The sequence below is a fragment of the Schistocerca gregaria genome, chromosome 1 (genome assembly GCF_023897955.1).
Source record: "Schistocerca gregaria isolate iqSchGreg1 chromosome 1, iqSchGreg1.2, whole genome shotgun sequence".
Classification (NCBI taxonomy): Eukaryota; Metazoa; Arthropoda; class Insecta; order Orthoptera; family Acrididae; genus Schistocerca; species Schistocerca gregaria.
The window spans coordinates 496,299,940-496,444,118 of NC_064920.1; positions in this window are offsets into that span (position 1 = coordinate 496,299,940).

Here is a 144,179-nt window from a genome sequence, read left to right on the forward strand (position 1 = left end):
TAAAATACTTTTAGTTCTGCTTTAGAAAGAGGCCTGAAATTGCCACCTTTCTGTGTTGCGTACAGGTTAGACTTGAAAACTATGTGTTCTAACATAGTGTCACAAAACAGACACAAAAAATCTACTGGTTGCATACCTTCACTGTCATTTTGAAAAATTCTCAATGGACGACAGTGGCAAATGGTCATTAGTGCTGAAACTATCATCACTGTCATTGTCAAAATGGTCCTCACTCTCACTTTCCGAAATAATATGAGATGAAACAGGTGTTTTCATTCGCAAGTCCAGATCGCTATCTTCAGTTAGCACATCACTTTCACTGTCACTGCTAGTGTCAATCTGTGAATCTGGATCTGAAGGAATATTTGCGAAAAGACGCTCCAGAATTTCCTTATCCTTTCGTCTCTGAGAATACATCACGTGAAACTGGGGAAAAAAAATTCGTCTCACCTACTAATGCTGCCGTTACAGGAGCAGTGGTTTCAAATGGAACAACATTCACGGTAATAAATGCATTATTTTGGTTATTATTGCACTACATACAGTATTAATGTAAACAGAACAGTATTCTTCATTTAATAGATGCATAAAAGTTACCTAATACGGAAGAATACAGTCACAATTTGAGAACAAAGACGTTCGTGCACAGCATATAAAAATGGCTATCCAACTCGTCTCACTACTTGCTAATAGTTACAGATTTTGAAGTGATTCCAGTGACAGACGCTAGAGGGCAGCACCAACAAGGCTGCTGAATGGTGTCCCCCAATTGTACCCACTGCCCTTTTGCCACAAAATGAGAAAATTTTAAATTATTTCAAACGGAACCAAAGGGAGCCATAGAGGGTAAAATTTGTTGGCGACGACCAAGACGACGTTGAATGTGATTGCTATGCTGAGAAGAAGAGGTTAGCACGGGTGAGGAAGTGGTGGTGGCTCGCTGCATTACTGACGATCATGCCTCCTCCTCACCTCCACCCCAAAGGAAACAGCCTCCCTATATTGTTTCTGTGGTTAAAATTAGCATTCATTATTTCCGATGTTCTCTGGCTGTACAGTTTTTGAAGTCGTAGGTAACATGTGCGTCGTTGCGACAGTGGAAGTCAAAGTAACGGTCAGTAGGATATATTCTCGAGGTTTCCTCATAGCCCTGGAAACAATTACGCCACGAATGAGAGTGTGTGTGTGTGTGTGTGTGCGTAGGGCAGACATGGTCGCTACCTCGGCAGCTCGTGGCTGGAGGGTAACCCTTCGCGGCTCGGCGGCAGTGCACTCTGTTCATTACGACGGGAGCCCTTCCAGACCTGGCCGCTCTTTAATTCCGGCGGCCAATTAAGAGCGCCCTGTGTGCAGAGGTAACCCACTACCCGCTAAATCTCGCCCGCGCAAACTTCGCAGCAAAACCGCCACCGAACAGCTGCGTTCCCAGCCGTGAGGTGCTTGCGGTTCCCAAGTGGAGGGCACCCAAGTGAAGAGAAATTGGCAATCTTATGTCACTCTAGCTACTGCGCCGAAAATAGAAACAGGTTAGTGTGTGACTTGCTATAATAATACACGACTGCAACGTTGTACTTTTGTCTGTGCTTGAACGAATATCGTCAAAGCACGTCAACTGCTAGAAGCTCTAAGAGATGCTAGTGACTTTAAAATGCAAAAATATAATAAATATAGCATTAACAATAATTATTCTTTTTCTTCATTTTATCTTTAAACTACAAACATAGCGTAATGCACACATGCCGCCGAGAGGGTTGAACATCACAAGGCATCACCGTGGCAAAACAAAACTCACTTTACTGTGAAGTTTGTAGTTTAATGGAATCTCAGAGGCGCATTTTTAGTTTGTCGTTGCTCCTGACCAAATAATCATTGCCGTCGGTTCATCTTTTCATAAGGACTAAATTGCGAAGATGTAAACGGGCGCTTACCATTATGACTTCCAGGTGAATAAAAGGGAATAACTGTTCATACTTCCTCCACTTCTACTTTTTCTTTCTCTTCTTCTTTTTCCTCCTCCCAATCCTCCTCCTCCTCCTTTATTTTCTTCCTCTTCTTCTATTGAAATAAACTGCGAATTCCATTGTCACTGAAATTCTGGTGCAGGTACCATCTCAAATCTCTTACAAAAAATCTGTTTCAGTAAAGATTCAAATTGCCTAACCAACTGTATTATATCTTGAACATTATACAGACACCCATTCACCATAGTCCAATAATTGAAGATCATCAAATGTACAACAGTACCTGTGCAGGGTGGTGATGCCTGAATAAAGCAGAGCCCCGAGTAAGGTCCCCTGCAATCTAGCGAAATATCACGACTTTAAGGCCGACGTCTCAAGTCAGTTCTACCACTCCTCCATGCATGTTATAGTACTGCAGGTCTCAGCTGATCACAGTTCGTCGCAATAAGTGCCATCCTTGTCCTCTTCATATTCAGATGATGAGTCCTTCAACATAGTTTCATTGATGCTTGAATCGTACTCTTCCTCAATTTCTTCGTGACTCTTTGGATCTTTCTTTCACTGGCTCTATTTGTTTTGTTTTATTGCTCGTGTAACAACTAATATATGAGATAAAATATGTTGCTACGAAAAGAGCCCTGAAATACATTGTGCTGTGGCTTTCTTTGGATCATTAATTTTCAACAAAACAGAATATATTAAGTTCTTATTATTCTGGATCTGGCTTTCAATTAAAGGAACATTTTTTCGTTACGAGTAACTCGCATTGAAGTTCAACATATCTTCCTTATTTCACAGTTATTAAAAAGGTTCATGAAAATTATTTCGTTATCAATACTGATGTTACAGTACGCAATGATTGTTCAACATCAAAATTTTGCAGTGGATTTTTGTTAACAGTAAAACACCAATAAGTACCACGACTAACACGAGAACATGGGAGTATTATCAGAAGAAAAGATGTTTTTGCTGTAATGTTTGCCAGACCAGAACTATGCACAGCAAGATTTCTTTTATGTTATGAAGGTAAATTATGTTTTTGCACTGTTAATAATATATCATCAGCAGCCCTCGTCCATCTGTAAAACAAATCATAAAATCTGCTACTCTGCCCTGCAATTCCGATAGCTGAAAGAAATGATTTTAGTTTATTATTACCTGTCCGCTTCTTTGCGGTATGATTGGTTTCATTTAATGCAGTCCGAATACGCCGCGGCAGCGGCTCGTTCGTTAGTAGCGCACCACGAATAATATTTAAATAGCTGAAAACGTCTTAAAAGGATGGTATAAAACAGTTTTCACTAAGTAACTCTATTGAAAACATTTAAACAGATTAAATTATGACACACCTTTACAATGAGTACGTAATGGCGTACGTCTCTCAAACTTGACAAAAGAATGCTACGCAAGCGTACAATATAACGCTTTCTCTTTATTACATAAAGTTCACACAATCGTTGTCCACGCAATTACAATCGTCCAGTTCAGTTATCCTTTTCTCCCTTTTTTACCACATATAATATGTGTTTTGACCTGGGAACCTGTGCAGGATGGTGATGCCTGAATAAGGCAGAACCCCGAGTAAGGTCCCCTGAAATCTAGCGCAATGTCACGATTTGAAAGCTGACGTCTCAAGTCACTTCTATCACTCATCCATGCATATTATAGTAATGCAGCTCTCAGCTGATCACAGTTCGTCGCAATAATTGCCATCCTTGTCCTCTTCATATTCAGATGATGAGTCCTTCAACACAGTTTCATTAATGCTTGAATCGGACTCTTCTTCACTTTCTTCGTGACTCTTTGGATCTTTCTTATGAAGAATTTCCTTTTGGTTGACCCAGACGTTGAAGGTATACCAAATGCATCAAATGAACTCCTCGAATTGGTTTTGTTGAAGATGGTGGCTTCCCTGTAGTCTTGGTACTTGCTTTCTTTCTCCCTTTGTCCAAGGATTCCTTTTTAAAATAAGGTAATGTCAACATTTCTGCTTCATCTGGTCTTGATGTTGGGTCTGACGGTGGATGTACACGTGGTGAACTACTTTCAAAAGTAGAAACATCTGTTTGCTGTATTCCATAGACTACTGTTGACAACGGCCCGGCTGTGGCTTCTGAGGCCTTATCAGTATTTTCTGTATATTGCTGAAGAGGAAAATCCATAGATGAAGAAAACAGAGGGCCACAAGGATACATTCTACATTTTTTAAGCAATTTGTAGCCGCTACCATTGTTGCGGCTCTGCAATACGCCTAACCCATGCATAACCCAACACCTTTGTTTCTCAAACCCTGAAAATGTGACATCTGGAATAAAATTCTGAAAATCTGTTGCTATTAATTGACCCCAAATTTCGGAGACCAGAAATAATGTGATCCGTTACTACCCGCTATTAGCGACCATGCTTTACTTGTATTTAGCCACATCCTAGCACTTAAGTGACCCGAGGGTGACACGTTTTATCAGTTAGATAAGAAAGAAATTGTTACAGACTACTGTCTCATAAAAAATTTGAAAGTACGCCTTACCTGGCTTCAGGAAGGACTTCCAACTGAACTCTATAGAAAATGTTTATCTTGGCCAGAATCCAAAAATATTGTGGAGACGTAAACGTTACCAGCTCCGGCGCGAAACTCACAATGGGTCATCAGAATGATTTTCGTTATTGGTTGCCCAAGCGAACTACAGATTGCAGCACCAAACAAGCGAGAAATTCATCTACCTGGAATTAGGCGAGCACCCAAAATTTGAGTACCTGACCCTAACATTTGAAGAACAGAATTATTTAAGGCCAGAGTGTTAATCTATTAATGGAATATTCACATTACGGAATCTAATAGAGAAGAGATCCAGTGACGCCATTGGCAGAGGATGACACGGCAGTCAGTCAGGCCAGACTGGCTTGTCTAGAGCATTACTTTCTCACCTCATAATTAGCATGATAAAAACCGTATGTCTGAAGGCTGCAGCGACACATCTCAAATGCTTTGATTCTTCTCTGCTCCGCTTTTCCCATTGTCTATGACCCTACGTCTTATCACAGAAATATATTACGGAAAGACAAACCTACTTTTCCAGCGTTTGTAGTCTTAGAGAAAGCTTTTGACAATGTTGACTCGAATACTCTCTTTCAAATTCTGAAGGCGGCAGGGGTAAATACAGGGAGCGAAAGGCTATTTACAATTTGTACAGAAACCAGATGGCAGTTGTAAGAGTCGAGGAGCATGAAAGGGAGGCAGTGGTTGGCAAGGGAGTGAGACAGGATTGTAGTCTATCCCCGATGTTATTCACTCTGTATATTGAGCAAGCAGTAAAGGAAACAAAAGGAAAATTCGGAGTACGAATTAAAATCCATGGAGAAGAAATAGAAACTTTGAGGTTCACCGATGACATTGTAATTCTGTCAGATACAGCAGAGGACCTGGAAGAGCAGCTGAACGGAATGGACAGTGTCTTGAAAGGAGGATATAAGATGAACATCAACAAAAGCAAAACGAGGAGAACAGAATGTAGCCGAATGAAATTGGGTGATGTTGCGGGAATTAGATTAGGAAACGAGACGCTTAAAGTAGTAAATGTGTTTTGCTATTTGTGGAGCAATCTGACACATGGTGGTCGAAGTAGAGAGGATATAAAATATAGACTGGCAATGGCAAGGAAAGCGTCTGAAGAAGAGAGTTTTGTTAACATCGAGTATAGGTTTAAGTGTCAGGAAGTCGTTTGTGAAAATATTTGTATGGAGTGTATCCATTTATGGAAGTGAAACGTGGACGATAAATAGTTTAAGCAAGAAAAGAATAGAAGCTTTCGAACTGTTGTGCTACAGAAGAATGCTGAAGATTAGATGGGTAAATCATGTAACTAATGAGGAGGTATTGAACAGAATGGGAGATAAGAGAAATTTGTGGCACAACTTGACTATAAGAAGGGGTCGGTTGGTAGGGCATATTCTGAGGCATCAAGGTATTGGAGAGCAGCGTAGAGGGTAAAAATCATAGAAGGAGAACAAGAGATGAATATACTAAACAGATTCAGAAGGATGTAGGTTGCAGTAGGTACTGGGAGATGAAGAATCTTGCACAGGATAGAATAGCATGGAGAGCTGCATCAAACCAGTCTCTGGACTGAAGAGTACAACAACAACAAAGAGTTAACTTCCCTTGTCCAGGAGCGCCCTCTTTGCCTGTGCTATTATGTTTTTTATGCCCTCCTTGCTTTGTCAATCATCGATAATTTTGCTTCTAAGGTAGCAAAATTTATTAACTTCATCTACTTCGTTATCAACATTTCTGATGTTAAGCTTCTCACTGTTTATCATTTCTGCTACTAATCATTTACATTTGTCTTTTCCAGTTTATTCTTGATCCATATTCTGCACAGCTGGACCTGTTCATTCCATTCAACAAATCCTATAATTTTTCTTCGCTTTCACTGAGGATATTATCCTCATCAGCGAATCTTGTCGCTGATATCGTTTTACCCTCGATTTTAATCTCACTCTTGAACCTCTCTCGTATTTCCATTATTGCTTGTTCGATGTATAGATCGAACAGTATGGGCGAAAGATTGCCTCCCTGTCTTACACACATTATAATCTGAGCTCTTTGTTTTTCGTATTCCAGTCTTATTGTTCCCTTTTGGTTCTTGTACTTGTTGTATATTATCCTTCTTTCCCCAGAACGTACTCCCGTTTTTATCAGAATTTCGAACATCTTGTACGATTTTACATTACCAAGCACATTTTCTAGCTCTACAAGTGCTAGGAACGTATCTGATTTTTCTTCAATCTTGCTTCCATTATCAAGTACAACGTCAGTCTTCCTCTCTCGTGGCTTTATATTTCCTAAAGTCAAACTGATCGTCATCTAACATTCATCAATTCAAAATCGTAAAAATGGTTGCGATTTACCAACTGTATAAATTTGAAGACGTTGAAAAAAATCAGCCAAGCAGTTGCCAGCCAAAGGTTCATTTGGTCCTCCACCCAGGTTTCGATATTTATAAAAATATCTTCTTCAGAAGGAGTGCACCGTAAAAATTTATATAAACGGATGCAAACAATTCTTCTGTACGTAACAAACTGTTAATAATAGAAAACTATTTGTGAGGTAAGCGTACTCACGTGTTACAGTACATGGTGAAAATTACAACAGCTGAATGCAAGTGGCTCTTATCAAATGTAAAATTGATATAAAAACTAGAAAGATCACATGCCATGGCTTAAACCAGAAATAAGAAGCACCTGTTGATTAAGATAGGGAGAAATGTTTTTAATTCTTCTTCCGATGAATATTTACTTACTTCAAACCATTCTCCCTAAGGAATTAGAAGAAACTGTAATCTTGCATAAGGAAATAAAAGGATGGAAAATGTATTTATAAAGGCCTTGCTAAGACAGACCGTAACATTTTGAGCCATCAGTTGCAGCTCGTGAGTAAGCGCTTCCATGATGGCTTTAAGCCGCAGCTCAAGGTCACATAATACGTGTTTACTGATCTTCGCTAGCATCGGTGAAAGTGTTGTTTTCCTCAAAATACTTCCTCTCTACTACTGAGCTACTTACATTTCATATGACTCTGCTACATAAATGTTTTACAAACAATTTTATATTTAATGTACACTTCTAACATTATTTCATTTATTACTGGCCTTCTATAAGAGATAATTACTTTGCTTTGGTGTAAAACCACGTTACTTAACGCCAGCAAGACTGCAGTGGTTACTCGCATGTATTTAGCGCCCACTACATTCCAATGTTTCCTTATCTCTTAGACTTTCGCGTGTTAAGCCGAAGTTTCTCTTTTTTAGTGACGTCGTTTTAGCTCATATTTTCTCTTGTTTCCTCGTGTATTTGTAACAGTAGTTCTTTGTAAATAGAACTCTAGCTTCTGCACGCTGAATTTACATACGGTATTACTTGGTAAGGAAATGTATTAGAGATTTTGTACGTAATGTATACCTGCACATTAATTCCATTATTAGTGTCCTTGTAGAAGAAATTTTGATTCTTACTTTAATGTAAAATGCTGTTACTTAACACAAGCTAGGCGTTGTTTTTGACTGCACGTATTTAGCGCCCACTGCATCCCAATTTTTCCTTATCGCTGGAGCCTGTACTATTCAACAGTTGGCATTTGTCTCTTGCATGGTGAATAGTTATCTCATAGAAATATTTTATGCTTTGAACTCCTGTTATAATTTTATATAGACGTAAGCCTTTACCAGTGGTCGATAACATTTGGGCATTTATTCTAACGTACGCTGAGTGTAATCTGGCGGTTGACTTAAGCAATGACATGTGATGTTTCTAGTTTTTATATCAATTTTATACATGACAGGAGCCGCTTGCCTTCAGCTGTTGTAATTTACCACCGTGTGATGTAACATGTGAGTGCGCTTACCTCACAAATATTTTTCTATTATTAATAATTTGTTATATATGTAAAAGTAGCCTAGTTTCTACCCATTCGCATACATTTTTAGGGCCCATCCTTTCCGTAGAAGATATTTTTGTGAATATGGAAACCTAAGTCAAGGGTTACAGAAACGTCAGGTTTACAAATGGTTGGCTGATTCTTTTCAACCTCTTAGTTTCATCAATTTTCTTCTTCATTCTTCTGTATATAACCCCAGCCAGCAGCGTGGATACATGAGCTTTTAAGTTGAGTGTGCTATAGTTCTCGCACTCACCTGCCCTTTCTACCTTTAGAATTCTGTGGATGATATTTCTCCGAAGGTGGTTCGTCATCAATCTAATAGATTCTACACACCAACTTTAATAGTCGTTTGGTTACCACATTCCCCAATGATGTAGAAACTCCCATCTCATGTCATGTATCCCTTCTTCCTTATTTCATCTCAAGTCTGACACGTACTGAACCCCCTTTGTTTTGCATGTCGACTCTAATTTATTCTTCTATAACGTCATCAAACAAGTCCTCACCTTCATAGATGTAATCAGTGCAATCTTTCCACCTTTAACAGTTGAACATGATACGTCCTTATTTTCATCACAGTCAGCCATGAACCTACTTTTTACAAGTGCTTGTCTGTATGCGCAGTGAGCAATACGAACCCTGACGCCATACTCAACACATTGCACACTTGTTCACATAGTTTCAAGAACATAAAATTTGCAATCCATATCGATAGATTGTGAAACACACAGACAGCATAAAATTAGTTCTATAATTTAAATTACATCTGTCATGTGTGGCTCCAGAAACCTGCCCAGAAAATTGCGGTGATCTAGTAGTTTCACATCATTCTGCTCGAAGCGTCCCTTGCAGATGTGACAGATTCCTATTCTTCGAAATGCTTCTTCTTTTGTACTCTATTAATCATATACTTGTTTTGTAGCAAAGTGTTTATTTTTATTTTTTATGCAGTCTGTATCCAGATGCAGCTGTCTGTTAAACCACTCCATGTAATCTGTACCTCAGTACAACTGAAACTCGTTTTATCACTGAAACTACAGGAATGCAATACTATAGGTACGTACACATGAATTTCGTTATTACCACGTGGTTGCAGCAACCATTCGATGACTACATATATATAAAAAACGGTAGCTTTAATTGTTTCTTACAGAGGTCGCATTGCAAGCATGATATTTCTGACTGGTTTGCATTGGGAACGTCATCTAAATGGGCAGCCAGCGTCCCTTTAGAATGAATGTAGCACGAACTTTGCTCAGTAGAACAATATAAATATGAAAAACACTAATTCAAATACATGCTAATTTCAAAAATTTATTTATGTGACAGAAACGGCAAATTTCTGTGTTAAAAACACACATCTTTCTCGTGTTTATGATATTTGAAGACATACAATGGAATCACTTGAAAGTCTTCTCCTTCGTGGTATTCTGCCCTCCTACAGTCATCCATTCATGCTCAGAGTACTGAATACCGTACACATTAACAACTACTTTCACACTAGTTTCCTCAAATATTTCCACATGCGTCGTTTCAGTAGAAAGTGAAACGTTAGTAGTGCTTAATGCATTTAAACAAAGAGCATAATGAAACATATAATTCACATGGTCTAAATAAGGAGCATAATTAGACACATAATTTAGATGGTCATTTGTTGGGTACAAACTAGCTATAACTGACCACTTCAAGCAATAATCAACACTGTTTGAATCAACATTCATCAAGGCCTTTTCGTCTGCAATCACTTTCGATACTCTTCCGTATATTCCTGCATAATATTCTTTATTTATATTTATGTTAACGCAAAATTTGATCATATCTTTTAACGTTCATCCAAAATCACGAACGTGGATAATTTTTTTTTTTTTTTAATTCGGTCTGTGTAATTTGTTGTACACCGGTTACTGATGTTATCAGACATTGATAGAGCCGTATTCTTGATGTTCATGTACATTTCCCTAACCTCACTTGACTTGGGCATAGGAACAGAGAGACAAGTAAGACATCTTTCTTAATTGTCTCATTCAACTCCCACACTCGGCCGATGAAAACCAGGAGACGTCCAGCAACGTAATATTTTGGATCATTAAACTCATGATGATTGGTTGCTAAGCCAGCACATATTAGATTTCTAAGAAATGAATCCATGCAAAAGCCTTGTAGACCATCATCACTGATTTTAAAGCGCTTTGTAGGTGTTTCAACCATCACTTATAATTACATAAAGCATATTTTTTAGCCTCGAAGCCAACGTCGATACCCATGATGCTCAGCCTACTAAGCACTTGTACATTGGTGGTCTTTGTGGTCTTCTTCTTCTGTCGGATAATAGGATACTAGTCACTGAGGTCCTTGAACCAGTGCTTCAGTCGAATACAATATGACACCCATTGTTTGTAGATTCTGCAACACTGAATCAAACGGATGTCTGAGTTAGAGCAAGTAGGGGAATTTCGTTACAATCATAGACATGGTAAGTTCTGAACAGAGTGGAAACTGTCAAAAGGAATCCAACTCAGCATTAGAAAGGTCTATAGTAAATGCATTAACGATAGAAAAGCCTGTGACAACGTGCAGTGGAAAAACGTTTAAGGAAGAAGAATTTACAGGGAAATGACGCCAGAATTACAACTTTTTGTAGAGTGAAAGATGTAAGAGTTACGTTTTTTTTTTTTTTTTTCATAGAGAGTTGCTGTGCGAGTCGAATATCCTCATAATTGGCTGTTTTTTTCGAGAGATGACAGTCAGTGCACTGTCCAGCTGTATGCAGATTTTATCACGTCGAATGATAAAGAAGCAAGTATGAGTTACAACAAGTAATCGAAGATGGAGGGTAAAATATTGTTAGTAGTAATATATAACTGTGTCGGACTTACGTTGTTTGGAGAGTTACACATGCGTTCTTGAAGGAAAAGTGTTGAACGATGTTGGCGACCAATACCATGCTTCGAGTGCCAATCTCACTTCTGTAACCCAACCGAATAACACTGCGGAACTAGCAAGTGGTGTGGACAAAGAGGCGTAAATACTTGTTCAACGAATGCCTTAACTCAACAAGTTCCAATAGTTCCAATAGTTTCAGTCTGTTCCAACAGGCAGACAAGTGGTAAACCCTATCTTGTCAACATATCTCTAGTATTTCTTTTTCACATTTCGAAGACCTTGATCTCGAAGGTATGTATGCCTCGAAATGAGCATAAGCTCTTCACTTTTAGCTTCGCATCACATTCCGCTTCCAGATTTCAAGCGATAGGAAATAGATATGTAGATTCAAGGAACTTAAATGTATGTATTGCCTCTCTGTAACTTACCAATGAGGAGAAGTAAGCAATGGAAATACAATAAATCTGTGTGATTCGGAGAATGAAATTAGGCGCATAAAGTGCGGTACAAGATACTACCGTGACAATCTCGTAATCTGCTCGGCTACAAGATCACAGTCATCTCTCGGTGTGTGTGTGTGTGTGTGTGTGTGTGTGTGTGTGTTTGTGTGTGTGTGTGTGTGTGTGTGTGTGTGTGTGTGTGTGTGTGTGTGTGAGAGAGAGAGAGAGAGAGAGAGAGAGAGAGAGAGAGAGAGAGAGAGAGAGAGTGAGAGAGAGAGAGAGAGAAGTTTCTTACAATGGGTCCCTGGGAATACAGCTAAGCGAAACGGAGGATACTTACAGAATTCGTTGGGATCGCCTTGGATGTTCGATTTCCCAAGAGCAACTTTGTGATTTTGTCTTCTCGAAATCAACCTAGTCTAGTAATTTACGACAAAAGACGTGATGTTATTACTCCATGGTAATTGTCGGACTAACACCTCAATGAAATATTCCACTAGTGACGCTTTTGTAGTTTTACTTACATAACGTTCTGAAGACATTTACTAGAGACTAGTTTCGGTAACTGTTGTTAAACATCGATTAGAATGGACAGGGACTGCGATTGCTGTGTTCGGATGAGGGCTGACTTGGCATCCCTTCGCTCACAGCTGCAATCGGCGCTGACTTCGGTCGCGCAGCTTGAGGCTGTTGCCAATGGGCACCACTGTGGGGAGCCGGACTTGGGTATCACGGGGATGTCAACCTCGTCCCGTCTGTCCCCAGATCGGTCTGCCGCTCTGGTTGCCCCGGTTGCTGCACGCAGTGGGGCTGAGCCCTCACCTGTGGTTGATTGGGAGGTCGTTCCAAGGCGTGGCAGGCAGCGAAAGGCGTCCCCGGAGGCTGATCAGAAAGCCTCCCCGGTGCGTCTGACAAACCGGTTTCAGGCGCTGTCTCTGGCTGAGCCAGATGCAGCTGCCTGCCCTGTTTCAGAGGATCATTCTCAGGCTTCAAGGTCCGGGCAATCGCAGAGGGTGGGCTTACTGGTTGTTGGGAGCTCCAATGTTAGGCGCGTAATGGGCCCCCTTAGGGATACGGCGGCTAAGGAGGGGAAGAAATCCAGTGTGCACTCCGTGTGCATTCCGGGAGGAGTCATTCCTGATGTGGAAAGGGTCCTTCCGGATGCCATGAAGAGCACAGGGTGCTGCCAGCTGCAGGTGGTGGCACATGTCGGCACTAATGACGTTTGTCGCTTTGGATCTGAGGAAATTCTCTCTGCATTCCAGCGGCTATCTGATTTGGTGAAGGCTGCCGGTCTTGCTTACGAGATGAAGGCAGAGCTCACCATCTGCAGCATCGTTGACAGAACCGACTGCGGACCTTTGGTGCAGAGCCGGGTGGAGGGTCTGAATCAGAGGCTCAGACGGTTTTGCGACCGTGTTGGCTGCAGATTCCTTGACTTGCGCCATAGGGTGGTGGGGTTTCGGGTTCCGCTGAATAGGTCAGGAGTTCACTACACTCAGCTGGCGGCTACACGGGTAGCGGAGGCTGTGTGGCGTGGACTGGGCGGTTTTTTAGATTAGAAGGCCTCGGGAAAGTACGGGGTGGGCTGCAATGTCAAAGGGTGCATGGCAATTACAGGACGTGCTTGGATAAAGGAACAGTCGGAATTATAGTTGTAAATTGTTGTAGTTGCGCTGGAAAAGTCCCTGAGCTTCAAGCGCTAATAGATAGCACAGAAGCTGATATCGTTATAGGTACAGAAAGCTGGCTAAAGCCTGAAATAAGTTCTGCAGAAATTTTTACGAAGTCTCAGACGGTGTTCAGGAAAGATAGATTAGGCAGAATTGGTGGTGGAGTGTTTGTGTCTGTCAGTAGTGGTTTATCTTGTAGTGAAGTCGAAGTAGATACTCCGTGCGAATTGGTATGGGTGGAGGTTATACTTAACAGCCGAATTAAGTTAATAATTGGCTCCTTCTAACGACCCCCAGACTCCGACGATACAATTGCGGAACAGTTCAGAGAAAGTTTGAGTCTCGTAACAAATAAATACCCCACTCATACGGTTATAGTTGGTGGGGACTTCAACCTACCCTCAGTATGTTGGCAAAAATACTTGTTCAAAACCGGTGGTAGGCAGAAAACGTCTTCCGAGATTGTCCTAAATGCATTCTCCGAAAATTATTTCGAGCAGTTAGTCCACGAACCCACGCGAATTGTAAATGGTTGCGAAAACACACTTGACCTCTTGGCCACAAACAATCCAGAGCTGATAGAGAGCATCATGACTGATACAGGGATTAGTGATCACAAGGTCATTGTAGCTAGGCTCAATACCATTTCTTCCAAACCCATCAGAAACAAACGCAAAATAATTTTATTTAAAAAAGCGGATAAAGTGCCACTAGAAGCCTTCCTAAAAGACAATTTCCATTCCTTCCGAACTGACTATGCGAATGTAGACGAGATGTGGCTCAAATTCAAAGATATAGTAGCAACAGCAATTGAGATATTCATACCTCACAAATTGGTAAGAGATGGAATGGATCCCCCGTGGTACACAAAAAAGGTCCGAACGCTGTTGCAGAGGCAACGGAAAAAGCATGCGAAGTTCAGAAGAACGCGAAATCCCGAAGATGGGCTAAAATTTACAGACGCGCGAAATTTGGCACGTACTTCGATGCGAGATGCCTTTAATAGGTTCCACAACGAAACATTGTCTCGAAATTTGGTAGAAAATCCGAAGAAATTCTGGTCGTATGTAAAGTACACAAGCGGCAAGACGCAGTCAATACCTTCGCTGCGCAGTGCCGATGGTACTGTTATCTACGACTGTGCCGCTAAAGCGGAGTTATTGAACGCAGTTTTCCGAAATTCCTTCACCAGGGAAGACGAATGGAATATTCCAGAATTTGAAACACGAACATCTGCTAGCATGAGTTTCTTAGAAGTAGATACCTTAGGGGTTGCGAAGCAACTCAAATCGCTTGATACGGGCAAGTCTTCAGGTCCAGATTGTTTACCGATTAGGTTCCTTTCAGATTACGCTGATACTATAGCTCACTACTTAGCACTCATATACAACCGCTCGCTCACCGATAGATCTGTACCTACAGATTGGAAAATTGCGCAGGTCGCACCAGTGTTCTAGAAGGGTAGTAGGAGTAATCCATTTAACTACAGACCTATATCATTGACGACGGTTTGCAGTAGGGTTTTGGAGCATATACTGTATTCAAACATTATGAATCACCTCGAAGGGAACGATCTATTGACATATAATCAGCATGGCTTCAGAAAACATCGCTCTTGTGCAACGCAGCTAGCTCTTTATTCGCACGAAGTAATGGCCGCTATCGACAGGGGATCTCAAGTTGATTCCGTATTTCTAGATTTCCGGAAAGCTTTTGACACCGTTCCTCACAAGCGACTTCTAATCAAGCTGCAGAGCTATGGGGTATCGTCTCAGTTGTGCGACTGGATTCGTGATTTCCTGTCAGGAAGTCGCAGTTCGTAGTAATAGACGGCAAATCATCGAGTAAAACTGAAGTGATATCAGGTGTTCCCCAGGGAAGCGTCCTGGGACCTCTACTGTTCCTGATCTATATATATGACCTGGGTGACAATCTGAGCAGTTCTCTTAGACTGTTCGCAGATGATGCTGTAATTTACCGTCTAGTAAGGTCATCCGAAGACCAGTATCAGCTGTAAAGCGATTTAGAAAAGATTGCTGTATGGTGTGTCAGGTGGCAGTTGACGCTAAATAACGAAAAGTGTGAGATGATCCACATGAGTTCCAACAGAAATCCGTTGGAATTCGATTACTCGATAAATAGTACAATTCTCAAGGCTGTCAATTCAACTAAGTACCTGGGTGTTAAAATTACGAACAACTTCAGTTGGAAGGACCACATAGATTATATTGTCGGGAAGGCGAGCCAAAGGTTGCGTTTCTTTGGCAGAACACTTAGAAGATGCAACAAGTCCACTAAAGAGACAGCTTACACTACACTCGTTCGTCCTCTGTTAGAATATTGCTGCGCGGTGTGGGATCCTTACCAGGTGGGATTGACGGAGGACATCGAGAGGGTGCAAAAAAGGGCACCTCGTTTTGTATTATCGCGTTATAGGGGAGAGAGTGTGGCAGATAAGATACACGAGTTGGGATGGAAGTCATTACAGCATAGACGTTTTTCGTCGCGGCGAGACCTTTTTACGAAATTTCAGTCACCAACTTTCTCTTCCGAATGCGAAAATATTTTGTTGAGCCCAACCTACATAGGTAGGAATGATCATCAAAATAAAATAAGAGAAATCAGAGCTCGAACAGAAAGGTTTAGGTGTTCGTTTTTCCCGCTCGCTGTTCGGGAGTGGAATAGTAGAGAGATAGTATGATTGTGGTTCGATGAACCCTCTGCCAAGCACTTAAATGTGAATTGCAGAGTAGTCATGTAGATGTAGATGTAGAAGTAGATAGTGTATTACGCTTTCCGGTCCATATTTGTTCTAAATATTGGGCCAGTCTCACACAAGGAAGACGTTCAATCCCATTCCTTTTTTCAAATGGTCTGTGAGGAAAAATTACTGTCCGTTTCATTTTTTAGTCTGTGTGAACGAAATTTCAATCCATTTCATTTTTTAAACAGTCTTCTTAAATCAAATTCCAACCAATTCCATTTTTTAAATGGTCTGTGTGAATGAATTCATATCCATTCGGTTTTTTTAAAAGGTCTATGTGAACAATATTCAGTCATTTTATGCTTTTTAAATGGTATATTTAAATGGAATTCTAACCTATTCTTTCTTTAAACGGTGAATTAAATACCAACACATCCACAGTCCTTGTGAATGAAATTGTGACCAAGTCCTTTTTCTAAATTGTCTGTGTGAATGAAACGTCAAACTGTGTGAATGGATTTTCGATCCGTTCCATTTTCTAGACGGTCGGTGTATAATGCCACCATTTGAATTTCGATAACTTCATTTCTATTAAACAACATCTACTACATGTGAACAGTTCCGCACCTTTGCACAAATGAGATGTTGACTGAGCTTTGCGATTGCCGTAATGTGTCTCCGTTACATTGCACGAAAAATTAGTCTTAAAGCCATTTCATCTTTGACACCTGACGTAAACAATTCATATCTGTGTTTTGTAGCATCTTTGTAAACCATCATAACATGTTGAACACGTGACGTTCCCGTGAAATCATATGGTTCGATGTGAAAGTGCTGATGATGTCCTACCTTCTACTCTGTGTTTTTGATTATTGTGTTTATAACAGTGGTATAAAATTATTATAACAAGTTGGCGTGTTACACGGAAATTAAATAAATGCATGTCTTCAAAGCAATCAGAAGAAGTTCAACGTAAATACTCGTGCTGTACAGCTGTTATGCAGTTTACATATATATTTATTTATTATACACGTAGTATACCCTTTGTGGATCACGCGAAGCCTCTACAGTTCTTCCTGGGCTTTTTTCATGAGACCTTCATTTTCTCGCTCATGGCTTTCTTTCTTTCATCCGTCCACTTTGAACCGTTCTTTTTGGCTCTTGTCTATGGCAGGACTTCCCACTTGTCTATTTTACTTCTGTAGATGTTACGGTCTGCAGTGTCCTGAATGGTGAGTTGAGCATCAGGAAGGTCTCTTCATACTTGTTCGATCCATGCCATACCTTTAAGGGTTTCAGTGGCTGTGAGTATATGGCATGTGAGTCTATACTCAGAGAGTCTATGTATGTGTCCATAGAACATAGGCGTCTTTTTCTAATGTCCGCAGAAATATTTGAAATTTCCTCTGTAGTTTTGTTGTTTTGCAGTCTATACCCAGTTTTCGTGGTCCAAGGGTTTTCCTAATTATATTTCGTTCTTCTTTTTGTAGATTTTGTAGGAGCATCTTGTTATGGAGTGACAAGGTTTCTGCTGCGTATAGCACCTCGGATTTAATGATAGTGCTGTAGTGCCTGATTTTTGCATGCATGGACATGAACTTCTTGTTGTAAAGTTGGTGTGTTCGACAGTAGGCTATCTTTAGTTTCTGTTGACTTTTTTCCTAGTCCAGTGGGTTCCAAAATTTCCCCCAGTTATGTAGAATATGGAACTCTGTTTATCTGTCCATATTTTGTGGTGAGATTCACATAAATTCCGTTTTACCAAAAGAACTCTGCAAGCCAACCTTCTCGGCGCATTCCTTGAGTATTTCCGTTTGATGAATTGCATTTTATTCATTGTCTGTCAAAGTCGCAAGGTCATCGGCAAGGGCTAGGCAAGTGACTTCAGTTTTCCTTCCAACCTTCTTTGGTTTCCATAGGCCACGTCTTTTAAGCTCTCTCTCCAATTCCCTTATGACCTAGTCCAAAATGATATTGAACAGAATTGGAGATAGTCCATCTCCTTGTCGTACTCCAGTTCTGATCACAAAACATTCAGAGATTTCCCCGATGAATTTTACTTTAGAGGTTGTGCTGGAGATTGCCTGTTCCATGAGCTTACGTGTTTTCTGGTGAAGTCCGAGTTATATTAGATTGTTGCCAAGGGATTTACGGTCGACTGAGTCATACGCCTTCTTGAAGTCGACAAATGTACATATGGTGGGCTTATGTCTAATAGCTCTGTGTTTCAATGTTGATTTTAGATTAAAAATTTGTTCGGGACAGGAACGTCCGTGTCGGAAACCCGGTTGATGCTCCCCAATCTTGTGTTCCATTTGTTCCTGTGTTCTCTGCAGTAGGCATGAGGAGAAGATATTGTAGGTGACCGGTAGTAGTGAAATGCCTCGGTAATTGTTGACATCCGTTCTGTTGCATTTTTTGTGCAGGGGGTTGATAAGTGCACACTTCCAATCGTCAGGTAATTCTTCTGTTGTCCAAATTTCTTTGATAATTTCCTTGAGCTCCTCAAATGATTTTGGGCCTAAATGTTTCGGTAGCTCTGCTACTATGTTGTTATCACCAGCGGCTTTGTTGTTTTTGAGATGGTGGGTGTGCTTGAGGATTTCTGCTTTTGATGATGTTACTGAATCTTGGTTGGTGTGTGCAAGTTCAATAAATGGGAATCTTTCTGTAGGTTCTGGAGAATTTAATAAATTAGTGAAGTAAACTGCGATTTCTTGGCAGTTTTCTTCATTAGTAAGTGCTAATTTTCCATTTTGTTTCTTAAAGCAGAGATTTGTGTGTGTATCCTCGTATCCTATTTACAAATGTCTTGTAGAAATCTCTTATATTGTAATTCCGAGACTCAGTCTCCAGTTGTTCCAGTTGTTCGTTTAGGTATGTTCTCTTGGTTTGTCTGACGGTTCTGGCTGTTTCGTTCCGTAGTTTGAAGAAATTTTGTTGTGTATCTGATATTTTCTTGCCGCTGTATTTCTGGAAGACCAATTTGAGTGCTTTAAGGGCGTTTTCACTGTTGTCGTTCCCCCATGAATGTTTTTTTTTCTTTTTTATCAGCGGTAGTAGTTCCTGTGGTTTACGTATAGTCTTCTTTTTGAACTATTCCCATGTGTTTGCTTCTGCTTTCTCCCATTCATCCTTTATGTTTGTTTTGTGGAGACTGTTTACGTCGACTCTCTGCAGATGAGATTTCTTGGAATAGTGCTTTCGTGGAGTGAATTTTACTTTGACTTTCGCAAGGCAGTAATCTGTCAATATTGGCAACTCTTCGGACTTGTACCTCATGCATTTCTTGTTGCTGTGTGTGGGTGATTGCTATAAGATCAATCTGGAATACCCCAAGTTCTTGAATAGGAGAGCGCCAAGTTTTTTTTTGTTTCTGGGGAGCTTTCTTAAAGATGTCGACATTATCTTCAGGTTGAATTGTAGTCAGAGAGCAACTAGTCGCCTTCCATTTATGTCGGTCAATTTGTGTGCAGGATATCTGCCTATAGTCTTCCTGTGTTCTTTTTCTCTGCCCAGTTGTACATTAAAATCTCTAAGGAGTAAGACGGTGTCCTTCTTGTGGATCTCCGCCATAGTCTCCAGTTGGTTCCAGTTGGTCCCAGAAATTCTCCAGTTCGGTAGGGTTTCTTACTATCTATGTTGGTTCGGGCTTGAGTATTGACAAGTGTATAATTTCTGTTGGTGCACTGTATACGTGCCGTCATGAATCTGCTGTTGACAGGACTGACTTCCTTGACGGATTCTATGATCTTCTTGTGTGCAAGTATTGCTATTTCCAGCATAGGGGCAGATTTGACAATTTGTCTATCAGGCTGGCTCTTGAATATGCGATAGTTACCATAACCTGTGGCATCACCGTCAGTATCTCGTGTTTCCTGAAGCGCTAGTAATAGGACTTTCTGCCTGTCGAGTTCTATAGTAACATTGAGTAGCTTTCCAGATTGTATTAGTGTATTGATATTTAGTGTGCCAATGAATGTTGGTGTTTTAGTGGGTAGTTTCCCATATATATATATATATATATATATATATATATATATATATATATATATATATATATATATATATATATATGCGCAAATTGTCACACCCTGGGCTACAAATATAAATTCGTTTTCCGCATGTTAATATGTCAATAAAAGACAATTTAATTAATTGGTATAAATCTGGAAATATGGAATGCTTGTATGAACATCAAAAGCTCAGATGGAAACCCACTTCTAAGCAAAGAAGGGAAAGCAGAAAGGTGGAAGGAGTATATAGAGGGTCTATACAAGGGCGATGTACTTGAGGACAATATTATGGAAATGGAAGAGGATGAAGATGAAAATGAAATGGGAGATACGATACTGCGTGAAGAGTTTGACACAGCACTGAAAGACCGGAGTCGAAACAAGGCCCCCGGTGTAGACAACATTCCATTGGAACTACTGACGGCCTTGGGAGAGCCAGTCCTGACAAAACTCTACCATCTGGTGAGCAAGATGTATGGGACAGGCGAAATACCCTCAGACATCAAGAAGAATATAATAATTCCAATCCCAAAGAAAGCAGGTGTTGACAGATGTGAAAATTACCGAACTATAGATTTAATAAGTCACAGCTGCAACATACTAACGAGAATTCTTTACAGACGAATGGAAAAACTAGTAGAATCCGACCTCGGGGAAGATCATTTTGGATTCCGTAGAAATTTTGGAACACTTGAGGCAATACTGACCCTACGACTTATCTTAGAAAATAGATTAAGGAAGGGCAAACCTACTTTTCTAGCATTTGTAGACTGGAATACTCTCTTTCAAATTTTGAAGGTGGCAGGAGTAAAATACAGGGAGCTAAAGGCTATTTACAATTTGTACAGAAACCAGGTGGCACTTATAAGAGTCGAGGGACATAAAAGGGAATCAGTGGTGGGGAAGGGAGTGAGACAGGATTGCAGTGTCTCCCCGATGTTATTCAATCTGTATATTGAGCAAGCAGTGAAGGAAACAAAAGAAAAATTCGGAGTATGTATGAAAATCCATGGAGAAGAAATAAAAACTTTGAGGTTCGTCGATGACATTGTAATTCTGTCAGAGACAGCAAAGGACTTGGAAGAGCAGTTGAACGGAATGGACAGTGTCTTGAAAGGAGGATATAAGTTGATCATCAACAAAATCAAAACGAGGATAATGGATTGTAGTCGAATTAAGTCAAGTGATGCTGAGGGAATTAGATTTGAAAATGAGACACTTAAAGTAGTAAATGGGTTTTGCTATTTGGGTAGCAAAATAACTGATGATGGACGAAGTAGAGAGGAAATAAAATGTAGACTGGCAATGGCAAGGAAAGCGTTTCTGAAGAAGAGAAATTTGTTAACATCAAGTATAGATTTAGGTGTCAGGAAGTCATTTCTGAAAGTATTTGTATGGAGTGTAGCCATGTTAGGAAGTGAAACATGGGCGATAAATAGTTTCGACAAGAAGAGAATAGAAGGTTTCGAAATGTGTTGGTACAGAAGAATGTTGAAGATTAGATGGGTAGATCACATAACTAATGAGGAAGTACGAGTATTGAATAGGATTGGGGAGAAGAGAAGTTTGTGGCACAACTTGACCAAAAGAAGAGATCGGTTGGTAGGACATGTTCTGAGGCATCAAGGGATCACCAATTGAGTACTGGAGGGCAGCGTGGACGGTAATAATCGTGGAGGGAGACCAAGAGATGAATACACTAAGCAGATTCAGAAGGATGTAGGTTGCAGTAGGTACTGGGAGATGAAGAAACTTGCACAGGATAGCGTAGCATGGAGAGCTGCGTCAAACCAGTCTCAGGACTGAAGACCACAACAACAACAACATGAAGTGGACTTTTGGGTGTTACTGTGAGCTGATATTGGCCAAGGGGCAGATCGGCAACACGGCACAACATGCGAGTGTTGTAGGTAGTCTAGCCGCTCACAAGAAGGTGAGGCATGCGGCGTCAAGCGACGGTCTGCGTGACACTGCGAGCAATGACAGCGCTCACATCTATCTCGTACCGGTTACGCTGGCCGGTATTTTGTGTCGTGGCTGGTTGGCACAGGGAAAAGAACGTGAGGAGGTGCTGCACTACTGTACGTGCATGTGCCATAATTTGGTTTTTGTGTCCCAGGCTTAGCTTTAAGAAACGAATACATAGATGCAGAATACCAAATACAAATACACATGTGTGTGGCAGTTAATACAAACGGATACAATACAGCTGTTCAAACCGAAACTAACATAGAAACACATGACCAGAAGCTGCAATGGCGGTTTATAAGTACTGTTCGAAATGACGACGACGATGTATGTGGCATAGTTGAACTCTTCGCAGGAAGGATTGCTGAACACGACCCAAAATGTCTGTATCTCTTTGCGTAATATCACAGGCATGTTGTATTCTGCATTGAAGGGTGTTGCCATCAGAAACCTCTCCTTCATAAATCACAGATTTCAGATGGCCCCACAAAAAGAAATCCAGTGGATTCAGGTCTAGCGATCTTGCTGGCCATGCTATAGGGCCTCCACGACCGATCCATTTCGAAGGGAAGGCATTGTCCAGGTGGCGTCGCACTGTACCGCAGAACTGAGCGGGGGCAACATCATGCATGTACCACAGGTTCATACGAGAAGCCAAACTAACGTCTTCCAACAATTCCAGTAATGTAGCATCCAGGAAACGCAGATACCGCTCTCCTGTAAGCCTTTGTGATGATGAATAATACCACACCAGATATTGACACCAAATCGTTGTTGGTACCCTCGTATCACTGTGCTGTTTGGGTTTTCCTCCGCACACTCGTGTCAATTATGCGAATTCACTATACCCTCCTTCGTGAAATAGGTTTCGTCGGTGAACTGTATTGTTCCTAAAAAGTGGTGGTCCTGCGTCTGACGCCGTAGGATAAAGTTGCAGAAGTCCAGCCTCCTATGGAAGTCTTCGGGCAGTATTGCCTGTACCTTCTGCATGTGAAAGGGATGGCAATAGTTTCTATGGAGTACTCGCGTAACAGTAGATTGTGACATTCCGACCGCAGTGGCGATAGGCCTGATGCTCATTGTTCGGTCCTCCGCAACAGTTTGCAACACTTTTTCTTCGTCATCCGCACTGTACCTCGACGGTCGGCCACGAACACTAAATCCTGGAGGTGCTACACATGCACCATACTCCCTCAAGCGTCTGTCCACAGAGTAAAACGTTTTTGCGGATGGAAGGCGCCGGCTAGGAAACCTCTCGTGATACAGTTGCCTTGCAACGTCAACTCTTCCATCTGCAAGCCCGTAGGTGAGGTGGATGTCGGCGTTTTTCTCGTTCGTGAAACTTGCCATGGTACTGTAGTAACACTGCGACGAGGCCGTTAGCAGCTGTCGACACGGCGAGTATCGGGCAGAGTGAGCAGCGCAGAGGTGTTGTAAACACATCACGCATGCCGCGGTTTTACTTCCGCCGTTGACCACTCTTTCCGCTTACAGGACACACATTCCCTAACATGGGACTGTACACTCCGTTACCGCCGCCAATGAGTGATTCACAAGTTCTCATACAATTTCACATACATTAACATGGGATTTGTTCTTTGTCGCATCTTTCAAACGCTGGCAGATACTCATCAGCTCATTGGAGTGTCATGTTTTGTATCTATGGGTGAATGACATGTCGTGATCATGAGGCTCGTCAGTATGTCGTTCAGTGGTTAACAAGTGTTTTTGTTTTACGTACACAGTACAACGAGGTGAAAGAAATTAACAATAGTGCGACACGTGTTACGCATAGCACACGACACAGCTCCCATTCCGTTTACTGAATCTCAAGAACATCAGTCCATGCAACAAACATTAAACCTGCTTGGTGCACATAACAGTTACCTACACAGTAAAGTTAATGCTTTACTTCATGAAGTAACCTGTATCAGAAACCATTCGTCACACAATCAGGTTTTTTACGCCACCGAACCTTCTCAAAATCCACAACACGGAAGATTCGACTAGAAACATTCCCTAAATGTAAAGAAATACAAGGTATTAGAAATAACCGCACGGACCTGCATCCCCTCGATTGGATGCAACAATTTACATTTTCGCTACCATCAAACTGTCCAGTGACACACAAGGTCGAATTTATATGTAGCTTTTTACAGGGAGAACCTCCGATGCGTATGAGACCCATGGCAAGGCAGTGACATTCCGTCCATGAGTGCCAAAATGCTTTTCTATCTGCATATTGGTCAGAAACGACTCAGCAAGGCATTTAGGACCAGCTAGTTAGTTTACCCAATTTTAAACACTCCTGTTTTCCCACTATCACCCAGGTTTTTGAGTATATGGCCCAATAGAACCAGAACCTTACCGAACCGCATAGCTAGTCTGCGCTCATACAACTATGCTTTACAAAACTTCTGGTCTCATTACGTGTTTCCCTCCTCACTGAACACCAAAAGGAAAGGATGACAGTATTCAGGGACTTATTAAAATCATTAGGAACTCGGAAATCAGACTACTCATTTGTCAAGAATAAATTTAATAACCGCAATCAAAGAATAACTTATTGGGTTACAACGAGCAATTCCGCCCATTCCGTAACAAAAAAAAATACAAGATTTGGTTCCGAAAACGATTTTCATGGATATTTTAATAAAGAGACAACATTTTGACAAACAGCAGCGACAATGTCAGAATTTGGACGCCGACAATCAGCGTTTCCAGCCGCAATTCTTGACGCAACCCCTGCAGCCCGGAAATTTTCAACAACAATACGGTCTACAAGCTCAACTGAAGGTCAATATGCCGCCACCCAGCTTTACCAGGTACAGCCCAGTCTAATAATATTACGCAACCGCAAGGGAATAACTTCACCCACAAAAACCAGTGGTCGCAGTCACATCGAAACGATCAACAGCAAAGAAATTTTCACCACAAGCATGAAGGGAATAACCAATAATTTAAGCGCAATTTTGGCAACAGCAACTTTTTATCACAGTCAGCCTCAGCAGTCTCAGTTCATTCTTAATTACCCTGAAGTTCGTTTCCTTCCACAGCGGCATTTTGCAGACCAAAATAACTTCACAATACTTATAATTGAACCACCACCGCAATCTTCTGCCACCAATCAGCCTACTAGTAACCCATGACTAGCAACTACCAACGCTGTTCAATCGGAAAACCCACTTTCTGCTGCTCATGATACCGTTTAGCGAAACGTCATAACTTTCGACAACAATAGGGACACATTATTACAAGAGAGACACCAGACTCAAAAGAATATTTCTCATCCCGTGGTTGAAATTAAAATTGGCTTGTATTTATTTTCTGCAGTGATCGACACTGGTTCACCTGCAACAGCGATAAATGAAACAGCACTCCAAAAATGTAGGGCTGACAATATCTGTCCTACATTTCCACTTGGTTAAACGGAAGTTCGAGGCGCAATGCCTAACAAGGGAGTAGATGTGAAACTACAAACCCACCTATCTTTTATACTTGCTGATCACACATTTCATGCTAATTTCTGGATCTTTCGCCTCTTAACAAGCATATAATCCTTGGTATGGATTCCCTTCTCGAGTATGATGCTGTTATCAACTTTAAGAAGTCATTGCTTATACTGAAATCCGATACGCAGCAACTAGCTGTCACTTTTTTAAATACTTTATCCGCTGAGGAGTAAGACATTAACATAGTAGAGGTCCTTTCAGCATCTAAGAACACTAATCAGCACATAACATTTTATACAGACACGTATTTATTTATTTTTGTAGTAACAATATCGCTGACGAATTTGACTACGATGTTGTGCAGACGATCGACAACAAGATAAATGAATTTAAAGCTTCGAAGGACAATGAGCGCCAACAGTTGCAGGATATTCTTTTACAGCTTTCTGAAGTACAGTATTTCACAACGTACCACGAACCATGTCCAGTTTTGGTTACGAATCCCAAGCAAAACCGCATGATACATTTAAGGTAAAAGATAACTCCATTCCGTTCAACTACAGAGATTAAGTCAAGCGAGAATTTCAGGCTATATTAGACCAAGGTATCATTGAACCAGCCGCTAGTCAATATATCAATCCTCTTCACAATGTTAACAAGAAAGATGACTCACTTCGTCTTGTGTGGGCTTCACAACAGATCAACGAAATCATCATTACTGAAACCGATCGTCCGCAAACGCTGGAAGAGCACTTGTAAAAATTTCACGGAACGCCAATCTATTCCACTTTCAACCTAAAATCTTGATTCTGGCTAATTCAGCTGCATCCTAATTGCCCTAAATATATTGCTTTCCTATGTTTCGATAACTGCTACCAAATTTGTAAATTGCTTTTCGATTTAACAATTAGCTCCGCTGCTTCCATTCGTGCGATGAAAACTATTCTTCCAAATGAATTAAAAGACAGAATCACTACATACAATGACGACATTCCAATTGCAGAACCTTCTTGGTCGGATCATAATTCCGTTCTCCGCATGATATTTCAAACTAGGCTTCCATTAAATTTCTAGGTCACGTAATTTTGGCAGACGGCATTACGCCCGATCCCGAAAAACTAAAAACCATCCGTGAAGTTTCAATTCTGTCTACCAAAAAGTAACTTCGCAGCTTCCTCGGTTTAATCAATTTTTTTCACCGTTTCATACATAACTCTGCACTAGATACCTCTAGATTATGTCATCTGGTCGTGGGATGGGCACAGTCCGAGTTTCTCAATCTGAAAAATGCTTTACTTAACGGTCCACTTCTGTCACATCCCGACCCAACAAAGAGTTTCTCGATTCCTACAGACAGTTCCAAGACTGCTATAGGTGTCCATGTTTTTCACGAGATAGAGGAAAACGGTATAACTGTTAAGAAAAAGATCGCCTTTGATAGTCGCATCCTCACATCAGCTGAAAGAAATTATCTTATCACTGAACTCGGAACATTACGTGTTGTCTGGGAATTGGCCAAGTTTCGTCACTTTCTCTATGGCAGACACACAACAGTATAAACAGATAACGGAGCTATTCAGTTTCTTTTATCAGCTAAATTCACCCATGACGGGCTAGTCGTTGGAAACTTTATTTGCAGGAATTTGAGTTTACGATTGTCCACATCCCAGGAACCTAGAATACTGTAGCAGATGCACTTTCACGCTCACTGTGCAGTAACCAGCGAGAAATCGCAGCCAATCTCTGTCAAACTAATTTGAGACTTCTCTTCATTAAACAGGTAGCTTGTGAAAATATTATTTCAGCATCATTAAAAAGATATTGGCAGAGAGCAAAGCAAAGACGACGTCTGGAAAGAGATCAGACTTCTGTGGTGTGACACGAGCCAGACAACAATCAGAACTTAGTACACCGTGCACAATAACATTCTGTTTCGCCGCGCTCACCCTGACAGCGATCTCTGGACTCTCTGCATACCTGAAGAAGTTGCCAATGAATTAATCTGGTATACACCCTTTAGCTACGCTCATTATGGCGCTCGCAAATGCTTTTTGATACTGCGATAGAACTGTTATTTCACAAATATGGAAAACCGTATTCGATGAGTCTTGGCAACTTGCAAAATTTATCAAAAAGCTAAATCTTCTACAGTATCTTACATTGCCCCTCTGTACCCCTTTGCACCCATTAAATTACAAAATATGGCAACTGTCGATCTATGTGGATCCATTCCAACAACTACTAGAAGTTTCTGTTAGATATTCGTTGCTGTAGAACTAACTTCGAAATATGTCTCTTTCACTCCGTTACGAAAAGCCACTGCTAGAACTGTTTCTATAATGCTTTTACTAAACATTTTTTGCTTCATGTTGGACATGTTCAGAAGGTAATCTCCGACATTGGACCGCAATTTCGTTCAGTCTTATGGAAACGCATGCTGCTACCTAGAAATATTACACCCACTTTTATCTCAAGATACCATGCTTCTTCCAACCAATCAGAACGGATCATGAAAGAGATTAGAAAACTGTCTTATCTGTTGTCACAAAAACATACTGATTGGGACAAGAATATTTCAGATTTTCAGGACGTCATCAATTCCATACCAAACAACTCCACCATGCTTTATCCTGTGTTGAAAAACAGAGATCCACCGAACGCAATTCGTGAACTTGTTTCTTTTCCTACCACAAGAAGATTACATCAAGATGAAATTACAGACATCGAACTTAATAATATAAACCGTGCAGCACAGCGCCGTAAACGTCAACAAAAACAGGTGAGAAATCTCCAGTAATTTCACATCAGGCAAAAAGTGTTTGTATCCACTCACCACCTGTCCTACAGATGCAATAAATTTAAACCTGAAACTTTTAGCATACGTTATCTTCCCCATCCCAACGTGATTCATATTGAAACATTTCCGATTAGAGAATCGTGTGACAATTATCACATACCATAACTATTTATTTTTCCGCCTTTCAACTTTGTGTAAATTCCTTTTGCTATTTTTCTGGAACTATGCTGATTGCCAATTTTTTTACAGATGTTCCTATTTATATTTCCAGGCACGATGTATGCTCATTCTGATTTACATATGAGTGTACATAATTATATGACAAAAGATAGATTTTTTTACATGATGCATTTCCCATGCTTATACAAATTATATTGGTACCTTGTTTTCACGATTTCTTGATTATTCAGCATTTTGTTTGGTGGTGATGAGCCCAGTAGGGAGAAACTTGCAGGTCGTTTCTCTTACCATAAGTTTAGGCCTCGCTTATTTTCTGTTTTCATATGCATGTGCATGAAAACAACAACTGAAAGAGGCAACTTTTATTTTGTCATGTGTCCAGTGGATCACATCCCTTGCTTGGTCTAACCGCTGCTAACTGCAACCCAAAGATTTTTTTTTCGTAATAAGAATTTATGTCCTTTGGTATATAGCCTCATTTATTTCTGACGTTATTTTGTCCTTACTGATACTATGTAATATGCTTTTTATTATTATATGCTACTCCACTTTGCCATTATTTCACATCCTAAGCAAGATAGTATTACAACTGACATTTATAGTATTACAACTGACATTTATGCTATTCTCTGATGAATCATTATTACATTTTTCGTTAGGTTAGTTACTCTTTGCATTCTATAATTTTGCTGTGTTTCATTTATTCATGGTCTTGTACTCTAATTTGATATAGCTCTTGTACTTGATGATGTCTAGTTTACTTGCTTTCACCTAGGTAGATTTAAGAAATTAATGTTCCCTGTAGCTCTTGTCCATTGCATATACTCGTCCATTTTGTATATTTTGCAGAAACAATGTATTGAAGTCTCATTGTGTCCAAACGAGCCATTAAGCTCATAAATAGATGTACACAAAAGTGTAGTAGGTGCCACATGTAAAGGTGTGCAAGAAATGCATTACCTAGAAAACATGAAATAAGCATTCCATATGGAATACTAAACACCATTGACACTTCCCACACTGTTTCCTGGCAGGCCTTTATAGACATTTTCCTATTAGTGTACTAGGTAAATTAGGCAGATTACCTATCAAGATATAGGATTAAGGAAATTTTTTCTCTGCATTTTGTGTTAAGTGTAAGAGCATTATTAGAATATTTAATGACTGTTCATGTCCTGTGTTGCACCAACTTTATGGAGTAATGATAGAATTTTATGGTTTAATGAGTGTGCATACCCTGATCTGCATTCCTATAATGAGGTCTAATTGGCATACTGATGACTTTTCGGTAAAAATATTGTATGATGTTAATATGTATTTTGTCTATGTTGTGTTCTTTCTAGGAAAATCTGCCTTACCTTGTGCCTCATAACTGGAGGTGTTTGTGGAAGGCTGTCACAAAAGTCTTACAACTACAATCATTTTCATTACCATTCTTTATGAGATTGCATACGATACTGCCTTCTTACGTTTGCATGCATGACTTCCTTATTTTACTTCCTTCCACGTTAATAATCAGAAGATTACAGGTGCGTATCCTTACAGGGTCACCAAGTGTAACGTTCTTTTAAGACGAAAATGTCATATGATTACTTTGAATGAATGTCTGAACTGTGGAATGGATACCAAACTCGAATTATCGTGTAGCGTGTTGTAAGTGCAAGCCCTGTGCTTACTCTGTTATTTTTAGCAAAAACTTTATACGAACTGTTTGGGCAATGCAACCCCCAAAAAGAAATACTTTTTTTTTGTCATCAGTTCTACTGACTGGTTTGATGCGGCCCGCCACGAATTCCTTTCCTGTGCTAACCTCTTCATCTCAGAGTAGCACTTGCAACCTACGTCCTCAATTATTTGCTTGACGTATTCCAATCTCTGTCTTCCTCTACAGTTTTTGCCCTCTACAGCTCCCTCTAGTACCATGGAAGTCATTCCCTCATGTCTTAGCAGATGTCCTATCATCCTGTCCCTTCTCCTTATCAGTGTTTTCCACATATTCCTTTCCTCTCCGATTCTGCGTAGAACCTCCTCATTCCTTAACTTATCAGTCCACCTAATTTTCAACATTCGTCTATAGCACCACATCTCAAATGCTTCGATTCTCTTCCGTTCCGGTTTTCGCACAGTCCATGTTTCACTACCATACAATGCTGTACTCCAGACGTACATTCTCAGAAATTTCTTCCTCAAATTAAGGCCGGTATTTGATATTAGTAGACTTCTCTTGGCCAGAAATTCCTTTTTTGACGTAGCGAGTCTGCTTTTGATGTCCTCCTTGCTCCATTGGTTATTTTACTGCCTAGGTAGCAGAATTCCTTAACTTCATTTACTTCGTGACCATCAATCCTGATGTCAAGTTTCTCGCTGTTCTCATTTCTACTACTTCTCATTACCTTCGTCTTTTTTCCGATTTACTCTCAAACCATACTGTGTACTCATTAGACCGTTCATTCCGTTCAGCAGATCATTTAATTCTTCTTTACTTTCACTCAGGATAGCAATTTCATCAGCGAATCGTATCATTGATATCCTTTCACGTTGTATTTTAATTCCACTCCTGAACCTTTCTTTTATTTCCATCATTGCTTCCTCGATGTACAGATCGAAGAGTAGGGGCGAAAGGCTACAGTCTTGTCTTACACCCTTCTTAATACGAGCACTTCATTCTTGATCATCCACTCTTATTATTCCCTCTTGGTTGTTGCACATATTCTATATGACCCGTCTCTCCCTATAGCTTACTTAGAATCTTGAACAGCTTGCACCATTTTATATTGTCGAACTCATTTTCCAGGTCGACAAATCCTATGAACGTGTCTTGATTTTTCTTTAGCCTTGCTTCCATTATTAGCCGTAACGTCAGAATTGCCTCTCTCGTGCCTTTACTTTTCCTAAAGCCAAACTGATCGTCACCTAGCGCATTCTCAATTTTCTTTTACATTCTTCTGTATATTATTCTTGTAAGCAGCTTCGATGCATGAGCTGTTAAGCTGATTGTGCGATAATTCTCGCACTTGTCAGCTCTTGCCGTCTTCGGAATTGAGTGGATGATGCTTTTCCGAAATTCAGATGGTATGTCACCAGACTCATATATTCTACACACCAACGTGAGTAGTCGTTGTTGCCACTTCCCCTAATGATTTTAGAAATTCTGATGGATTGTTATCTATCCCTTCTGCCTTATTTGACCGTAAGTCCTCCAAAGCTCGTTTAAATTCCGATTCTAATACTGGATCCCCTATCTCTTCTAAATCGACTCCTGTTTCTTCTTCTATCACATCAGACAAATCTTCACCCTCATAGAGGCTTTCAGTGTATTCTTTCCACCTATCTGCTCTCTCCTCTGCATTTAACAGTGGAATTCCCGTTGCACTCTTAATGTTATCACCGTTGCTTTCAATGTCACCAAAGGTTGTTCTGACTTTCCTGTATGCTGAGTCTGTCCTTCCGACAATCATATCTTTTTCGATGTCTTCACATTTTTCCTGCAGCCATTTCATCTTAGCTTCCCTATTCGCTATTACTAGCTGCAACTTGTTACAGAACTCAATTAGTCTTTCTCCTCTTTCATTCCTTGTCCCAAGCCCATATTCTCCTGCAACCTTTTCTTCTACTCCTTTCCCTACAACTGCATCCCAGTCTCCCATGACTATTAGATTTTCGTCCCCCTTTACATATTGCATTACCCTTTCAATATCCTCATACACTTTCTCTATCTGTTCATCTTCAGTTTGCGACGTCGGCATGTATACCTGAACTATCGTTGTCGGTGTTGGTCTGCTGTCGATTCTGATTAGAACAACCCGGTCACTGAACTGTTCACAGTAACGCACCCTCTGCCCTACCTTCCTATTCATAACGAATCCTGTTCCCGTTTTACCATTTTCTGCTGCTGTTAATATTACCCTATACTCATTTGACCGGAAATCCTTGTCTTATTTCCACTTAAGTTCAGTGATCCCTACTATATCTAGATTGAGCCTTTGCATTTCCCTTTTCAGATTTTCTAGTTTCCCTACCACGTTCAAGCTTCTGACATTCCACGCCCCGACTCGTAAAACATTATCCTTTCGTTGATTATTCAATCTTTTTCTCATGATAACCTCCCCCTTGGCAGTCCCCTCCTGGAGATCCGAATAGGGCACTTTTCCGGAATCTTTTGCCAATGGAGAGATCATCATGACACTTCTTCAACTACAGGCCACATGTCCTGTGGATACACGTTACGTGTCTTTAATGCAGTGGTTTCCATTGCCTTCTGCATCCTCATGTCGTTGATGATTGCTGATTATTCCGCCTTTAGGGGCAATTTCCCACCCCTAGGACAAGAGAGTGCCCTGAACCTCTATCCGCTCCTCCGCCCTCTTTGACAAGGCCGTTGGCAGAATGAGGCTGACTTCTTATGCCAGAAGGCTTCGGCCGCCAATGGTAATTATTTATCAAGATTTAGGCAGTGGCGGGGATCGAACCCGGACCGAAGACGTTTTGATTATGAATCAAAGACGCTACCCCTAGACCACGGGTGACTGATATCACTGCAAAATACATTCAGCCTCTTAGGCACTGAATCCTGTGAGCCTATTCAAAACTAATAACATTTGTACCTGTGCTCATAACAAATAAATTAAATTGTCTTATTACCCCTATAGCAGCAACGGTGGAAAGTAATATATTCTGGTCACTCAAAAAAGAAAATGCTAGCTACAGGCTCAGCGGTGTGCAGTGCTGGCCGTAATAATTTGAAATGTATATGAAATGCTTTTGGCCCATAAATGTAAACAACTGAGAAAAAATCCAACTTCTTAGGATATCATATGATCTGGACAGTCAGGGGGTATTGATTGTGGTGAATTACTAAAGCTGATTCTTTTTGGCGAATATATATAGCAAGTTAATTTTTGCGTTTGAAAAACATTTGACGATTGAAGTTACATTACTCATAACTGATTCACAAACAATGAGATTTAAACAGCAAGTATTATCTTACGACACTAAACCAGCATAAATGCAAATTATTCAATGACATATAGCTCTGTTAACAAATCTTAGGAGCATTACAAAAGTGCAATGTCTAACTAGCCTTTTTATCAAATCAGTTTACGTACGTTCTGGGGTTACTCAGATACAAATTATCAGCCAACTCATCAATACTAATGAGCTGGCAAAACAAAAATCATAATTATTTAACACCTTTACCTTGATTGCATGAAGACTCTTGCTTCCTTGTTCAACAATACTGATATACCTACACTCATCGAACACTTGGTGGCTTTACACAGCACATCACAAAAACTGCTTACTCTATCCTCTTTTGCTCACAGACAGCTATCTACAATTGTGCGCCAAACGCTCTCTTACTTCAACACTATAATCTCAGGCCATATTGCACTTTGCTCTTGTAAAAGCCATATCGAGTTACGTATTTTCATTATGAATTATGCATAGGCCTATGAGTGGCATATAAAGTTATATTTAAATGATATTTTATAATATGTCTATATTCTACGGTACCAAACGACTCTAAACTTGCGTGTCGATCTTCATATTGTTATCTCCCCAGATGATATATTAATAGCTCTTGTGTGGTTGCAATACTGAAAAAATAAGAATAGCAAGAGTATATTTGTGTGCTTATCCAAACGACTTTCTGCAGAACGCAAAGAAAACATTTTATCTTCTTCCTCCGCTACTTCCCCTTTTCCTTGTTATTCTCCTTCTTCTTGTTACGACGTATATTGTGAGTTACATCGTCGCGTTTCACATTTTTTATAAAAAGGTTTCTTGCTTTGCCATAGCACTGAAATTTCCAGGTATAATATTACACCTTTATTTACTTCTAAGAAGCCATCAGAGGTCTTTTTAAGTAACATTTTTAGTTTTGTTGACGTCTTTTCAGAAGGCTATAGTCTCGGCAGTGTTTCCTTGATTATCTACCTTCTCTCTTTAAAATATACACACAAGCTTTCTCTTCATCATATAATTCTTTTAAGGAATCACTTAAGATATCTGGTTTGAGATTGATGTAATCTGATAATTCTAAAATACTTCCTCTGAATAACTTCTATATGTATTAATCTCCAACTTCAAGAAATACCAAAATTTTCTGTTTTAATGTATATGTCTGTATACAATAATTTCCCCTTTTTATTATGTTTATGTGAAGCTGTTAATCAGCTTATTGGTATATAATGGCAGCGCGCCACCTTTCTGACCTACGTTTGTAGTGTTCTTTAAATTAGGTGTAATTTGCGATCTGTACCCATTTATTCCTTGGAAATGTCCAAATGAAGAATAGCCATGTTCTGACTTGGGCTTTTACTCTTGTGAAGTTTTGGAGATATGTTACGTAACTAAACAATTACTGAAAAATCCGCCATTTCATTTGTGAAGGAAACTTATCGAATAAAACTTATCATTACGAGACCACCGGCGAGGCTTAAACTGAATTACATTTTCAACTTATTTCATTAATAAGTCCTCAAGATTACTGCTTCTCGCTGGTATGGATGAGGTAACAATGTTTGGAGACCGCGGACCAGTCTGCAGCACCATTAGCAGCATTTCACACCACCTCAGAGAGATCTTCCAGCTTCCTTATTGGGTACTCACTGCACTCTTATTTAGTAACTTCGACCGAATAATAATAATAATAATAATAATAATAATAAACGCCATGGATGCTCGGGAAAAGATTAGGCCTCTGGTATGTTCTGCCAGGTAAAAAGGCGACGAAAAGAACAGACCACTAATAGGGTTAACCCCCTTTTAGTGTGATTAGTTTGTTCAGGACAGAACTAATGAAGCCTCGGACAAGCGACGTCATGGTCGGGGACGACGCTTGAACCCTATGCCCGACCACAATGGTAACGACACTGCTAGCCCCACGGAAAATGATTTAAATCCCAATAGAGATGTTTAGCAGGATATGCTTCCTGCAACCACTCTAGAAGGAAAACAAAGACAGAGGATGAGATGGTCAGATGAAGTTAACCGACACCTCATGTTCTCCAGAATGAGATTTTCACTCTGCAGCGGAGTGTGCGCTGTTATGAAACTTCCTGGCAGATTAAAACTGTGTGCCCGACCGAGACTCGAACTCGGGACCTTTGCCTTTCGCGGGCAAGTGCTCTACCAACTGAGCTACCGAAGCACGACTCACGTCCGGTACTCACAGATTTACTTCTGCCAGTATCCGTCTCCTACCTTCCAAACTTTACAGAAGCTCTTCTGCGAACCTTGCAGAACTAGCACTCCTGAAAGAAAGGATACTGCGGAGACATGGCTTAGCCACAGCCTGGGGGATGTTTCCAGAATGAGATTTTCACTCTGCAGCGGAGTGTGCGCTGTTATGAAACTTCCTGGCAGATTAAAACTGTGTGCCCGACCGAGACTCGAACTCGGGACCTTTGCCTTTCGCGGGCAAGTGCTCTACCAACTGAGCTACCGAAGCACGACTCACGTCCGGTACTCACAGATTTACTTCTGCCAGTATCCGTCTCCTACCTTCCAAACTTTACAGAAGCTCTTCTGCGAACCTTGCAGAACTAGCACTCCTGAAAGAAAGGATACTGCGGAGACATGGCTTAGCCACAGCCTGGGGGATGTTTCCAGAATGAGATTTTCACTCTGCAGCGGAGTGTGCGCTGTTATGAAACTTCCTGGCAGATTAAAACTGTGTGCCCGACCGAGACTCGAACTCGGGACCTTTGCCTTTCGCGGGCAAGTGCTCTACCAACTGAGCTACCGAAGCACGACTCACGTCCGGTACTCACAGATTTACTTCTGCCAGTATCCGTCTCCTACCTTCCAAACTCATGTTCTGTTATTACCAAGCAACAAACCAACTGGATACAGATCACAAGAATACACAACATTTATTACCAGATACCCAGAATTAATATTTTTAACAGAACAACGACTAGCTGATCAGATCCGTGTAATAATAAAAAATAACAGGATACCCCAGTCAGAATTAGGAAACATCAAACAACAAGTACAACAAATACAAATACTGGAACAAAATAATGTGGAATCAGAAGAAGTACAAAATACAGTAATGGACTCAAACAGCCCAGAGCAAACAAACAAAGAACACCATGCATTAATTAAATAATCAGAGGAAAACGAAATCTTAAGACAGGCACCAGAACAAGCACAAATAGAACATGAAGTGAAACACACGTTAGATATAGAAGAAAAATTTCAGCTAACGTATATAGAATACAAAGATACAAATACAGACATTCGATCATTCTTGCATATACCACCAAATAGCCCACAAGTCGAAACAACAATAACAACTATCAACACAATCTTACACGACAAAATAAATGAAAATACAACTATGGAAGAGTTACAACTACTTGTTTATATAGGAGCACTCACTACACCAAATATACACACTAGGCAGAGATCAGAACAAACCAACACACAGAAGAAACCCACAAAACCAGCATGGCAACACAGGCAACAGATCAGAATAGAAAAACTGAGGAAAGACATCGGACAGCTAACACAGTTTTTAAGAAATGAAATATCAGACAAAAAACGAAAAAGGTTAGGTAAAATCTCACAACAAGAAGCGCTAGAGCAATTAGATGAAAAGAACAGAAATTACAAGCATTGGCCAAACGACTTAGAAGATACAAAAAAATGAAAATCGAAGGAAACAAAACCAATCATTCAACACAAACCAAAAGAAATGTCATCAGACAATAGATAACACACACATTAAAATAGACAACCCACCAAACATAACAGTCATGGAACAGTTCTGGAGCAACATATGGTCAAACCCGGTACAGCATAACATGCACGCACGGTGGATACAAGCAGAAACAGATGCATACAAGGTGATATTACAAATGCCTGAAGTGACAATTTTGCAACATGAAATCACCCAAGCAATTAATTCTACTCACAATTGGAAACCCCTGGAAAAGATAAAATAGAAAATTTCTGGCTAAAGAAGTTCACCTCAACACATTCACATCTAACTAAATTATTTAACAGTTACATTGCAGACCCTTACACATTCCCTGATACACTTACACATGGAATAACTTATCTGAAACCTAAAGGTCAAGCAGACACAGCAAACCAAGCAAAATATCACACCATAACATGCCTACCAACAATATACAAAATATTAACTTCAGTCATTACACAGAAATTAATGACACATACAACACAGAACAAAATTATAAATGAAGAACAAAAAGGTTGTTGCAAAGGAGCATGGGGATGTAAAGAGCAACTGATAATAGATGCAGAGGTGACATATCAAGCTAAAACTAAACAAAGGTCGCTACACTATGCATACATTGATTACCAAAAAGCTTTTGATAGTGTACCCCACTCATGGTTACTACAAATATTGGAAATATACAAAGTAGATCCTAAATTGATACAGTTCCTAAACTTAGTAATGAAAAATTGGAAAACCACACTTAATATCCAAACAAATTCAAATATCACACCACAGCCAATACAGATTAAGCGTGGAATATACCAAGGAGACTCATTAAGTCATTTCTGGTTCTGCCTTGCTCTGAACCCACTATCCAACATGCTAAATAACACAAATTACGGATACAATATTACTGAAACATATCAACACAAAATCACATATTTGATTTACATGGATGATCTAAAACTACTGGCAGCAACAAATCAACAACTCAACCAATTACTAAAGATAACAGAAGTATTCAGCAATGATATAAATATGGCTTTTGGAACAGACAAATGTAAGAAAAATAACATAGTCAAGGGAAAACACTAAACAAGAAGATTACATATTGGATAACCACAGCGACTGCGTAGAAACGATGGCAAAAACAGATGCCTATAAATATCTAGGATAGAGACAAAAATAGGAATAGATAATACAAATATTAAAGTAGAACTGAAAGAAAAATACTAACAAAAATACTGAAAACAGGATTGACAGCGAGAAATAAGACAAAAGCTATAAACAGTTATGTTATACCAATATTGACCTACTCATTTGGAGTGGTGAAATGGAGTAACACCTAGAAGCACTCAGTACACTTACACGATCACAATGCCACAAATATAGAATACATCACATACATTCAGCAACAGAAAGATTCATATTAAGCAGAAAGGAAGGAGGAAGGGGATTTATCGACGTAAAAAACGTATATTATGGACAGGTAGATAATTTAAGAAAATTCTTTCTAGGACGATCAGGAACTAGCAAAATACACAAAGCAATCACTCATATAAATACATCAGCTACACTACTGCAATTTCATAACCACTTCTACAACCCTTTAGACCGCATAACATCAACAGATACGAAGAAAGTAAATTTGAAAAAGAAAACACTACATGGCAAACACCCGTATCATCTAACATAGCCACACATCGATCAAAATGCATCCAACACATGGCTACAGAAAGGCAATATATACAGTGAGATAGAAGGATTCATGATTGCAGTACACAATCAAACAATGAACACCAGATATTACAGCAAGCATATTATTAAAGATCCCAATTGCACAACAGATACATGCAGACTTTCCAAACAACAAATAGAAACGGTAGATCACATCACAAGCGGATGTACAATACTAGCAAATACAGAATACCCCAGAAGACATGACAATGTAGCAAAATTAATACATCCACAGCTTGCCTTACAACATAAACTTATAAAACACCAAATTCCCACATACAAGTATGCACCACAAAATGTACTGGAGAATGATGAATACAAATTATACTGGAACAGAACCATTGTAACAGATAAAACAACACCACATAAGAAACCTGACATCATACTCACCAATAAAAAGAAGAAATTAACACAACTAATCGAAACATCCATACCCAATACAAGAAATACACAGAAGAAAACAGGAGAAAAAATTGAAAAATACATCCAACTGGCTCAGGAAGTCAAGGACATGCGGCATCAGGATAAAGTTGACATTATACCAATTATACTATCAACTACAGGAGTCATACCACACAATATCCACCAGTACATTAACTCAATACAGCTGCATCCAAACTCATATATGCAACTACAGAAATCTCTAATTATTGATACATGTTCAGTTACCCGAAAGTTCCTAAATGCAATGTAACATCTACCATACAGTTAAAAGGAAGTCACGCTTGATCAAGATCCGTGTCACTTTCCATTTTGGACCAGACATAACGTCTGAGAAGAGAAAGAATAATAATAATAATTTGTTCACAGGATCCTCATTTTCAAATTGATTTTCTACTTGCGAACCAGATAACACCTATTTCAAATTAAATCTTAAAATCAATCAATTAATAATGAGTTGAAGACAAGAAGAGATAATTCAGTATGTACCCAAATACCACTCTGGAATGAAGCTTGAAGGTACTTTGTATCAGTATAAGCCAACTACACTCCTGGAAATTGAAATAAGAACACCGTGAATTCATTGTCTGAGGAAGGGGAAACTTTATTGACACATTTCTGAGGTCAGATACATCACATGATCACACTGACAGAACCACAGGCACATAGACACAGGCAACAGAGCATGCACAATGTCGGCACTAGTACAGTGTATATCCACCTTTCGGAGCAATGCAGGCTGCTATTCTCCCATGAAGACGATCGTAGAGATGCTGGATGTAGTCCTATGGAACGGCTTGCCATGCCATTTCCAACTGGCGCCTCAGTTGGACCAGCGTTCGTGCTGGACGTGCAGACCGCGTGAGACAACGCTTCATCCAGTCCCAAACATGCTCAATGGGGGACAGATCCGGAGATCTTGCTGGCCAGGGTAGTTGACTTACACCTTCTAGAGCACGTTGGGTGGCACGGGATACATGCGGACGTGCATTGTCCTGTTGGAACAGCAAGTTCCCTTGCCGGTCTAGGAATAGTAGAACGATGGGTTCGATGACGGTTTGGATGTACCGTGCACTATTCAGTGTCCCCTCGACGATCACCAGAGGTGTACGGCCAGTGTAGGAGATCGCTCCCCACACCATGATGCCGGGTGTTGGCCCTGTGTGCCTCGGCCGTATGCAGTCCAGATTGTGGCGCTTACCTGCACGGCGCCAAACACGCATACGACCATCATTGACACCAAGGCAGAAGCGACTCTCATCGCTGAAGACGACACGTCTCCATTCGTCCCTCCATTCACATCTGTCGCGACACCACTGGAGGCGGGCTGCACGATGTTGAGGTGTGAGCGGAAGACGGCCTAACGGTGTGCGGGACCGTAGCCCAGCTTCATGGAGACGGTTGCGAATGTTCCTCGCCGATACCCCAGGAGCAACAGTGTCCCTAATTTGCTGGGAAGTGGCTGTGCGGTCCCCTACGGCACTACGTAGGATCCTACGGTCTTGGCGTGCATCCGTGCGTCGCTGCGGTCCGGTCCCAGGTCGACGGGCACGTGCACCTTCCGCCGACCACTGGCGACAACATCGATGTACTGTGGAGTCCTCACGCCCCACGTGTTGAGCAATTCGGCGGTACGTCCACCCGGCCTCCCGCATGCCCACTATACGCCCTCGCTCAAAGTCCGTCAACTGCACATACGGTTCACGTCCACGCTGTCGCGGCATGCTACCAGTGTTAAAGACTGCGTGGGAGCTCCGTATGCCACGGCAAACTGGCTGACAGTGACGGCGGCGGTGCACAAATGCTGCGCAGCTAGCGCCATTCGACGGCCAACACCGCGGTTCCTGGTGTGTCCGCTGTGCCGTGCGTGTGAACATTGCTTGTACAGCCCTCTCGCAGTGTCCGGAGCAAGTATGGTGGGTCTGACAGACCGGTGTCAAGGTGTTCTTTTTTCCATTTCCAGGAGTGTATTAATCTGCAAATACCTGGATGAATTCTCTCTTGCCTTATTCTTCTGAGACCTATACGAGATACACTATGAAGGTAGAAATGGAATGAGATTTTCACTCTGTAGTAGAGTGTGCGCTGATATGAAACTTGCTGGCGGATTAAAACTGTGTGCCGGACCCAGTTCTGCAAGGTTCGCAGGAGAGCTTTTGTGAAGTTTGGAATGTAGGAGACAAGGTACTGCTGGAAGTAAAGCTGTGAGGAGGGGCCTGAGTCGGGCTTGGGTAGCTCAGATGGCAGAGCACTTGACCGCCAAAGGCAAAGGCCCCGAGTTCGAACCTCGGTCCGGCACACAATTTTAATCTGCCAGGTAGTTTCAAGCTAGAACTGTTCAACAGCATACCTGAATACCAGTGCTCTACTTTTATCCAAAAGGGTAAACTTTCTTCCAAAGATTGCCGTTTATGGTCCTGGACTATCTGCGTTACACTTTCGCAAGCACTTCATTGATGCTTTAAGTTCTCATGAGTCCATCTCCAAATTTATTCCATTTCATGCCTCCATAAGATCATAAGATCTGCGAACACTGAGGGAGTAATCTAAAGCAGGACGTCCTTGTGTCCTGCATACATATACTTTAATAGAGGCACTTTACTTTCCCAAAAAAAAAGAAAACACCTGTAGAGGTACAGAAATGACTCGGTCAGTACAGGCAAAGTGTGGGCATATTTTAGCGGCGGCTGAATTATAAGTCGCACCGAGCAAGGTGGCGCAGTGGTTAGCTCACTTCACTTGCATTCGGGCGGACGACGGTTCCAAGGCCCGTCCAGCCATACATACCTAGGTTTCCCGTAATCTCCCTTAACCGCTCGGCCCAAATTGCGGGGTTGTTCTTGGGGAAAAAATAGCACTGCCTACTTCCATCCCCATCCCTTCGCAAACCGCGATTTTTCCCCGTATCTCAATATCGCGCTGTCGACTGAACGTTAAACTCTAATCATCCTTCCTTCCACCTTCATAAGGCATACATAGGTTTTCATGAGTAAAAAGGAAGTTTATTATTTGTTAGGATTATAAATGGGCTCATCCAGGTTAGTTTTTAAAGTCGTTGACTGGTCACGGCAATCCTAAAAAGACGTTAATTTCGCTGTCGGAACTAAGTCCGAGAAAAAAAGTAGTTGGAAAGGGATAATATCATTGATAGGTGAAAGCCGGGGCCGAAAGAAGCACCCAGTTTGGAACCGACGATAGACAGCCCACCTCCCGTTCATATGACGATATGGGTACGAAGTAAAAATAAAGAAAACTATGTTCCAGCGTGTCACAGCTTAATGTTTTAGAGTGGGTTTAGACCTTACGTACGAGTGTGATTGACTTTAATAATCAGAACAACTGCAAAACAATGTGGGTTTCGCGGGAGGCGTGCCAGAGGTAAATCCCTGCAGTCGCGCTATCCTCTGTATCCTCGGTGGGTTCGAGTCCCGGTCGGGGCACACGTTTTCATCTGTCCCCGCTGACGTATGTCAACGCCTGTAAGCATCTAACGGTGTTCATTTCATTGTGATTTATCATATGCATCTGTCTACCTTCTTACAAAATTTGAACCGACTCGCACAAGTTAGAAACACGGAAGTGGAGCACGAAAATAAAGGTTTTTTGTACGTAAAATCCGACTGAAGCTGGCGTTTTAATGCTGACTTTTCAATTTTTACGTAATAATGGATTTTTCATTTATTTGATTCACTTTATACCATTTCCAAGCATACAGCTCACTTAAGAACGAATTTTACGTGTTTTATTTACCTCGAATTTAAACTACCGTATCTGGACAGTGGATAACGATTATTGGCAAAAAATTTCGTTTCGATTTTACTGATTTATTGATCTTAGAGCAAAGTTTGAATCGATACGTAAAAATTTTATGTATAGACGTGACGCGCTGCAACACCTCATAGAAAAACGTGTCTTTCCTTTGCAAATGAAGGAAGATTTTCTTCAGACGGTTACAACTTATCTTAAGCCAAGGCCCAATGCACCGGTAGACCATGCTTCAACCAGCAGCCTCGCTCCAGTCCGGAGTTATTTAAGGGAGACTCTTCATGCACGTAAACTCCGAAGAGCGCTAATCCAAAACGTGCCATTCATTAGCTGAGTAACAATCTCAGCACAACCAAAATAACGTATCCACGATAAGACATGTGTATGAATGCTTATTCAAATGGTCGCTGGTCCAGACTAAACCAAAAAATGTTTACCTCATGTTCCTAGCTCAAAGAAGAACACAGCATCAAGACACACAGAGATTCTGCGCGCGTCCTTTGCATACATGTCCGTTATAATGCTTCTGCGCCGTAACGATAAGGTATGGCACTCCTCTGTAACTCCAGGCTTAACAGTGAACTCGTCGTGTTTCACCAAAGCCCCAACGTAAAGTTTAGATAGTTAAATATGCCAGCACAGGCTCGACGGTTTGCACGGGAACAGAGTACGTCATCACTGCATGCTGCTTCCGCTAGCGTAATAGAAGCTACATTTCAGCAAGAACTTCCTCGCTCCCATCTTTGTCGTATGTGCTAGAGGTATAAAGGTAAACACCATCCACTGTTCCTGACAGGACGATGCCTCAAATTCACAGCAAGATACACGCACCCCTGGCCATCAGTGCGCTCAATAGCCCAACTGCTACAATTCCACCTCCATCTCCGTGCTCGAGCCAAGTTACAGGCTGTTTCCGCTGCCGCCTGCCGATTCCAGCTCTCTTACACTTCCTGGGATGCCATACCATACATGGCCCCAGTGATGCACCATTATCTTTTAAGTTACTAGCCACTATGGTCATGGCGCTGGCACTAGACTGAAGTAACTATTTCACTTGTGTACGCGGTACCCACCTCCACTGCTACTTACTCAGTTCAGAGGAGCAACCAATCCCTGAGGTAGCTACATCAATCAGAACAAGCTCAGCTGGCGTGCCATGCCTGGCTGCAGCGCTGATCTGAAGACTTATCTGTTGCTGTCCATGCGGCAGCACTGGCTCAAGTTGATGATGCCGCTACAGTCCCGACGTCATACTGAAATCTGTTCTGCTTGCCCGTCACTTCTCGCCATGCCGTGACGCTGGACACTCGTTCTAACAGATACGCGCACCGTCTGGCATATCAGGAAGGCGTGACCAGTGCTGGCAAACCTGTAGATGCGGCAGGAATTTAAGTGTGTTACTTAAAATCATCAAAACCCTGCCATTAAGATTATTTAAGCTGAATAAACAAAATTCAGAGAATAAACAACACATAATTATCGCACGGCAGCGAAACTTGGTAGACACGCAAACACGTTAATGCGGAACCGGTATACGCTGAAAAAATGAATATACATCTGCATCTACATCCATACTCCGCAGGCCATCCGATGGTGCGTGGCGGTGTGTACTTTGAGTACCTCTATCGGTTCTCCCTTCTATTCCAGCCTGATATTGTTCGTGGAAAGAAAGATTGACGGTATGCCTCCGTGTGGGCTCTAATCTTTGATTTTATTCTCATAGTCTCTTCGCGAGATATACATAGGAGGAAGCTACACTCCTGGTAATGGAAAAAAGAACTCATTGACACCGGTGTGTCAGACCCACCATACTTGCTCCGGACACTGCGAGAGGGCTGTACAAGCAATGATCACACGCACGGCACAGCGGACACACCAGGAACCGCGGTGTTGGCCGTCGAATGGCGCTAGCTGCGCAGCATTTGTGCACCGCCGCCGTCACTGTCAGCCAGTTTGCCGTGGCATACGGAGCTACATCGCAGTCTTTAACACTGGTAGCATGCCGCGACAGCGTGGACGTGAACCGTATGTGCAGTTGACGGACTTTGAGCGAGGGCGTATAGTGGGCATGCGGGAGGCCGGGTGGACGTACCGCCGAATTGCTCAACACGTGGGACGTGAGGACTCCACAGTACATCGATGTTGTCGCCAGTGGTCGGCGGAAGGTGCAAGAGCCCGTCGACCTGGGACCGGACCGCAGCGACGCACGGATGCACGCCAAGACCGTAGGATCCTACGCAGTGCCGTAGGGGACCGCACCGCCACTTCCCAGCAAATTAGGGACACTGGGGTATCGGCGAGGACCATTCGCAACCGTCTCCATGAAGCTGGGCTACGGTCCCGCACACCGTTAGGCCGTCTTCCGCTCACGCCCCAACATCGTGCAGCCCACCTCCAGTGGTGTCGCGACAGGCGTGAATGGAGGGACGAATGGAGACGTGTCGTCTTCAGCGATGAGAGTCGCTTCTGCCTTGGAGCCAATGATGGTCGTATGCGTGTTTGGCGCCGTGCAGATGAGCGCCACAATCAGGACTGCATACGACCGAGGCACACAGGGCCAACACCCGGCATCATGGTGTGGGGAGCGATCTCCTACACTGGCCGTACACCTCTGGTGATCGTCGAGGGGACACTGAATAGTGCACGGTACATCCAAACCGTCATCGAACCCATCGTTCTACCATTCCTAGACCGGCAAGGGAACTTGCTGTTCCAACAGGACAATGCACGTCCGCATGTATCCCGTGCCACCCAACGTGCTCTAGAAGGTGTAAGTCAACTACCCTGGCCAGCAAGATCTCCGGATCTGTCCCCCATTGAGCATGTTTGGGACTGGATGAAGCGTCGTCTAGCGCGGTCTGCACGTCCAGCACGAACGCTGGTCCAACTGAGGCGCCAGGTGGAAATGGCATGGCAAGCCGTTCCACAGGACTACATCCAGCATCTCTACGATCGTCTCCATGGGAGAATAGCAGCCTGTATTGCTGCGAAAGGTGGATATACACTGTACTAGTACCGACATTGTGCATGCTCTGTTGCCTGTGTCTATGTGCCTGTGGTTCTGTCAGTGTGATCATGTGATGTATCTGACCCCAGGAATGTGTCAATAAAGTTTCGCCTTCCTGGGACAATGAATTCATGGTGTTCTTATTTCAATTTCCAGGAGTGTATATACTGCTTGACTCTTCCGTGAAGGTATGTTCTCGAAACTTCAACAAAAGCCCGTACCGACCTACTGAGCGTCTCTCCTGCAAAGTCTTCCACTGGAGTTCATCTATCATCTCCGTAACGCTTTCGCAATTACTAAATGATCCTGTAACGAAGCGCGCTGCTCTCCTGTGGATCTTTTCTATCTCTTCTCTCAACCCTATCTGGTACGGATCCCACACTGCTGAGCAATATTGAAACAGTGGGCGAACGAGTGTATTGTAACCTACTTCCTTTGTTTAGGGATTGCACTTCCTTAGGATTCTTCCAATGAATCTCAGTCTGGAATCTGCTTTACCGACGATCAATTTTATATGATCATTCCATTTTAAATCACTCCTAATGCTTACTCCCTGATAATTTATGGAATTAAGTTCTTCCACTTGCTGACGTGCTATATTGTAGCTAAATGATAAAGGATCTAGTTTCGGCTGCAAATCTGGCACTATACATTGCTCTCATGCTGGTTGGCAACCACGTTGTTTTTGATAAGCCATAAAGCGAGAGGACAGTACGGCCATCTATAAGAGAGACCGTGCGCTGTTGGTGAAACTGTTTTGTGTGAACAGCAGCATTTACGGTGCTGAATTGAGAGAGAATCGCCGGCTGAAAGGTCTGACGAGAGGTCTGATGTCATTAAATGGTTTAAAGAAGATGACAATGAAATCCCTAAACTCGAGTGAGTTTTGTGTAAAACTTGAAAGAGGAAGGCACCGTGGGAAGTTATTGACGAGGCTGCTGTTGCTGTAACTGACCACGCAGATCGTGCTCCAGCCAGTGCTAGCGCTCGTGCACAACACAGTCAACAGTAAGGAAAGTTTTGAAGTCTATTTTACCCCAGTACACCAGTGAGATTCAGAAGGTGCAACAAGTGAAACCTCATGATCCGCAGCAGCACACTGTATTTGCTCTTCGGTTTCTGGCATAGATCGAATGCAATGGTACGTGGCCGGGCAATATTCTATGGAGTGACGAGGTACGTTTTACATTGCAGAGTGCAGTGAATACAAAGAACTGCTGAATTTGGTGTACTGTTAAACCGCATGTTGTCGATCTATAGCCTTTGCACTCTCTGTATGTGACTGTGTGGTGTGGATTCACAATCATCTTTTGTGGCGGCCCATTCTTTTCTTGAAGAGAAACACCGAGAGGACCTGTCAGGAGTACCGTGACGTTTGCAAATTATCGAGACCTTCAAGTACAGCACGTGGTTCCTGCTTTGGAAGCGTGCAACTGTGTGGAAAGCATTGTTTTCGTGCAGGATGAGGCGACCTATCTTGTCGTTCGACCAATAAAATATCTCCTTCATACGACCTTCCACGAATGTGTTATCACCAGAAGTTTTCTAGATGGCATGCAAGAACACCTGATCTGAACCCCTGTGACTGTTTGCTCTGACTATATCTAATAGTAGGCGTTAACCAGGGACACGTTCGGCTTCTACCTGATCTGCGGGCCAGTATACAGGAACACATTGCTTATATCCCACCAGAACTGCTGCGAGCGACTGTTGATAACGTCATTTTATGGATGCAGCATCTCACCGACGTCTCCGGTGCTCATATTGAACAGACACAAACTGTTTAAGCGGTGGTGTCTCACTGGTTTGACCTTCTCGTCCACTTCCTAATCCAGTACATACGAAATCATCTCTGTACATCTTTCTTGCATTCACAGGTCCAGATTTGCAACTGGCCAAGATTGGAATCATTTTTTTCCAGCGAAAATTGATTTTGTATTAACTCATTAGAACATCTACCAAGTCTCGTTGCCACGCCATAATCACAGCCCACAGTGGGCCTCTGTGAGTAGCAGCACTTTAGCTGTAACCACCCAGTACTTTACGGAGGCAGGGTGCAAGGTATTATGTTTTATTTTTCCTCAAATGCAGCAGTCTCTCTCACGCAGCCATAATCATTTCCTTTCCCTCCCTGCCCTTTATATTGAAAGCATGGGTGAGTGGCTTTAATGCTTTGTAGAAGCCAAAGTGTTCCCTTTACTTGTTCTTGCAACTAGCAGTAATAACCCTTAGAATTTGGCTTTTTACGTATTTTGGGTATTGCAGAAAGGCATTTCTGAACTAATTTTAGCAATTCAAAGGTCCTCCCGCCAGGGGAAATGTATTTTCCACCTCATAAGAAGAACGCAGTGACGTGGATCCGAGGTATGACGCGTCTGGACGTACTGGATTACTGGCAATACTTGCAAGATGGACATACAAAAGTGTTATCGTTACGAAAGTACAAGGATTGGTATGCCAATTTCCTAGTAACGGTTTTTGGCGGACCCGCCATATACTTGGGGAGTGCCGCGTGCGTAAAGATGAGCGGCGGTGCTGTCGTTGTGAAACCGACAAAGTGAAGTGATCAGCTAAGGACAATTATGCGAGTATGCAACCTAGAAAGGAACTAACACTTGCAATGGAATGTTACTTCAAATTTTGTTTTAATATCCATAAATACTTTTCTTTAAGGGTGCCGGAGGTGGCCCCACTATAACTTTGTTGTTATTTCATGCTGCATGGTAGTACAGCACCGAGGATCCTTCCAGGACAATTATATAAGGACGTACTATGGTTTTGTGAATAATAAAGGTTTCTGTTTCTCCTACCTTCCTTTAAAAAAAAAAGGATACTTGCTCCCGAAAGGCAAAGGGCCTGAGTCTCTCGGTCCTTCATACAGCAAGGAAGTTTCATATCAGCGAAAAATTCATTCGGCAATATTTTCTGATTTCAGTTTCGTATAAGGACTGAAAACATTTAATCTACACTGCTAACAAGTTAAGATTTTTATGGGACTTAGGGAGTTTCTGTGTGGAGTCGTTGCAAATACCAGATTCAAATGACGTTGGTCACCACCTCTGAAACTCGCTGTAGGCAATAAAAAAAACAGCAGAGACCATAACGACAAAAGTTTCCATGTCAAAAAGTACCTCAGTGTGCTAAACCATATTGTAACTTTGATTTCAGGAAAAATAATACCACTTAGCAAATGAGCAAGGAATGAATGCGTGTTAATTTCATTGAACATCGGTGCAGGGAAGCTTACATGACATGATTGTTATGAAGAAACACAGGAGAGAAACAGTCATCCATTTGAAACTCTCGGCGGACGTAAAAACCAAAAATATGCGCACTACTTTCCATTCTCTCAGCGGACGTATAAACCAAAAATATGTGCGCTACTTTCCATTCAACATAGTAGACAGTTTGGATTTAATTCCAGAGCAACTCAAAATTAACTGCAGAGAAGTCATTGAGAACTTCAGGTAGAATTATGTCAAATATTGAAAATGTAGTGAAACAATAGATATTGGACTCACATTAAAAATTTACGAACAAAACAAAACACTCAACGACTCCGGAGAAAAATTTCAGGCGTGGTTACAAAATCAAACTCTCATTGATGGAGTCTCATCGTGGATAGTAGCACACTTCAGACATGCATAGATAGCAACACAAATTTCATAACACCTTCTCACTTCACAAAATAGATAATACTTAAATTATAAAAACTCTGTATAATGGTTTGATAATGAAAAAACTAAAATTCGGACGCCATAGTCAGTTCATAAAATAGCTGCCAGACATTAAAGTGGTTACCATAGCGAACTGGGCTTCCCCAGCACTAAACAGCGTAAAACACATTTCACCAAGATATTACCGGAAGAATGACGATATAAAATGCAAATTGAAGAGCACCTCAGGTCTAAAATACGTGTTAGTTCCGCAAAAGTTACATCTTTGCTAATAAAATAACTTTAATGCAGTACAATAACCAATAATGGCATTTAATATAATATTGGCATTAGACTTTATGCATCGTAAGATCGTCACGCATCTTAAAAAGAAACACACATCAAACAAAGCTTTAAAAATAATAAGAAAACATCGCTTTAAATGGTGATTCACGAATTGTGGTTGTCATTTATTGCTGTATTGCAGAAATAAGCGTTTCCTTCAGTGGCGTGCGGAAGATACCAGTGGCAGGTTCGGTTTTAAATCGTTATAAAAACATCAGAAGCAGCTTGGTCAATACGACCCGCATTATGTTCATCATTCATCATCTTCACCTTATTAGTCATATTATTACCCTCAGTAACGTCGTATATGTTATAACGTTACTCTTAAAACAACATAAAACCATTGAAATAGGGGTGTTACAAAAAGGTACGGCCAAACTTTCAGTAAACATTCCTCACACACAAATAAAGAAAGGATGTTGTGTGGGCATGTGTCCGGAAACGCTTAATTTCCATGTTAGTGCCGATTTTAGTTTCGTCAGTATGTACTGTACTTCCTCGATTCACCGCCAGTTGGCCCAATTGAAGGAAGATAATGTTGACTTCGGTGCTTGTCTTGACATGTGACTCATTGCTCTACAGTACTAGCATCAAGCACATCATTACGTAGCATCAGCAGGTTAGTGTTCATCACGAACGTGGTTTTGCAGTCAGTGCAATGTTTACAAATGCGGAGTTGGCAGATGCTCATTTGATGTATGGATTAGCACGGGGCAATAATCTTGGCGCGGTACGTTTGTATCGAGACAGAATTCCAGAACGAAGGTGTCCCGACAGGAAGACGTTCGAAGCAATTGATCGGCGTCTTAGGTAACACGGAACAATCCAGCCTATGACTCCCCAGCTGATTGGTCTCCACGGGAACACTTCTACGAATAGTTGATCCAACAATGTGTCAATCCTCATTTCTTTACGGATGAGGCTTCCTTCCAACGTGATCAAATTGTAAATTTTCACAATCAACATGTGTGGGCTGACGAGAATCCGCACGCAATTGTGCAATCACGTCATCAACACAGATTTTCTGTGAACGTTTGGGCAGGCATTGTTGGTGCTCTTGATTGGGCCCCATGTTCTTCCACCTACGCTCAATGGAGCACGTTATCATGATTTCATACGGGATACTCTACCTGTGCTGCTAGAACATGTGCCTTTACAAGTACGACACAACATGTGGTTAGTTCATGATGGAGCTCCTGCACATTTCAGTCGAAGTGTTCGTACGTTTCTCAACAACAGATTCGGTGACCGATGGATTGGTAGAGGCGGAGCAATTCCATGGCCTCCACGCTCTCCTGACCTCAACCCTCTTGACTTTAATTTATGGGGGCATTTGAAAGCTCTTGGCTACGCAACCCCGGCACCAAATGTAGAGACTCTTCGTGCTCGTATTGTGGACGGCTGTGATACAATACGCCGTTCTCCAGGGCTGCATCAGCGCATCAGGGATTCCATGCGACGGAGGGTGGATGCATGTATCCTAGCTAACGGAGGACATTTTGAACATTTCCTGTAACAAAGTGTTTGAAGTCACGCTGGTACGTTCTGTTGCTGTGTGTTTCCATTCCATGATGAATGTGATTTGAAGAGAAATAATAAAATGAGCTGTAACATGGAAAGTAAGCATTTCCGGACACATGTCCACCTACCATATTTTCTTTCTTTGTGTTTGAGGAATGTTTCCTGAAAGTTTGACCGTACCTTCTCCTAACACCCTGTATAAAACATCTAACACAGCAGTTTCGAGTTTGTATTCTGCATACAAAAAACTCGACCTTTTTCTCATTACACGACCAACCAAGTCCCACAGTCCCAGTGATTTCAGAAACTACGAGTACAAGGCATAGTTTTATGGCTGTGTGCAGATGATGGTTTCTCCCTGTGAACGACGGCGTCAACAAAATATTTTCGCATTCGACGGAGAAACTTGGTGATTAAAATTTCGAGAGAAGATCAGTCAAAACGAGAAAGGCCTTTGTTTTGATGACTTCCACCCTAAATCCTGTTTCATGTCCGTGTCACACTCTCTCCACTATTTACTGATAATACAAAACTTGTTGCCATTCGCTGAACTCTCTCGATGCTCTCCATCAGTTCTGTCTGGTAAGGAACCCACACTACGCAGCAGTACTCCAAAAGACGACGGACGAGCTCACATTTGTTACATCTTTAAGTGTTCTGCCAATAAAACTCAGTCTATGTTTCGCCTCCCCCACAACATTCTCAAAGTATTCCTTCCAATTTCAGTTGTTCGTTATTGTAATTCCTAAGTATTCAGTTGAATTTACGGTCCTTAGATTTGACTGATTTATTGTGTAACCGAAGTTTAACGGATTCCTTTTAGAACCCATGTGGTGACTTCACACTTTTCATTATTTAGGGTCAACTGCCAATTTTTGCACCCAATAGATATCTTTTCTGAATCCTTTTGCAATTTGTTTTGATCTTCTCATGACTTTAATACGACAGCATCACCTGCAAACAACCTAAGACGGCTGCTCAGATTGTCTCATAAATCATTTACAGAGGTAAGAAACAGCAGAGGCCTTATAACCCTACCTTGGGAAACACCAGAAATTACTTCTGTTTTACTCAATGACTTTACGTCAGTTACTACGAACTGTGAACTCTCTGACAGCAAATCACGAATCCAGTCGCGTAACAGACGATATTCAACAACCACGCAGCTTCACTACAAGCCGCTTGTGAGGTACAGTGTCAAAAGTCTTCTGGAAATATAAAAATGCCGAATTAATTTTAACTCCCTTGTCAATAGTACTCAACAGTTCGTGTGAGTAAAGAGCTACTTGTATTTCACAAGAACTATGATTTCTAAATCCATGTTGACTGTGTGTCAATAGACCGTTCCCTTCGAAGTGATTCATAATGTTCGAAAACAATATATGTTCCAAAATACTACTGCATATTGACGTTAATGTTACGGTCCTGTAATTTAGTAGATACTCCTATTGCGTTTCTGGAATTTTTTCGTGACTTTTCCAGTCTATGGATAAAGATCTTTCGTCGAGCGAGCGGTTGTCTATGATTGTTAAGTATGGAGTTATTGCATCAGCATACTCTGAAAGGAATACAGTTTTTATGCAGTTGAAGCGAGAGTACACAGTCTGGACCGGAAGACTTGTTTTTCTTAGGTGATTGTAGCTGATTCACTGCTCCGGGGATATCTACTTCTAAGTTACTCACGTTGGCAATTGTTCTTGGTTCGAGTTCTGTAATAATTACTTCGTCTTCTTTGGTGAAGACATTTCGGGAGGCTGTGTTTAGTAACTCAGCTTTAGCAGCACTGTCGTCTAGGGTATTTTCATTGCTATCGCCCAGAGAAGGCATTGACTGACTGTCTTTCCCCTTGCATACTTAACAAACGACCAAAATCTCTTTGGATTTTCCTCCGAGTTTCGAGGCTAAGTTTCAGATGAAATATATTGCCAGAAGGAATTAAAAAGATAGAAAGATGGCATTTAGCTCGAATATACTGTGGTTGTTAATCCACGTACTCAGAAGTATGAAACCCTGGAGTATGGAGTTATCAGCAGGAAAACTTTATGACACTGGACAGTGACGCAAAAGAAGAGGTAGCCCCGTGCATAACTGGATCATAATAATTTGTCTGGACGAAGATGGTGGCTTCTTTGTTCTATCTCTTTCAAGAGTCTTCCAGGATGGCTGCTATCTTTGAAGTCTGCTCCTACAAGGCTTTAAGTGGATCTCCACTGCTTTTGCAGCTCCCTCCATTGGAGAAGGAAGTTAGTAGGCATCTTAAACCATCAGCTAGCTACAACAACAGGACACCGCACCTGATCACCAACACAGAAATGACGCTCACTTTTCCGGTGGGTGTTGTACCATTAGCATCACCGATTGGGCATTTTGGCAGTTGTAAAGCAGTGCTATAGTGACAACGGTCTTCTCGACGTCGAGGTAGCATCGAGGCGGTGAGGTGCCTGCAGCTCGTGTGGTCAGGCAGGGACACCGCGGCTGCAATGAGCTGGGCGGCTGCGTGTGTGTGTGTGTGTGTGTGTGTGTGTGTGTGTGTGTGTGTGTGTCTGTCTGGGTGTGTGTGGGTGGAAGGGTGGGTGGGAGGGTGCGTGGGTGGGTAGGTGGCGTGGGATGCGCTAATGGCATAGTGGCGGCTCGGTGACATACAGCAGGTGGCACCAAGATGGTTGTGTACCAGCTAAGCCTAGCTTATCTATTCCATCACCAGTTCACTGAGCAAATTTTACCTAACAATCTACTTGATCATATACAATGTGTGGAACAAATATTTTGAGTGTGCTATTTCATAAAAATTTGCTTAAAGGCATTTTATTTTAACCCTAGCAATACCAACTCATTTTTTATAATGTGTACTACCAGCGTGAATGGGAGGTGCGGTACCTTATGCCAACCTCAATAAATTGAAAAGTAAACAAATTTCATTATTTGTTGATAATTTTTATTGGCGACATACATTTTTAATATATGCTGATGTCTAAGGGTCCAGAAACGGAAAAATACACTTTAGCACAATCTTAGCAATAGCAACGCTTTTCCTGTAATGTGTACACTAAGGGAAGTGGTATTTTATGGCCACCGAAAAGTTATCTGTAGCTGACTTTTATTCAGTACATAGTTTTTAAAGACATGTACACGTGTAAGAAGTGTTCTGAAGCTGGAAATACGAATATTAAATTTACTGGAAAAAGTACCATTCACTATTAAGACATAAATTTTGGAGTAAACTTTACTGGAACATTTAAAACGATTATCGAATGTGGTGAAAGAAATAATCAAAAACAATAAGGTACATGACTAAGTTATAAACAGAATGATTAAAAAATAATGGGTTTGAATTGTTTATTATGACCAACTTTGACAGATGGAAACACATTGCGCACATCACTGGGTAGAGGAAGGTGCAAAATTCTGTGTTCGTGCAGACATTATAACACAATCAACATGAGCACTACGCATTGCTCGAGAAACATTGTAACAGTAGTCCATTTCATTCCTCACGAATCACCAGGTCACTGTTTATTGAATTGAGAACTTCAACAGTTCAATTTCACGTATCTTGAAGAGCAGCTACAATGGACGGGACGAAGCCTCTCTCTTTTACGTACCCCTCCCTCCCATAGAGAAAAAAACCGCTTGATATGAGTTCTGGTGATCTCGAAGGCCAGAAACAATGAACAAGGTCTTGTTGTTCACTTCTTCCAATCCCATCTATGATTTATTTTGTGATGTAGTCGGTATGTTCCTAGAAACAAACAACAGAGACCCTTGAAAAAACTTCGAAACTTCCTCTGTCCAGCGACATATGGGCAACGTGTTTATATCTTTTATTTGTAATATACAACTGAAATGTTCTTTCTTTTTGAATCATCCTGTATTTTCAAAAGATAGACGTAAAGTACCCTCCCCTGCCCCATCTCACTTGATTATAGATAGAAATAACAATTCATTTCAAGCTATGATTGCGATAATGTCCCATACGTTGTTTAGATATTCAATCCAAAGGGCAACATAACAGTTATGGTTGTGGCAAAGTAACGGACTGTTTCGCGTCTCGCCAGGGGGCAACCTCATCCTCTGCCATGCTGAATGTACGCCGGCCAACTCAGCTCGCAATGAGATCGTCCGTCAATTGGATTTATTTAATTTTCTATATATTTGGTACGTGAAGTTCAGATCTTAAAATTAAATTGGTCGTAGCAATCCTATGTCATTCTCAAAAACTCTCGATGTTCACTGTGGGCGGTGTGGTTCACGCGGTATCATTGCAGAATCGTACCCGTGTTGTCAATAGATAGGTGGTTGGAATCTCGATCTGGTTTTTCGTTTTAGTTTTATTTTTTTGTTCAGTTCGAATACCACATCTTTTAAATAAATCTTTCATCAGATACACACATCAAAAAAAGTTTTGCATCATCCCGATTCCCAGAACTCCTGAAGATAGACGTTGACTGTGGATATTGTAACACAGACACAGTCCCTCTGACTGTTCAAAGATGTCACGACACAGTCCCTCTGACTGTTCAAAGATGTCACTAAATCCTCCCAAAAATGTAAATAACCATGCATGAGCAGTGCCTATCAGACAGAGGGGTCCGAGAGCCGATCACTTCCAGTCAGTCCAAAGGGAGTATGTACACAGCTCGTGTTGTCTGTAGTTCAACCATGCCTAAATGGTTAATACCGCCGTTCGATTACGTCCGCATCGTTATTATGCCAGGAAGGGCTTTCAGCAAGGGAAGTGTCCAGGCCTCTCGGAGTGAACCAAAGTGATCTTGTTCGGACATGGAGGAGATACAGAGAGACTGGAACTGTCAATTACATACTTCGGTCAGTCCACCAAAAGGCTACTACTGTGGTGGATGATCGCTACCTACGGATTATGGCTCGGAGGAACCCTGACAGCAACGTCACCATGTTGAATAATGCTTTTCGTGCAGCCACAAGACGTCGTGTTACGACTTAAACTGTGCGCAATAGGCTGCATGACGCACAACTCCACTTCCGACGTCCATGGCGAGGTCCATCTTTGCAACCAAGACACCTTGCAGCGAGGTACACATGGGCCCAACAACATGCTTGATGGACCGCTCAGCATTGGCATCAAGCTCTCTTCACCGATGCGTGTCGCATATGCCTTCAACAAGGCAATCGTCGGAGACGTGTTTGGAGGCAACCTGGTCAGGCTGAACGCCTTAGCCACACTGTCCAGAGAGTCAAGATAGGTGAAGGTTCCGTGATGTTTTGGGGTGGCATTATGTGGGGCCGTCGTACGCAGCTAGTGGTCACGGTAGGCGTCGTAACGGCCGTACGATACGTGAATGCCATCCTCCGACCGACAGTGCAACCATATCGCAGTATATTGGCGAGGCTTTCGTCTTCATGGGTGACAATTCGCGCCCCCATCGTGCATATCTTGCGAATGACTTCCTTCAGGGTAACGACATCAATCGACTAGAGTTGCCAACATGTTCTCCAGACATGAACCCTATCGAACATGCCTGTAATAGATTGAAAGGGGCTGTTTATGGACGACTTGACCCACCAATCATTCTGCGGGCCGGAGTGGCCGTGCGGTTCTAGGCGCTACTGTCTGGAACCGAGCGACCGCTACCGTCGCAGGTTCGAATCCTGCCTCGGGCATGGATGTGTATGATGCCCTTAGGTTAGTTACGTTTAATTAGTTCTAAGTTCTAGGCGACTGAGTCGCATAGTGCTAAGGCCATTTAAACCATTCTGCGGGATCTACGCAGAATCGCCGTTGGGGAATGAGACAATCTCGACCAAAAGTGCCTTGATGAACTTGTGGATAGTATGTCACGACGAATACAGGTATGCATCAATGCAAGGGGACATGCTACTTGATATTAGAGGTACCGGTGTATACAGCCATCTGGGCCACTACCTCTGAAGGTGTCGCTGTATGGTGGTACAACATGCAATGTATCGTTTTCATGGGCCATAAAAAGGCCGGAAATGATGTTTATGTTAATCTCTATTCCAATTTTCCGTACAGGTTCCGGAAATCTCGGAACCGAGGTGATTCAAAACATTTTTTGATGTGTGTATATGATAATTAATGTATATCTAATCACCATTTCTTATGAAAATATCACATAATTTTGTTTCTAATTACATATCATACACATAATTCCAGTTATCATTGCAAATATAAATTTTTAATCATCTATATCTTACAAAAGACCGTTAATAAATTTGTTACGTATTGTAGTCCAAACAATCTTTATTAAAAATCTATTAGAAATTATCAATAATTATGAATTTAAATTTGGAAAGCATATAACGTCTAATTAGAAACTAGAAAAGAAAATGATGATTTAATATGTGTTAATATGGATATGTACTAGATCAATTTCAAATTTAAATTATTTGGGTTTACGAACTGAAAAAAGACGAGAAAAAGACTGCAAAGAAAATACAATCAGCTTTCCACTGTTTGACCAGTTACCATACTCCGATATTACCGTGTCAGCCACGCTGCCTATCGTGATAAAGAAGAGGTCTTGTATTTAGTAAATTACAATTCCACAGAAATTATCATAGTCGATTTTCTCGAGAATTTTTCAGAGTTGCTTGTAACTGGTTTGGAGAATGAGATTTGACTTTTGAATTTCACGTACCTTAAGTACAAATAGTAACAAAAAATCAGCTGTCAGTCTGAGCCGTTTACCACCAAATGCTGGAGGATGGTCGTACAAGGGCAAGTACTGGCTGTCATGTGAGACATGAACGCTATGGGCAATTGCTGGAATCGAAAATTATTCCGAGCGAATGGGTGGAGCTGTTCTATCAACTTATATGCCCGTGAAGCACGTCATTCGGATTTGGTGGATGACAACCCTGGCACATAATCTGCTATTTATGGCTATAAAATGCACAGGCAAAGTGGAATTATTCAAACATATCATTTGTGCCTGTTGAAATGACATGGTGATGTCGGTAGTGTATAGAGTGTACAAACATTCGAAGCCATTTGCTGTACTGTGCGAATTATTATATTCTATGTTTTAGATTTGAGTTAATAGGTGATTCTTTACGGGTAGCTCACTCATATTGCTAAGGCTCTCTGTCTCCTTATGATAGAGTCATCCTTGTTTAGCGGGTCTTTAATTGATCGATATTTGTGCTGCCTATGAGTCATTTAATTTAGAACACACGACGAAAATGTTTCGTTTAATGGAAGCCCTGTGGGTGTTGTTGTTTAAATATTCTTATACATTCTTTTTTGCAACCACCCTGAGTCAACTCTATTTCATCGAAAGAGTTCATGTATTATTTTCCATATTTAGCTAGAGCCTATATGTATGACTATTATAATTTTCTTTGGATGATTTGTTAAGAGAAAATTTTCTCTGTGCTCTTGAAATGGCTGAAATATCAGGCTGTCATCTTCAGATTATTTGTCAAAAGGTCGACACAACGCCACACTTTCAAACTTTAAGTGAATTTATTTTTAATTTCAGATATTAATAATTCATTAGTAATTTTCTTCCATATTCTTAAATTTTCCTTATTTCAAAGAAATCCATAAGAACTTTGCAGAAAACTGTTAATGAATTATCTTTTGTGGATGAAGCGTTTTTTTTTTCCTAGCAGCTTACAACTCCCAGCTCCTCGCTAGCTAAAATATTTCAGATAATATGATTACTGTTTGAAAGTCATGGTGATCATAACCACATCTCAATGTTAGAACTGTAGTACCTGAGCATATCTCGTCTTGAAACAGACTTCCGCCTTTCAGAGTTTTCTGTTCTAATAAGGAGAAAGAAACAAATTAGCGTTATCCGATTTCTGTATTCCTCAGTTTACTAATGATAAAGTCATATATTTAATGACTTGCCCAGTAATTCCAACGTCACTCCACAGTGGCTCCCGGAGTAGATTATGGAATATTCGTAAAATTATGGTAGAAGTATTCTTTGTCGACGAACAAGTATACAAAATCTACATGTACCTATAAACAGAGACTCCGAAAGCTAGCGTACGGTGCGGGGTGGACGATACACCGTACCACTACTAGTCCATGATGATGATGGTTTGTGGGGCGCTCAACGTCATGGTCTTCAGCGTCCGTACAAGTTCCCAATCTTTCGATTTCCAGACCCGACACGTTTCGAATGGTAAGAACACAAACAACCAATTCCCGGGCGGAGAACATACCCGACGCGGCCGGTAATCGAACATGAGACCCTGTGATCCAGAGGCAGCAACGCTAGCCTCTGGACCATCAGCTGCGGAGCCACTACTAGCCATTTTCCCTCCTGTTCTACTCGCAAATAGAGCAAGGCAAAAAGGATTGTTTATGTGTCTCCATATGAGCCCTATTTTCTCTTATCTTACCTTCATGGTCCTTAAGCGCATTTGGCGACAGTATAATCATTCGCAGTCACTTTCAAAATGCCGTATCTCTCAGTTTTCTCAGTAATGTTCCTCGAAACTAACGTCGTCTTCCCAAAGGAAGGATCTGTCAGTACGTTTTGCCAGTCCTTTCAAGTAATGACACAACATAACAAAGAGGTGAGAAAAATAAAGGAATTCATAAAAACGGAGAATTCGATTTGTAGATAACTAACTTATACAGTATTACCTGTTTCGTCCAGATGAAGTCTATCGATGACAAAAGTAATAAATGGGGTTCTCGATAACACGAATTGTAGGAAAAGCGGAATTCTTAGCAGAAACCTCTCTTTGCTTGTTTTTTCATATTTTTATACAAAGTCTTAAACTTATAATTTGTGTGTAAAACACTAACTGATGGCAATGGTACCAATGCATGATCAATTGAGAGTAGATACCATAAGTGAATACGAAATAAAAGTATGACTAGCCTCTGACAAAGTAATTTATAAATTTAATTGCATAGACATTGGTTTATCGTCTTTTTATTTCGATTTCTCTGTAAGTCATGGACCGTCATCAGTCCACCTTCACAAGGTGAAGATGTTTGCCCTAAAAGATGTGCCATTAAACGAGCTGTAAACAACTACACTTCTATCGTGTTCATTCACGTGAAACATATGAGTAGTTATCGTCACCGCAGACTGGGATTTAAACTAGCGCCGGAGACAGATTCACGTGTGAGATTAGATTTTTTTGAATCAGCTACGTAGACGAGATCGTCGGTGACCATAAGGTTATTACACTATTAATGACTACTAGTCTCTTTCTTGATTGTAGTCCAGTTTCTTTTTTCCAACGGGCTTGTATTGTAATGCTATCTATGGAATACGTTTCCTTTCATTCATTCCAGATGTTCGTTGGCGTTATATGTTCTACTGTTTGGTCATTTACTGCAAAAATATTCACTTCCAGTCTAATCTGTAATTTAATACACTAGATTACATTGAGGTCAGGAAAATGATGGATAGCGATATGCACATACACAACGGCGATAGTATCACGTACACAAGGTATAAAAGGATAGTGCATTGGTGGAACTGTTATTTGTACTCAAGTGATTGATGTGAAACGGTTCAGCCCCAAGACGGCAATTAACACTCTATGAACGGGGGTGGTGGCTGAAGCTAGATTCATGGGACATTCCATTTCGAAAATCGTTAAGGAATTCAATACTCCGACATCCACAGTGCCAAAAGTGTGCCGAGAATACCAAAATTCAAGCATCACATCTCACCACCGACAATGAAGTGAGCATTTAACAACTGAGAGCATGCTTTTGCGTAGCGTTATCAGTGCTAAGAGACAAACAACAACACTGAAATAGCTATAGAAATCAATGTGGGACGTATAACGAACATATATCCGTTACAATTGTGTGGGGAAATTGGGCGTTAATGGGCTATGGCAGCAGAGGACGGATACCATTGCCTTTGCAAAAGCACGATATCGCCTATAGTACCTCTCCTCGGCTCGTGACCATTTCGATTGGACCCTAGAGGAATGGAAAACCGTGGCCTGGTCGTCTCGATTTCAGCTGGAAAGGGCTGATAGTAGGGTTTGAGTGTGGTGCAGACCCCACGAAGCCATGGATCAACAAAGCACTTTGCAAGCTGGTGATGGTTCCATAATGAGTGGGATGTTTTCACATGGAACGGACTGAGGCCTCTGGTGCATCTGAGACGATCATGTTCAGCTACTTGGAGACCATTTGCAGCAATTCATGGAGTTCACGCTCCCACACAAAGACAGAAATTTCGTGGATTACGTTGCCCTTCTATTGATTTGAAGAACATACTGAACAATTAGAGCAATTGATTTGACCACCAAATTGGTGTAAAAAATCCTGCACTGCGAGCACTTTCGCAATTGTGGACGGCTATTGAGGGAGCATGCTTCAGAACTTCTGCCGGTGACTTCCAATGACGTGTTGACTTCAAGCCACCTCGAGTCGCTGCACAACGCCGAGCAAAAGGAGGTGTGACACGGTATTAATAAGTATCACATGAGTTATGACCTCAGTGTACACTTTGCTGGCAGTGTTTAACATACAAAGTACGACTTCAGTGACAGATGCACGGATAAGTGGTCGTCCTAGCGTTTTGTCTGAGGATAAACTACTCGACATTTCCGATAACATGTCCATGAGTCTGAACAAGTCAGCAAGAAAACTCGCCCAGGAAATCGATGTCAGTGTCGGAATGGCCCACACAGCTGCAAGAAAAAAATTAGTACTTTCTCTATACAAAGTGACAATCGTGCAAGAACCGAAAAATAGTGACCATGGAAAGAGACTGCATTGTTGTCAATGGCTCAAAAATTTCGTTCAACAAAATGGAAGAGATATTCTTAATGAAACGTTTTTCACTGATGAGGCATGGTTTCATTTATCCGGATACATGTACTCGCAAAATTCTCGTATGTGAAGTACTGCAAATCCATTGTGTATTCATGAGGAACCACTTCATTCTGTGCAAATAGGTGTTTGAATTACAATTTCTAAATCTCTGATTGCGGGTCCCATATTTTTCAACGAAACAATAAACTCACAACGATACTGCAGTGATGTTCTGTACCCATTCATAGGAGAACTTGTGTTAAGTGAAATACTGAACGGTTGTTTGCAACAAGATGGTGGAACCGCGCATACAGCTCGCGTTTGAAAGTCACGGCTTGCTGATGTTTTTGATGGTCGCATAATTTCACATGAAGTTTAGCCTCCATGATCGCCTCACCTAACACCAACTAACTTTTTCTTCTGGGTTGTAGCGAAAGCAACTGTCTATAAAAACCGTCCAGAATCCGTCGATGAATTGAAAACTGTAATATCCACTTTCACTGCTTCTGTTATAGAAGAAATGTTACATATTGTGTTTCGAAACATTATTAGACGAACTGAATTGTATATTCAACAACAGGGGGGACACTTTCCACATTTAATGTGAAAATTTGTAAGTAAAAATGAATATTCAATAAATTAATAACTTGTATTTAACTGAGTTCCATTTCGGTATATTCACTGGGGCATACGGCACGCACGGCTAACAATCATACGGTACTGCGGAGAGACTTCTTGAACACCCTGAATTAGCTTATTAATATAACACCTGTCAAACTTTGTTAGTGTGCACAGCTTACAGGTACTATTTTGTCGTGACTGTAATTGTAGTTTTCAGAAAAATACAATGTATTAGGATAAAGAGGGTAGTTCTCCAGCTTCAACAATAGTCTGAAGTTTTTGAGCTGCACCCGCCCCCCCCCCCCGCCCCCCCGCCCCCCAGTTCCCAGGTGTGCATTCCAATGAAACTCCCTTGGTCACTTGAAAAATTATTAAGTATTCCTGATAAGAGCAAAAAGAACAAACAGACAGGCAGCCTCGAAAATTTCCGCTGCAAAATTATTTATAACTTCTCTTCCCTACTCTTACCAGATTCTCTTTCCTTACTAGTATGAAATGGTCTCCACAGTGCAATCCAGCGCACCCATTGTTAAAGTTCTTCTTAGCAGCCAGTGTAAGAAACTGATTTCCAAGATATGCTCTGAAAAATTCTTGACGCTCTTATTGATGAGCCAGTCAGACGGAAACGATTCTAATAACTATGATAGTCTGTGTCGGTAGGGCAAGCTCCACAAATTTTCCCTTTTCACCAAAGAGAATTGTTCATTCCAAAAGACCGTGTTACTATACAGGATCGCACAGTGCTATCTAGCATTCAAAATCCTTAGTCTTCTACTAGGAGAGGAAAGATGAGCATAGCATTCACTTCAGAAACGAGAAAAAATTTTACCTTTTAAGATAAGTTATTATTTCATAAAAACGTTCTTCTCAGTACTCAACTATTATAGTATATATTCAGCGTCTTACAAGAGCGTATACTGACGAAAATTAATACTGTCAAGTAGAAGAAGGTGTAATTATGTGAATGACGAGCACTAACTTCATTTAACGAAGGCTTATTCAGCACTTGCACAGACAAGAGCGCGGAGCGAACTGCCTCCAGCCAGAACACATACGGTATATGTACAGTTACAGAACATTCTAGTACAATGATTCTTGACATTTGTGGATACTTCTAGAATGTACTCAAACCGAATATAGAAATTAAAATTTCACACTTCATGCAACAGTCTAGTATCATAACCACTACACCACGGTGGCTGTGCTACTTAACATCTTCTGCGACATTGCTCCCTCCTTCAGAGAACGGCGTCTCGGTGTTACGTCGTCCTAGTCCGGGAACGATTCATCGGTCCTGCATACTCCGACTACCGGTGATGTTCGCCCTGGCGGTGATCTTCTTAGAACTTCCTTTGCCGCTACGCTCGTCGTCACCTTTCCGCTTGTTGCCTGTTGCTGGAGCTTCGAATATATCCTGGGTTTGCACGATCCTCATAAGGCTTCATTCAAAGGACGTGAACCGTATCTCTGATCTTTCGTCGTCTTGTGTCGGGTCGAAATCTTCAACTCCGTAAGTAACATCATACAACTGTTTTACAACCTTATAAGGTCCAAAGTAGCGCCTGAGGAACTTTACAGAGAGACCAACCTTCAGACCGGGAGTGAAGATCCATACGACGTCACCAGGCTGGTAGACAACAGGGTGGTGGCTCGCCTCATACCTTCATCGATTGTTTCTTGAGCCTGCAGCGTGCGGAGTCGAGCTAACTCCCGAGTTTCCTCAGCTCTGGTTAACACTTGGCCGATGTAGTCGCCGTCCATGTCATCAGGATGTAACGCAAACACCGAATCCATCGTCGTAGTCGCCTCACGCCCATGTACCAGGAAAAATGGCGTAAATCCTGTAGTATCTTGTTTGGCTGTGTTGTAGGCAAACCTCACGAAAAGTAGCTCTGCTCAGCTCAACATTGACGAACATTGATGGCATGTCGCCAAGGTGTTATCAAGGCGTTCAGTAAGACCGTTAGTTTGCGGATGATAGGCAGTCGTCATGTGATAAGTCATGTTGCACCGACGGTTCATCTCTGTCACAAGATTCGATTGAAAAACTTTCCCTCGATCCGTAATTAACGACCTTGGGGCATCGTGTTTTAATACAATGTCTTCCACGAAGAATTTGTCTACCTCGAATGTTTCGGCTGTTTTCAAAGCTTTTCTAATGCCATAGCGTGTCAGATAATCAGTGCAAACGATAATCCATCTATTGCCACTAGCAGACGTTGTAAGTCGTCCGAGGAAGTCAATCCGAACACGCTGGAAAGCCGTTTCGGCTGGTGGAATTGGTATGAGTCGGCCAGGTGGTTTCTGAGGAACTGCCTTTCTTCTCTGACACTCTCGACAGTGCAACACATAGTGACCGACGCTCCTAAATAAACTCGACCAGAAAAATCTCTTGCAGATCCTATAGTATGTCTTAATAAATCCTAAATGTCCGGCCTCAGATGTGTCATGGACTTTCTGTAGGACATCTAAGCGCATGTGTTTAGGAATGACTAGTAGCAACCTCTTTCCAAACGGAAAAGGATCAAAGTTTTTCTTGCAAAGTAATGTATTAACTACCTTAAATCGTCCTTTCACATCCTCTGACAGATGTAAGGCAAGCATAATTTGAGATATCTTGGCGTCCTTCTTCCGCTCAGCAGAGAGAGCCTGGTGTGCAGTGAGATAGTCACTATCTTCATCAAAGTCTTGTTGGTCTTGCACAGGGCTTCTTGAGAGACAGTCTGCATCTTGATATTTTCTTCCACTTTTGTACACTATGGTAATGTCATACTCTTGTAGAGTTAGTGCCCACCTGACGAGTCGTCCTGCTGGATCCTTAAGACCTGTCAACCAACTAGTTGAGCTAGAAGACCTTTTCTCGTAGTGGTAGCGCCAATTTTGCCCACAGACCCGGCATGGGAGGACTATATGACGCTCAGCTGTTGGGCAATTATCGGCTCAGTGTTTGCTACTCACATGCGTCTTGGGAGGGTCTGCGGTTCTCGAGGACTGTTAACTACCCACAATTCACCGAATCCGTTCTTAAACGAGACAACAGAGGCTGGTATGGCCAAATTATTCTTCAGTGGTATGCTTCTCTTACACTCCAATATAAGATCCTTGGCTGTGATACTCGGCATCTTCTGCGACAATATTTTCTGATAACTCGCAACAATGGCGGCTCCCTCCTTTGAAAATATGTCCTGCAGTAATCAAGTCTACTATCAGAAAAAATTCATTAGTAAAGTCACGCAGTAGACAAGAGTGATAAACATTACGTAACGTTAACAATCCAACGATGTTATTTACAATGCCACCTTCATCAGAGATGTTTTGGTGTCGACCAATACGATTTTCTGCAACTGGGGGCGAAAATCCTCCGAAATGATTGAATATGATGCTCTAGAGTTCACAAGAGCTTGAGCTGGTCGGCCATCCATGAGGATATCGATGTAATTTCCTATCATTTTTGTAGTGAACGACGGCGGAATATAGAAATAAAAATGGTTCAAATGGCTCTGAGCACTAAGGGACTTAACATCTGTGGTCATCAGTCCCCTGGAACTTAGAACTACTTAAACCTAACTACATCACATACATTCATGCCCGAGGCAGGATTCGAACCTGCGACCGTAGCGGTCACGCGGTTCCAGACTGAAGCGCCTAGATCCGCACGGCCACACCGGCCGGCTTAGAAATAAAAGTTGTACAATTCAGGTGAGTTTTGAAATCATGACCCTACATCCAACAGTTTAGTATCATAGGACATTCACCACGGTGACTGTGATACTCGACGTCTTCTGCGACAATATTTTCTGATAACTCACAGCAATGGCGGCTGTTTCCTTTGAAAATACGTCCTGCACTAATCAAGTCTACTATCACAAAAAAATCATCAGTAAAGTCACGAAACACAGAAGTGTGTTAAAACTTACGAAACGCTAACAAGCCAACGATGTTATTCAAAATGTTCCCCTCTCGCAGGCGAAAGCGATAATTCAAGTTATGAAGTAATAAACAGAAGTGAGGTAATTAAGGGTAGGTGGTTTATAACGTTTTATAAGTGTGCAATTTTATTTACTGTTACTGCTTGACATCTCATGGAAGTCATTAATATCCATCATCTCAACATAAGAATGATGTGGTAAACAAACACAAACGCGATGATTGGTCAGAACTACTTAACACCGCATGGAAGTCATTAATATCCATAGGCTCATCATAAGAATAAACGTAGTAAACAAACACAAACGCGATGATTGGTCAGAAGCCGTAGAACACGCTCACTGGTGGTGTTATGCTCTTGTAAGCAGAGCCATCAACTTCTTTCTTAATCATGCTTAAGTTACGTAGTTTGTATTTCAAAAACCGTGTAGAGTCACAGCCTCTGCAGCGTTGTGATCTGATTGCCTCCCTGTCAACGCGCAGTATGAAAATGGCCGAGGCCGCTTTCTGTTACGTAGTGCAACGCGCGTGGAACACGGTTAATAAGTACCGAGAAATAGGCTGTTCTTAATGTTTTTCATAAATTAACGGAGATAATCGGCTTTTAAGTTTTGTATACAATGCAGTTGCCAAACAAATTCCTATAGGAAGCGAGCGCAGTCGGGAGTGTAATGGAATGTTAACAAAATGGTTTTATTCATCCGTTGGTTCAAACCTGCCCGTCACCATTTCTTTCTCGATCAAATTCAAATACCTACTCTCGTAATAATAAAACTCATCATTTTCTATGAATAATGCACGTCTTCTTGTTTCCAATTACATATTGCACTCGAAATTCCTGTTTCCATTTCAAATACAAATCTTTAATTATCGATGTTTTATGAAAGACTGTTCATAAAAGTTGTTTAAATTAAGAAAACATAATTTAATTTTTAAGGCAAAAACCAAATCCTCTTTATCTGGACTATATCCATCGTTTTATACCAGGGAGGTACATTAGTATCGTAGAAACATGAAAAACATTTTGCCGGTTGGGGTGGCCAAGCGGTTCTAGGCGCTACAGTCTAGAACCGCGCGACCGCTACGGTCGCAGGTTCGAATCCTGCCTCGGGCATGGATGTATGTGATGTCCTTAGGTTAGTTCCAGGAGACTGATGAGCTCTGAAGTTAGGTCTCATAATGCTCAGAGCCATTAGAACCATTTGAAAGACATTTTCACAGCATCGAGCACGTCATTCAAATGGTGTATTTTTACATTTTCAGCTGCACCATTACAGCATGAACCCTACAGAACTGATCTGGAACCAAACTGCGGGATTGGCCCGAGATGTAACAAGACTGTTAAAGTGCCAGACATACTGCGACTAACGTAACGCAGCTTTTTCACCCGTCGTTGCCGAACGATGGCGGGATATAGAACGGCTCTTCATAAAGAAGAGAAAATGCTTCGTCTGATTGGCTTCGTGGATTTTGTTGTTGATAGATTCTTTATCAACGTAGCTTACGACAGTTCCAGAACTGAAATGTGTTTCTCGGATTCGGATAAGGAAGGAGCTAAGAGATTACCAGACGACTGACTGTAAGTAATACCTTCAGTGGCTTCAATATTTAACTATACGGGAAAAACCCTCAGTACTCTCTTACGTTACACACAGCTTATGCAGAAAAATTATCCTGTGGCTATGACAGGATTTTTGATCATTCTTGTTTTTTATTACAATAGTAGGTTAGCTGAGAACGATAATGTGTTGTGGTTTTCGTCTAGTCGTCTAAGGAGTGTATTGTGAGAGATTTGCAATGTATTATTTCAAAAAAATTGTTCAAATGGCTCTGAGCATTATGGGACTTAACATCTGAGGTCATCACTCCCCTATAACTTAGAACTACTTAAACCTAACTAAACTAAGAACATCACACACATCCATGCCCGAGGCAGGATTCGAACCTGCAACCGTAGCAGTTGCGCGGTTCCGGAGTGTATTATTCCATTTTGTTTAAAAATTAAATGACATTCTAAGCTGTACTGCTCTTCTGCTCGTCTCTTTTTACGTGTGAACTGCAGCTGGCCACGTCACCGGAGGCTAGCTGTACCAGCTGACCGGCCAGTGGTGTCCAAGTTAAATCCACCGGTAAAGCTGTTGTCCCGTATTATCGATGTGCACGTAATGCACAGCACAAAACGTACCCTCATTATCGTACTTGATAGTACTCGAGACAGCTTGGCTGTGGTCTCACGTGAAGCGGAAATCCAATGACGTTCCAGCAAACGCGGAAGAATACATTGTGCAATTTATACATCAGGTTTATCCTTATGATGAACGGATTATAGTTCTGCAGCTTTTCCACGTTTTGTCAAAGAGCACGGAAAATGTGTTATTCCACAATTACCACCTACAAGTTGTGCCCCCAAAAAAGAACCTTAGCCTGAAGTATGACTTGTTTTTGAATACATTCTAATTAATGCTAATGTACACTCATGCTCAGGAAAAAAGAAATAAACAGAAGACCTCGAACGACTAGTTAGGACGATCGTATTCACATGACATGTACGTAACAATGTTCTGCAAAAATGATTAGCATTTAATTCAGCACGTGCTCTGTTGCCTAGTAGGTACAGGGCCGGTCGTGGTCGCTAATAACTTATTGCATGCGTGATGGCATCACCGCATATAAGACACTTATGGCGCGCTGTGGTACAGCCATCCATGCAGCGATGTATTATTACACTGTTCCATAGTTACGCCAGAGGCGAGGACGACACAGGTCTGTCCTGCAATTTCATTTGGATGAGGTATCGGTCTGCTCCGGGAGTGGACTCGGTGGTGCGACTTGACCACCTCGTCGTGTTCTACGACCTTCCGTGAACCATTCGCCACACGTCCGTTGCACTGCCGAAACAACCAGCCCCACACGAGCAGCAATTTCTGGTACGGATGCATCACATTCAATCATGTCAATAATGCACCCTCTTTCAAACTCACTGATTAGGCGGTACAGTTCGTGCATATGTATGCGAGAAAACCTGTACTTCCGCTCAAGTCCTTATAGCGACTAGAGCCGTAGGGACATTTTACCGGGAGTTGGTTCTGCGCAGCAGTATCGATGTTGATCTTGAACCCTTGGCTCAAATGTTAACCATTTCTGCAGAACATAGTAATGTACGTTTCCTGTGAATATCAACGTCCTGTTTCTAGTCGTTCAAGGTATTCTGTTCTTCTGAATATGTGTGTATCTAAGCTTTTTCTGCATTTTACATCGTTTCCATTTTTTGAATCATTAATTATTTTGCTACCCAAATGGCAAAACTCATCTTAAGGCACTATCAGTTCCTCTTTCGAGTCCTTTGTTGTTCCTGATACATTTATTTCTTCTCCCTGAACTTCCATATTTCGCCATGGTTTCCTTCACAGATTTCTCAGTGAACAGTTTCAATAACATCAGGGATAAGTTACAACGTTGTCCCACTCCCTCCTCAACAACTGTTTCCCTTTCATGCACTTCGACGCTTGTAACTGCAATCTGGTCTCCGTACAAACTGGATATAATCTTTTACTCCACGTATTTTATCCCTGTTACGTTCAGAATTTTAACAAGTATATTCAACATTGTAAAACGATTCCTCTAACTTGCCTTTTTTCAACCGATCTTCCAAAATAAGTCGTATGTTTAGTACTGCCTCGCTGTTCCTACATTTGTCCGGAAACCAAACTGATTTTCGCTACGTTGTCCCTGCAAGTGTTTCCACTCTTCTGTAGATAAATCATGCCAGTATTTCGCAGCCATGAATTATTAAACTTTTTTTTTTGGTCATCAGTCTACTGACTGGTTTGATGCGGCCCGCCACGAATTCTTTTCCTGTGCTAACGTCTTCATCTCAGAGTAGCACTTGCAACCTACGTCCTCAATTATTTGCTTGACGTATTCCAATCTCTGTCTTCCTCTACAGTTTTTGCCCTCTACAGCTCCCTCTAGTACCATGGAATTCATTCCCTCATGTCTTATCACATGTCGTATCGTCCTGTCCCTTCTCCTTATCAATGTTTTCCACATATTCCTTTCCTCTCCGATTCTGCGTAGAACCTCCTCATTCCTTACCTTATCAGTCCACCTAATTTTCAACATTCGTCTATATCACCACATCTCAAATACTTCGATTCTCTTCTGTTCCGGTTTTCCCACAGTCCCTGTTTAATTACCATACAATGCTGTACTCCAGACGTATATCCTCAGAAATTTCTTCCTCAAATTAAGGCCGGTATTTGATATTAGTAGACTTCTCTTGGCCAGAAATGCCTTTTTTCCCATAGCGAGTCTGCTTTTGATGTCCTCCTTGCTCCGTCCGTCATTGGTTATTTTACTGCCTAGGTAGCAGAATTCCTTAACTTCATTGACTTCGTGACCATCAATCCTGATGTTAAGTTTCTCGCTGTTCTCATTTCTGCTACTTCTCATTACCTTCGTCTTTCTCCGATTTACTCTCAAACCATACTGTGTACTCATTAGACTGTTCATTCCATTCAGCAGATCATTTAATTCTTCTTCACTTTCACTCAGGATAGCAATGTCATCAGCGAATCGTATCATTGATATCGTTTCACCTTGTATTTTAATTCCACTCCTGAACCTTTCTTTTATTTCCATCATTGATTCCTCGATGTACAGATTGAAGAGTAGGGGCGAAAGGCTACAACCTTGTCTTACTCCCTTCTTAATACGAGCACTTCGTTCTTGATCGTCCACTCTTATTATTCCCTCTTGGTTGTTGTACATATTGTATATGACCCGTCTCTCCATATAGCTTACCCCTACTTTTTTCAGAATCTTGAACAGCTTGCACCATTTTATATTGTCCAACGCTTTTTTCATGTCGACAAATCCTATGAACGTGTCTTGATTTTTCTTTATCCTTGCTTCCATTATTAGCCGTAACGTCAGAATTGCCTCTCTCGTGCCTTTACTTTTCCTAAAGCCAAACTGGTCGTCACCTAGCGCATTCTCAATTTTCTTTTACATTCTTCTGAATATTATTCTTGTAAGCAGCTTCGATGCATGAGCTGTTAAGCTGATTGTGCGATAATTCTCGCACTTGTCAGCTCTCGCCGTCTTCAGAATTGTGTGGATGATGCTTTTCCGAAAGTCCGATGGTATGTCGCCAGACTCATATATTCTACACACCAACGTGAATGGTCTTTTTGTTGCCACTTCCCCTAATGATTTTAGAAATTCTGATGGAATGTTATCTATCCTTTCTGCCTTATTTGACCGTAAGTCCTCCAAAGCTCTTTTAAATTCCGATTCTAATACTGGATCCCCTATCTCTTCTAAATCGACTCCTGTTTCTTCTTCTATCACATCAGACAAATCTTAACCCTCATAGAGGCTTTCAATGTATTCTTTCCACCTATCTGCTCTCTCCTCTGCATTTAACATGGAATTCCCGTTGCACTCTTAATGTTACTACCGTTGCTTTTAATGTCACCAAAGGTAGTTTTGACTTTCCTGTATGCTGAGTCTGTCCTTCCGACAATAATATCTTTTTCGATGTCTTCACATTTTTCCTGCACCTATTTCGTCTTAGCATCCCTGCACTTCCTATTTACTTCATTCTTCAGCGACTTGTATTTCTGTATTCCTGATTTTCCCGGAACATGTTTGTACTTCCTCCTTTCATCAATCAACTGAAGTATTTCTTGTGTTACCCATGGTTTCTTCGCAGCTACCTTCTTTGTACCTATGTTTTCCTTCCCAACTTCTGTGATGGCCCTGTTTAGAGACGTCCATTCCTCTTTAACTGTGTTGCCTACTGCGCTATTCCTTATTGCTGTATCTATAGCGCTAGAGAACTTCAAATGTATCTCGTCATTCCTTAGAACTTCCGTATCCCACTTCTTAGTGTATTGATTCTTGCTGACTAATGTCTTGAACTTCAGCCTACTCTTCATCACTACTATATTGTGATCTGAGTCTATATCTGCTCCTGGGTTCGCCTTACAATCCAGTATCTGATTTTGGAATCTCTGTCTGGTCATGATGTAATCTAATTGAAATCTTCCCATATCTCCCGACCTTTTCCAAGTATACCTCCTCCTCTTGTGATTCTTGAATAGGGTATTCGCTATTACTAGCTGAAATTTGTTACAGAACTCAATTAGTCTTTCTCCTCTTTCATTCCTTGTCCCAAGCCCATATTCTCCTGTAACATTTTCTTCTACTCCTTCCCCTACAACTGCATTCCAGTCGCCCATGACTATTAGATTTTCGTCCCCCTTTACATACTGCATTACCCTTTCAATATCCTCATACACTTTCTCTATCTGTTCATCTTCAGCTTGCGACGTCGGCATGTATACCTGAACTATCGTTGTCGGTGTTGGTCTGCTGTCGATTCTGATTAGAACAACCCGGTCACTGAACTGTTCATAGTAACAGACCCTCTGCCCTACCTTCCTATTCATAACGAATCCTACACCTGTTATACCATTTTCTGCTGCTGTTGATATTACCTGATAATCATCTGACCAGAAATCCTTGTCTTCCTTCCACTTCACTTCACTGACCCCTACTATATCTAGATTGAGCCTCTGCATTTCTCTTTTCAGATTTTCTAGTTTCCCTACCACGTTCAAGCTTCTGACATTCCACGCCCCGACTCGAAGAACATTATCCTTTCGTTGATTATTCAATCTTTTTCTCATGGTAACCTCCCCCTTGGCAGTTCCCTCCCGGAGATCCGAAGGGGGGACTATTCCGGAATCTTTTGCCAATGGAGAGATCATCATGACACTTCTTCAACTACAGGCCACATGTCCTGTGGATACACGTTACGTGTCTTTAATGCAGTGGTTTCCATTGCCTTCACTCCTGTGAGAAATTGCTTTATATATAATTTATTATTATACTCTTCTTGATGTCTGAGAGTATTTCACCTTCCTCATATATCTTGCACACCAGATGGAACAGTTTAGCTACATCTGATTCTTCTAAGAATTTCAATACTTTTCAGGTACAGTTGTCTACCCCAGTAGCCTTGTTTCGACTTACATCTTTTAGTGCTCTGTCAAATTTTTCCTGCAGTATAATATCTCCTATCGCACATGCTTCTTCTTGCCTTCCTTTTTTTATACTTATCATAAACTTTTCCCTCAGATTCATTTCCCTTTTCAGGGCTCCACTATACACTACTTCCACCTCTCGGCTTTCACTCTTTCTCTGGTACTGCCTTGCTATTTGAACTCTTGGTATTCATACTTTTGCTTCTCTTTTCTCCAAAGATCTCCTTACACTTGATATCGTTGGTATCTATGCTTCCTCTGGTTACACTTGCTTCTACAGCTTTTCATTTGCCGTCCAGCCATTCCTGCTATGTATGTATTCACTTTTACCTACTTTATTTTCTCAACAAATGCTATAATCGTTGATCTACCTTCAGTCTACCTGCGAAGATGGGTCGTAGGGTCCTCACTGTCTCACATATTTCAACATTTTGTCCTGAACTCAAGCTGCAATTCTATGATATCGACCGCCAGTTTTTCCACTCTTCCGTAAGCTACACAGTTCTCTAAAACATATTAGTTGTTGACCGTCATTTATCTGATGTGTGGAATAAAGCAGATTTCGATCCTATGTACATTTCTTGGTATTGCATTCTTCACAAATTTTCCTGTAAACTTTTCTGCATCATCCATTGCACACCGTTAATTTATTTGGTACCTAAACAGTAAGTTACAAGAATCCTTGCGTGATTCGGAAGCAGTTCGTATAAATAAATGTGTTCCTAGTCAAGGCAATCGACCTGATGCCTCTTATACGTCTTAGAAATGCATATCGTTTATTAAGAAACAATATGTGTATTTAAATAGTAAATATTAAGGCCTTTTATAAAGCAAAAATGTACTAAAATATGCCATCCCTAAAGTTTTATTCTCTCGTGACGTAGCAATGAACCAGAATGCTGCTATAATTGATGTCATTTTATTGCTATATAATATACAGTGGCAATAGACCTATTTCAGCTCTTTGGCCATCGTCAGGCTATCTGTGGGCAAATACGCTTCGTTAACAGCTGCAAAAATATAACTAGTAACAAATTTGTTTGATTGTGTGTTGGTACTGTCACTGTCTTATAATCTTATTGCTGCATAAGGACCTTCAGTTTAAGCCTACTTTTATTTGTTAATCATTTTCCATAATTATGATTGCTGTTGATGGTAAAAATCAGCTTAGGTCTTTTATCCATGGTATATACTATTTCAATTTTTACAGCCATGCCTGACAGTAAATACAACGATGCTTTTTGGTCACACTTTCTTTCTTGATTTGTCTATGTGTGGTGATTATCTGTGGCGTGCTGGTATAATAGTTATGTCTCCGTTGTGTGTATGTCTATTTGTTTGATATTTTGTATGATTTAAATATATTAATCTACAAAAATTTTATTTTGCAGTTCCATTTATTGATTTAATATTTTACCAGGTTCAGTCAGTGATTGTACATTGATTTCGATTTCTTCCAAATCCTTCCATTTAAATCTCTTTGGTATTATACATAAGATTTTCGTTGAGTTTATGTGGTTAACCTCACTGCTTCGTGTAACACAGGCACAGGAATGTCGTATTCATTCGCCGATACCAGGCAGCAAATTTCATTTAAAATGTCGTCCTCCTGTACGGGAAGTAATGCGTACGAGTGCAGGTGTGACGCATGACACATATGGAAGTTTGGGACTGTCTGCGAGGTAGTGCACGTATTGCCAAAGCAATTAAGGTGAGCGCTGGCGTAAAGCGGGAAATCCAGTTTCGATTACCTGTCCGACACATATTTTCACTGTCGTTGAACCATTACATAGCTAACTGCGAATGTATTTCGTTGTACTTCTTAACAACAGAGGCACTTCAGTATTTTATTATATCGATTTTAGAAATCTTTTAAGCCTTATTTGATCGCAAATTTTCAAAGATTCCGTCAAACTATTTTTCTGAATCCCCCATGTCTTGAAAATTTATGCCGTAAAGAAAATCAAGATTTAAGATTGAGGTGCGTCTTATTTCTTTGACATGTTTACAGAATGGGGTAAAAAAAGACATCGCCTACGTGTCGGAACACCATTTAGCCTTACGCATAGAGAAGTTAAGAGTAAGTGGTAATGTATGTCTGTGTTGTAGAGTGAACAGGAATGCAGAAATGGAAATGCGTGACAAGAAAGAATGAAAATGCAGAGAAATTTTAGGACCATAACAAAGTACCTGCAGTAACACGAAGAACAGGAAACACGATGACTTCTATAATCAAAGCGAAAATGTTTCAGGCACAAGACCACAACGGACTTTGATAATGGACGAAACATGTTCCCCAAAATGGTTTCCGAAAACAACGTTGTATTGAGAATTATTACCAAATGAGTACAGATCGTCCACAAGAACACAGAGGGTTTTGGCTTTCCACCATAGTTATGTAACAAAAATTACGCGAAAGGTGGGCCGAAAATACCTAAGGGAAAGCATTTAGAAGCGAAAATTAAATCAACCGAGTAGTGGAGTGAGGTAATAAGTGAAATAATGGAGTTCTGCTAAGAGATGCCATTGCAAATTGACACAAAAGTTTACTGTGGTTTTTTTTGTGTTTCAATTTACTTTTCTTATCTTAAAAGTTGATACAATCTGTCATTTAGCAAATAACTCTTTGTTTTCAGCCGTCTGGCCGATTTGATGCGGCCGGCCACTAAATCCTCTCCTGCGCCACCTCCTCATCTCAGAATACCACTTGCATCCTACGTAGGCCGTTGAGCGGCCATAATCTCCACACACACACACACACACACACACACACACACACACACACACACACTGCAGGCTACGCTCTCAATTATTTGTTGAATGTATTGTAATTTTCATAGTCCCATACAGTTTTTACTCTCCACAGTTCCCTCTAGTATAACAAAAATTATCACCTGGCGTCTTAACACAAGTTCCGTTACATAATCTCTTCTTTTCTTATCAGTTTTTCCTGTACGTTCCTTTCTAGGACTATTCTGTAGAGAACCTCCCCTTTTTTATCTTACAAGCTTACGTAATTTTCAACATCCTTCTATACCATTACATTTCAAACGCTTCGATTCTTTTCCTTTCCGGTTTTCTCTGACTCACTACAGTATGTGCTTAAAAATTACATTATTGAAATCTTGTTCCTCAGATTAAGACAGATGTTTGATACTAGTAGGCGTCTTTTGAGCAAAAACTCTCCTTTTGCTTGTGCTGGTTTACTTCTTATATCATCTTTGCTTTGTCAAAATGTTCAAATGTGTGTGAAAACTTATGGGACTTAACGGCTAAGGTCATCAGTCCCTAAGCTTGCACACTACTTAGCCTAAGGACAAACACACACAGCCATGCACGAGGGAGGACTCGAACCTCCTCCGGGACCAGTCGCACAGTTTGCTTTGTCCTTCATACTTTAATTTGCTTGCGAGCTAGTACTATTTCTTTCTTTCACCTGCTTCGTGGTAACCAAATTTAAATTCGAACTGAATGAACAGTCTGCTGAGAACAGAGTATGGATTAAGAGTAAAACAAAGAAAGAAGAAAATAGTGAAGAGTAGCAAAAATGAGATTATCGATAAACCTAACGTCAAAATTAGTTACTAACAAGTAGGAGAAGAGAGGACCCTTTAATTTTTCTTGACCTTCAATGAGGATAAAAATGTCATCAGCAAATACTACCAGTGATATCCTTTTACCCTGAATTTAAATACCACTCTCAAACCTTTATTTTATTTCCGTCATTGGCACTTTGATGTATAGATTGAAGAGTAGGGGTGAAAGACTGTATCGCTGTCTCACACACCTGTTAATCCGCACACATCCATTCTTATTGTTCCTTCTTGTTTCCCTATGTCTTTCATATCTTCTTCTATCAGTGTCATCAGATCCTTTCTCGTAGCGACTTTCAGTGTACTCTTTCCACTTGTTCGCTCTCTCTTCTGCATTTAAGGTGCAATTTCGGTTGCGTTTTAATGTTGACGCTCTTGCTTCTAATTTGTTTTGAATTTTCTGTATGCGGAATCAGTACTTCCAACGTCTATTCCTTTTTCGATTTCTTTAGATTTTTCGTCCATACACTTCTTGGATTCCTTGCACTTCTTATTTATTTCGTTCCAAGGTGATTTATGCTTCTGTATTCTTGTCTCCCTCTGAAAAGTTTTGTTTTTCCTTGATTCGTCTACCAATTAAAGTGTTCTGCTGCCCAAGGATCCTTCACAGTTACTTTTCTTCTGCCTGTCTCTGTCCAACATCCGCGATCACCCTTTTCAGAGATTGCATTCCTCCTCAACGAAACCTCCAATTGTGGTATTTATTCAAATTCTAACGCAAATATCATCCCTCAGTACTTCAGTATTTCATCTTTTCCTTCATTAATTCATCTGGACGATTCTCTTAAGCTTCAGTCTACTTTTCATCGCTAGTGAATTGTAATTAGAGTCAGTATTTTCTCTTGCGTACGCCATAAACCCAATATCTAATTTTGGAATCTCTGTTTGATCATAAAGCAACCAAACCTTAATTTTCCGATTCTTATGGGCTTTTTCCAAGTATACATCCTCCTTTTACGAATTGCAAACAGAGTGTTCTCTACCACTATCAGATGTTTATTGCAGACCTCAGTCTTTCTTTCCTACTTCCAAGCCCAAATTTCCATGAAGTTTCTACTCCTACAACAGTGTTCAAATCCCCAATCATTATTACATTATCATCGTCATTTACACACTTAATTACCTCTTCCTAAGCCCATGAACCATGGACCTTGCCGTTGGTGGGGAGGCTTGCGTGCCTCAGCGATACAGATGGCCGTACCGTAGGTGCAACCACAACGGAGGGGTATCTGTTGAGAGGCCAGGCAAACGTGTGGATCCTGAAGAGGGGCAGCAGCCTTTTCAGTAGTTGCAGGGGCAACAGTCTGGATGATTGACTGATCTGGCCTTGCAACATTAACCAAAACGGCCTTGCTGTGCTGGTACTGCGAACGGCTGAAAGCAAGGGGAAACTACAGCCGTAATTTTTCCCGAGGACATGCAGCTTTACTGTATGATTAAATGATGATGGCCTCCTCTTGGGTAAAATATTCCGGAAGTAAAACAGTCTCCCATTCGGATCTCCGGGCAGTTACTACTCAAGAAGACGTCGTTATCAGGGGAAAGAAAACTGGCGTTCTACGGTCGGAGCGTGGAATGTCAGATCCCTTAATCGGGCAAGCAGGTTAGAAAATTTGGAGCGTGTCGCCGATGTTATTCAATCTGTATATTGAGCAAGCAGTAAAAGAAACAAAAGAAAATTCGGTGTAGGTATAAAAGTCCATGGAAAAGAAATAAAAACGTTGAGGTTCGCCGATGACATTGTAATTCTGTCAGAGACAGCAAAGGACTTGGAAGAGCAGTTGAACGGAATGGACAGTGTCTTGACAGGAGGATATAAGATGAACATCAACAAAAGCAAAACGAGGATAATGGAATGTATTCGAATTAAGTCGGGTGATGCTGAGGGAATTCGATCTGGAAATGAGACACTTAAAGTAGTAATGGACTTTTGCTATTTGGGGAGCAAAATAACTGATGATGATCAAAGTAGAGAAGATGTAAAATGTAGACTGGCAATGGCAAGGAAAGCGTTTCTGAAGAAGAGAAATTTGTTAACATCGAGTATAGATTTAAGTGTGAGGAAGTCGTTTCTGAAAGTATTTGTATGGAGTGTAGCCATGTATGGAAGTGAAGCATGGACGATAAACAGTTTCGACAAGAAGAGAATAGAAGCATTCGAAATGTGGTGCTACAGAATAATGCTGAAGATTATATGGGTAGATCACATAACTAATGAGGAGGTATTGAATAGAATCGGGGAGAAGAGGAGTTTGTGGCACAACTTTACAAGAAGAGGAGACCGGTTGGTAGGACATGTTCTGAGGCATCAAGGAATCACAAATTTAGCATCGGAGGGCAGCGTGGATTGTAAAAATCGTAGAGGGAGACCAAGAGATGAATACACTAAACAGATTCAGAAGGATGTAGGTTGTAGTAAGTACTGGGAGATGAAGAAGCTTGCACAGGATAGAGTCGCATGAAGAGCTGCATCAAACCAGTCTCAGGACTGAAGACAACAACAACAACAACAATTACCTCTTACATAGTCTCGTATTTTTTTCTCAAGCTTTTCATCTTTTTCTTACGACGTCAGGATGTATATCTTAACTTTTATTGTTGGCGTTGGTTTGCTCTCAACTATGATGAGAACAATCGTTTCACAGTACCTCACTGTCTGACTGAGCTCCCTGTTGATAACGAACCTTACTGCCATTATACCATTTCTTGCTGCTGTTGATATTACCGTTTATTCTTCTGATCAGAAACCCTTATCTGCTCGCCACATCACTTCACTGACCTTCGGCCGCCACTACATCTAGACGGAACGTAAGCATTCTCCTTTTAAGTTTACCTCGTTCCCCTGCCATGTGCATATTTTTGACAGTCGTAAGATGTTAACTTTTCGTTGCCTAATCAATTTTTTTTTCGAATGGTCACCTTCCCTCTGGGAATTCTCTCCCAATGATGCGAATGAGGCGCTAGCACTGAATCTTTTGCCAGTTAGAGGCTACATGTCCTGTGGATACATACTGCGTCTCTTCAACGCAGTTGTTTCCATTGCTTTCTGCGTCATGATCATCTCGTTGATTGCTGATGATTCTTCTGCCTTTAAGTGCTGTTTCCCCCAAGAGAAACAAGGTGACCTGCACTTCGCTTGTTGTACCGTCCTCCTTGATAACGCCGTTGACACAACGAAGGTAAAAAGTTCTCGGACGTTATTTATGATGATTTTTGTCCAAAATTATTTAAGCAGTGGCTGTGTTTCAACATGCTACACACTCCGGTTTCGTTACAAGTCGTAGATTGCATGCTTGGTATTTTATTTCCTTTCTTTTTTAAATTTTGGACCACAGTTTAAGAGTGTAATTACATTTTACGTACGTTAAACACTTTTTCCTCACATTTTTATCGATATAAACAGTCTCACATTAGTCGTATACTGAACGTTAATAACTTTCTTTTTTGGTAGTCAACTAAGAGACTGTTTCTAGACTCTAGTAGCATAAAATTTTTGAATTTGCAAGATTCACAGCCACACATATTTTTCTCTGTAAATGATTTAAAAAATGGTTCAAATGGCTCTGAGCACTATGGGACTTAACTTCTGAGGTCATCAGTCCCCTAGAACTTGGAACTACTTAAACCTAACTAACCTAAGGACATCACACACATCCATGCCCGAGGTAGCGTTAGAACCTGCGACCGTAGCGGTCGCGCGGCTCCAGACTGTAGTGCCTAGAACCGCTCAGCCACTCTGGCCGGCGTAAATGATAAACGTATTGCAGGCGAAAACTGTAAAAATAAATAAATAAATACACTGAGGCGTCAAGAGTCATGAGATAGAGACATTCACATACACAGATGGCGCTAGTACCGCGTACAAAAGGTATAAAAAAGTAATGCAGTGGCGAAGCTTTTTTTTGTACTCAGGCGACTCATGTGGAACGGACTCCGACGTAATTATGGCCGCACGACGGGAATTAACAGAATATGAACGCGGAATGGTAGTTGCAGCTAAACGCATGGGAAATTCCATTTCGTAAATCGTTATGGAATCCGATATTCCGAGTTCCACAATGTGAAGAGTGTGCCGAGAATATGGAATTTCAGACATTACCTGTAACCCTTGGGCGATGGCCTCCACTTAATCTCCCAGAGCGGCATAGACTTGACAGTGCTAACAGACAAGCAACACTGCGTGAAATAATCGCAGAAATCAATGTGGGACTACGTTAAGACAGTGGGGCGAAATTTGTCTTAATGAGCTACGGCACCAGATGACCGAATACGATATAGCCTGCAGCGCCTGTCCTGGGCTCGAGACCGTATCGGTTGGACCGTAGACGACTGGAAAACCGTGGACTGGCCGGACGAGTCCCGATTTCTGTTGATAAGAACTGATGGTAGGATTCGAGATTGGTGCAGCCCGTACGAAGCCATGGATCCAAGCTATCAACAAAGCACTGTGGAAGCTGGTGATGGCTCCATAAAGCGTGGACTATATTTACTTGGAATGTACTGGCACTTCTGATCGAACTGAACCGATCAGTAACTGGAAATCGTCATATTTGGCTAGTTGGAGATCAGTTTCAGCTATCATGGACTCATGTTCCCAAACAACGATGTAAGTTTTGAGCATGACAATTCATAATGTCAGCGGGCCACAACAGTGCACGATTGGTCTGAAGAACATTCCAGAGAATTCGAGCTAATGATTTCGCTAACCAGATCGCTAATCTAACATTTGTGGGATATAATCGAGAGGTTAGTCCATGCACGAAATCTTTCTACGGTAAAACTTTCACAATTATGAACGGCTGCAGAGCCACCATGACTCAAAATTACTGAGTGAACATCCAAAGAGATGAGTCCTTGCCACGTCGAGTTGCTGCCTATGCCGGGCAAAAGGAGGTTCGACAATATGACTTTTGTCAACTCGGTGTAATAAATACTGAAGAATATGAGACAGGTGTCACGTGTTTTTCACTCATGTTGTTGTTGTGTTCTTCAGTCCTGGGACTGGTTTGATCCAGCTCTCCATGCTACTCTATCCTGTGCAACCTTCTTCATCTCCCAGTACTTACTGCAACCTAAATCCTTCTGAATCTGTTTAGTGTATTCATCTCTTGGTCTCTCTCTACGATTTTTACCCTCCACGCTGCCCTCCAATGCTAAATTTGTGATCCCTCAATGCCTCAGAACATGTCCTACCAACCGGTCCCTTCTTCTAGTCAAGTTGTTCCCCAAACTACTCTTCTCCCAAATTCTATTCAATACCTCCTCATTAGTTACGTGGTCTATCCATCTAATCTTCAGCATTCTTCTGTAACACCACATTTCGAAAGCTTCTATTCTCTTCTTGTCCAAACTATTTATCGTCCATGTTTCACTTCCATACAAATACTTTCAGAAACGACTTCCTGACACTTAAATCTGTACTCGATGTTAACAAATTTCTCTTCTTCAGAAGCCCTTTCCTTGCCATTGCCAGTCTACATTTTACATCCTCTCTACTTCGACCATCATCAGTTATTTTGCTCCCCAAAGAGCAAAACTCCTTTACTACTTTAAGTGTTTCATTTCCTAATCTAATTCCCTCAGCATCAGCCGACTTAATTCGAATACATTCCATTATCCATGTTTTGCTTTTGTTGATGTTCGTCTTATATCCTCCTTTCAAGACACTGTCCATTGCGTTCAACTGCTCTTCCAAGTCCTTTGGTGTCTCTGACAGAATTACAATGTCATCGACGAACCTCAAAGTTTTTATTTCTTCTCCATGGATTTTAATTCCTACTCCGAATTTTTCTTTTGTTTCCTCTATTGCTTGCTCAATATACAGATTGAATAACATCGGGGAGAGGTTACAACTCTGTCTCACTCCCTTCGCAACCACTGATTCCTTTTCATGCCCCTCGAATCTTGTAACTGCCATCTGGTTTCTGTACATATTGTAAATAGATTTCGCTCCCTGTATTTTACCCCTGCCACCTTTACAATTTGAAACAGACTATTCCAGTCTACTTTGTCAAAAGCTTTCTCTAAGGCTACAAATGACAGAAATGTAAGTTTGCCTTTCCTTAACCTTTCTTCTAAGATAAGTCGTAAGGTCAGTATTGCCTCACGTGTTCCAACATTTCTACGGAATCCAAACTGATATTCCCCGAGGGTCGCCTTCTACCAGTTTTTCCATTCACCTGTAAAGAATTCGCGTTAGTATTTTGCAGCTGTTACTTATTAAACCGACAGTTCGGTAATTATCACATCATTAACATCTGATTTCTTTGGGATTGGAATTATTATATTCTTCTTGAAGTCTGAGGGTCTCTTCGCCTGTCTCATACATCTTGCTCACAACATGGTAGAGTTTTTTCAAGACTGGCTCTCCTGAAGGCTGTCAGCAGTTCTAACGGAATGTTGTCTATTCCCGGGGCCTTGTTTCGACTCAGGTGTTTCAGTGCTCTGTCAAACTCTTCACGCAGTATAGTATCTCCTATTTCTTCTTCATCTACATCCTCTTCCATTTCCATAATATTGTCCTCAAGTACATCGGCCTTGTACAGACCCTCTATATACTCCTTCCACCTTTCTGCTTTCCCTTCTTTGGTTAGAACTGGGTTTCCATCTGAGCTCTTCATATTCATACAAGTGGCTCTCCTTTCTCCAAAGGTCTCTTTAATTTTCCTGTAGGCAGTATCTGTTTTACCCTTAGTGAGATAAGCCTCTACATTCTTACATTTGTCCTCTATCCATCCCTCCTTAGCCATTTTCCACTACATGTCGACCCCATTTTTTAGACGTTTGTATTCTCTTTTGCCTGCTTCATTTACTGCAGCTTTATATTTTAATAAATATGTTATTTTCCTTTATTACAAATTTTTTTAAACAAAAAACAAAAAACCTACACATTGATCTTGTCAAAAGCCGAGAAGCGATTCTTCTTGGTGTTGTAGCTTTCAGGGGCACTCTGGGATGCACTCTGTGTGAGGCACCTCTAAGTTTCCGCTGTTGGTACATTGCCCGCTGTGGCACGCTTCTCTATGCTTACCAGAAGCGTGCCGGGAAATTCAATATTTCTTCTGTTACCCAAGGATTTCTATTAGCCCTTATCTTTTTACCTACTTGATCTTCTGCTGCCTTCACTACTTCATCCCTCAGAGCTACCCATTCTTCTTCTACTGTATTTCTTTCCCCCATTCCTGTCAATTGTTCCCTTATGCTGTCCCTGAACTCTGTAAAACCTCTGGTTTAGTCAGTTTATCAAGGTCCCATCTCCTTAAATTCCCACCTTTTCGCAGCTTCTTCAGTTTTAATCTACAGTTCATAACCAATAGATTGTGGTCACAGTCCACATCTACCCCTGGAAATGTCTTGCAGTTTAAAACCTGTTTCCTAAATCTCTGTCTTGCCATTATATAATCTATCTGATACCTTCTAGTATCTCCAGGATTCTTCCATGTATACAATAAGATAGAGCAAGAAGAAATTACTTATAATTTGCATTAAAATCGTTCACTCATTAGTACAGTGCACCATTAAAGACAAAGTATTTAATCTTTCTGTATCGCTGCTGCAAAATCGTTGACGATCAAAAGGATAAATAAAATGCGAGAAGGCATTTTTAGAAACTTCAAAGATTTAAGAAAGAACCGACACTATTATCTTTCCCCCTCTCTTTCCCCCGCCCAAACCACCCATATATTTATTCAGGATGTATTTTTTCCTTAAGATTGCATGAATGGATCACTATAAAGTATACATGTAAACCCATTACCGAAATACGTAAGACGCAACGGAGCCGCCGTCTGGTTAGGAGGCGTGGCTTCTCTGTTGAAGTGTGTCTTCGCCGTGAAAAGCAGCTTTTCCGTCGGGTGAGTCATCCATCACCCGCACGTGGGCCATCGACGTGTGCCACCACTCTGCACACCGCTTTCAGCGGCGCTTTTGGGGGACGGGGATCCACTTCGAAGAATCCCTCTCTAAGCTGGGTCCTCGCTTCAAATACACTGGCTTCCTATTTCGCGTCGCGGCCTAACTATTTCTGGCCTAGAGTTAACCGTTCATTTTTCCTTACGGCAGTGGTGTACTGTTCAGACTCATACCTTTAATAAATTCTGGACGTACTACTTTAATTTACAGGCATTCTACCTCAGTTGCTACTTAAGTTGTGGGTACATTATAAGTGACAATAATTACTACTTGTCATTTAGTTAGTAAGTTTGATATTCCATGGATAATTTGCAAGAGAAATGGTAGTGGTATGGAAATATATTTTCACAACAGAATTATATTTTTGTTGTTAAGTAACCTGTTACAGGTAGTTTTAGACATCTTCGGCGGCCAAAATACAAAACAAAAGAAGTTGTTTGGTTCATATTTCAGTTAAGACAAAACGTTTGATACGTTGCTCTATTTACGGGCTATTTAGCATTGAAGTTGGCACATTCAAGCACTTCCACACTCTAAAATTTTGTATGCTCAGAAATCTATAGGTCAATGAGTTACCAGCTGTTGAAATGCTAATTACCAGTTAAAATATGCCTTTTTCTGAACTGAAAAAATCCAATCAGGTGAACAAAATGTACGTCTGTTCCTTTTTAAGAAACGAAACGAAGAACATGTCTTGCGTCACCGCCTTTGGCAGACTGCTTGAATCCGCACGCACGACGACCTGATTGGCTATCTCCTTTACTAAACAACTCAGAAAACGCCCAATGTATCTAATTTGTTTTAATAATTAATCTCAGCGCAAACCACAACCTCCCCTGCAGGATCGTTAAAGGCTTCGTTGCCACCCGTGGCACTTCTACAGCACAGCGGTACGTTGACGATACGGTACGCTCCTGTTTGTGGTTCTTCCTGATAATCTATCCTGAGCTTATATTTCAGCAAGATAACGCCCGCCTGCTCACGGCGAGAGTTTCTTCGTGCTTGCGAAACGCTACTTTGAGCAGTTAAGTCGCAGGATCTCACCGCACTGAAGAATATTTGGAGCATTATGGACAGAGCCGTCCAACCAGTTCGGGATTTTGACAATCTAGCGCGCCAGTTTGACAGAATGTGGCGCGATATCCCTCAGGAGTACATCCAACAACTATGTCCATCGAGGTCAATGCGAATAACTGCTCGCATAAGGACCAGAGGTAGACCAACACATAACTGATTCGCTCCGTTTATGAAGCTCTTTCTCTTGAATAGAGCATCAAATTGTTCTGAAACTAATCATTTGTTTGCCTGAACATGTACATCAGCTATCGCGATTTCCGTCCAGATAATTCCATCGTGATGAGTCGGTCTTTCATTTTTCCTCTTGGTAAGAGGTTGAAAGTAAATTTAAATCTACACTACTGGCCATTAAAATTGTTACTCCACGAAGATGACGTGCTACAGACGCGAAATTTAACCTACAGGATGCTGTGATAAGCAAATGATTAGCTTTTCAGAGCATTCACACAAGGTTGGCGCCGGTGGCGACATTTACAACGTGCTAACATGAGGAACGTTTCCACCCGATTTCTCATACACAAACAGCAGTTGACCGCCATTGCCTAGTGAAACGTTGTAATGCCTCGTGTAAAGAAGAGAAATGCGTACCATCACATTTCCGACTTTAATAAACACTGGATTGTAGCCTGTCGCGACTGCAGTTTATCGTACCGGGACTTTGCTGCTGGCGTTGGTGGAGATCCAATGACTGTTAGCAGAATATGGAATCGGTGGGTTCAGGAGGGTAATACGGAACGCCGTGTAGGATCCCAACGGCCTCGTATCACTAGCAGTCGAGATGACAGGCATCTTACCCGCATGGCTGTAGCGGATCGTGCAGCTACGTCTCGATCCCTGAGTCAACAGATGGGGACGCTTGCAAGACAACAACCATCAGCACGAACAGTTCGACGACGTTTGCAGCAGCATGGACTGTCAGCTCGGAGACCATGGCTGCGGTTACCCTTGACGCTGCGTCACAGACAGGAACGCATGCGATGGTGTACTCGACGACCACCCTAGGTGTACGAATGGCAAAACGTCATTTTTTCGGATGAATCCAGGTTCTGTTTACAGCATCACGATTGTCGCATCCATGTTTGGCGACATCGTGGTGAATGCACATTGGAAGTGTGTATTCGTCAACGCCATACTGGCGTATCACCTGGCGTGATGGTATGGGGTGACAATGGTTAAATTTCAGATGTGTTACGACCCGTGGCTTTACCCTTATTTCTATCCCTGCGAAACCCTACATTTAAGCAGGATAATGCACGACCGCATGCTGCAGGTCCTGCACGGGCCTTTCTGATTGCAGAAAATGTTCGACTGCTGCCGTGGACAGCACATTCTCCAGATCTCGCACCAACTGAAAACGTCTGGTCAATGGTGGCCGAGCAGAGGTGTAGCAATTTTAAAGGCCAGTAGTGTAATAAACGTGAAAATAAGTTGTTTTCACTGCTACTTATGATGCACCTTATATGCAAATTTTGCGTGAGGAACGCCTTTGGCGCAGCTCTTCGCTTGTCGCCCCAAGCGGCTGGCCCCTTTTCTCACTAGGGCCTTACACGGACCCTGATACTAATGTGGTGCTGTATGGTCGTATTCAAAATGACGAGCATGAGATTAAAAATTAATAACGGTTTCTTATTTTTCCACTATCTCCTTGACTGTGATACACTTGTCTTTGAACATCTAGCCTGTGCTTCTTTCGTGATTTCCAGTTTATCACAGAGAGATGGCCGGCCGCTTTGTTCTGTAAAATTTTCACTTGTTTCATAACAGAGGAAGCGCGCAGTGTCGTGCGGTAGTGCATATTATAGTGCATTATTCTCGTATGTTTCCACCGACTGGACGTGGATTGGTTCGGCACTGTTCCGTTTCGAACTCAGTAAACGAATCACCGCACGATACTGCGCTTCATCACTGGACCACACGGTTTCTTTTTCGATCGTGTAGTGGGGTGCTACAGAACTATAGCGTAGGATTTTCGTTATGTACCAGAATCGAAGAAATTTACAAGAGCTGGTCCGTTTCTGATCGGACAGCAGGAAACGCTTTCATTTCTTGTGGAGGGCTCAATTTTATGTCATCTAAAGTAGAAGTTAAGTTACTGTCTTTTGCTATATCGCTGCTATGACAAATAAGCGCTCCAGGCTTGTTCTTTTATCATTATTATTATTAAAGGCTCAAAGTTAACGTAAGTTAATAAAACCATGAAATCACGCTGTTCTGAGATTCATAACTAGGAAATTATTCAAAGTAGGATTCTCAAATAAAATTCAAAATGAGGGTAATATTGCGTAATTTGAGGTATTATTGATGTGGCATGTAATGTAATTTTCATCATGTTTGATAATTTTTTCTGAAAAATACAACCTTAAATAGAATAAAAATTGTGGTGTATTGTTTAACAATTGATTTAGAAACAATATCCTTAAACATTTTATGGTATCTTCAATGGACAGTGGTAGCAAAAATATGAAGTAAATAAAAACAGTGCCAAAATCCGTTTGGTGCGCTACGCTATATTACGCTACACAATGCCACGGGGTCTCCCATGTTGAGTCGCAGATGGCAGTACAAGTATCAATATTTATCATTTAATTGTTTTACTACATTTTACAGAAGACGCTACATAAAACTTAAAACTGAAAGCACTGTGTAATAAAGAGATATACAACTTTATACAGCTTAATTTTTGAAAACATTGTTTATCCCTAATGCTTGAAATGAAGGTCTGTACAAATTGTATTAATAACGTTCTTTTTGTATAAATTACGTTATTGCCTTATACTTCAATTAAACAGACTTCAGCTCCACCATGAGTCGTAGTTCACTGAAGTAAGATATAATATTCTTGAGTTACATCGCAGACATATTGTCTAGTTCAGAAAATAACGCAACAGTTTCGAATTTTAACTCGAAAAATAGTAAACATTCAAGAATAAACTTTATAAAAGTGGTTTCATTTTGTAGTTATTAACAAATATATAAATTATTTACGATTTAAAAAATACGTGCCCATCTTTTTTCTTATAATTTTTCGTCCGATTTGAAGTAAAATAGTCCGTATCTGCAAATAACCAAAAAGTTAGGTACGTAACTCTATTTTATAGAGGTAATAATTAAAACTTTGTCTCTACCCTCGTTTGTGAATATATAAACACAGCAAAAAAATTGACAGTGTACTGACGTAAGTTCCGACCACCAAAATGTAGTACATTAAGCAGAGCATGTCAATTCGATGGAGGTCAGCGTATGGGAAACAAGATCATTTCCAGTAGAACGAGAGAGTTCAGTGGTGGAAAACGTGTGGCGGTCGCAGTGTGCAGCACTGAATGCGTGCGTTACAAGCCGAGCGGATGAGTCGGCGCTACCGACACGGAAAGCCCTGTGGACAGCAGAGTCTCATTTAGCTCGGCACTGCTGGCGCGCTCACCGGCGATGTGGATGGGGCCAGAGTGTTGCCCAGTGAGGTGTCGTGTCAACCACACGGCCGTGTAAGCGGAGGCACACAATAACAATAAAAGCCAAACGACTAGGAGCAACAAAATCTAAAGGAACCCTTTAGTCGCACTTGCACTTACGTCTTAGGGAGAATGGCTGAGGGCACTTGTGGACCCACAATCATTTCACCATCCCCTGTTTCCTCAGCGGATGCTATGTTGGAAGAATGTCGGTAAATATCTGTATGATTTTCTCTTTCGGCGTGTTCGCAAGACGTGCAAGGAGAAAGCAAAATGTTTCCAGAATCTTCTTGCAGTTTACTCTCTCTTGATTCCAAGAATATCTACCTCCGTGATGCATAACGCCTCTCTTTTGGAGTGTGTCACTGGTGTTCGTTGGGCATCTCCGCAACGTTCTCGCACAGACTAAACGATCCCGTGACGAAACGCGCCACTCTTCACTGGGCTCTTCTGTCTCTTCTATTGATCCACACTGGAGAAGTTTCAAGACTTATCAGCAATACTCATGAGTCGGCCAAATTAGTGTTTTGTAAGCCAGTTCTTACGTGGGTGATTTACTCAATACACTACTGGCAATTAAAATTGCTACACCACGAAGATGACGTGCTACAAACGCGAAATTTAACCGACAGGAAAAGATGCCTTGATATGGAAATTATTAGCTTTCAGAGCATTCACACAAGGCTGACGCCGGTGGCGACACCCACAACGTGCTGACATGAGGAAAGATTCCAACCGATTTCTCATACACAAACAGCAGTTGACCGGCCTTGCCTGGTGAAACGTTGTTGTGATGCCTCATATAAGGAGAAAAAACGAGTACCATCACGTTTATGACTTTGATGAAGGTCGGCTTGTAGCCTATCGCGATTGAGGTTTATCTTATCGCGACATTACTGCTCGCGTTGGTCGAGATCCAATGACTGTTAGCAGAATATGGAATCGGTGGATTCAGGAGGATAATACGGAACGCCTTGCAGGATCCCAACGGCCTCGTATCACTAGCAGTCGAGATAACAGGCATCTTACCCACATGGCTGTAACGGATCGTGCAGCCAAGCCTCGATTCCTGAGTCAACAGATAGGGACGTTTGCAAGACAATAAGTTCGACGACGTTTCAGCAGCATGGACTATCAGCTCGTAGACCAAGGCTGCGGTTACCCTTGACGCTGCATCACAGACAGGAGCGCTTACGATTGTGTACTCAACGAAGTACCTGGGTGCACGAATGGCACAACGTATTTTTTTTTTTTTTTTTTTTTTTCAGATGAATCCAAGTTCTCTTTGCAGCATCATGATGGTCGGATCCGTGTTTGGCGACATCGCGGTGAACGCACATTGAAAGCGTGTATTCGTCATTGCCATACTGGCGTATCACCCGGCGTGATGATATGGGGCGCCATTGGTTACACGTCTCGGTCAGCTCTTGTTCGCATTGACGGCACTTTGAACAGAGGACGTTACATTTCAGATGTGTTACGACCCGTGGCTCTACCCTTCATTCGATCCCTGCGAAACCCTACATTTCAGCAGGATAATGCACGACCGCATGTTGCAAGTCTTGTACGGGCCTTTCTGTATACAGAAAATGTTCGACTGCTGCCCTGGCCAGCACATTATCCAGATCTATCTCCAATTGAAAGCGTCTTTTCAATGGTGGCCGAGCAACTGGCTCGTCACAATACGCCAGTCACTACTCTTGATGAACTGCGGTATGGTGTTGAAGCTGCATGGGCAGCTGTGCCTGTACACGCCATCCAAGCATCCAAGCCCTGGCGTATCAAGGCCGTTATTACGGCCAGAGGTGGTTGTTCTGGGTACTGATTTCTCAGGATTTATTCACCCAAATTGCGTGAAAATGTAATCACATGTCAGTCCTAGTATAATATATTTGTCCAATGAGTATCCGTTTATCATCTGCATTTTTTTCTTGGTGTAGCAATTTTAATGGCCAGTAGTGTATTTAGTGACCGATGACCTAGGCAGTTTGGTTCCTTAGGAGTTCACACACATCTGAACATTTTCCTTAACATTCTGTCATTGATCTCAATATGGCACCTCCTTCCCCCACATTTAGTACTCTGTAATCATTCCACTGTAAGTCGATACGGATGTTTGGTCATAACTATTTTACACTGATTCTTAACCAATAGTGTACTCGGACAGTCACTGATCTTTTAGCCTACTTACAATCAATATGTTACATGTATTTGTGATTAGGATCAACAGCTTCTCCTTGTACCAGTCGTCTATCTTTTGATATTTTCCTGTCTCACGCTCTATTTTCCACGTGTTTCAACCTTACTACACTCCTGGAAATTGAAATAATAACACCGTGAATTCATTGTCCCAGGAAGGGGAAACTTTATTGACACATTCCTGGGGTCAGATACATCACATGATCACACTGACAGAACCACAGGCACATAGTCACAGCCAACAGAGCATGCACAATGTCGGCACTAGTACAGTGTATATCCACCTTTCGCAGCAATGCAGGCTGCTATTCTCCCATGGAGACGATCGTAGAGATGCTGGATGTAGTCCTGTGGAACGGCTTGCCATGCCATTTACACCTGGCGCCTCAGTTGGACCAGCGTTCATGCTGGACGTGCAGACCGCGTGAGACGACGCTTCATCCAGTCCCAAACATGCTCAATGGGTGACAGATCCGGAGATCTTGTTGGCCAGGGTAGTTGACTTACACCTACTAGAGCACGTTGGGTGGCACGGGATACATGCGGACGTGCATTGTCCTGTTGGAACAGCAAGTTTCCTTGCCGGTCTAGGAATGGTAGAACGATGGGTTCGATGACGGTTTGGATGTACCGTGCACTATTCAGTGTCCCCTCGACGATCACCAGAGGTGTACGGCCAGTGTAGGAGATCGCTCCCCACACCATGATGCCGGGTGTTGGCCCTGTGTGCCTCGGTCGTATGCAGTCCTGATTGTGGCGCTCACCTGCACGGCGCCAAACACGCATACGACCATCATTGGCACCAACGCAGAAGCGACTCTCATCGCTGAAGACGACACGTCTCCATTCGTCCCTCCATTCACGCCTGTCGCGACACCATTGGAGGCGGGCTGCACGATGTTGGGGCGTGAGTGGAAGACGGCCTAATGGTGTGCGGGACCGTAGCCCAGCTTCATGGAGACGGTTGCGAATGGTCCTCGCCGATACCCCAGGAGCAACAGTGTCCCTAATTTGCTGGGAAGTGGCGGTGCGGTCCCCTACGGCACTGCGTAGGATCCTACGGTCTTGGCGTGCATCCGTGCGTCGCTGCGGTCCGGTCCCAGGTCGACGGGCACGTGCACCTTCCGCCGACGACTGGCAACAACATCGATGTACTGTGGAGACCTCACGCCCCACGTGTTGAGCAATTCGGCGGTACGTCCACCCGGCCTCCCGCATGCCCACTATACGCCCTCGCTCAAAGTCCGTCAACTGCACATACGGTTCACGTCCACGCTGTCGCGGCATGCTACCAGTGTTAAAGACTGCGATGGAGCTCCGTATGCCACGGAAAACTGGCTGACACTGACGGCGGCGGTGCACAAATGCTGCGCAGCTAGCGCCATTCGACGGCCAACACCGCGGTTCCTGGTGTGTCCGCTGTGCCGTGCTTGTGATCATTGCTTGTACAGCCCTCTCGCAGTGTCCGGAGCAAGTGTGGTGGGTCTGACACACCGGTGTTAATGTGTTCTTTTTTCCATTTCCAGGAGTGTATAAACGACTGGTTCCGAACCTGTGGTCCACGAACCACCAATAGTTCATAACAGCTAAAATATCGTCTTCTGAAGATTGAAAATTTCAAACTTTTAAATCTTTAATCCCGTTTTACGCGAGCGGTGCTGCGCTGAACTGAGTATTGCCGAGCGCAGGTGGCTGAGGGAGCGGTGGGATGGGGTGTAGGTTGAGGATCCACCACCACCGCTTTAGGTGGTGATAGGGGAATGCATGTGATAGACGTCACAGTACAGTGCCAGTCGGTCAATCAGTCGCACGCTTCCTTCGTCTTGCTCGGCGCTATCAGTGATTCTATTTAGCTCTTTCCTCGACGGCGTCGGTAGTGTAACTGTCAGTCAGTCCTCAACGTTCTTATCAATCTATGACTAGTGTAAAAGAGGTAAGTACATATTTTTCTATGTTAAACTCTTTTAATGAAAAGTAGGGGGTTGAGTTGGTTTGTTTGGGGGAGGAGACTGAACAGCGAGGTCATCGGTCTCCCTGATTATGAAAGTTAATAGGAATACGAAAAAGGGGAGGAAGGTTTATCTGTTTGGCAAGAGTAATAGAAGGCAGATTTCAGGCTACCTAACAGATCAAAACGAAAATTTCTTTTTCGACACTGACAATGTTGAGTGTTTATCGAAAAAGTTTAAGGCAATTATAAAATGCGTTTTAGACAGTTACGTGGTGAGTAAAACTGTAAGGGACGGGAAAATACCCACCGTGGTTCAACAACAAAGTTAGGAAACTACTGCGAAAGCAAAGAGAGCTGCACTGCAAGTTTAAACACAGCCAAAACCTCTCAGACAAACAGAAGCTAAAAGATGTCAAAGTTAGCGTAAGGAGGGCTATGCGTGAAGCGTTCAGTGAATTCGAAAGTAAAATTCTATGTACCGACTTGATAGAAAATCCTAGGAAGTTCTGGTCTTACGTTAAATCAGTAAGTGGCTCTAAACAGCAGATCCAGACACTCCGGAATGATGATGGCATTGAAACAGAGGATGACACGCGTAAAGCTGAAATACTAAACACCTTTTTCCTAAGATGTTTCACAGAGGAAGACCGCACTGCAGTTCCTTCTCTAAATTCTCGTACAAACGAAAAAATGGCTCACATCGAAATAAGTGTCCAAGGTATAGAAAAGCAACTGGCATCACTCAACAGAGGAAAATCCACTGGACCTGACAGGATACCAATTCGTTTCTACACAGTGTTCTCGAAAGAACTTGCCCCCTTCTGACCGCCGTGTACCGCAAGGATCTAGAGCAACGGAAGGTTCCAAATGATTGGAAAAGAGCACAGGTAGTCCCAGTCTTCAAGAAGGGTCGTCGAGCATATGCGCAAAACTATAAACCTATATCTCGATCTGTTGTAGAATTTTAGAACATGTATTTTGCTCGAGTATCATGTCGTTTTTGGAAAGCCAGAATCTACTCTGTAGGAATCAACATGGATTCCGGAAACAGCGATCCTGTGAGACCCAACTCGCTTCATTTGTTCATGAGACCCAGAAAATATTAGATACAGGCTCCCAGGTAGATGCTATTTCCTTGACTTCCAGAAGGTGTCCGATACAGTTCCGCATTGTCGCCTGATAAACAAAGTAAGAGCCTACGGAATATCAGACCAGCTGTGTGGCTGGATTGAAGAATTTTTAGCAAACAGAACACAGCATGTTGTTATCAATGGAGAGACGTCTACAGACGTTAAAGTAACCTTTGGCGTGCCACAGGCGAGTGTTATGGGACCATTGCTTTTCACAATATATATAAATGACCTAGTGGATAGTGTCGAGAGTTCCATGCGGCTTTTCGCGGATGATGCTGTGTTATACAGAGAAGTTGCTGCATTAGAAAATTGTAGCGAAATGCAGGAAGATCTGCAGCGGATAGGCACTTGGTGCAGGGAGTGGCAACTGCCCCTTAACATAGACAAATGTAATGTATTGCGAATACATAGAAAGAAGGATCCTTTACTGTATGATTATATGATAGCGGAACAAACACTGGTAGCCGTTACTTCTGTAAAATATCTGGGAGTATGCGTGCGGAACGATTTGGAGTGGAATGATAATATAAAATTAATTGTTGGTAAGGCGGATACCAGGTTGAGATTCATTGAGAGAGTCCTTAGAAAAAGTAGTCCATCAACAAAGGAGGTGGCTTACAAAACACTCGTTCGACCTATACTTGAGTATTGATCATCAGTGTGGGATCCGTACCAGATCGGGTTGACGGAAGAGATAGAGAAGATCCAAAGAAGAGCGGCGCGTTTCGTCACAGGGTTATTTGGTAACCGTGATAGCGTTACGGAGATGTTTAGCAAACTCAAGTGGCAGACTCTGGCAGACTCTGGCAGGCTCTGCATCGCGGTGTAGCTTGCTCGCCAGGTTTCGAGAGGCTGCCTTTGTGGATGAGGTATCGAATATATTGCTTCCTCCTACTTATAGCTCCCGAGGAGATCACGAATGTAAAATTAAAGAGATCCGAGCGCACAAGGAGGCTTTCAGACAGTCGTTCTTCCCGCGAACCATACACGACTGGAACAGAAAAGGGAGGTAATGACAGTGGCACGTAAAGTGCCCTCCGCCACACACCGTTGGGTGGCTTGCGGAGTATAAATGTAGATGTAGATGTAGATCGGAATAGGGAAGGATGGTGAAGAAAGTCGGCCTTGCCCTTTCAAACAAAACCATACCGGCTTTTGACTGGAGCGACTTACGGAAATCACGGGAAACCTAAATAGGGATGGCCGTCGTCCTGCGACTCCAGTGTGCTAACCACTGCGCCACCTCGTGCGGTTCAAAACTAGATATAACAAAATGGAGTATTGGATTGAATATAACCCTGCATACGAGTGTTATAAAATGTTCGGAACAGTTAGGTACATTTCGTTCACTTCATAATTACTTAGCGATACGCAATTAAAAATAAAGGCACTAAAAGTACATTTTTTGTTTATTGTTATTTATTATTTTATTACTAAACATACCTTATTTATACGCTTTTGCTCTATATGCTTATATGCGATTGTGTTCCTCTTTTATTTCCAGAAAACGGCGCCTAAGATGAAATACAATGATAGTTACATTAAATTCGAATTTACTTCGATACAAGTATTGGAGAAATAAAACCACAGTGCATAACATACGCAACCGTTCTCGCGAACGATTCCTTAAGGCCAGAGAAATTAAAATACTATTTACAAACGACCCACCCTAATTTCTCTGAGCGAACGTCAGAATTATTTTAAGGAAAGTTACAGAATTTGAAAAAAATTAAACTCGGTCCTAGCAGTAAAACATTTGTGTAATGGAAGAAATTGAGGGCTCATTCAAAAAAGTCAGACACAATAGGAGAAACACTCATGAAACATTGTTTGATCAAAGCTGTAGATCAAGTTTTAATGTTGCGATCGAAAAAGAAATAAAAGAATCTCTACTGACAAACGCAAATGATAACTACCAACTTGTTTCAAGAACAAAATCGCCCTGCTTCGCTTTGCATTTTGATGAATCGACTGAACTTTCTAATAGTTGTCAGTTGCTCGTGTATCGCTCTTCTTTGACGACAACAACATAACCAAAGACGAATTATTGTTTTCATGGGAACTAGAAACAACATCAGAATGTTTCGGCATTATGAAAATACGGATAATGCTCCATCTAAGCTAGGATCACGCTCCTGTCTACAGACATTAATAAAACGGAAGAATCCTTTGGCATTAACAATGCATTGTGTCATACATCGCCAGGCATTAGCTTCCAAGACTCTTTCTGACTGCCTTAATAACTCAATGCAATTGTCCATAAATGTGGCATATGTTATCTAAAGCAGATCCTTAAATACACGCCATTTTCGAAAAGAAAAAAAGAAGGAAAATTATGCACTGAAATAGACACCGACCAGACCCTTGCCCCTCACCAACCAGTTCGTTGGCTGACGAAGGGTAACATGCTGGAAAGATAAGACGAACTCAGCGGAGACATTGTTTCTAGGTAAGAAAGAAATGTAGGACTTACTAGAGGAGTTTTCTGATATGACCTCTCAGACGCGTTTGGCTTATTTTGTGGGTATTTTTCACACACTTGAATAGGTTGGACTTGCAAATGCTAGGTTCCAGAAACATACATTTAGAAGGCGTTGCAAATATATATAGCTTTGAAGATAAACTTCGTGCCTTTATTTGTTAACTTCAGTTACGGATGGGTAAAATTACCGAAAACAATTATCCTGCTTTCACTACATTAAAAGATCTCGTTGATGCCAAAATGTATGACACGATTAGAGCATACACACGAGAAAATGTCAAAAGTCATCTGCAAATATTGGCTAACGAATTCAGTCGTTACTTCCCAAAATACTGGTCTAAAATGGTGTAGAATACCGCCCATGTCCTTTTCAAAGTAATCATCACGCCATTTACCTTACACGCTTAAAGAGTATCATGGAGAATCAATAGTAGGTTACCCGTATGGGAATTTAAACTTCATGGAGACAAAGTCGTAGATTGTGTACGGATCCACTCGGTGCTTCATAATGTACCCCGGAAAAAAGTTGTGGATAATCACAAAATGGTACGAGTTAATGTGACATGTGCGCTCTAAAGAGGCCAGTAAGAAACTGAAGATCTGTGACAAACGGGACGTAACGGAAAATAGTGAAAAATAACTAGCGTGCCATGAACCTAATTAAAAGATTAGAATCAGAAATATTTATGTATTCTCCAAATCATACTATGTCGTGTACTGCTTTCCAATTCCGAAAATTCGGGGAAACAGGATAACGCAACTAACTATCAAATATATATGGAAGAGAATTACGAGGGTAAGTCAATTATTATCCGTAATTTAGTTATATTTTTGTTTATTGTGGTAGTACTGTCTGTTTACGTTGATGATGCATGGTTCGTTTATTTGCTGTTAATTCTTTGCAATTTTCAAGCTGGTAGACTAGTTTCGTTATCGCTGCCCTGCTGTTAATCGTGGCTGCTCCGCTGTCTACTTGCACCAAAGGAGAACCACGTTCAGTGATCCTTTTTCTGTGGTCGGAAGGCGTATCAGGGGCCGAATTTCATTCAAGACTTTCGGTACAGTACGGGAACAGTGTTTTGCCACAACGGAGTGTCTGCGAATGGATTGAAAAATTCCGAAATGTTCGACTAAGTGTTACGCACGATAAAGGAGCCGGACGACCGTTTACCGCCACAAGTAAAGAAACTGTTGAGCATTCACGTAAAATGCTTCTCTTAGACAGTCGATTAACTATTGACGGTTCTGCCTACGAAATAATCCACAGCAAACTTTGTGGTGTCACCGCGAGACACCACACTTCTAGATGGTAGCCTTTAAATCGGCCGCGGTCCGGTAGTATACGTCGGACCCGCGTGTCGCCACTATCAGTGATTGCAGACCGAGCGCCGCCACACGGCAGGTCTAGAGAGACTTCCTAGCACTCGCCCCAGTTGTACAGCCGACTTTGCTAGCGATGGTTCACTGACAAATTACGCTCTCGTTTGCCGAGACGATAGTTAGCATAGCCTTCAGCTACGTTATATGCTACGACCTAGCAAGGCGCCAGTATCCGTACTATTGATATTGTGAATCATGTACCATAAAGAGCGACGTTCGTCATTAATGGATTAAAGTTAAGTATTCCACCAGCTACGTCCGTTTTTCTCAATTCTAATTCCCTTGTCATGTTCCAGACCTCACGTCAGCCTGCGAGAGCTAAAACGCGTGCATTTAGGCCTCCTTTAGAAAAACACGTTTGGCTCTCCTGCCAACCACAGCAAACTTCGTTTTCATGAAGTTTGTGCAAGATGGCTCCCAAAACAACTCACACAGTTGCATAAACAAACGCACTTGGACATCTGCAAAAACATTTGGATCGCTATGGTAATGAAGGGTACAACTTATTAGACAGGATAATTACTGGTGACGAAACATGGATCCATCGTTACGGGCCGGAGAGTAAACGGTAGACAGTGGAATGGAAACAATCAAATACGCCGTGCAAGAAAACATTCAAGACCTAACCGTCCGCAGGAAAACTGATACTTACGGTTCTAGGGGACTGATGACCTCAGAAGTTAAGTCCCATGGTGCTCAGAGCTATTTGAACGATTTTGATCCTTCTGACAATCACTTGTTTGGTCCACTCAAACAGGCATTAAGCGGCCGTCGATTTGCCTCGGACGAAGCAGTGAAAGAAGCGGTGCTTTCCTGACTCGCAGCTCAACTGAGAACCTTTTATGAGGGCAAGAGGAAGCTTGTACAACGGTGGACCAAGTGCGTTGAAACGCAAAGAGACTATGTCGAAAAATGATGGTCTTGTAAGTTTCATATTCGATTACAATAAAATTTTATAACTACCATGAGGATAATAATTAACTTACCCTCGTATATTCAAGCTGTCGTATGGTAAACTGGCCAAACCTAAGGAGTCTGTTGGTCTGGAACTTTTTCACATGAATAGAAAAGCACTGGTGTTTCTCCTTAAGAGAACACTAACACTGCTGAAAAAAAGTCAGGGAGTTTTACTAGTAAGTTTTTCCATACCATGCACCCAGCAAACATGCATCGAGCAATAGACATAAACAAAATTAATTAAAAGTTAAAATATACACGCTAGTCTCCTAAAGACTAACCACCTGGCAATAAGAGATTTCCAACATGAGTGGATAAAGGAAACTCGAACCAAAGATAAAGAAAACAAGCAAATGTCACGGTGCAGACAGACATAAAAGTCAATATACGTACATCTGACGTTACATGTACATGGTAATAGATTAACAAAACCATTACAACAAACGAAACGCTCCACAAAACAGGACTTAATGACACGGATAAATGTCCGTCATGTGAATTCACTGATACCCTTCTTCATCGTTTCAATTACTGTGGTGACTCATGCAGTTGGAATAGGTGTGCTCTGCGCACAAGGGTCTCCGAAACCAACTGCTCTACAGAGATCCTACTTTGAGCTGCATCAAAACTGTATCCTACGATACAAATTAAAACTTAATGTGATTACTGGACATTATATCAGTGGAAATGATAATTTACCAACTTCATTACCGACATGGACGTGGTAACTAAAATGGTCGGTAACAGAAAAAAAGAAATTGTCTACATATTTAAAAGTAAAATGTGACAAAACTGGTAATTTGCCGTCTGCAGGCAATGCTCGGCAATATCTGATTTTCTTCGTTGTTTTAATCGGATGTTCGCTGATATTCCCTGCATCTTTACTCGACTCTTCTAACAAGATGCTCCACGTGAGAAACTTATTACCTCTTGTGACTTCTGAAATTTTCCCGGCGTATTTGTTCTAATAATTTCCGGGTATGCAGCTGGATCGCGTCGACATTCTGCCACGATATTTCGGCCCAGAGACGTCCGGCCATCATCAGGTGAGTACACAACTACTGAAGAGCCCAGGCGCAGTCGCGGTATTTATTCCGATTCTCGCGCATGCGAAATGTACTGGCATCCTGCAGCGCATGCGCCAGGTGTTGACATGCGCGGCATAGCCGAGTTGTACGTGCTGCCTTCGGTGGCGAAAATAAAAGCTCCTCTAGTCATGCGTTCTTCAGTTTGGCTGCTGAGAAAGAAATTGAGACAAACAGTGAAAGAGAAGGCATCTGCCTTATGCAGCCCAATATCCGAAGTGACTGGTAGAGCCGGCCGCGGTGGTCTAGCGGTTCTAGGCACGCAGTCCGGAACCGCGCGACTGTTACGGTCTCAGGTTCGAATCCTGCCTCGGGCATGGATGTGTGTGATGTCTTTAGGTTAGTTAAGTTTAAGTAGTTCTAAGTTCTAGGGGACTGATGACCACAGATGTTAAGTCCCATAGTGCTCAGAGCCATTTGAACCATTTTTGATTGGTAGAACCCTATAGAAAAACAGTGTCCATTGTATTACAGGCACGTCAACAAAGATAAATGTCTTCATCCTAGTGATTAATATCATGTCTCTGAAAGCAAAGAGTGTACCACATTCCACGTTAGTCTTACGTGCGACATTAATCCAAGATGAATTTTCAATCTGAGGCAGAATGTGAGATACTTCGAAATTTCGGGGCAAGTCAAAACAGTAAACCTGACTGAGACCTGGGACCTCTGCCTTTCCACCGACTGAGCTAACCAAATATGTCTCTGGATCCTCTATAACAGCTGCAATTCCAACGGGGCATGTTTTCCTATCTTGCAAACGTCACGGAGGTCCTCCTGCATATTTGGTTCAGTAACTACACAGGAATAATTTCAGGATGATGTGCCCATTCATTAGTGTCAAAATATTAAGAATTTCTGTTACGTATAAAAAATTAATTTTTAATTTTTTTAAGTAATGTAATCGTCTGAGTTGGCTTGGGTCAAGTAACCTGGCATTTTCTTACCTGTATGTATCTGTACGTACGGATTGTATACTTAAATGCATGTTATAAGGCAGTGACACCTGTGAAGATAACGGTTAACGTTAGCTACAAGATTGAATTTTCATTTATGAGCGCTGCTTCTGGGAATTAATGTAGAGTTGTTTCAGTATACGTATTTCTCCCAATTGCTACATAAAGTATTTTGCTCTGTGGGAACATTTTAATTTTGTTAAAGGCACGGATATGTTTTATTATTTCACGTATATTTTTAATATACAGTCGTGAGACACGATTGTTTTCACAATTTTCAGTTGATTGCCGTTCAGTAATAACCAACTGGAAAAACAGCAGAATTTGCTATATGGTCTATCGGCCGTGTTATGATTTTTTTGTTTTTGTTTTCTAGAATGATTTTTGCGAACATTTGGATCCATATCAGTTTCATAATAATCTACAGTATTAATTTCATCAAACATTTTGAGTTAATTTGGCAGAAAGTAGTATATTACAACTCGGTTTACTTCGGAAATGATGCCATATTTCCTAACCGGTTAGGTACGCTATCACGCGGTCATGTTATTTAGCGATATTAAGTTCGATTTCAGACAATTTTAATACCATCTGTGGGTTATAATATTTCCACAGCTTTATCACAGTGTTGGCCACTCTGTTTAGGGACGAAACCTACCTGAGTAGGTGACGATAGCTTTTCAGGCAGAAAATCCTGCAAGGTGACGTAGTGTAAACAGTCGAATGGAATCTCACATCTCTCTAAAGACTAATGCCAAGCAGCTTGAAAGTTAATTGTTATATGGCACTATCAGTATTGCTATTGTTTTGTTTCTTTTGAGTGACGAAACTAGTCTGCAGCTTTCGAAAAGACATCTTGTAATTAACATCGCAATGTGATACAGACTGTCTGTTTGAGACTCTGGTGAGTTTCCAGCCAATTAGAGCTGTGGCTGGTATTGGGCCATGCTGCCGAGAGATTTTAAAATCACACAGTGCTCAGGATCGTCGAGGCAAGTTGTAGTAGTTCAGAGGTGGGGGCTGCAGATTGGAGATTTGGTGAATCCGTTCCAGTTCTTTGCTGTTGTTATTAATAAGCAACTTTTTTAACCATTTCCGTCATGTAACATTTTTGTTCACAGAGTTAATTCGTAATGTGCTGTAGTTGTGATGAACTGCGAACGGGACCCGGTATTTAGGTACAGGGTATTACAGAGGCTCAGTGACCTTTTTTTTTTTTTGTCTTGAGTTCATTACAGAATAATGTTCTAAGCAGTCAGTCCGAAGTATTACGTATTCAGTTTGTCCTTCTCTCCTGTGCGCTAGATAATGCAATGCTTTGCTTGAAGACGTACATATAAAACTTCAATTCCTATGATTGCTAGAATCTGGATTTGAGTTTTACGTGTATTGTGAGTTCCACGTTGGTTTTGTTCACTGTTCGATTAAAAGTCGATAGATGAATTCCGATTTGCTGCTACTTATTCCTAAATCATTTACTGAATTTTTCGTACGTAATTGTGATGCGTCCTTGTGATGACATCTTGTCCACACCTTTTGTAAACAGTCTCTTTTGCTTAGGCAATGACTGCCAGCTATCAGATAACTTTCCCATACTAATAGTTGTAATTTTCCCATTCTCTCGCATGCACAATTTTCAGGTGTGAAAGGCAGATTTAGTCGCTGATTTAAAATTGTTGCGTTGATGTTGCAAAGTTTCTGAAGGGTATGCATATACATGTCTCTTCGAAATAACGTGCACAATGCATGGTACTGGAAGCATTATGTCCAACCACATCGTTACTTAATTGCTTTGGTGAGTTACTAAACTGCTTTGGTGAGATATTAGCCTACTGTGCTAGAAACTGGTTTATTAAGATACGTTTTTGTTGTGACCTTCTCTACGGAGACTTGTATGATGCAACTTTCCATGCTACTCTATCCTACTCAAGCCTCTTCACCTCTGAATAATCACTGTAGACTATATGCTTTTGAATACGGTTGCCGTAGTCATTTCCTCGTCTCCCCTCTACGATTTTTACCCCCGACACTTCCCTACAATACTAAGTTGATGTTCCCTTGATATCTCAGAAAGTGTCCGGTCCTTTATTATTCAAGTTGTGCCACAAATTCCTTTTCTTCTCAATTTTTTACTTCTGTGATCTGCCCCATCTAATCTTCAGCATTCTCCTGGAGAACTATATTTCAAAACTATCTTGTGTCTTCTTGTGCAAACTGCTTAACGTCAGTGTTTCACTTCAATTCGTGGCTACAATCCATAGAAATACCTTTAGAAAAGACTTCCTGATATTTAAATCTACATTCGATGTTAATGAATTTTTGTTCATCAGAAACTATTTTCTTACCGTTGCCAGTCCACATTTTATATTCTCTCTACTTCAGCCATCATCAATTATGTCGTTGTCCAAATAGCAAAACTCATCTACTACAGTTTCCCAGCCTGCAATGTGTAAGCTTCCCTGCACAACTGGACTGTTGTCTGGGAGTAAACTGACTTCCTTTGCAGGGGTTACATGTGCAAATGGGCATGACTGGAGAGAGAGATGGAGGGATGAGATGGAGAGTGACAAAAATGGAGGATGAGACATACAGAGAACAGGAGGACGAAATTAAGTGCAAGGAAGGTGGTAGAGGGGATGGGCAGAGAAAGAGAGAGAGAGGGGGGGGGGGGGGGAGAGAGTATGAGATAGACAGAAAATGTGGGAAGGAGGAGGACAACAGAGAGACAGGGGAAGAGTCGTGTTGTGCTGCATGCCTTGCCGGGGCACAACTGAAGAGAGAGGGGGATTCAAATGGCTCTGAGCACTATGGGGCTTAACATCTGAGGTCATCAGTCCCCTAGAACTTAGAACTACTTAAACCTAACTAACCTATGGACATCATACACATCCATGCCCGAGGCAGGATTCGAACCTGCGACTGTAGCGGTCACGCGGTTCCAGACTGTAGTGCCTAGAACCTCTTGGCCACCCCGGCCGGCAGAGACGGGGAAGGGTGAAGTTGTGTAGTGAGGGATGAGGACAACGACTTGAACAGAGAACTGGGAAAGGAGGCGATGAACAGAGAGGAAGAGGGGGCTGAGGAGATGGACAGTGAATTAGGCGAGATCGGGTGGATAGAGAGACGAGAGGAGAACATATGTGCATGGGAGAGATGCAAGAAGCAGGCCTCTGATATGCTACTGACTACTTACGGCCAAGCAGCAAATACTTTTTGAATTTTTACGATATTTCCTATTTTTCTATGGTGACTAAAGATAACTATTTATTCACCACTCTGTTTTATTTATTGTATTTATTTATCTGCTGTCGATTTCGATATCATTAGCAAATAAACAAAAATAACAAATACAGTGCAGTGGAGAAAAAAGAGTAATATCCATTCAGAGAGCTTGTTTGTTTGTGGACTCGTCCCAAGAAATTTATCTTACATATGCAGCGGTGTCGCTATGTGAGACGTCCAAGCGCACAACACCGACCGGTTAAAAGTTCACTCCGTCAGTGCGTCTATTGCATTCTTATTTTCTTCACGAAACTTTCCCCACTAACCATACTGGGTAAAAGGGACAAAGGTTGTCCGCAAAAGGCAAAAGGCAGCTTTCGAGACCGGAATGACATAAATCGTTAACATTTTACGTCGTTCGCTAGAGCGTACACTCCGCTGCAGAATGACAGTTTAATTATAGAAATTTCAACAAATGGCAGCATGGGTGACATCCACTCATAACGAACTCTTGCACTGAGAAATCTGTTTTATTCAAAGAATTTAAAATCCTAGTGTCTTTCGCTACGGAACTTTTCCGAGCAGTTACTTATACAGTTACCGCCGAGGTGGTTAGCACACTGGACTCGCATTCGGGAGGAATCCCGTCTCCAGCCATCCTGATTCAGGTTTTCCGTGATTTCCCTAAATCGTTTCAGGCAAATGCCGGGATGGTTCCTTTGAAAGGGCACTGCCGATTTCCTTCCCCATCCTTCCCTAACCCGAGCTTGCGCTCCGTCTCTAATGACCTCATTGTCGACGGGACGTTAAACGACACTAATCTAACCTAACTGATACAGTTATATACGTATAATATTGACGATAAACGTTAAGATGTGAAACGTGTCAATTGGGCAACATAGAACACATTTTAATAATATCAAAAATATCAATAATTTACAGTTTCTTTTTCAATAAATGATGCATTATTTATATTCAAGAATTCCTCTATGGCATCAAAGGAATTGTCGAGTAACGTGTAATATACATTTGAACTTAGTTCTGCTATCTGTAAAACATTTTATTTCCATGGGTAGATTATCAAGAAAATAGAAATCTACATCTCCATGGATACTCTGCAAATCACATTTAAATGCTGGCAGAGGGTGCATCGAATCACCTTCACAATTCTTTATTATTCCAATCTCGTATAACTCGCGGAAACAACGAACACTTATATCTTCCCGGATGAGCTCTGATTTCCGTTATTTTATCGTGGTGACAATTTCTCCCTATCTAGGTCGGTGTCAACAAAATATTTTCGCATTGGGAGGAGAAAGTTGGTGACTGGAATTTCGTGAGAAGATTCCGCCGCAACAAAAAACACCTTTCATTTAATGATGTCCAGCCCAAATCCTGTTTCATTTCAGTGAAAATCTCTCCCATATTTCGCAATAACACTAAACGTGATGGCTTTCTTTGAACTTTTCGATGTACCCCGTCAGTCCTATCTGGTATGGATCCCACACCGCGCAGCAGTATTCTAAAAGAGGATGGACAAGCGTAGTGTAGACAGTATCCTTAGTAGGTCCGTTACATTTTCTAAGTGTCCTGCCAATAAAACGCAGTCTTTGGTTAGCCTTCCCCACAACATCTTATAATGTATTCCTTCAAATTTAAGTTGTTCGTAATTGTAATACCGAGGTAATTCGTTGAATATACGGCTTTTAGATTAGACTGATTTATCGAGTAACCGAAGTTTAACGAGTTTCTTTTAGCACTCATGTGGATGACCTCACACTTTTCGTTATTTAGGGGCAATTGCCAACTTTCGTAGCATTCAGATATCTTTTCTAAATTGTTTTGCAATTTGTTTTGTTCGTCTGATGACCTTATTAGCCGGTAAACGACAGCGTCATCTGCAAACAACCGAAGACGGCTGCTTAGATTGTCTCCCAAATCATTAAAATAGATAAGGAACAGTAAAGAGCCTGTAACACTATCTTGGAGAACGCCAGAAAGCATTTCTGTATTACTCGATGACTTGCCCCCAATTACGATGAACTGTGACCTCTCTAACAGGAAATCACAATTCCAGTCACATAACTGAGACGATATTCTATAAGCACGCAATTTCACTACAAACCACTTGTGTGCTACAGTGTCAAAAGCCTTCCGGAAACACAGAAATTCGGAATCGATCTGATATGCCTGGTCAATAGTACTGAACACTTTATGCAAATAAAGAGCTAGTTATGTTTCACAAGAATGATGTTTTCTAAACCCATGTTGACTGTATGTCAAAATTTTCTTCGAGTTAATTCATAATGTTCCAAAATCCTGCTGCATATCGACGTTAATGATATGGGCCTGTAATTAAGTGGATTACTCCTACTACCTTTCTTGAATATTGTGTGACCTGTGCAACTTTCCAATCTTTGGGTACGTGTCTTTCGTCGAGTGGACGGTTGTATATGATTGTTAAGTATGGAGCTAATGCACCAGCATAGTCTGAAAGGAACCCAATTGGTAAACAGTCTGGACCAGCAGACTTGTTTTTTTCAAGTGATTTTAGTTGCTTGACTACTCCGAGGATATTTACTTCTACGTTACTCACCAGCAGGTGAGCAATTCTTGATGCAGGTCTTCACAAAAGGAACGTGTTAGCCGCCACAGAGACGAGGACGATGGCAACAACAAACATGTGCGTTGTTCCGTAGCACAACTGGTTCAACTGGCTCTGAGCACTATGGGACTCAACTGCTGTGGTCATCAGTCCCCTAGAACTTAGAACTACTTAAACCTAACTAACCTACGGACATCACACACATCCATGCCCGAGGCAGGATTCGAACCTGCGACCGTAGCAGTCGCACGGTTCCGGACTGCGCGCCTAGAACCGCGAGACCACCGCGGCCGGCGTAGCACAACTCAAGGTCAACTAATTAACTGTGGACACTCTCATAATACTAGCATAAAACGTGTTCATACGACGAGCCCCAAGGCTTTTGCATTTTTAAAAGCAGTCAAAATGCACAACAACAATTTTGGACCACATATCAACTAGAATCAAGTCATCCCCAATTTACAACGGGAAGACACAAAACTAATCCAAGGATACACGATGACGACAGACTTAAATACGCCGACATTCTTACAAATAGGAACAACAACATCATAGCAAACTAAAACCCAATCAGACAAATACCGTACTGAGACACAGGTCTCACAAACATGTTCACAGATCACGCCGCTAAAAGGACATCTAACAAACAGTGGTACCTCTGATCTCAGTTCAGTGACATTCAGTGACAAGTATTGCGCTTAGCACGCTGATACTTTCTGGTCATCCTATGGGGAAAGTGCAAATTATTTCCTAGTCAGTAAACGCTACTTGTATCCTATCAATAAGACACTGAATCGATCAGGTTTCAAACAGTAGCTGCACGGTCTTAACACAAGCTACTACAACACAACAAATAGCCTAATTATACGGCATTATCTTATCATGCAGCTGAACTAGCAAATACGCCTGACATTTATCATTGCCAATGGCACTATAAACCGGCTCTCACGACAACTTGTAAGTGCCGACCAAAGGAACAATTTTAGCCGTTGAACGACCAACGAACACCCGTCTCGTGCAATTAACCCTCCCCCCCCCCCCCCCCCCCCCGCCTCCCTCGCAAGTCACAGTGGAAACCAATCCCCATTGGGCTGTACTCGATTCCCGAACACAGCATACAAAATACACCAGGAACACATAAGGCTTTTATTCATCCCACAAAATCCCATCGACAGTTGCATACAAGTTGCTAGACGCTGGCAAAAACTCTAATTGAACTAAAGCTACGCAGTACATCCAAATTTCAAAATAAGTCCACAAATAATGTGGCAGAAGATTGAACAATTCAGAATCATTTCCACTTTCAACTGCGTACTGCACCGCCAATGGATAACTTCGTCGACTAAACGAACTCTTAGGACAGTGCGCATAAATAAACAATAAAAGTCCAACCGGACATTTCAAACACCGAAACTGAGAAAACACTTAGCTGACGGTAGCTAATAAGATAAATACTAAACTGTACTAACCAGTCCACTTCATTGCCCGTAACGTTATGATAACATTCCCACATATGAGTAGCTAAATACAGCACTGCTGTCTCGACGACAAAACGAGGAAAACATGATCTGCACCGCACGAGGCGGTCAAGACTACCATCTAGTTCCATTCTGAAGTACGATCCGAGAGAGAAGATCTTACCCCCATACCTCTGCACACGGTGAAGTCACGCAGACAGCACCCCGCACGGAAGGTGGCGGGATTTTGAAATGTGCGCAAGACGGTGCTGTACGACACACTGGTGCCTTTACCTTTCCTGAGGCCAAACTGATCGTCGTCTCTTCTCCATTATTCTGTATATTATTCTTGTTAGTAACTTGGATGCATAAGCTGTTAAGCTGACTGTGAGATAATTCTCATCCTTGTCGTTTCTTGCTTTCTTCGGAATTGTGTGGATGATATTTTTCTGAAAGTCTGTTGCATTATGCCTGTCTCACACATTCTACACACCAACATGAATGATCGTTTTTTTGTCACTTTCAACAACGATTATAGAAATTCCGACTAAATTTTGTCTCTCCTTTCTGCCTTTCCTAAATCGCGATTCTAATACTGGATCTCCTATGCCTTACTCGTTAACTCCTGTTTCTTCTTCTTTCACACGATCGACAAGTCCTTCCCCTCAAGTAGACCTGCAATGTACTCTTTCTACCTACCCACACTCTCCTTTTAATTTAGCAGTGACGTTCCCACAGCTCTCCTAAAGTTGCCACCATTGTTTTAAATTTCACCGAAGATTGTTTTAACTTTTCTATACCAGCAACATCCTTCCGTCAGTCATTACTTTTTCGATTTCTTCATATTTTTCATGCAACCATTTCGCCTTAGCCTCCCTGCACTTCCTATTTATTTCATATGTAAGCAATTTGGACTTCTGTATTCCGAAATTTTCCTGAACATTTTTGTATTTCCTTCTTTCATCGTACAACTGAAGTATTTATTCCCTTAGCTATGGAGTCTGCGCAGTGACCTTCGTTCTACTGTGTTTGTCTTTCTAGCTTGTGTGATTGTCATTTTTAGAGATGTACTGCTATGGTCCAACCTACCCGAATGACCAGAATTTCTGATTTTCATGCAGCCCTTATAACATACCTGTCTTGCAGGTCCTCTAATTTCATTTCGGTGAGACCATTTGACGATACAAAATCTTTAGAACTGACTGCTACGAAAACTGCTCTCTGCGTGTGACAACGCAGGATATAAACTAATACAAAAATAACACAAACATCAGGGAACACCTGAGACTGCCCTTAACAGTTGTAAACTCGAATTTATTACAATAAGTGGCATTTGTAAAATGTTACCACTCTCGTTGGTACTTGGCACAAATAATGACCGTAACTCTAACACATCAGTCATTCTTGGACTCTTGGTCGCTAAAGGACTTCCCAACCGTCTGTTAACCGTCGTTCACTTACGAGTGCTTTTGCATAAACTGACCACTTAGAAAAACCATGATTTACAGCGGCAAGTGCCCTATCGAAACCTCACCGAGAACAGAGTATCACTCGTAATTTCACTGTACTCATGATAGCAATTGATCTTTAAGCAGTTCGAATACCACCTATCCTACATGTTATCCAACATAAACTGATATTAAAAATGAGAGATATTCATTCGACTACAACATTAATCGTCATTGCCGACTAATGACAAAGAGCCGTGGCGTAACACATTTTTAGCCAGTACTTGTTAGCAAATCTCAACTTTATATTACATGACAAAAAGTTTTTGTACTCGATCGGGACAACTACACAGAAACTGTTGTCCCTGTTAACTATCCACGAATGATGTTAAACATGGTTTCATTCCCAAGTAACAAACTTGGTAATGAGGTAATGTACGTTGGATGGCGATTCAACCTGACACCTAAGCCGATTGTCGTGTAGTCCCAGTCATATCCCAGATATTGGATTTTCTCAGCAGTAATGAGATGTTTCAGACTGCAGTGACGAGAAATATGAGTAATTTCTTCCAGCACCTATCGCCGTTGTTTTCTAGCCACGACTGGACATTGTATACAGTTTCCATTCACCAGAAGAGAGATGTGATCATATTTGAACTGGAAGTGACGTGAGCGAGGAGTACAGTGATGACTGTACCAGCTATATCGTTGTTGACCACACACAGACACCTTTCCTATTGGATTCTTTTTCACCTATAGCTAGCAGTGGGGTGTTTGACCTGTCTGAGGGTCGAAACCGTCACATATCGTTACTGACAATGAATGAAATGACGTTAAAAATCAAAATACATTTGCATAATCTGTTACTAATGCTTATGCTAAAACTTGAAAGAACATGATAAAAAAATTGCGTTAAACCAGGATTCGAAATCTAACACGAACCTTATGTGGAGCACCTGAGGAGCTGGAGCAAACAATGGATTGATGAGTCTTTGGATTCACGATTGGATAAAATCCTGTGGACCCAGAAGCCGATCCCCCAGAAAAATGGACTGAACATGTGGCTGGGTCCAGATTGTGTCGTAGCACTGGTGCGCCAGACTGGGTGAGATTTCTTTCCTGACTCCCTGGATTGGAGTACAGTCGGTTTTGTACAATTATTTCCTGCTCTTTGTAATCACCATTAACCAACTGCCTAGCTACCTAGCGCATACATTCCACTTTGTAAACACTGAAATAAAATCGCATAACGACTGTATACACAAACTGCCAACACTGTAGGATGCCTAAGTTGCCGCAGGAAGTGTTGCTTCACCTGAAGCTACTCTACATTGTCAACGTCGCAGAGTGCAAAACGAAAGTTGAGCCAATCAAACCGACTCTTCCGCAATTCAGTAAACTAGAACTCGTTGTGCTGTGAACAGTATCGATCTGTTGGAAGCTGAGAAATAACTCACTTCATTTTATAACCCACCAGTAACTGCAAAACCTTGGGAGAAACGCTTGTGTGAAGAGCTCGTGGCTGCCTGTGCTGGTCAGAACAGTGTCCGCTCTAACAGCCTTTGGTCACGTGGCTATAGTCCGCGTCAGCTCAGGTGATCGCGACTCTTCGCGCCTTGAGTCTGTGGTCTGCAACGGACGTCCATACACTCACATTGGCAAACAAAAGCTATTTAATACAGTAGTTGGTACTTAAGGGCGAGGTATTTTCAATAAACAGTATGTACACCTGTACTAACTAAAACATTGTAAGCACTGTTTTCGCAGCATATGACGTGAGGAATACTGAGTATGTAACCTACAGCAAAAAGGAGGTTGGCGCGTAGGTTTGTTATAATTCTGGATTTAACAGAAGGGAGAAGGCAGTAAGCTCGAACATCGATTATCAGTCGGTTGCTGGATATTATCTACACTGTTGCCAAGTCCCAATCATCCTCGCAGCTGGAAGGAATAAGATTCCATTAGCGATGAGTTTCTTGAGCAGGCTAGCAATCCACGGGTAAAGCTTGCGCTTCAAACACGCAGTGAATGAGTCTTGCACGTCGACAGATACCAGAAATACAAAAAAGTGTTAGCAAATGTTTTTAACTCAACAGAAAAATGTATTATAGCAGTGCAAATGAAATCGGTGGCCTTCTTTTTCATAGCTGTCATTATTTTATTTCTGTATTAGTGTGTAGGTTATCAGAATATTCATCCCAGAATTATTGAGAAGTAACTGTTAGAATCGACTGCTTAGTCAAATTTTAAGTAGAGTTCTTCTAGTGAAGGGCTCGATGACCACAAATCCTTAAAAGTAAAGAATTTAAATAAGCATCATGGAGTGATGTTTACAGTCAGCTATCCACAGCAACATCTGGGGATAGGATGCACGGTATAAATAGACAGACTATCCAGAAGCTGTCGTTGTATTATGTTGAAATGTAAGGATTCATTCACAGAGTTCATTGTCAACCACATTACTATTCAAACCTTCTCACATTGTGTGAACGGCATCGACACACCGCAGTCCCAAGTTACAGTAGTTAATAATGGGCATGTCTTCTTTCACTGCCTTATTCGCTTGCTAATAATGCTCTAATTGTTCTTACAAATTTGTTTGTTTACACGTTTCGGGCGTAGCCCATCATCACAGCATCACTTAAAAGGAATTCATACATAGTTTTTTTCAGTCGAAAAGAGGTAATGACTAATGATCTGGACGAGGGACATTCAGTAAGTGAACAGAAAAATTCATCCAGTAATAAAAAAGTTTGTAGGTGGTATTTTTCACTTTCATGGCTTTCAGCTTTCATCGCAGAGATCAGCTGAGAACAGCTGATGGATGGAAATTGTTTCGTTTATAACCTCAATATTGTATTTAATGATGCCATGGCTGTTTAAACTTCACATTTTTTTACGTGAAAAACTGACTAAAATCTCGACTGTTTTTGTATTGTGTTGAGAGTTATATCAAATGTGGTAATCACTGTAAGTGAGCAGAACGGTTCACAAACGGTCGAACTTCAGTGACTGACCAGCAGCGTCCTGGCCAGTCAGTACAAGTGTCGACTCCTTCGTTTCAAACCGCTCACTGGCGACATTATTCGTGAAGACCGACATATTACAGTTAAACATATAGCAAAAACAGTTCCAGTAGGTGTTGGCATAGTTATTAACGTTATCAGTAACAATATGAAATACAGCAAACAAAAAAAGCGCAAGACGGCCCCCGAAAGAGTTAATGCAACAACACAAGGAATGAAGACTCAAAAGGCACAGATTTAAAAGAACGCTATGAAAGGCAGTGTGACCCTTTTCTAACATTGTTTTAGCATGTGATGAAACTATGATACACCATTTTGAACCAGAGTCCAAAAGACAAAATATGGAACAATGATTTGCGGGAAAGTGTTTCAAACAACAAGACAAAGTATTCTTTGTATTAGGTTGATACAAAGTAGTTCATTGTTGGGAAATGTGTATTAATATTGAGAACGAGTAAAAGTATCGTTTGTAAAAACACACAGTTTTTCACTACATCAGTATGTCTCTTTAATTATCGAATGTCCCTTGTATTAAGCAACTAGACGGTTTTAATTACAAATCATAGGTTCATGTCACGTCTTTTTAGTCTTAATTGAGCATCAATGCACTTTTCTGTAGCATATTTAACATCATTTTGTTGTGAAGGTGATTAGAGTAACAGGTTTACCACGTTATTGTGTACCCACATTTTCCCCTTCGCTGTTTCACTATTAAATATTGCTCACTCTGGAATTGAACGTTTACCGTTGTCTGGAAAATACGCTGAATTTTAAAAGACGTCTCCTGAAGATAACATCAAATTGAATAATCTGCTTTAGCGAACGTAAATCTTTATTGTTGCCCTGTAAATGCCATTAAAATTACAACAGAATTCATTTTCTTGTAAGTATGTTATACGTAGTGTTGTACTTTTATTTACAATAACATTTTATTTTCCAAGATTGCAAGGAAGGATACATCGATTTCTAGTTTCAATTCGTAAAATGTCCATCTTCGGATCATATAATAGAAAACAGTGTCTATATCGACTACCGACACTCAACGCTCTGTTACAATGATATTTACAACTCCAAACTCGAATATTCATAACTACAATCTTCGTCATGTAAACACGACAGCTACAAATTGCCTTGCACCAGTAGTCGATGTAGACTCTTGCTTTCTATAATGCTATATGAAGAATCTACACTCCTGGAAATGGAAAAAAGAACACATTGACACCGGTGTGTCAGACCCACCATACTTTCTCCGGACACTGCGAGAGGGCTGTACAAGCAATGATCACACGCACGGCACAGCGGACACACCAGGAACCGCGGTGTTGGCCGTCGAATGGCGCTAGCTGCGCAGCATTTGTGCACCGCCGCCGTCAGTGTCAGCCAGTTTGCCGTGGCATACGGAGCTCCATCGCAGTCTTTAACACTGGTAGCATGCCGCGACAGCATGGACGTGAACCGTATGTGCAGTTGACGAACTTTGAGCGAGGGCGTATAGTGGGCATGTACTGGTCACGCCCTACGTTGCTTAACTTCGATGATCTGATGACAACATGTGTATTCAACGAGGCAACGGCGTTGGCTTTGTTTCGGTGGTCATTCCATATACACTCCTGGAAATGGAAAAAAGAACACATTGACTCCGGTGTGTCAGACCCACCATACTTTCTCCGGACACTGCGAGAGGGCTGTACAAGCAATGATCACACGCACGGCACAGCGGACACACCAGGAACCGCGGTGTTGGCCGTCGAATGGCGCTAGCTGCGCAGCATTTGTGCACCGCCGCCAATGATGGTCGTATGCGTGTTTGGCGCCGTACAGGTGAGGGCCACAATCAGGACTGCATACGACCGAGGCACACAGGGCCAACACCCGGCATCATGGTGTGGGGAGCGATCTCCTACACTGGCCGTACACCTCTGGTGATCGTCGAGGGGACACTGAATAGTGCACGGTACATCCAAACCGTCATCGAACCCATCGTTCTACCATTCCTAGACCGGCAAGGGAACTTGCTGTTCCAACAGGACAATGCACGTCCGCATGTATCCCGTGCCACCCAACGTGCTCTAGAAGGTGTAAGTCAACTACCCTGGCCAGCAGGATCTCCGGATCTTTCCCCCATTGAGCATGTTTGGGACTGGATGAAGCGTCGTCTCACGCGGTCTGCACGTCCAGCACGAACGCTGGTCCATCTGAGGCGCCAGGTGGAAATGGCATGGCAAGCCGTTCCACAGGACTACATCCAGCATCTCTACGATCGTCTCCATGGGAGAATAGCAGCCTGCATTGCTGCGAAAGGTGGATATACACTGTACTAGTGCCGTCATTGTGCATGCTCTGTTGCCTGTGTCTATGTGCCTGTGGTTCTGTCAGTGTGATCATGTGATGTATCTGACCCCAGGAATGTGTCAATAAAGTTTCCCCTTCCTGGGACAATGAATTCACGGTGTTCTTATTTCAATTTCCAGGAGTGTATTAATCGATGTATCCTTCCTTGCGACCTTGGCAAATAAATAGTTCTTATAAAGGAGACTACAACACTATACTTAAAGACAGCGTCCTAGAACACTAACAATTTTTGCTAATTTGAACATGTTAAATATGCTGATATTTCGAAAACAAATCGTGTCGCCCGTTATCAACCGAAATAAGAATCACTGTTCAGGTTCTGTCTGTTATAACAAGTTTAATAATAAGTTTACTGTAATATTTTTTTCGCTGTTCTGAATTTTTCTGGACAATACTTATTTGAATAAGCAGACAATCGCCGACCGCGGTGGTCTCGCGGTTCTAGGCGCGCAGTCTGGAACCGTGAGACTGCTACGGTCGCAGGTTCGAATCCTGCCTCGGGCATGGATGTGTGTGATGTCCTTAGGTTAGTTAGGTTTAAGTAGTTCTAAGTTCTAGGGGACTAATAACCACAGCAGTTGAGTCCCATAGTGCTCAGAACCATTTTTTTGAAGCAGACAATCATTGCAATGTTTTTTTCACTTTTTTAAATTTTACTGACCAGTAGTTTCAATAAGCAGGTGATTCATTGATTCATGTTCATTTTTGCGTGTGGTAGCGCTGTCACAAAACCGTAACTGAAGATACAATGACGTAAATGTCCTATGACACAGATGTCAAAACTAATGTTCGCAAGTCACTTATCTTGTGTAAAAGGACAAATACATTAAGCCACTTGGTGGATTACAGTTCTACCTGCCATTTGCCAAATTAGTCAACTTGTATCCGATGATTATATTGTTTTCCGTGATTTCCCTAAATCGCTCCAGGCAACCTTTCCTTTCAAAGGGCACGGCCGACTTTCTTCCCCGTCCTTCCCTAATACTGTGAGACCGATGACCTCGCTGTCTGGTCTCCTTCCCCGAAACAACAACCAACCAATGCTATCTTCTATTTCAGCTTGGAATGTTCAGAATATTGGTAATGGGTTCGCGGCATTTTGATCCTTCCTTCCGACTTGGTGCCATCAGATCGTTGTTTTCTCGAGGTTCCAAACTCCTCAAGTTCTCCACAGAAGGTGCGTGTCAGGGTTCGATTCCTGCTTCAGCACAAAAATTTCGTCATATCATTTCAGTTTTCACCTAACTGTTGATGGAAATTTATTTTGATTTTCAACCTTTCTTTCGTTCATTTTTAATAACGATATGTGACGGTTTCGACTCTCAGACACATACTGATCTTTCCGTCACATCATTTCAACTGCAGACATGCCACTCCTATCCACAGGTGAAAAAGAATCTTGTAGGTAACGTGTCTTCGCTTGTGGCCAAGGCGATATGGGCGGGGTTCGATTCCCAGTCAGCACTGCACTCCTCTAGTTCACTTCTAGTTCAAATATGCGCACATCACGCTTCTGGTGAACTAAAATTATATATAATGTCGATTAGTGGCTAGAAAACAACGGCGATCGGTGGCGGATCCGAATCCCAGGGATGCAGAATTTACTGAATTTTTTCTTCACTGCAGGCTGAAGCATCTCACTACTTCCGAGAAAGAGTCTGTAATTTGACTGTGACTATATAAAAATCGCCTTCGTTACTTGGTTCGAATCGTCATACATCGCATATATTATGTTATTTCAAGTTTCTTACTTGGGAATGCAACCACATTAACACAGATAATAGTTTCTGGGTAGTTATCCTGACCCAGTACAAAACGTTTCGTCTTTTATTTAAAGTTCAGATTTACTAACTGATTCTGGCTAAAATTTATTATATCACGTCTCTTTAAAGCTAGTCAGCAATGGGGATCAATTCTTGACGCTGTTAAACACGGGTTTTTCAACTCGTTAGCTTATTATTCAGTTTATGGAAAAACACTCGCCAAATGGAGGAAGGTTAAGGAATGGTTCGAAAATCTTTGAGAAATAAGAATTCTTAGGTTAACCATAGTGATTTGTTTTCGAAAACAAATTTCGTTTTCTGTAACGGTTACGCAATAATCGGTGTGTTAGAGTTGCAGGTTTTATTTGTGTCAGATACTAATAAGAGCGGTAAAAGTTTACAAACGTCACTTATTATAATGAATTTGAGTTTACAAGCGTTAAGGACTTTGTTAGTGCCCCTTGACATTTGTAGTACCGTGGTATCAATTACACTTGGAGTAACGGTCACACAGAGCAGAGTTTTCCAGTGGTCACTCGTGGTAACCATTTTGTATAGACAAATAACTGTACCAAAATGAGATTAGAGGAGTTGCATGACAGTTATGTTATTTGAGGTGCATGAAAATCAAGCCAAGCGTAATTCAGGTCGTTCGGATACATTTGAGCATGATAGTGCTTTCTTCTTCAATTAAACTGCCTACTGAATTATTCCTTATCCCAGTATCTATAGCCTCAAAGAACTTCAGGCCTATCACCTCATTTCGTCGTATATCGGTATCCCCTTCTTTGCACACTGTTTCTTCCTGGCTAATCTCTTACTTCAGCCTATTCTTCATAATTAGTAAATAGTGATCTACGTCTATGCGTGCTCCTAGGAGGTATGCCTTACAATCTAATATTTCATTTCGGAATCTCTGCCTCCCATGTCTTTCAGCCTTTTGTGATCCTTGAACAGAGTATTCACTATTACTTTCATCACATTACTGAACTCAATTAGTCTGTCTCCTCTCTCGTTCCTACTGCAAGCCCATATCCTCCCATGACTCTTTCTTCTACTCCTTCTCCTACATACGCATTCCAGTCCCTCGTGATTATTAGATTTTTGTCTACCTTTATAGACCGAATTACCCGTTCAGAATCTTCACATACTTTCGCTAAGTTCTCACCTTCCACTTGTGCGACGGTGGCGTGTATTCATTGACTATTGTTGTCAGTGTTGGTTTGCGGTCGATTCCCACGAATACTACTCAATCACTGAACTGTCCACAGCAACTGCTACCCTAAATGACTTAAAATTTTGTGCATTCAGTTTGTATTTTACCTCTGTGCATCCTACGGAACTTCGACTTTTATTAAGTACGTGTTTGGTGAACTCACACAGTGACAATGCAACTGACCTTCATCGGTCAGAAGTATTATTGTTCTGGTACGAGAAGTGACTTATTTTACGTTTCGCTTCAGTCGACGTTGGAGTAGACGTGCTATTAATCTTTGATAACTACTGCAACGACGTGTGGAATGCCCTCCTGAAGACCGCCCCCCCCCCCCCCCCCCCATTGAACACTGCAGCGCCCTCACCCTGGGGTCAGACTACTGTCGAGTTAGCAAGGGCTCTCCCCAGTTTGAGTCCTCATATTCAGCAGTCAACAACATCGAGTAATACAGTTTTCGTACGTTTGTGAAATTTCAGACGGACATACGTTGGCCAAGGCTGAACACTGTGTTTCAAGAGAAAAGTTCGTAAATTAGTACATTAAGCGAAGCTTGACTAGTACAAGAGAACTGTAAATTATCCAGTACTCCTGTAGAAAATAACTGTGTCAAAGTTAAGTCAATCATTTAACCGCTTCCGTATTAAAGTAAACTAATATTTATGTGTTTTAATTAAAAAGGAATCATCTCCCAGAGCAATCAAAGAACCCACAGTTGAGGCGAGATGATTGTAGTTTCTCTTTTTATTCGCATGCAAAGTGTCTGTTCCTTCGAAATAACAGAGATCACATAGATCCAGAAGCTATGAAAAACTATATGTAAATTGAATGGGGATCACTGCTGTCAGCTGCAGAGGGCCATTATACGGAATTAGCGGCGACGAGCGAAAATGTTTGCCGGACCTTGATTCGCACCCGGCAGGTGCTGTAACCACTGTGCCATCCGGCACACAGTGTCATCCCAACTGCATGGACAATCTCTGTGTGCCTCACGGCCGATCCACTGAGCGCCAACTATCCGCATTTCCTGTCCATTATACTCCTGCCTGCTACTTAGAGATTACCACAGGAGGTCGGACGTATTTGTGCAATCGCACCGAACAAAGTGGATCTATTGTCCAACCAGGCTTGTTAATTATTTGAATGCACGGTGTCTGTTCCTTCGAAAGTACAGACACCACGCAGATACAGCAGCTGTGAAACACTTTATGTAAATTGAAAGGGAATCACTGCTATCCGCTGCAGCTTCTTTCCTGCTGTCAGCGTTTTTCCAGTCAACAGCGGCACCGGTGCCATTACTGGCGAGCAAAGTACATTTGTTGTGGGAAGTTCATGGAGCCCAAGTGTGTCAACCAGGTTCGAAAATGTCAGTAGACTGCACACACATGGACCTCTACGGCAGTGGGGCAGACAATGTGGATGAACTTTGAACCGTGCTCACTCCGAACTATGCGTTTCTTTGAACTTAGCTGTCTATCTGCGTTTGGGTCCCGCCGTTGTTGCGGTTATGCTGTGGTTCTTCGTCCTTCTACGTGCGGCAGCAGCGATGTGTATCGATATTTGCACCGTATACCATCTTTGGTCTTGTGTATACGGTTTCCGGCTTGGGTGTGTGCGGGCAGTCGGTCGGTTGGTGCGGACCAGGGAGAATAATGCTTTTGTTATATACACTTTTGCCTTGAGCTGTTATGCTATTTTATTTGAAATTTTAACTGCGTGTCTTCAACCACTTGAAATTTATCTTGTTTCTTTTTAAGATTTGTGGTTTGGAGGCCTTCAGCCGTGAAGTAATTGGATTTTGAAACTCGTAGTTGTAAAGGTTCGACTATGTGCCTTTTTGGTTTAAATGTGTTATTAAATTACAATAAATTACAGGTTTGAAGTGAAACTGACCCCCAACTTATTTGGCCCTTTCCATAATCCAAATCACCTGTTCTGCCCAGCGGGTTTAGCATGCGTTTCAAAGTGTACGTAGACATAGCATATACTCTACAGAAAATCTTTTACTAACTGTCCAAATCAGTGGTGCACCCATTTCCTTCCAGACAGATTTGAGGTCCACCACGACCAATATCGGTTGGGAATCATATTATAGCATCTGGTCCCCTCCCTTCCAACTTTCTGAAACCAAAATGTGAAGCTAAAGCAATGGAGTTACAAAAAATTATGACCAATGCGCGGCCCACGCACTGTATCAGTCGCACAAGATTATGGCCAGCATTTTGTTGGTGGATGCCCCAGAAGCTATCAGTCTAATACACATGGACCTTTTTTAATGCAGTCGGGAAACAAATTCACGACTCCTTCCCCAGAACCAACATCCTGGGTAAAAATCCATACCTCAGAGATATTTATTTCAAAATTCGGTTTATAATTTTCACAACCTTCTTAGAGAGTTAAAAATTTTGAAACCCAAGTGACCCTTCTTGCATCAGAAGCTTCGTATCCCAAGAAATACTCCTTTTGCACTCAGAGATAAACATCAAGGTTAAAAACGTCACGTACAAGCACCTATGGTATAGGAATAGAGTACTTCATAAGTGCTTAAAATAATTTTGCTCCTGAGTTCGACCCTGCCACTACTTAAATTTGGAGAATAAATCGTCAGCAATAGTGGCCAAAGACAACCGGCATAAGAGGTCACCCGCACTCCACCAACGGCCCTGTCAAAGAGGGGTCAGGAACAGACACAGGTTCAGGGCACTGTCTAGCCCTGGAGATATCGAAGTGTCCCTACAGGTGGGAAAATCAGCAATGATCAACGGCATGAGGATGCAGAAGGCAATGGACACCACTGCATTATAGATACACAATGTGTAACCGCAGGACATGTGGCCTATAATTGAAAGAATGTCGTGAAATTCTCTCTGATGGAGAAATATTGCGAACTAGCTCCCATTCGGATGTCTGGAAGGCGACTGCCAGAGGGAAGATGACCAGGAAAAAGAAAGTGAATAACCATCGAAAGGAAAACGTTCAATGAGTCGGGATGTGGAATTTCAGAAGTTTGAAAGTCTTAGGGAAGCTACATAATCTGAAAAAGGAAATGGTAAGGCTCAGTCTCAATGTAGTGGTGGTCAGTGAAGTGAAATCAAACGAAGAAAAGGCTTTCTGGTCTGATGAGTATAGGCTAATATCGACAGCAGCAGAAAACGCTATTACAGGAGTAGGATTCGTTATGAATAAGAAGGGAAGGAAGGGAGTGAGTTACTGTCAACAGTTCAGTGATAGGGTTCTTCACGTCCGAATCATCAACAAACCAATACCGACGACGGCAGTTCAGTTATACGTAACGATGTCGACGCGCAAGTCGTCGAAGTGGAGTCAAGTCGGAAGACTTGCACCCGGCGATCGGTCTACCCAACAGGAGGCCCTAGTCATACGACATTTACTTTTATAGGGAAAGGAGCAGAAAAACGATTATGGAATAATATGGGCTAGATAGTAGGAATTTAAATGGAAATGTCGTGGGGCTAGGGCCTCCTATCAGGTAGACCGTTCGCCTGGTGCAAGTCTTTCGAGTTGACGCCACACCCAGTCCCTGAGCAGAGAAAATCTCCGAACCAGCCGGGAATCGAATCCGGGCCGTTAGGTATGACATTCGGTCGTGCTGACCACACAGCTACCAGGGGCGGACAATGGGAATGAAAGAATAGAAAGACTTATTGAGTTATGCAATAAATTTCAGGTAGTAATAGTAAATATTCTGTCCAAGAACCACAAGAGGATGATATATACTTGGAAAAGGCCGGACGGTACTGGAAGATTTCATCATAGGCAGCTACACATTTCGAAGGCAGATGCTGGATTGTAAGGCGTACGTAGGAGCAAACATAGATCTAGATCACAATTTAGTAATGATGAAGAGTAGGCTGAAATTTAAGACAATAGTCAGGAAGAATGTAAACCTGACGTTCACTGAGGCTATAGATAAGATGATAATGACATGTTCAGTAGGCAGTTTAGTTGAAGAGAAATGTAAACCTCTGAGAAGGACAATCGAAAAAACTGGAAAGACAAACGTAGGTACAATGAAGATAACTGCGAAAACACTATGAATAAAAGAAGAAATACTTCAGTTCCTCGATGAAAGAAGCAAGTACAAAAATGTTCATGTAAATTCAGGAAAGCAGAAATACATGGTCACTTAGGGATGAAATAAATAGGAAGGCGAAATGGCTACGTGAAAAATATGAAGAAATTGAAAAAGAAATGGTTCCCCGGAGGGCAGGCATAGCATACAAAAAAGTCGCAATAGCTATATCAAAATTGGAAGACTTCCAAGATAAAATTATTGTCACAACAACTTTCAGTGAAATTAAAAGCAAGAGTGATAACATAAGGAGTGCAAAGGGAATTCCACTGTTAAACGAACAGCAGAGAGAGGATAGGTGGGAAGAGCACAATGAAGGCCTTTATGCGGGTGAGGACTTAACTGATGACATGATAGAAGAAAAAAGAGGAGACGATAGGGAAGACATAGTCGATACAGTATGAGAACCGGAATTTAAAAGAAGTTTGGACGACTTACGATGAAATAAGGCAGAATGATAACATCCCATAGAAATTTCTAAACTAATTGGCGGAATTGGATGCAAAACGACTATTCACGTTGCTGTTTGAAATTTATGAGACTGGCGATATACCATCAGACAACTAGATAAACATCGTCTGCAAAATTCTGAAGAATGCAAGAGCTGAGAAGAGCGAGACGTATCGTACAATGAGCTTAACAGCTCTTGCATCCACGTTGCCTGCAAGAATACTGTACAGCTGAATGGAAAAGAAAATTAAGGATTGTTTCACATCAGGAAAACTAAAGGCATCACTGAGGCAGTTTAAATGTTGTGATTGATATTGGAAGCAAGACTGAAGAAAAATCAAGACACTTTCCTTGGATTTATTCGTCTGGAAAAATCGTTCGACAGTGTAAAAGGTACAAGATATTCGATATTCTGAGAAAAATGTGATACATTTGCAGGTAAAGACTGCTAACATACAATACATTTAAGAACCGAGGGAAAACAGTAGGACTGTAAGACCAAGAATGAAGAAGTCGGATTAAAAAGTCTGTAAGACAAGGATGTAGGTTTTCGCTCTTCCTGTTCAAACTATACATAGAAGAAGCAATGACGGAAATAAAAGAAAGGTGTCAGAGTGGAGTTAAAATGCAAGGTTAAAGGATATCAATGACAATATTTGCTAATGATACTGCTGTCCTCAGTCAAAGTGGAGAAGAACTATAGGGTCTGTTGAATAAAATGGTCTAATAGCACAGAATACGGATTGAGAGTAAATCAAATAAAGGGTAATGAGAAGTAGCAGAAATGAGAACAGCAAGAAACTTAACATGTGGTTTGGTGGTCACGAAGTAAGTGAAGAAAACAAATTCTTCTACCTAGGCAGAAAAATAAACTAAGAGTAGTGGGGTAAAAAGAGACAGCATCGATACGAATTTATTCAGTATGGCAGACCATCCACCCATCCCCATCCCTACTCTACAGTTGGCAACATTGCGAATGCACGCCAAGACCGTAGGAACCTACGCAGTGCCGTAGGGGACCGCACCGCCACTTCCCAGCAAATTAGGGACACTGTTGCTCCTGGGGTATCGGCGAGGACCATTCGCAACCGTCTCCATGAAGCTGGGCTACGGTCCCGCACACCGTTAGGCCGTCTTCCGCTCACGCCCCAACATCGTCCATCCCGCCTCCAGTGGTGTCGCGACAGGCGTGAATGGAGGGACGAATGGAGACGTATCGTCTTCAGCGATGAGAGTCGCTTCTGCCTTGGTGCTAATGATGGTCGTATGCGTGTTTGGCGCCGCGCAGGTGAGCGCCACAATCAGGACTGCATATGACCGAGGCACACAGGGCCAATACCCGGCATCATGGTGTGGGGAGCCATCTTCTACACTGGCCGTACACCTCTGGTGATCGTCGAGGGGACACTGAATAGTGCACCGTACATCCAAACCGTCATCGAACCCATCGTTCTACCATTCCTAGACCGGCAAGGGAACTTCCTGTTCCAACAGGACAATGCACGTCCGCATGTATCCCGTGCCACCCAACGTGCTCTAGAAGGTGTAAGTCAACTACCCTGGCCAACAAGATCTCCGGATCTGTCCCCCATTGATCATGTTTGGCACTGGATGAAGCGTCGTCTCACGCGGTCTGCACGTCCAGCACGAACGCTGGTCCAACTGAGGCGCCAGGTGGAAATGGCATGGCAAGCCATTCCACAGGACTACATCCAGCATCTCTACGATCGTCTTCATGGGAGAATTGCAGCCTGCACTGCTGCGAAAGGTGGATATACACTGTACTAGTGCCGACATTGTGCATGCTCTAGTGCCTGTGTCTATGTGCCTGTGGTTCTGTCAGTGTGATCATGTGATGTATCTGACCCCAGGAATGTGTCAATAAAAGTTTCCCCTTCCTGGGACAATGAATTCACGGTGTTCTTATTTCAATTTCCAGGAGTGTAGAATCTAAATCATTTCCTTCTGTGGAATTTTTTGAAGAATGTCCTTCGTGAACGACACTCGTGATGCTTACCACAGTGTTCTCTATTTTTCAATTTCTCTTGTCTCTTTCTTTAACCATGTCCTCTTCTTTCTCCACTCACCCTTCTTACACGTATGGTAACAGCTGTCTGGTAATGTAATACATTGTTACAGAACTCACTCATGAGGATTTGTCCATTTTTCAAAATTTTGTTTCAAATTCATCTTGCTGAAAAGGGTGCAGTGAAGGCATTGATGGCGGACGAATATTGGGTTTCCTAAAAGCCGCTTCTATAAACTCAAGATCATGGTTTAGTGAATACCTGTACTGCTTTGTTAGAGGATAGTCTTTGCTGGCTCCAATCGATTTGGTACTCCTCCGTTGTGTTTTCTTTCCAACTCGCTCTTTAAAATCTTTATTCTTTTTTTTCATCCATGGATTAAATAGAAAAAAAAATCCGCTTTCATTTCCACTATGGAAAACTTTCTTCTGTGCTGCTTCACTGCTACCGTCCAATCTTGGGAAACAAATACATGGCTTGAAGTGTTTCTTTACCTTTTCTGCGAGACTAAAATCTTTATCACATTTAGCTCATGTATGGCCAGGTTCAAGGACCTTATGATCTGTTGTCAACATACAGCTTTTGGCTCAAGATGAGATGTATAAGCGGTATTTTAAAGTATGGCCTGTTAAAAATGCATTAAATACCACTTTAAGTATTCTTAAAAGAATACACATTATGCTATTGCTGTACTTTCAAAAATATACATAAGTGAACCTTCATTAAAGGTAGAAGCAGTTCGCCTTTTCCCCGAAATTTCGCGTATTCTAGCTGCATTCTCAATTCAGTCCAGGTACTGTCTTAAGCTTCAAATTTATCATTGAAGAGGGCTTCACTATGCAGAAAATAGCTGGTACTTCTTTTACTCATAAAAGATCCATAGTTTCGCTATCCAAATGTGCGTTAGATCATTTTCATGTCAAATGTCTCTTGTACCACATGTACTCTCAGCTCCTCAGTTATTTTAATTCATATTTATGAGGGTTATAAAGATTCAGTAATACTAAAAATATTATGTGTGAGGGGTGTTTTTCAAGAAAAAACCGTTTTAAAATAAAATATTAAACAATATCACAACAATTTTGTTTTTACATTTAAGCCTGTAACTTAATGTACTTCACCATATATTTTCCACCTATATGAAAGCAATTACACTCAGTGCGCTTCTAAAATCTACCCTCACTGTAGTCTCCCGCATTATTTTTTAACCAGTCCTATACTGTATTTTAGATATCACATATTCGTCGTAGCACTGACCAGCAAGGATTCCCGTCACTGCAAGAATAAATAATCCTTAGGCGCTAGGTACTTCGGTCAGTGTAAGAACAAATAGCTCTAGGTGTGATATCACGGCTATATGGAGGGTGCTCAAATTCTACTCCAACCATATGACGCAATGGCATCCTGAGTGTGTGAGACAAGTCGTTCGCGCTTCATCAAGCAGTAAAACGTTCCCTCCATTCAACATCCAACTTTTCTGGTTTTTTTTCGATTTCAGGGCACAGTTACTTTAAAATCTGATAATGACTGTTTGGATCGACTGTGCTACCAATATATAAAAGAACTGACAAGCGAAACCCCCCTGTAATTTCCAGAACGTTGCACATAATTTTTCGCCCTGAAATTTTTTGCTGGAAATTAATATTCTTGAGGAATACAGAGTGCTTCCATTCCAAGGACTATTGTTTTTTGTTCTGGTATAACTTAAGTAACCCATACTTCGTCACGAGTAACAATTTGGCTGAAAAGATTTCCTTCGATACTGTACCTTTGGAGGAACGTCAATGCACTGGCTAAACGATTGGTTTCGTGCAAGTCACCATCTCGGATAAGTGTTGCGTCATAATTTACACCGAACACTTCCACAAACGTGAGGAAAGGCGTGATGCAGAAATCGTGTATCGCCTGCCTTATCCAGTTCTTTATCGACTTTCTGCAACAGATAGTATCGACGGACAGTAGACCACTTCGTCTTCATCGTGAACATTCGTGTGGCCATCTTTTAATGCTCAACAACATTTTCTAGCTCTCCTATCATTTTTCTCCATACGCTTCACTAACCTGCCGATAAATTTCCATGTACAGTATTTCACGTCTCTCACGAATATTAGCCCGTATTTCACAGTCTGTGGCATTTGCAATCGGCTGAGACACTTTAATTACACAGAAAAAAACAATAATCCAAATGAAAGGTGGAACGTTGTTCTTATAGGACAACTATCCAAAGATTTCCACCCAATAATATCCAAACAGACTCTGTCACAATTTACTAATTGCCAATACTAAACTCTTTTAAATAACAACAAATTCCCATAACTTACAGAACTTAACAAATGGTTAAAAGAATGAGCTTTAAAAACAATAACGGCAACTTGCCACCATAAAATCAAAGAACCTTTCACAATAGTGCTTTTAGAGTTTACCCAAGAGACAAAATCGAATAATAAGTTAACTTGGCAATACAACTTAAGATCAATTACAAAAACCATTAAGAATGATGATTACACTTGCCACCATAAAATCGGAAATCATTAAGAGCAGTAATAAACTAAAAATAATAATAATAATGGCAACTTGGCACCATAAAATAAGAGAAATTTCTTGTGCAAGAACAAATTACAAAGGTGCTTTAAAAGATTTTAGTCCACAGACCAAGATCCAATAATAAGTTAACTCGGCATTTCAATTTAAAATCATTTATATAAAAAACTTTGAGAAATATAATGGCACTTGGCACCATAAAATCAAAGAAGCGCAACACACAACCAATAAATATAATAACAAAATAATAATTTGATACAACCACTTGCCCGCGAAAGGCAAAGGTCCCGATTTCGAGTCTCGGTCCGGCCCACAGTTTTAATCTGCCAGGAAGTTACATAATAGCGCACTCTCCGCTGTAGTGTGAAAATCTCATTCTGACTGCTAATGTAGTTTCTTTTTTCCATTGTCCTCATTATTCGCTGCAATTCCTGTAAGAGTTCGAGCCTGGTGTGCACACCCGCATTGAAGAGACCATTGGTCATCCTCGCCAACCACATAGACAAATGAATTCTAAAAACAAAAAAAAAAGAATGAAGAGTGTGAAACATTATAAAATAAATGATTATAAATAAGTGGTCTAAGTATTAGACGTGAAGATTAAAAATTACGTGTTCATTTATATCTATTTAAATCCTGAAACTAATTGATCAACTTCCTTTTGTATTACTTTATCCCCAGCGTCACTCACCTCTATTAAAACATGCTCTTCCTTCTGTTATTTCCTTTTTGCATTCAAAGGCTTCAAAAAAGCTAATGTTACTATGTCATCGAGTTCAGTGTTAAAGTACTTGCTGTTATACGTCTACAGTAGACCAATACAGCATAGTGTGCTTCTGCTGTGTGGATTCGTCAGGTAGGGGCCCGACTACTCCAACGTAATTGAGGTGGAGGAACCGACTGGGAGGTAGACGGATCGCGTACCATTACCACAATGAGGCGCTGATCACACACGCAGCAGAACAAGGAAACCAGCGGAAATGTTTGCGCCGACTCCCGGTACACAGCAGTTGCTGTTTGAGTTGGACTGTGCTCCCACAGAACAGCTTGCCGATATCGATTACTGGCGATTGCTCGGCTGAACATATTAAGCCAGCAACACGACGTGATGGACTCCTGAGAGATGAAAGTGGCAACTGGATAAGACTGCTGCAAATTTACCGTCTTCTCAAAGTATGGGAGGCTTTTCCAACTACACGCGTCCTCTGTTCAATTAAGTATAGGGGCTGCGCGCAAGGCAAAGAGAACTCTCTTCTTGTACTTACGCGGAGCGGAGCTTCGGTACATGCTGTTACTCTTACATGCGTCGTGACTTAAGATATACAAACACCCTACAGTTTTTAAGTTTTCAACTCTTGCAAATAATCTCTTCCCATGTAAGACTAACATACATATTTCATTTCACTCTTGTGGTTCACCGCATACAACAGGAGATGGGAACCTTCAGCTGCGACTCTCGTATAATTCCTACAAGTTGGAGCACTCTTTCTTCGATCGCCAGGCAACGAATTCCATGAATACCAATGACGTCGTGCGTCTGCGGCAAAGCCCGAATGCGCACATTAGGGCTGAGTGTACTAACATGGGGGAAGGCAGTCGCCTTGGAGGAGGAAATGAAAAACTTTTGTCGTATTCACACCGTCGGCTTCAAAACTATAATAATATGTTCGAATTTTAACATAAAAAGTGGATTTGTGTAACTCATAAGACACGCAAAACACTGTTATAACTGCTGTGTGTAGAGCCTGCCACCTTGATTCGGGGTTTCTATCCTCCAGAAAGCGTTCGATTCTTCCAGTAACCGGTTTACAAGGTGTAATAAATAAATATTATTCACTATACTACATATCGCTTCCATCAAAATTTATCCATGAGGATAAAATCAGAGAGATTAGAGCCACAGAGAGGCATACCGACAACCTTTCTTTCCACGAACAATACGAGACTGGAATAGAAGGGAGAACCGATAGAGTTACTCAAGGTACCCTCCGCCACGCACCGTCAGGTGGCTTGCGGAGTGTGGGTGTAGATGTATATGTCGAAACTGTGCCATCTGAAGATCCCAAAGAAGCACATAAGCCACCATACCTCCCCACTTAGATTCTTAAGCGGATCTAAAAACACTAAACTGTAAAATAAATTTTTGCGAACTGCTTTCAGTTTCGTTACTGTGTCATTAGACGTTTGATTTTCTTTCTGTGTTAGTATTTTGCTATATTCTCATTTGTTGTTGATTAATACTGTCTATAATTGTAGTTACTTCCTTTGTAGAGCAAGTTTGTGATTATTGTAGTCAGTTTTTAACATCTTCTTATTGTAGTAGCGGAACTTAGACAAAGTTGTTTTCTTATTTCAATAGCTGTAAAATCTTACCATGAGTGAGAAGTCTGGGCTTTACCGTAGGTTCGTGAGTAGTGGATTGCGGTGTGACATTCTGATGAGATCCTCTCCTGGAACTGCAGGTTATGTAGCAAGAGTAAGTTGATAGAGGAGCAGGAGCGTAAGATCTGTGCCCTTCAGGTGCAGTTGAAAAACGCACAAGAGGAGCTAGATAGGATGAGGAGGGAGAAGGGGCTTGGGGAATGGGAGCTGGCTGTTGGCAAGAGATCTGCTAGGAGAAGGAGATTTTAAGATAGTTTTACTATTGGTGTTTGTAATAGATATGACCAACTGTCAGATTCTAGCGGAGAGGAATCTCTAGTAGCTGTAGATGTAGGAAGTATGCAGCAGACCTCAGCACTTACGGTGGCTAGGACAGTTGCAAAGTCTAAGAGAAAGAAGAAGGTTCTGCTGTTAGGTAGTTCTCATGGTAGAGGTGTAGGTCAGCAGTTGCAGGAAGTGTTGGGGAGTGAGTACCAGGTTACCAGCATTGTGAAGCGTAATGCAGGATTGGCTCAGGTGACTGTTAACATAGGGGGGTTATGTAGGGATTTTACTAAAGAGGATCAGGTAGTGACTGTGGGTGGGGCTGGTGATAGTATTGGCAGGGATGGGGAGTATGACATAGATGGTGACCTGGAAAAGATAGCCACTCAGGCAACACGAATGTGCATTTCGTGGAACTGTTTCAACGTCACGATCGGTCTCATCTTAATACAGCCGTCAGGCGTAATAACACGAGACTTTGGGGTGCGCTAATAACAGAAGGCGGTGCGCTGATAACAGAAGGCATGAGTCACATTTCACTGGTGTCGGTGGAGTCTATCAGCAGGACGGGTTTCACTAGACATGGCCTGCACGTCAACAGGTATGGAAAGGGGAGGTTGGCAAAGCTTATAGGTGACAGCATAGGTGGGGGTGGTGGGATCACTCATGAGAAAATTCTGGTAGTTATGGGTGTTAGAGCTGTACCTTTTTTAGACTGAAGTCAGCTGATAGGTATTCCTGCTTAAGGGAAGTCTCTCTAGCAAAGCAACCACTTTCGACAAAGCTTAGGTATCCGATTAATGAGGGAATTAGTATATTTCATCAAAATATACAAGGTATTAGAGATAAAGTTAGTGAACTGCTTATAGATGTTGACTCTGAAATTATTGGTATATCTGAACACTTCTTAACGAAGGAGATAATTCAGAGGCTTCCTTTACCAGGATACAGTTTGGCTGGCAGCTTTTATAGGAGCTCTTTGCGGTGTGGGGGAGTATCCATGTATGTGAAAAACGGTATCCCATTTGAGTCAATTGATGTTTCAAAGTACTGCACTGAAAAAGTGTTTGAATGTTCTGCAGGTGTGGTTAAATTTAGTGGAGCTAAACTTCTTACTGTTGTTATTTATAGATCCCCAGACTCCGATTTCAAAACATTTTTGCTAAAGCTAGAGGAGGTTCTTGGTTCACTTTACAGAAAATACAAAAAGTTAGATATATGTGGTGACTTCAATATTAATTGTATAAGTGATTGTGCAAGGCAAAGGATGCTGGTAGACCTCCTTCTACATCTACATCTACATCTATATGACTACTCTGCAACTCACATTTAAGTGCTTGGCAGAGGGTGCATCGAACCACAATCATACTATATCTCTACTATTCCACTCCCTAACAGCGCGCGGGAAAAACCAACACCTAAACTTTTCTGTTCGAGCTCTGATTTCTCTTATTTTATTTTGATGATCATTCCTACCTATGTAGGTTGGGCTCAACAAAATATTTTCGCATTCGGAAGAGAAAGTTGAAATTTTGTAAAAAGATCTTGCCGCGACGAAAAACGTCTTTGCTGTAATGACTTCCACCCCAATTCGCGTATCATATCTGCCACACTCTCTCCCCTATTACGTGATAATACAAAACGAGCTGCCCTTTTTTGCACCCTTTCTATGTCCTCCGTCAATCCCACCTAGTAAGGATCCCACACCGCGCAGCAATATTCTAACAGAGGACGAACGAGTGTAGTGTAAGCTGTCTCTTTAGTGGACTGCCAATGAAACGCAAACTTTGGCCCGACTTCCCCACAATATTATCTATGTGGTCTTTCCAACTGAAGTTGTTCGTAATTTTAACACCCAGGTACTAAGTTGAATTGACAGCCTTGAGAATTGTACTATTTATCGAGTAATCGAATTCCAACGGATTTCTTTTGGAACTCATGTGGACCACCTCACACTTTTCGTTTTTTTTTTTTTTTGTTTTTTTTTTTTTTTTTTTTTTTTTTTTGGCGCCAACTGCCACCTGCCACACCATACTGCAATCTTTTCTAAATCGCTTTGCAACTGATACTGGTCTTCGGATGACCTTACTAGACGGTAAATTATAGCATCATCTGCGAACAACCTAAGAGAAATGCTCAAATTGTCGCCCAGGTCATTTATATAGATCAGGAACAGCAGAGGTCCCAGAACGCTTCCCTGGGGAACAAATGATATCACTTCTGTTTTACTCGATGATTTGTCGTCTATTACTACGAACTGCGACCTTCCTGACAGGAAATCACGAGTCCAGTCGCACAGCTGAGACGATGCCCCATAGTCCCGCAGCTTGATAAGAAGTCGCACAACTGAGCTTACTTGATTAGAAGTCGCTTGTGAGGAACGGTGTCAAAAGGTTTCGGAAATCTAGAAATACGGAATAAACTTGAGATCCCCTGTCGATAGCGGCCATTACTTCGTGCGAATAAAGAGCTAGCTGCGTTGCACAAGAACGATGTTTTCTGAAGCCATGCTGATTACGTATCAATAGATCGTTCCCTTCGAGGTGATTCATAATGTTCGAATACAGTATATGCTCCAAAACCCTACTGCAAACCGACGTCAATGATATAGGTCTATAGTTAGATGGATTACTCCTACAACCCTTCTTAAACACTGGTGCGATCTACGCAATTTTCCAATCTGTAGATACAGATCTATCGGTGAGCGAGCGGTTGTATATGAGTGCTAAGTAGGGAGCTATTGTATCAGCGTAATCTGAAAGGAACCTAATCGTATACAATCTGGGCCTGAAGACTTGCCCGTATCAAGCGATTTGAGTTGCTTCGCAACCCCTAAGGTATCTACTTCTAAGAAACTCATGCTAGCAGATGTTGGTGTTTCAAACTCTGGAATATTCCATTCGTCTTCCCTGGTGAAGGAATTTCGGAAAACCGCGTTCAATAACTCCGCTTTAGCGGCACAGTCGTCGGTAACAGTACCATCGGCACTGCGCAGCGAAGGTATTGACTGCGTCTTGCCGCTTGTGTACTTTACATACGACCAGAATTTCTTCGGATTTTCTACCAAATTTCGAGACAATGTTTCGTTGTGGAACCTACTAAAGACATCTCGCATCGAAGTCCGTGCCAAATTTCGCGCATCTGTAAAGTTTAGCCAATCTTCGGGATTTCGCGTTCTTCTGAACTTCGCATGCTTTTTCCGTTGCCTCTGTAACAGCGTTCGGACCTGTTTTGTGTACCACGGGGGATCCGTTCCATCTCTTACCAATTTATGAGGTATAAATCTCTCAATTGCTGTTGTTATTATATCTTTGAATTTGAGCCACATCTCGTCTACATTTGCATAGTCAGTTCGGAAGGAATGGAGATTGTCTTTTAGGAAGGCTTCTAGTGGCACTTTATCCGCTTTTTTAAATAAAATTATTTTGCGTTTGTTTCTGATGGATTTGGAAGAAACGGTATTGAGCCTAGCTACAACGACCTTGTGATCACTAATCCCTGTATCAGTCATGATTCTCTCTATCAGCTCTGGATTGTTTGTGGCTAAGAGGTAAAGTGTGTTTCCGCAACCATTTACAATTCGCGTGGGTTCGTGGACTAACTGCTCGAAATAATTTTCGGAAAAATCATTTAGGACAATCTTGGAAGATGTTTTCTGCCTACCACCGGTTTTGAACCAGTATTTTTGCCAACATATCGAGGGAAGGTTGAAGTCCTCACCAACTATAACCGTATGAGTGGGATATTTAATTGCTACGAGATTCAAACTTTCTCTGAACTGTTCCGCAACTGTATCATCGGAGTCTGGGGGTCGGTAGAAGGAGCCAATTATTAACTTAGTTCCGATGTTAAGTATAACCTCCACCCATACCAATTCGCACGGAGTATCTACTTCGACTTCACTACTAGATAAACCACTACTGACATACACAAACACTCCACCGCCAATTCTGCCTAATCTATCTTTCCTGAACACCGTCTGAGACTTCGTAAAAATTTCTGCAGAACTTATTTCAGGCTTTAGCCAGCTTTCTGTACCTATAACGATATCAGCTTCTGTGCTTTCTATTATCGCTTGAAGCTCAGGGACTTTTCCAGCGCAACTACAACAATTTACAACTATAATTCCGACTGTTCCTTGATCCAAGCACATCCTGTATTTGCCATGAACCCTTTGACATTGCAGCCCTCCCCGTACTTTCCCGAGGCCTTCTAACTTAAATTCATATAATCTTATTCAAACCGTATTCTTTCCAGCGAGAGTACAAGGGAACAGTAGAACAACCATAGACAATAATTTTGTTCATTCCTGACTATTAGAAGGCCATTCTGTTAGCAAAAAGGTGAATGGCCTTTCAGATCATGAGGCAGAAATTTTAACTCTAAAAGATTTACGTGCTGCAACACATGTTAAACATAGTTATCAACTTTTTAGGAAAGCTGATCCAGTTGCTGTAGAGGCCTTTGTAAACCTTATCAAGGAACAAGAGTGGCAAGATGTTTATAGTGCTGATACAGTAGACGATAAAAATAATGCTTTCCTCAAGACTTTTCTCGTGCTCGTGCTCTTGCTTTCCATTAGAACGTTCAAAACAGGGTACTAGCACAAACAGGCAGCCTGGGTGGCTGACTAAAGGGATAAGAATATCTTGTAGAACAAAGTGGCAATTATATCAAATCGTTAGAAACAGTCACAATCTAAATGCAGCATCCCATTACAAACAGTATTGTAAGGTGCTTAAAAAAGTTATTATGAAAGCTTAAAAAGTATGTGGTATGCAGGTAGAATAGCTAAGTCTCAGGATAAAATTGAAATCATATGGTCTGTCGTAAAGGGAGTGGCTGGTCTGCAGAGACAGGTCGAGGATATAGAATCAGTGCGTAGTGGGAATGTCCGTGTTACTAATAAGTCGCATATATGTACAGTATTTAATAATCACTTTCTGAATATAGCAGGTGAACAAAATAGAAACCTAGTCCCAACAGGGACTCGTGTAGCGCTTGTAGAAAAAAGTGTTCCGAGACTGTTACCTGAAATGTTCCTCCATGATACTAAGAAGAGGGAGATTGATTTAATAATTAAATCACTAAATAACAAGAACTCTCATGGATATGACGGGGTATCTAGCAGAATACTGAAGTATTGTTCTATGTACGCTAGCCCAGTACTTAGCCATATCTGTAACATTTCCTTTAGGAGTGGTCGGTTTCCTGACCGATTAAAGTACTCGGTAAGGGAGCCACTTTATAAAAAGGGAGACAGGGATAATGTTGACAATTATAGACCTATGCCATCGGTGTTTGCTAAAGTTATCGAGAGGGTTGTATATACAAGGTTACTGGAGCATTTAAATTCACATAATTTGCTGTCAAATGTACAGTTTGGTTTTAGAAATGGCTTAACAACTGAAAATGCTATATTCTCTTTTCTCTTTGAAGTTTTGGACGGATTAAATAAAAGGTTGCGAGCGTTGGGTGTTTTCTTTGATAATTGACTGTGTTGGCCACAAAATATTACTGCAGAAGTTGGACCATTGTGGAGTAAGAGGAGTAGCTTACAATTGGTTCGCCTCTTACTTTAAGAACAGAAGGCAATTCTCCGCAATATTGAGAGTGGTAGTGATGTTCAGTCCCAACGGGGCACTGTTAAGTGGGGCGTTCCCCAAGGGTCGGTGAAGGGGCCACTGCTGTTTCTTATTTATATAAATGATATGCCTTCTATTATTACAGGTGATTCAAAAATATTTCTGTTTGCTGATGATACCAGCTTGGTAGTGAAGGATCTTGTGTGTAACATTGAAACATTATCAAATAATGTAGTTCATGAAATAAGTTCGTGGCTTGTGGAAAATAATTTGATGCTAAATCACAGTAAGACTCAGTGTTTACAGTTTCTCACTCACAATTCAACAAGAACTGATATTTTGATCAGACAGAATGGGCATATTATGTTCAGGATCTTGTTCAGAAACTAAATGCCGCTTTATTTACCATTAGAACAGTATCTGAAATAAGTGACATTTCAACACGAAAAGTAGTCTACTTCGCATATTTTCATACGCTTATGTCATATGGTATTATTTTTTGGGGTAATTCTTCTGATTCAAAAGGGTATTTTTGGCTCAAAAACGGGCTGTTCGAGCTATGTGGGGTGTAAGTTCGAAAACCTCTCGTCGACCTCTATTCAATAGTCTGGGAATTTTGACATTGCCCTCGCAGTATATATTTTCTTTAATGTCGTTTGTTGTTAGCAATATTAGCTTATTCCCAAGGTTTAGCAGCTTTCACTCAGTTAATACTAGACAGAAATCAAATCTGCATGTGGAATGCACTTCCTTGACTCTTGTGCAGAAAGGAGTGCAGTATTCTGCTGCCTCCATTTTCAGTAAGCTACCACAAGAACTCAAAAATCTTAGCAGTTGCCCAAACACTTTTAAGTCTAAACTGAAAAGTTTCCTCATGGCTCACTCCTTCTATTCTTTAGAGGAGCTCCTGGAAGAGCTAAAAAATTAAGTAAATTCCAGTGTTACATTGTTGATTTTCTTTATTTAAACTTACGACTTGCGGCCTGAATATGTTTCTTATATTTCATTTTAGCTGTTTCTACACACGTGTTATAATTTCATGTATTGACTCGTTCCATGACCATGGAGACTTCTCCTTAATGTGGTCCCACGGAAAAATAAGTAAATAAATAAATAAAATGTAGGATTTGCCATATTTTTTGTTGTGGTTTGCTGATGTAGTCGTAGAATCAGCTACACCGCTATAGATTCATCTGAACGTTTGCATACGTGCATTGAGCGTTCACCGCGTGGTCTGGGGCACCTTGCGCGGTTCGCGTGGCTCTTCCCGTCGGAGGTTCGTCCTCCCTCGGGCATGGGTCTGAGTGCTGTACTTAGAGTAAGTTAGTTTAAGTTAGATTAAGTAGTGTGTAAACCTTGGGACCTATGACCTCAACAGTTTGGTCCCATAGGACACTACCACTACCACCATGCTGAGAGATCAGTAAACAAGGTAAAACGCAGCATGCTTAAAATTACGTCGTTACACTAAGCCTTTCTAAATCTATGATTGTAGGCGTTTAAAGTGGTTCCCATTGACTTAAATTGGAAACTGCGGACGTGCCTTAGTTTACAAATAACTTGAACGCTATGAATATAAAATCGAGTGATATTAACTAGGTCAAATCGGGAACTTTTCAGTACCGTCTGTATTTGAAAACCAATAATTCTTGGTATGCAGTAAACAGTGTGGATGACTCTAGTGGTCATAAATTGGGCCATGTGACCCATGATGACTACTAGAAAGTGACTAGCAAGATACGAAGGAGGGAGAGGGGGCAGGGTAAACTCATGCAGCTGTGCAAAGTCCCTGTGGCTGGTTGTCGTAGTGGTTAGCGGATCTGTATAGGTAGTAGGAGACCTGGGTTCGACTCCTAGCCTTGGTGCAAATTTTCATTTGTCACTTCAGTCTACTTACATACGTCATAGAAGTCTGAGACTTGAAAAGGTCGCTGGAACCACAATGTTTCATTTGATGAAACATACGCTGTACTGACATACAGAAGGCGAGAAACGGTGACATCGGTAGAGCAATAGCAAGATTAAGATGATGATGACATGCGGTCTGGAACGGTAACAGCCTTGTTAGATACTGGATTACGATGTTTAAACACATTTATATTTTGGTTATCACATTAAAAAGAACACCCCAGTTTCATTTCTTGAGCTTTTCGAGACATCGAAGCGACGCTTTCATCAAATGATATTAATCAAGGAGAAATGTAACTTTGTTTATTGGAGGTGCAGTGCAGTGCTGTGACACTGAACAGGTATTCTGGAGGACATCTGTTCAAAAAACTGTCCGCTCATCGAATTTCGAATTTTCCGTGATTTCCCTAAATCACTTAAGGCAAATGGTTACGATGGATAGCTCTTGGCCGGTTTCCTTCCATAGCGTTCCCAATCCGACGTTGGCATCTCTCTCTAATAAACTGGTATTCGACGGGAAGTTAAGCCACACTCTTCCTTCTTCTAATATTATCCAAGATATATGGTACCAGACACTTTTTTGTCGTTATGCGAAAGCCGTTGAAGGAGCTGGTAAAGTACCTGAAGATGACGAGCAGATGCGTCGTAGAAATATTGTGCAGTTTCTACAACATGGTATGCTCAACGCCCGACAAGCTGTCAAGCCCATATAAATTTCGTTTATGTCGTCGCTGAAACTTTTCGCAAGTGCACTTAAGCACTGTGCTTAAACAGAAAGGTGAAGTGTCTGGGATCCGCTATCGTAGGACAAAACCACCTAACGGCACTCTCAATCAACGATCTGTCGTTTTATACAGAAGGAAGATAGTCACAGCATATAGTAAAGGCTGCCTAAAAACGTCGTCTTCTTCACGAGTGAAATTAGAGACCTGCGTAAATATTACCACGCAAAGAAATAAGAAGTTTTTCTTCTTATTTTCAATATAGCTCTCAGTTTGTACAGAGGGAAAACTTTTCCATGCTTGCACATACGACGTTTAGGATCAAAGCTATTATTTACTTCTCATAAATGTTTAGAGTGTACTCACCGGACTCAGGTAAACATCCAGACGACAATGAAACTCGTCCCATAGTTTTACGAATGTGTCTAGCGGTAATTGTGTTCGCTGCTGTTGTTATGCGGCACTACAGTTCACGCACAGTTGTTAGCAGAGGAGGATTATAGAAGGAGTCTTCCACATACATTAATAAAATAAACACGTGCATAAACAACCAGATTCTCGAAATTCCTGTGCCGTTATTGAATGCAGGCGCAGTGCTGCAGTGTTGACAAAAGTCATGCCGCACAGTTGTAACTTTACTGCACCTAACGAGACTGTGAAGGCAAAATGCCTCTTATTTCTGTGACGTTGCCGTTTCGACTCGTCCTACATTGAGTAATGAACGAGCGAATCGGCTGCGTCATGGATACTCAACCCTAACATCCATGAACCGAAAACTTACAAATGGTGCCACACTTTAAGCTTCGATGCGTAAGTTGTAATTAATCCTAAGATCAGTCTTCATTCATGCAGAAGTTGTGCTCTTATGAAATACGATAACTCCTTCTAGAACACCCCGTATTCATCCTACACACGATATAAGTCAGTATCCAATTACTATTTTTGTAAACGGAGACGTCTGGTTAAAAAAAATGGTTCAAATGGCTTTGAGCATTATGGGACTTAACATCTGAGGTCATCAGTTCCCTAGAACCTAGAACTACTTAAACCTAACTAGCCTAAGGACATCACACACATCCATGCCCGAGGCAGGATTCGAACCTGCGACCGTAGCGGTCACGGGATTCCAGACTGAAGTGCCTAGAACCGCTCGGCCACTGCTGCCGGATGAGACGTGTGCTAACTACAAATATATAAGATCCGGCTTAGGGAAACGACGAAGGACATTTGAAACGTCCCCTTAGAGAAATTGATGAATTACTGTGCTGGTAAACCCCTTACGTTATTTTATTTTCAAACTGCTGAGGAGAACTGAACGTACTCAGACATTTCTCTCTTTACTTATTCTGATCAACACTAAACTGACACACAATATTTTTAGCGCAACGCAATCTAACTTTGAATGGTATCTACAAAAGAATTCCCCTGACTAACAATAAACTATACCTTTCATGAATCACGTACCTCACAAAAATATTCGTTACTCGAACTACTGCAATACAGCGAGCGCCAATACTGCCAGCTAAATAAAAGATTGTAACTACTGAAGGCACTAACTACTGATAGGCATAGTTAGCAAATCAGTTCATGACATCCAGTTTTACAAATTTACTCCTTCTGATGGACACAGGTCCAGATCATCCGCTCTCCACACTCCGGCATCTCTCTCTCCACATCCACCACTGCTGGCGGCTCACCTCCAACTGCGCAACGCTATGCGCTGTTCACATCCAACTGCCCAACGCTACAATAGCGAATTATCCAACAAAGCCAACCAGCACACAGCACAGCCAGTGATTTTCATATAGAGCGCTACGTGACGTTACCAACATAAAAACCTAAACAGCCCACTTACATAGTGCACACAGCACAGTCAGTGATTGGTGCTACCAACATAAAAACCTAAACAGCCCACTTACACATTTAATAAGTGATGCAAAACGTCTATTCTCGGGCAGTTTCGGTTGAAAAATTGCGGAATTTGTTCTGGAACATCGTGGATTATTCCCACTTCAGCCCCTACAGTTTCATGAAGTTCCGGTAGGTGGCGAAACTATACTTCGCCTTAAAAATGGCGTCTGTAGCGGCGGTGCGTTCCAGGAACAAAGCTGTCATCGCGTTTCCTTTAGCGGAAAACCAGAGCATCGTAGATATTCATAGGCGCTGACAGTGTGTCTACTGAGACCAGAGAGGGAACAAAACCACAGTGAGTCGCTGGAATAGAAGGCGAGGCGTCTGTCACCATAGCAACAAGTTCACGTAAACCTGCGGCTGGCTGCACACAGCTGTGACTCCTGCCATGTTGGAACGTGATCGGACGATGACTATCAAACACCTTGCTGCTCAACTGGACGTCTCTATTGGTAGCGTTGATACCCTCGTCCCCCAAGCTGGGGTACTGGAACGTGTGTGGCCGCTGGGATCCTCGCCACCTGAAAGATGACCATAAAGAGCTTCCGTCTGTCTGGCCCAGTGAAGCAAGCACCCATAGGGAAGCAGTACGTGGATGATGGGGAGGTTATTCAGTAAGACGTTGGCTGCGACGCCGACCAGTAGCGTGACACGATGCGGATACACACGCCCTCCCAGTAAGTTGGCAGGTTTTTTATAGCCAAAAGAGGGGGGGAATAATGTCGTAAATTAAAATCCTAAATAAAACCAACCTGCTATCACAAAAATTGTTGCATTAGTAATTGAACATCCCACGTATTTATTACACGTGTCTATGATCATGCTAAACTTGGTAACTCCATTTTCGTCGCTTGGCTCCGTATTTAAGTCTAGCTTCCGACTGCTTGCTATATACGAAGTGAAATAAATGTCACGTAGTCCAAGGTGTCGGTTTCTGTAAATTAACGTGTTTATAACAAAGGTATTTTTAAAGTGTGTTTATTGCCTTTTTTTCCTAAGTAAAAACATAGAAAGACAAATACTAAAATGTGACGCATGTCTGGGATAAGACGCCCTGGAATGCAAAGGCTAACTATGGATCCATATAGGCGTAGATGAGAAGAAAGATCACATTATCGTCATTTGATTTGGTATGTATTTTTCAAATATCGTCATAAAATATTCCGCAGAATTTTTGTATTACATTCCACTTTACAATGCACTGAATTTTTTTCTGCGTACTATGTGTTATTCCTTTCCAACAAATTATGTATGAAACTACCATTTAAACTGGGTACTCTGAGATTTCCTGTCGTAATCGGCAGTATCTTACTAGAGAATCAAACTCTGATGTTTCTTCACATTTTTGTAGTTAGTGGAATAGTAAAAATATGTGGTCTATAATTTTCCAAATGAGGATAATGGAATGTACTCGAATCAAATCGGGTGATGCTGCGGGAATTAGATTTGGAAATGAGACGCTTAAATTAGTAAATAACTTTTGCTATTTGGGGAGCAAAATAACTGATGATGGTCGAAGTAGAGAGGATATAAAATGTAGACTGGCAATGCCAATGAAGGCGTTTCTGAAGAAGAGAAATTTGTTAACACCAAGTATAGATTTAAGTGTCAGGAAGTCGCTTCTGAAAGTATTTGTATGGAATGTAGCTATATATGGAAGTGAAACGTGGACGATAAATAGTTTAGACAAGAAGAGAATAGATGCTTTCCAAATGTGGAGCTACAGAAGAATGCTGAAGATTAGATGGGTAGATCACATAACTAATGAAGAGGTATTGAACAGAATTGGGGAGAAGAGGAGTTTGTGGCACAACTTGACCAGAAGAAGTGATCGGTTGGTAGGACATGTTCTGAGGCATCAAGGGATCACCAATTTGGTATTAGAGGGCAGAGTGGGGGGTAAAAAACGTAGAGGGAGACCAAGAGATGAATACACTAAACAGATTGAGAAGGATGTAGGCTGCAGTAGGTACTGGGACATGAAAAAGCTTGCACATGATAGAGTAGCATGGAGAGCTGCATCAGACCAGTCTCTGGACTGAAGACCACAACAACAACAATTTTCCAAAAATAACATAAAATACCGTAGTGCGTAAGAGATACCACAGTCTATCCCATTTTCACAGGAAACCTTAGACTGGACAGTACTGGAATAATTAAGAAAACATCTAATGACTGGGGTGCGATATATTGGTCAGTTTGGTGGAGGTACAGCAGCAAGTAATCTTCGACATTAACTAAGAAAGAGTTTGTGAAAGTATGATTCAAAGCTTGTTCTTCATCTACTGAGTGAGGACTGCAGCAACCAAACACATCTTATATCCAAAAATTAGCAATGAACGAAAGCTGAACTTACTGGAGCACTTGAGAAAAACTAACAGTTGTTACAATGTCTTCAGTTCATTGGAAGTGATCAGACGTTTCTTGTTATATTCTTGTTGTCTTTTCTTAAACCATGTCTATCAGCTGATTCACCAGTCATCCCTTGTTGTCAATCACACCATACATTTCCGATTTCTTTCTGTAAATCTGGAAACTGCAATGTTATCATTTGAATGTCTCCTCGGCAGTTAAGCTTTATTCTTCATCTGTATATTACGTTATCCTATTAATCACAACTTAAATGATAAGTAATTCTTAAAGTATAGTTTTCTATTCAGAAACACATAATATTGCTCTACAGTATGGTGAACAGTGTTTCGCTCGTACGTACCTTCTCGCTTTACATTTATTCACTGCTTCAACAGTTCCTAACGCTCCGTGGTTCCACTACAGCCGGCCGGGGTGGCGAGCGGTTCTAGGCACTACAGTCTGGAATCGCGCGACCGCTACGGCCGCAGGTTCGAATCCTGCCTCGGGCATGGATGTGTGTGATGTCATTAGGTTAGTTAGGTTTAGTAGTTCTAAGATCTAGGGGACTGATGACCTCAGAAGTTTAGTCCCATAGCGCTCAGAGGCATTTGAACCATTTTTTTGGTTCCACTCCGAATGGTTACGTTTCCCTCGCCGTGCGGTG